This window comes from Vigna unguiculata, chromosome 7 (assembly GCF_037176805.1).
Source record: "Vigna unguiculata cultivar grain cowpea cultivar isolate G323 ecotype 2 chromosome 7, ASM3717680v1, whole genome shotgun sequence".
NCBI classification, from domain to species: domain Eukaryota; kingdom Viridiplantae; phylum Streptophyta; class Magnoliopsida; order Fabales; family Fabaceae; genus Vigna; species Vigna unguiculata.
Genome location: NC_140798.1, coordinates 12,069,774 through 12,213,952, shown reverse-complemented (window position 1 = coordinate 12,213,952; position 144,179 = coordinate 12,069,774). Strand labels below are relative to the sequence as shown.

Here is a 144,179-nt window from a genome sequence, read left to right as displayed (position 1 = left end):
CAGGGATGTTACACAAATGGTATATGAAAATTGTGAGCAATGTCAAGGAGTAACCCGATTTATTTCAAGAAGAGAAGAGATGCCTCAACAACCCATGTTATATTGTGAGATATTTGATATTTTGGGTTTTATTTTGTGGGTCCTTTTCCTTCTTTTTCATGGTTTACTTATATTTTATATATTGTAGACTATGTCGCCAAGTAGGTTGAAGCCACAACTATAAATACTAGTGATGATTGAGTTGTCATGAGTTTTTTCAAGTTTAACATTGTTTGTAGGTTTGAGATACATGAGCCATCATTAGTGACCAAGGAATCCACTTTTATAATAAGCTGCTTGAGAACATGTTGAACTAATATGGGGTGAAACATTGCATTGCTACATCATATCACCTTCAAACTAATGGGCATGCTAAGATCTCTATCAATGAGATCAAGATCTTGTAGAAGTTGGTAAGGCCTACCAAAAATGATTGGGCCACAAGATTGGATGATGCACTTTGGGCACATAGGACGACTTACAAAGAACCTATAGGCATGTCACCTTTTAGGGTTATTTTTGGAAATGCTTGTAATCTACCTTTGGAGATTGAACATCGGGCCTATTAGGCTATGAAAGCTTGCAACTTGGACTTGGAAGAAGCTGGGAAAGAGCAAAAACTCCTGTTGCAAGAACTAGAGAAAATTAGGCTCACAACCTTTTAAATCTCAAAATTCTACAAGGAGAAAAGAAGAAATTCCATGACCAAAAGGTTGTTGCAAGAAAGGAATTCCAGGTAAGGCAAAAGGTGTTATTGTACAAATCGAAGTTAGGTAACATGAGTGGTAAGTTGCATTCCACATGGGAAGGGTCATTCATTATTACACAAGTATTTCCTTATGGAGTAGTGAATATCAAGAAATCTTTAGAAAGAATCTTCATCAAAGTTAGTGGACACCGTTTTCGAATATTCAATGAAAATCAACATGTTGAATAAGACGATGGATGTGATGAACTTGACTTCTCTATTATACCTTCCACCTTGAAGAGGTAAGTACCCTTCATACTTTTTCTTTGCATTCTATATTGCATACATTAAGGACAATGCATGGATAAAGTGTGGGGGTGTGGGGAAATGATTTATTTTGTTCCCTATTTTGATTTTGTTTTTGCTTTATGCTAGTTTGTTTTTGTTTAATTACAAATTTTCAATAAAACATATTTGCATTGGATTTTAGGACTTGATTCAATAATTGGGACGATCATAATTTTGGAAAATAGGAGTCATGTTTATATGAGTGGATTGTTTCTATGATTTGTTAATTGATTTGATTTGAAAATTACTTGATGAAATCTTTTTGTGAAAGAATTTTGACCTTGTGAGTTTTAGCCTTAATGAAAAGGATGGACCTTCATATGCCATTCCTATTTTTCTTGAGTGACTTGCTCCTATATTTTTTTTTATGCAATATTTAGCTTGGTTATTTGTTTTACAACTTAGTTAGATATGCATGGTATGATATCTTTGAGGCATTTCTTGTTTCTAGCTACTTGGCCAAATAAACCTACTTTAATACTAAATCGTTGATAGCCCCTTTTGAGCCATTAAGATCTTTTTTCTTTTTATAAAGTCCATTGCAAAACCAAAAGCTAACATATTGTATTAGAAATGGCTAAGGAATAAAGTGTATGGGTGTGATCCTCACCCCAAAAATAATAGAAATGGCAAAAGAAAAAAATGATGATGAAAAAGTTTCGAAAAAAAAAATTAGAAAAAATGAAAAATAATTGCTTTCTCAAAGAAAAATACTTGCTTTCTCAAAGGTTAAAAGAAAAATAGTTGTTTTTCAAATTATGCTTCAAAAAAAATCAAAAATACTAAAAAATTTCCTTACCTTTGCCCTGACCTCATTATAACTTGTAAAAAATTCTCATGATCTTTTATTGCATGTTTTTTCTGAAAGTTTGTGAATATTAGAATCCTTTTAAATATCAAGAATGTTTACTTATATGGGTATTTTAAGTGAAAACACAACCTAAAACACTTGAGCAAATTTTGGAAAGAAAATATACATTTTAAACTTGAGTGATATATTTCATATTTGATTTTCTTGTAAATTCAAAAGATTAACTCTTGTGTGAAAAATAGAACTTTTCCATTTGTATGTGCACGGTAAATTGATTTCTAGAAGATTAATATTTTTTCAAGAGTGTAAATGGATAAGTGTGGGGGATTGATGAATGCATATTTTTGACCTTATTTAAGCTTTAATTTTAAACTTTTAATTGAATTTTTGTGCTTCGAAGATTAATTTAAATAGGATTTTTATAATTAGACATATTAAGTTGGTGAAATAAAAATGTCTTAAAAAGTATATTTTAGTTGCATAAATTATTTTTGGATATTCTAATATTTGTTGATGTAGCTGAAGTTAAGTTTAGGTCATTCAATGTGTAAAAGTAAATTGATTAAAGTTACAAACACCTCTAGAATAAGGCCAAAATCAACAAATTCTAGAAAATTGTGTCCTATACCCCTTCATTTACTTATACACTCCCCTTTTTCAACAATAAGCCATGCAATCAAGTTTCACTATTACACCTCCATATCTTTCTATCTTCAACCCTCCTACCACTCACATAATTAGCTATAATCCAATGCTTCCAAGTGTCATGATCCACCACTATCAAATCTTTCCAATCACATGTTGCCATATGGCAGCATCCTAACACAAAAAATCAAACCAATCAGATGTTATCACATCATCGTCTTCAATCTAGCATACTCTTTAATAGAACCATAACACCAAACATTTTTAGCTTCTCCACCCACGTCCATGTCGTTCAATCACCAAGCTCCATCGTCAGTGTTCACCACCGTCAACCATGTGCAACTAGAGAACAAGCATCAACAACTATAGTTTTGGTGCAGCTGCCATCCATCACATTTCTCACCTTCTTTTCACGCATTTTTACTTTTTCTTTCATTCATTATGTATTCCACCCAATCCATGGAAGGCTAAGCTTATAGGGTTGATTCAACTCTAATGTCATTATGGATTCTAAGGTGTTCATTTAACTACGCCTTTTATTTTTGAATTAAATAAAAACTACTGATTTTAAATTCTAGCTAATTAGCAAAGTGTCTAAATCTATATGCATACTAATCAAATGAGTTGAAGGGTTTTTAAATTCAATTGAGACTTTGCTTTGATTTAATTTAGAAGCTTTCATGTGATTAAATAAATTTTTACCAATAATTGAGATCTGGCTTTGATTGATTAAGCTTTTTATTCGGTGAGGAGAGTAAGGAATAAACATGATTAGACATAGTAAAATTTGATTGAGATTGTACTTTGATTAAATTTGTTGTGGATAATCTATAGTTTGGTTAAAAGTAAAAATGCCAACAAATTAATTGGAACTTTACATTGATTAATTTGCAAATTTACAACAATGATTAATTTAACAATAATCTTTAGATAATCAATAATGAATCTATTTTGAAAAAGTAATGGAATTGACCTATTTTAATATTATTATTTTTACAATCTTTCAGATACTTGTTATCTATTTTTGCATATCAAAACCCCATCTTTTCTTTATAATACTATTAGACACAAATTTTGTTTTGAAAATTTTTTCGTAGGAAATACCTACAAATTTTGTTGTGAAAAAAAAATGCAAGAAATTGCTACCAATTTTCTTGCAAAATATTTTGTATAAAACACTTTTCGCAACAAATTTTGTAAGAAATACTTGCAAATTTTATAATTTTGTAGGAAATGATTACCCAAGAAGGAATTACCTGCCAATTAAAATTCTTAGAAAAAATGGCAGAAAAAAGTCTTTTCTTGCAAAATTTTTTAACAAATTTATAAGAAAAATCCCATGTAATATGGGAATTTCTAATAGTGTGAATCTCTAAGATTATGAAATGTTTCTAAGAACTTGAGTGGAATTTTACAATGAACATGTATGGAATATTCTTAATGTTAAACACAGCAAAAATCTATGATTAAAACTATTAATAAACATATAAATCACACAATTCAAACTAAAATGCAGAGAAAAGAAGAAAATGAAATGAATGTGTTCGCTTATGTAAGGATGAACGATGCATTTTATACGTATAGTCAATTACATAAAATTGATGATAAAAATCACTAAATAACAATAACTAAGAATAAAAAAATGAGAATTTAACAATTAAACATGTAATAATGATTTCTAATCTAAGAACCCTAATTAACAAAATTAACTACAAATCTAGAAATCATTATTCTTAATTCTATATCTACAAAAAGAGTTTTGGTGACTTATGGGGTTATGCAGAACCTAAATATAACACAATTTCACAATTGGAATGAATGAAAATGATGAATTGATGAAGAACAAATGAAACAAAGAAAATAACAAAAAGAGCAATCAACTCAAATATTAACCTCAGCTGGTCTAGGTTCTGCTTTTGATGTTTAAGAGTCACTATGTACGTCTTGAATTTAGAATTGGTCTCTGTGTGCTCACTAAATCAATGTAATTACTTTGCACATACTTTAATTCAACATTTTATAAAAGCAAACCTAATTCAAACTTAAGTAAAAAAGGAAAACTGAATTGAGATGGAAAATGCAGAAGAACATGTTCGAACAAAGATTTTAGATGAAACAATCAGTAAAATTAAAGAGAAAACATGTAATGGGAGGATTAAATCACAAAAGTTACAAAAGAATACTGAATCCACAATCTATTAACTATATTTCTAGTTCTTAGACAATGAATCAACAAAAACTAAACTAAAATACAACTGATTTGAAGCGCAATGTCTTCTAGCTAGCTATGCAGTCTAGAATTCCTTGCAAATTTCAAAGAAAATCTACATCACTGCTGAAAAATGAAAATCTACGAAATGTGTGTCTCTAGCTCTTATGTTCCATCTTCTTTTTAAGTATCTAGCTATATTTGTCTTTCTAGTTTGATATAACTATAGAAAGGTGTTGCATATCTTCCAAAGTGTCCAATGGGATTCTTCACAACCGTTACCAGGTGTAGCTTTCTGGTTCAGTCTTTTCCAGATCATTTGGTAGCAAGCTTTACACAACATATACTTTTTAAGCAAGTGCATGTGAAGTCCCAATTTCCCTTTCTTTAGTTGCGAGCTTCACCTCCAAACACAAGTTACTTCTTAGCTTAATTCCCACATCCTATAGCTTCTAAGATAGGTTTTGGATTTAAGGTGAATTTAGTATGAAGAACAATTGTGATAATGTCGATGCTTCCTTTGAACCTTATGTTCCTCCAAAATTCTCTAACAATCTCATGAAAGATTTTCTAGGGCCACAAAAGAAATTTCTGCTTATACTTTTCTCAAAGTTTTCAAGGTTGATGAAATGTTCAATCAACAACTTGATTTCATTTTTTCTTCCATTGGAGGAAGCGAGTATCTCAGAGATATCAATGGGGTTGATGTATCTTGGAAATCATGCCCCTGTAAGGAGATAGAGACTTTTGCAAACGAGTAGCTCGTTATAACAAAACAGCAAACACAACGAAAACGTGGCAGAAAAGAAAAAGACTCAAAAGGAAAAGAGAAAATAGTTGTTATTGATGAAATTGGTCTTTGTGACTTGACTTTACATGAAGAGGCATAAAGCCTTATTTATAGGAATAAAAGTCATAAAAAGAAAGAGCCAACGGTTAAAAGCCAAAAACAGAAAAGCCCAAAAGGAAGTCCAGTTTGGTGAGGTGGTAGGCAACGTGTAGCAATGACAACATGCATGGGTTCTAAGACCCCCCCCCCCCCCCTCAAGCTTGTAGTATATATTATGGCTACCAAGCTTGGAATTTAGCTGAGAAAAAAATACTAGGAGGAAGCGCTTTGGTCAATATGTGAACAAGTTGATGGTTGGTTCTGATGGGGAGAAGCTTTACGAGACCTTGTTGGACCTTTTCTCTGATAGTGTGGCAGTCCACTTCTATGTGTTTCGTACATTCATCAAACACATGGTTGTTAGCAATTTTAATGGCAGAGGTATATAGTACCTGGCTAGAGCATGGGAATGCTAATGTCGTGTAGAAGATGAGTTATCCACTATACTTCACAAACAGTTTGTGCCAAGGCTCGATATTCTGCCTCACATGAGCTTCTGCAGATAATAGTTTTTTTCTTTGATTTCCATGCAATCAGAGTGTTACCGAGATAGATGAGATACCCTGTGATAGATTTTCTAAAGTCAATACAGCCTACCCAGTCTGAATCACTATATGCTTTAAGATGGAAATCATTTTTGGCATCAATGAAGAGTCCTTGACCAACAGATCCTTTCAAGTATCGTAAAATTCTGAAGGCAACTTGGTGGTGGTCTTTTATTGGTGATGAAACATATTGACTAAGATGGTTCACAACATATGTGATGTCTGGTCTGGTGTTGGCCAAGTATATTAGTTTGCCAATGAGTCTACGATAGACAGTTAGGTCAGGCAGAAGCTCTCCATCTGCATGAAACTTGGTAGAAAAATTCATAGGTGTACTGACAAGAGAAGAATTTAGCATGCCAGTTTCATTAAGTAAATCAATGGTATACTTTCTTTGTGAAAGATTTATTCCTTTACTACTACGAGTTATTTCAAATATGAGAAAATAAGTCAAATCTCCAAGTTTTTTCAGTTTGAAAGCTTGATTAAGTAACATAGTTATATTTTGAATTCTTTCAGGGCTATTCCCAGTCACTATGATATCATCAACATACACAAGGATGATGGTAATTTTATCATGATCATATTGAATGAATAATGAATGATCTGCAAAAGATTGTTTGAAGTCATGTTTAAAGAGAAAAGAAGAAAGTTGTGCATACCATTGATGACTTGCTTGGCGTAGCCCGTATAGGGATTTGTGCAGAAGGCATACCTGATTTGTTTCAGTGCTAGTCATTATGGGAGGAAGATCCATATATATTGTTTCATTAAGTTCCCCATGCAAAAATGCATTATTGGCGTCTAATTAGATTAACTTCCAATCTTTTGCAACTTAAATAGGTAGCACAAAATGGACTGGTGTAAGCTTTGCCATAGGTGCATATGTGTCATGAAAATCCAACCCTTCAAGTTGTGTGAATCCCTTTGCTACTAGGCGTGCTTTATGCCTTTCAATGGTCCTATCAGCCTTGTGCTTTAGCTTAAAAACCAATTACAGCCTATAGTGGTACAATTTGAGGGAAGGTCAAAAATGGTCCAAGTCTTATTCTGGTCAAATGCAGATAGTTCTGCATCCATGACTATTTTCCATTCTAGAATTTGGATAGCCTCTTTGAAAGATCTCGGCTCATTGTTGCTATCAATATTCAAAATAACATTCTGAAATTTAGTGGATAATCTGGACAAAGAGACATAAGATTGAAGAGGATATTTTGTAGTTTTTACAAGAGCTAAATCAATTTGATATTCTTGTAAGTATGTGGGTATATTCCTAGGTCTATTGGACCTTCTTAGGTTAGAAGTATTTCTAGATTGGTCAATATTGATTTCAGAAAAATCAGAAACTTTATTGATAATTTCTTTATCATGTTTATCATTTAAAACAGTATCATAAGATTGACTAACAGGTAGACAAACATCATTGTGATCAACATCATTATTATCAATATTGTAACAGCTGGGAAAAATACTTTCATTAAACAAAACATTTCTAGAATCTTTAATAGCATGATTTTTTAAATCAAAGACTAGATAACCTTTTGTATGTAGAGGAAACCTAAGAAATATTCCAAATCTAGCATGAGGCTGAAATTTTGAACGTTTAGCAAATATGGTTTGTATGTAACATAAGCAACCGAAAACTCTAAGATCTATGAAATTATAAGACTTTCCATAAAGCTTTTCATGAAGAGTGCAATTTTGAAGAAAGGCACTAGGAGTGATGTTAATTAAGAATGCAACATGCATGAGGGCATATGACCAAAAACAGGTAGATAGTTTGGATTGAAAGATGAGAGCTCTAGTCACATTTAATAAATGCTGGTGTTTTCTCTTAGCAATCCCATTTTGCTCGGGAGTCTCAATGCATGTAGTTTGGTGTATAATGCCCTTAGAGTTCAAAAAAATCTTCCATCTTAAATTCATGCCCATTATCACTCCTAATCACTTTTACCTTGCTTTCAAATTGGTTTTCAGCAAAATTAACAAAATTGGTAGGGTGCATCCTAGTTTTAGATTTATTATGCATGAGATAAATCCAACAAAATCTGCTACAATCGTCTATGATAGTTAGAAAGTATCGATGACCATGCAATGAAGGATTGGGAGTGGGTCCCCAAATATCAACATGAATGAGATCAAGGCATTTATCAGTACGTGATTTGCTATTAGAAAAATTAAGCTTTCTTTGTTTTGACATGTGGCATATATCACAATGTTCATTCCCAGATTCAATGTAATCATGCTTATTTCTAAGAAATTGTAATCTTTTATCAAACAAATGACCAAGTCTTTTGTGCCAAATGCCACTATTTACAAAATTCACAGTTTACAGATTTCTTAAAATCATACAAAATAGTCAGGACATACAATCCTTCACAAAATTTAACTGAACCAATCATCCTTATGCTCGTTTGATCCTAGATAAAACATTCAGAATTAGTAAAAACAATGTGAACATGAGAATCAGTTATAAGTCTAGAGATTGATATCAAATTAAAATGGAAATCAGGTATGAAAAGAACATTATGCATGATAATATCATCATGTATCTTCACATCCCCTTTATGAGTGGCAACAACACAATTATCATTGGGAAGATTCACTTTAATATTCTTTACTTCTTGATATGTAGTAAAATTTTGAATATTCATCGTAACATGCTCAGTGGCTCCTGAATCCAGAATCCATTTATCTTCTTTATTTAAAGGTTTGATGCAAAAAAGGATATTACCTGATTCAACTATACTAAACAAGATGCTACAAATGTGACTGGAGTTATTGGTTGTTTATGAATCATTTCCATGCTTGATCAAGGCCATCAAAGCCTGATATTTTACTGGGTGATGAAGGATTATCTTGTTTTCTTTTAGAGTTATGAATATGGTGAAGTTGTTTAAGAAAACTTTTTGAAAATTCCCAATGGACATTAAGATAGAAGGCTATCTAGATGTTAAGGTTCATTTCTCCAGCTCATAAAAGGAAGAAGAGAGTTGGAGTCAAGTTAACACACACACGGATTCAACAACACTTGAAGAACAAAATGAAAGAAGAAACAATAAAAATGGAAAGCATAGAAGATGAGCAATGGATGAAGCACGCCACTCATAGGGGGGATCTAAGCCAACCAAACCCTAGATATGAGTGATGGTGTCGCAACTTGCAAGCAAGATAAGACAAAGGTGAGTTCACTTCTAGGAAGGAGAGCTCACGGCAAAATGATGGTTGAAACACAAAGTTTATAGCAACAAATGATCAATCCTTTAACAAGACAAGGAACACCCTTTAAATAGGAGTTCATAGGGGTCCTTTAGCAAATACAAAAACATGAAAAGGACTAACTAACAAACCTTAAAAACCTAAGCTAGGATAATTCTCGGCCAAGTGAAGGAATGTGGTTGGTGGATGCATTTCCATGAGGATTCTAGGCCAAAAGAAGAAGGAGACCAAGTATCCTTCTAAGGAATAAACCAAAAAGGCAAAAGGAGACAAGGTACATATCTACTTTTGCTTTCCTCTCTCTTCCACATCATCCATGTGCTCCAATCACCATGTGCCACCTAGCATGCTCTACTTTCTCTTAATTACCTACAAAACAAGACAAACAAAGATTACCATGTTGGTTTAAGTTAATCTAATATTGGTCAAAGGTCAACTTTGGATCAAAGTCAACAAGTCAACCAAAATAAGTCAACTAAAGACCAACTTAGGGAATTCAAACTAAAGTGATGCTAAACAAAGATAAAGGTGATGGAATAGAAGACTCCCCTCTAGACATGCTTCTAGTGATTCTTCTTGAGGGAGCTTCTATGGAGGTGTCATGGTTGGTCACGCCTTCATCATCCTCCCCTTCTTGGAGAGAATTCGACTACAAATTCTTAAAGCCTACATCAAAAGGAGAAAGATCACAAACATTGAATGAGTTACTTATATTGTAGCTTGGGGGTAAGTCTAACTCATAAGCATTGTTGTTAATCCTCCTAATGACTTGAAAGGGGCCATCCCCTCTAGGGAGAAGTTTAGACTTCCTTTGAGTAGGGAATCTGTCCTTTCTCAAGTGAAGTCATACCAATCTCCCTCTTGGAAGATGACTTCCTTTCTTCCCTTATTACCATCCTCTTGTTGTTTCTTAACTCTCCTTTCAATGTTTTCCTTGAGTTGCAAATGCAAGTCTTGGATGTACTTGGCTTTGGCCTCACCATCTTGGCAAGTTCATGCCTCATGAGTGGGTAAGGGAAGGAGGTCTAAAGGAGTTAGGGGATTGAACCCATACACAACCTCAAAAGGGGAATGAGAAGTAGTGGAATGCACAACCCTATTATAGGAAAACTCTATGTGGGGAAGAAGTTCCTCCCACTCTTTAATATTTTGCACTATCATACACCTCAACATTTGCCCTAAGGTTCTATTAACCACCTCGGTTTGGCCATCACTTTGTGGGTGGCAAGTGGTGGAGAAAAGAAGCTTGGTGTCAAGTTTACCCCACAAAGTTCTCCAAAAATGGCTTAGGAACTTGGAGTCCCTATCACTCATAATGGACCTAGGTAGGTCATGTAGTCTCACCACTTCCCTGAAGAAAAGATTTGCAATATAAGTTGCATCATCAATCTTATGGTAAGGAATGAAATGGGCCATCTTAGAGAACCTATCCACAACCACAAAAATGGAATCCCTACCTTTTTAGGTCCTTGGGAGGCCTAAGACAAAATCCATAGAAATGTCAACCCAAGGCTTGGAAGGGATGGGCAAGGGGGTATAAAGAGCATGGGGTTGGACTCTAAACTTGGCTTTCATGCATGCTATGCAACTTTTACAATGCTTATCTGCATGCTTCCTCTTGTGAGGCCAATAGAAATTCTCCTTTAAGACTTCCAAAGTCTTATTTGGCCCAAAATGCCACATTAAACCTCCCTCATGTGCCTCTCTAATGAGTGATGCTCTTAAAGAACCTTGGGGAATGCAAAGTCTCTTACCCTTGAAAAGATATTGATTGAGAAGGTAAAAGTCTTTGTAAGCCCCTTGGTGGCATTCACTAAGAATGGGGAGAAATCAACATCCTTTGGATACAATTCCTTAATATGATCAAAACTAAGAAATTTAGTTTCAAGAATGGAAAGGAGGGGATGCCTTCTTGAAAGTGCATCCGTCACAATATTAGCCTTTCCTTGCTTATGTTTGATGACATATGGGAATTGCTCTAAGAACTCTACCCACCTAGCATGTCTCTTGTTTAACTTGTCTTGGCTTTTCAAAAATTTGAGTGACTCATGGTCACTATGTATCACAAACTCCTTTGAAAGAAGATAGTGTTGCCAAGTTTGCAAAGTCCTCACAAGAGCATAAAGCTCTTTTTGATAGGAGGAGTAGTTAATGTGACTCCCTTTGAGTTTCTCACTAAAATAGGCTATGCGGTGTCCTTCTTGGAGAAGCACGACCCCAATACCTACATTGGATGCATCACACTCAATTTCAAAAGTTTTGGAAAAGTTAGGGAGGGCTAAGAGTGGTGCATGGATCAATTTTTGTTTTAAAGTTTCAAAAGCATTTTCTTGATCTTTGCCCCACTTATAGACCACACCTTTCTTGACTAATTCATTGAGAGGGGCAACTATGGTGCTAAAGTTTGGCACAAATCTCTTATAAAAACTAGCCAACCCATGGAAGGACCAAAGCTCACTCACATTCTTTGGGGGAAGCCAATCCTTGATGGCCATCACCTTTTCTTGGTCCACATGGACCCCATGTTGATTTATTTTGAAACCTAGGAAGATCACATGATCCATCCCAAACACACATTTTTCCATCTTAGCATATAAGGATGGCTTCCTTAAGGTCTCTAACACACTCCTCAAATGATGCAAGTGGTAATCTTGAGACATACTATAAATGAGAATGTCATCAAAGTACACCACAACAAACTTCCCTAAGAACTCTCTAAGAACATGGTGCATGAGTCTCATGAATGTACTAGGTGCATTGGTCAAGCCAAAAGGCATGACTAACCACTCATATAATCCAAACTTAGTCTTGAAAGAGGTTTTCCATTCATCACCTTCTTTAATTTTAATTTGATTGTACCCACTCTTCAAGTCTATTTTGGAAAATATGGTTGCACCATGTAACTCATCAATTAAATCATCTAACCTAGGAATGGGATGTCTATACTTGATGGTTACATTGTTGATAGCCCTACAATCTATGCACATTCTCCATGTTCCATCCTTTTTGGGGACAAGAATAACAGGCATTGCACAAGGACTCATGCTATGTTGCACCCACCCCTTTTCTAACAACTCATTCACTAGTCCTATAGGCTAGCCTATTAGGCAAAGATGAGCCTTGTATAAAATAAATTTGGTGTTCTATACCTCTTAGGGGTGGCAGACCCTTTGGAGATTCTTGAAAAACATCTTTGAACTTATCTAAGACTAATGACAAGTCTTGGGGACATCTAGAGTGAGGGTTTTGGAAAGAGGGGGAAGATTCACTAGGATAAGCTAAGAAAATAGGTTTTTGGGCAAGCATTACCTTTTTCACCCTTTGAGGGAGATCATGCTCTTACTTGACTCATTGTTATGCCCTTGCGCCTTCTTTTGCGCCTTCTCTTCTTTTCTTTTCTTTAACATTTGAATTTGGTCCTCATTGACTTCTCTTGGTGAAAGAGGTAGTAATGTAATCTTTTTGCCTTGGAAGCTAAAGGAAAACTTGTTGGCATGGCCATCATGAAAAGCTTTTCTATCAAATTGCCATGGCCACTACAAGAAAAATCAATATTACCGAGGACCAAAATCCGTCGGTAATGGTCAAAATCCGTCGCTAAATCAACATTATCGACAGATTATCGACGGTCAAAAATATGTCAACAAAATGCTTGTCGGTAAAATTTTACCGACGGAAAAATTCGTCGGTAAATATGTCGATAATTATCGACGAAAAAATCCGTCGGTAAATCTGCCAGTAATTACCGACAGAAAAATCCGTCGGTAATTACCAAAAAATCCATCAGTAAATTTGTTGCACTGTTCAATTTCTTCCTCCTCCCTCTTTCAATTTTTTTTTCATTTTTTTTTCGTGGTCGCCGTCGCCGTCACCGTCGACGCCGCTGCCCCCATCGTCGCCGCCGCTGCCGCCGTCGTCGTCTTCTTCTTCTTCTTCTTGTTCTTCTTCTTCTCCTTCATCTTCATCTTCTCCTTCTTCCTCTTCTTCTTCTTCTCTTTCTCCTTATTCTTCTTCTCCTTTTTCTTCTTCTCCTTCTCCTTCTTCTTCTCTTTCTCCTTCTTTTTCTTCTTCTTCTCTTCTTCTTTTCCTTCTTTTCTTCTTCTTCTCGTCTTCTTATAAGGAGATTTGGGCGAAAATTCCCGCTTCTTTTACCGACAGATAAATCCGTCGGTAAATTTGTCGATAAAAAAAATTAAATTATCGACGAATTTCACCGACGAATTTTAAGTTATATAAGTATCGACAGATTTACCGATGGACAAATCCGTCGGTAATTCAAATTTTGGACAGGAAATTTTCTGCTTCTTTTACCGACAGATTTTTTCATCGGTAAATTCGTCAGTAATTCAAATTTGGGTGTGAAATTTTCGCTTCTTTTACCGACAAAAAAATCCGTCGGTAATTAAAATTTAAGAATCCGTCGGTAAAATCCATCGATAATTCAAATTTACCGACAAAAGTATATCCGTCGACAAAATTCCGTCGGTAATTTTAGTTTTTTTTGTAGTGGGCCTTCCTAGTAAAATATGAGTTGCTTCCATAGGTACTAAGTCACATAACACCTCATCCTTGTAATTTCCAATGGAGAAGTTAATAAGGACTTGTTTGTCAACTTTGATAACTTTGATCTCACCTTCCTCACTAAGCCAAGATAGCTTATAGAGCTTGGCATGAGGGATGGTTTTCAAGCCAAGCTTGTCCACAACCCTTGTGCTAGTCACATTGACATAACTTCCACTATCAATTATGAGGGAGCAAGTTTTGTTGTTGATTTGACACCTTGAGTGAAAAATATTTTCTCTTTGGTTTTCAAATTCTTTAGGCACTTGGCCTAGCATGCGCCTAACCACCAACAAACCTCTTTCATTGGGTTTGATTTCATCCTCACTTGAAGATTGGAAAGAAGTGTGGGAGGAAGAACTTTTTGGGGAGAGGGGAGAAGAATGTTCACTTTCAACCTCTCCTTTAGGGTTCAAGATCATGTTCCTTTTTGTTGGGCAATTTGAAGCAATGTGACCATATCCCAAACACTTAAAACATTTTATGGAACTAGTTCTTGAACCTTAGGAAGAGTTTGCACTTTCATGGGAGTTTCTAGACGCATTGGTCTTAGGTGGGTGGTCTTTGGAAGAAGGTTTCTCATATTTTCTTTCTTTTCCTTTCCAAGTCCTAGAGTAGTAGTCATTGTAAGGAGTACTCTTCTTGGCCTCTTGTTTCTTTTTCAATTGACTTTCAACTTTTAAGGCCAAGTGTAAAATTTTGTCAAGAGTAGGGTACTCATACAACTCAACTACATCTTGAACTTCTCTTTTAAGACCACTCACAAATCTAGCTACCTTTTCTTCTTCATTTTCAAATTGGAGTCCTACTTTGAAAAGCATGGAGTCCATCATTTTAAAATACTCATTCACACACATGGAACCTTGTTGAAGCCTTTGAAGCTTCAAAAAAGTCTCCCTCCTATAGTAGGAAGGAACAAATATAACGCGCATAAAAGTTTTAATGTCCATCCAAGAGGCCGCAGGTGGCTCTTGGTTAATATTGTCCATACATAATTGATGCCACCACGTCATGGCATAATCCTCAAATTCTAAAACTACTAAGTCTACTTGCTCTTGATAACTAACTAAATGAATAGTAAAGATTTGGTCCACTTTTTGCTCCCATTCAATGTAGAGGTTTGGATCATTCTTGTAAGACCCGTAGAATTTAATTAATTAATTAAATAATTAATTAATAAATACGGGAGAGGAAATAATTATGACATTAAATTATGGTTGGTATGACGTGGAAAAGTACTAGCTCAAGTGGTTGAGAGTACTTTGATTGTGTGAGAGGACTTGGGTTCGAGTCCTATGTATGCTAACTTTTGTGTTATTGTTTTATTATTTAAATCTATGTAAACATGTTCTTGTATGTTATGATATTTGAATTGCGATGGTTAGCATGAAACATGATTGGTTGAAATGGTTATGCATTTGAGTGGTAACAATGGGGTCATGGGTTCAAACCTTGGAAAGGCTAAATGGAAATTATGCTTGTTTTTATTTTGCTAATGGTGACTTTAGAGGGAAATGGGAAAGGTTAACAGAGGCAATGGGAACGGCCAAAGGGGGGGGGGGGGCTGCATTCTCATTCATGATGAGAGATGGAGGGTTATTAAAAGGTAAATGAAATTAAATTCGTTTTAATATTTTTAAGTAACCTAAAGTACTAGTTTAAAAGGAAAAAAGTTAGAGTTTAGGCAAGTTTTTGGCAAGGCTGAACCTAGACTTAGAAAAACAGAGGCAAGGGTGAGTGAGAGGGGCTGACGTGAGGGAGTTGGAGACAGAATTGAGGGGAAACAGGGGTGGCCATTGGTGATCAAGGGAGAGCTTCATCAATTGTTCTAATTTAAGCTAAGGAACCAGGTTAGGGGAGCTTTACGCGTTAACTTTATTTTAAATTTGAATGGCATGCTAAATAGGGTAATTTCTGGCGTTGATTAATTTAATTCTGATTGGTATGCTGAATTTGGTATGATTATGTACGATTTGTATATTCCATTTTTTTTAAGTTTGTGATTCTGGGAAATTTCCAGAATTAGTCTAGTTGGTAGGGAACTGCTGCCAGACTGTCTTTTCCTTGCTAGGCCAATTAGGGTTCCTACATAGGAACCACCTGCCAAAAATAGTGACACATAGTCTGTTTGACCAACTGTGACCAAGTCTTGTCCAAAGTTGACTGGTTGACCAGTTTTGACTTTTTGACAGCCATTGAGAGATTGCCACGTGTCAGGGAAGTCTCTCTCCCCATTAGGGTTTGGTGGTCGTGAGTGGTTCAGGCGAGATTATGGTGGAGGAAGAAGGAGGCGCGAGTGCGATGTGGTGGCTGCCATGGAAGCGATGCCGTCCACGACGGCGCGAGAGTGAACGGGGTCGACGCAGTTTTGACGTGAGCGCGACGAGGGCGCAGGTGCAGGCGCGAACTCGTGGTGGCTTCCATGGAGAACCCGTGGTGGTTTCCATGGCTTCGATGGAGGCGCGAGAACGACGGAACGGAGCTCGCGTTGGCTACTGCAGGACTCGCTAGTGTCGCAACAATGGTGGTTGCCGGCGACGTGAATGAAAGAGCACGTTGTTCTGACGCAAGGAAGCATGGAGGAGCTCGAGTATGGTGCAGCGATGGAGGCGCGATGGTGGCGCGATGTAGGCCCGAGAGTTGCAGAAGATGGAGGTGTGATGGAGGCACGAGGAAGAAGACGCAGCGGCTGGAGTCACGGCGGCGCGGGAGTGGCAGGTTTGAGATGTTGGAGCGCAACGGTGGCGGCGTTCCGGCGCGAGCGCGACGTGGTGGCTGTAGTCTGGCAGGAGCTGCATTCTGGCGTGAGCTACGGTGGTCGGACGTGGTCGGGGCGGCCATGGAAGATGACGGCTGCGGGATGGTGTTGGTGAGGAAGAGAGAGAAAAGGAAAAATTAGGGTTAGGGTTTTGGTTGTGGGAAGGAGAGAGAGTGATGAGGTGTCACGTTTTGATTGGTTATTTTATTGAGTGGGAGATTGAGGACGTGGCAAAATTTTATTGGTTGATTTAGTAAGTGGAGGATTGCCACGTGGCGAAATCTGGTGGACTAGAGTTTAAGTGACATTAGGGGTGCAGCTTAGTAAAAAGGAGGGGTGCAAAGCAGAAATTTAAAGTTAAATTACAAAAGGGGGTGTAAACCTGAAATCAGGGGGTGCAGCTAGCCCTAGAAATATTTTATTTTAATAATAGATATTCCATTTTGAAAAAGGGGTGTAAACATGAGAATTGGGGGTGCATTTAGTACCTGAACTATTTCTCTCCAAAATTCCTATTTTGGGACTTAATTTATGAATTAAAAGATTCATTATTTACACCCTTAAGGACCTAAATTAAATTACACTTGCATTATTAAACTCAAGAATATCTAATAATAAATTTGATGCAACTAATATCAAATTTGTAAGCGCAAAAATAATATTAAATTCCCCAAAAGTTAATTATTGAATGTGAGCCAAGGTTCGACTCATCATAGCTTCCAAGCGGTCTGGAAGCTGTGGCGCCTAGCGGTACGTGTCCCCCGCCAGGCGGTTTAGCTGCTGTAAGTCCCAGTTGTTGGACTTCATAAGGTGTTCTACAAGGCTTCTGGTAGTGCTTTAGAGGTGAGGTTGCTGGAGTTCCTTGAGTTGTGGCTCGGAACGTATCCCTTGAGTTGTGGCTCGGGATAGGGGTTAAGCACGTGGTATTCCTTGAGTTGTGGCTCGGAATAGCATCTCTTGAGTTGTGGCTCGGGATGGCGGACGAACACGAGGAACCCTTGAGTTGTGGCTCGGGTTGGCGAGTGTGGCCGGTATGAGTGTGCTGGTTGTGGCCAGTACGGATGGGTCCAGATAGATTGCCCTCCTCAGTTGTTGGCTGACGAGTTTGGTAGTCTTGGGACGATACGAACTTTGTTCGTATGTGGGAACTCTACCTGGCGTTGCGGTGTATGATCCGTAGCTTGTATTCCCGCACGTGCTCTGTCGGTTGTGGCCGATAGGTATGGCAGCAAGTCACCTTGAAGTAATTAGCAGACGAAGTAGAACACGAATAAACGTATTGGAGATTGAATTGAGAGAATAAAAAAATATATATATATATATAGGGCAATGTGGGAAGTTAATTTAAAGTGATGATATGTTTATGATTACTGATTTATATATATGTGTAATAGCTTTGTATTTATATATAAGTGCTTTATCTGCTAAGCTCACCCTATCTGCGTGTGTGTGGCGATGATCGTGTACGCGGTACACGGGAGCAGATGCTGATGATGCAGGTGGCTCAGGTGCAGCTTAGGCGCGGAGAGGGGATTGATCTGGGGAAACTTTTTACTTGTATTACGTTGTTTTGAAATAATTGTAAACCCGGATGGGTAACTTAATAACATTGGGTTTTAATTTATGTGATGAACGTTCTAAGTTTTTATCAGCAATTAAATAAAGCTTTAAATTTTCCTGCGTTTTGGGAAAATGAGGTATTATTAATTATGTTGTCTTATTTATTCCAATTATTTATTTATAAATTAGTAATATCCTGACGGGATGTTACATTTGGTATCAGAGCAATGGTTTTCAAATGATTTTTGGGCCTTGGGGAGTGAGCTTGTCGTGTTTCGGTTGCGAAATCGTGTAGGAATGAATTTGCAGTTTATCGATCATACTATTGATTGCGGACTACGTAAAGTTGTGAAACTGGAAGCATTAAGAACAGAAAATTTCTTGGTAAAGTGATGAGGGTGCACACTCATGACTATATCAGAGATAGTTTCCTTTCTTAATTCTAAAGGTTTTGGTAAAAGAGAGGGAAGTTATAGGTTGAGTTTCTCTCCTATACCTTTTCCTTTTATGTTTGCACTCATGTGGTATGTGTTTGTTATTTATGGTGGCAAAGGAATGCAGATTCAAGGTTAAACTTGACCTGTTTGCCTTGCAAGGGTTAGTGTAGGGCCTTTAAGGTAGCCTCTTGACCGAAGATACGAATATGCAGAAGGTTGTGTATCAGTGTACGAGTGAAGTTAAATTGTGGATTTGTAGGCGAAAATCACTAAAGGAGTTTAGAAACATCGCGTTAAACTGAGGGCAAGAATAGGTTCTTGGAACGAATACCAAAAGTTTTGGGAGAGGAATCAAATTCAAAGGTTAGAATATGGAGAGGTGTTCAGTGCATGCTTGTGCAGCAAAGTTGAGAAGTCAAATTGGTACTACATCCTAACATGAGTCAAAGGTACGAGTGGAAAGTAGTGAAACGTATGAGGCTAAGGCTAAACTAAAAGGGTCGAGACAAGGAAGTGAGAATCTCCAGCGGAAGGTAAAGTTGAGGTAGAGCTTGAAAGGTTAGGTCGACCAGGAAATGTTCTAAGAAAGGGGGAGAACCAATCACGTGGTAAGAATACCGTATGTTCAAGGTTTTATGCCGGTCAACCTCAATGAGAGGCAGTTAAATATTCTCGGCAATAACCATAATTTAAGTCAGGAGTATAATGGATGTCCTAAGTAAGGTGGCTCACGAGAGAGAAAGGTCTGACTTGGGGCATGAGATGAACAGTTTCAAGTATCGAAAGAAGAAGTACTTCGTTAAGTTGTTCTTATGGGAATGAGGCAGTTGGTAAGGTCATGGCACAAGGGAGGATGAAAGGAAAAGGGAAAACTCTTGTGTAGCTGAAGGAGTGTCTCTACTAATTGGTGTTGGATCGGTTAAAGTAAATAATTAAAAAGATACAAGGCATAAAAGTGGTGTTTGGGGTATGCGTTTTGGTTTTAATCGAGATTAGATACCCCTTGGTATCGCCATTATGAGAATTAGGTTCTAGTTTTCGGCAAGAGGGAATTGGTAGTGAGATGTTGGTTTACTCTACAGTTGCGGCTAAGTGCGGAATACTTGGGTTTGGTGGTGTCTCGAGATGATCGAAGAATTTATACTCAAGGTTAATTGGAATTGACTCTTTTGTGAGAATGGGACACCAACACGAGAATGGATAGGTTATTTTCCAATCTCATGCTGGAACAGTGTGGTACTCAATAAGGTAGTGTTCGATGAACCAAAGAGACAAATCGACGATGGTGTATCGATGGTAAATGGAGCAGAAAGGTGAGGACAGAATGTCGTGTGAACTAGAGTTACTTAGCAAAGACCAAAGAAGAATAGCTGTAGAGCATCTAGATGGGGGAAGAGTCATAGACTCGTTTTCAAGTAGATGCTAGAATTTCACTTTGGAGTGGTGAAGTCTTTATCGCATTAGTACCTGAGGAAGAGATGGTGTCAATACTCTCTAATCGGATGGTGTCGCGGGGAATGAGAAGAAAGAGGAGCAGAGGAATAGATACTAAAAAAAAAAAAAAAAAAAAAAAAACTTGATGATGAGGACTTAGTGTAAACACTATAATGATTGCAAGTTTTAGTAGATCCCTAAGAAGAAACCAGTAAGTTAAACCACTTAAGTGAAGTATTAATCAAGATAAGAATCGGACTATCTGAGGCGGTGGGTGGTAAAAGAGGCAAAATTTAGATGTGTGAATACTTGGATTGGGAGTTGGCGATTATTAGGCTGAGTTGTTGTAGCAGACCACAGAGAAATCTTGTTATTTCCAAGACTAGATGAACGCGTCACAGAGCAGACAAAAGCTGTATGCAAATATGGGGAGAAGGTCGTGGAAGTTTAAGGATGGAGAGAATGCGATTCTCAAGATTACTCCAATTACTGGCAACGAAAGAACGATCAAACTCAAAAAAAAAAAAAAAAAAAAAAAAAAAAAAAATTCTTTTGGACCTTAGCAGATAACACAAAAGATAGGTCTAGCAGCCTATGAGATCGCTTTACCACCGCACTTGGCAAACTTGTATATAGGATTTACAGTTAAGGAAGTACATTGCAAGTTTTACACTTGTGTAAGAGGAGGACGACGTTCAGGTACGTGAGGATCTAATAGTGGGAGTTGGACCAGTGAGAATCTTCGATTCTCAAACAAAACCGCTCAGAGGGAAGGAAATCAGAACCGTAAAAGTCCTGTGGGATGAGGCAACTCAAGAAATGACATGGGAGATGGACGATGTCATGAGGCGGTCCTATCCTCATCTCTTCACTGGTTAGTTCTCTTTTTCGAGGACGAAAAATTTAAAAAGGGGGGAGTATTGTAAGACCCGTAGAATTTAATTAATTAATTAAATAATTAATTAATAAATACGGGAGGGGAAATAATTATGACATTAAATTATGGTTGGTATGACGTGGAAAAGTACTAGCTCAAGTGGTTGAGAGTACTTTGATTGTGTGAGAGGACTTGGGTTCGAGTCCTATGTATGCTAACTTTTGTGTTATTGTTTTATTATTTAAATCTATGTAAACATGTTCTTGTATGTTATGATATTTGAATTGCGATGGTTAGCATGAAACATGATTGGTTGAAATGGTTATGCATTTGAGTGGTAACAATGGGGTCATGGGTTCAAACCTTGGAAAGGCTAAATGGAAATTATGCTTGTTTTTATTTTGCTAATGGTGACTTTAGAGGGAAATGGGAAAGGTTAACAGAGGCAATGGGAACGGCCAAAGGGGGGGGGGGCTGCATTCTCATTCATGATGAGAGATGGAGGGTTATTAAAAGGTAAATGAAATTAAATTCGTTTTAATATTTTTAAGTAACCTAAAGTACTAGTTTAAAAGGAAAAAAGTTAGAGTTTAGGCAAGTTTTTGGCAAGGCTGAACCTAGACTTAGAAAAACAGAGGCAAGGGTGAGTGAGAGGGGCTGACGTGAGGGAGTTGGAGACAGAATTGAGGGGAAACAGGGGTGGCCATTGGTGATCAAGGGAGAGCTTCATCAATTGTTCTAATTTAAGCTAAGGAACCAGGTTAGGGGAGCTTTACGCGTTAACTTTATTTTAAATTTGAATGGCATGCTAAATAGGGTAATTTCTGGCGTTGATTAATTTAATTCTGATTGGTATGCTGAATTTGGTATGATTATGTACGATTTGTATATTCCATTTTTTTTAAGTTTGTGATTCTGGGAAATTTCCAGAATTAGTCTAGTTGGTAGGGAACTGCTGCCAGACTGTCTTTTCCTTGCTAGGCCAATTAGGGTTCCTACATAGGAACCACCTGCCAAAAATAGTGACACATAGTCTGTTTGACCAACTGTGACCAAGTCTTGTCCAAAGTTGACTAGTTGACCAGTTTTGACTTTTTGACAGCCATTGAGAGATTGCCACGTGTCAGGGAAGTCTCTCTCCCCATTAGGGTTTGGTGGTCGTGAGTGGTTCAGGCGAGATTATGGTGGTGGAAGAAGGAGGCGCGAGTGCGATGTGGTGGCTGCCATGGAAGCGATGCCGTCCACGACGGCGCGAGAGTGAACGGGGTCAACGCAGTTTTGACGTGAGCGCGACGAGGGCGCAGGTGCAGGCGCGAACTCGTGGTGGCTTCCATGGAGAACCCGTGGTGGTTTCCATGGCTTCGATGGAGGCGCGAGAACGACGGAACGGAGCTCGCGTTGGCTACTGCAGGACTCGCTAGTGTCGCAACAATGATGGTTGCCGGCGACGTGAATGAAAGAGCACGTTGTTCTGACGCAAGGAAGCATGGAGGAGCTCGAGTATGGTGCAGCGATGGAGGCGCGATGGTGGCGCGATGTAGGCCCGAGAGTTGCAGAAGATGGAGGTGTGATGGAGGCACGAGGAAGAAGACGCAGCGGCTGGAGTCACGGCGGCGCGGGAGTGGCAGGTTTGAGATGTTGGAGCGCAACGGTGGCGGCGTTCCGGCGCGAGCGCGACGTGGTGGCTGTAGTCTGGCAGGAGCTGCATTCTGGCGTGAGCTACGGTGGTCGGACGTGGTCGGGGCGGCCATGGAAGATGACGGCTGCGGGATGGTGTTGGTGAGGAAGAGAGAGAAAAGGAAAAATTAGGGTTAGGGTTTTGGTTGTGGGAAGGAGAGAGAGTGATGAGGTGTCACGTTTTGATTGGTTATTTTATTGAGTGGGAGATTGAGGACGTGGCAAAATTTTATTGGTTGATTTAGTAAGTGGAGGATTGCCACGTGGCGAAATCTGGTGGACTAGAGTTTAAGTGACATTAGGGGTGCAGCTTAGTAAAAAGGAGGGGTGCAAAGCAGAAATTTAAAGTTAAATTACAAAAGGGGGTGTAAACCTGAAATCAGGGGGTGCAGCTAGCCCTAGAAATATTTTATTTTAATAATAGATATTCCATTTTGAAAAAGGGGTGTAAACATGAGAATTGGGGGTGCATTTAGTACCTGAACTATTTCTCTCCAAAATTCCTATTTTGGGACTTAATTTATGAATTAAAAGATTCATTATTTACACCCTTAAGGACCTAAATTAAATTACACTTGCATTATTAAACTCAAGAATATCTAATAATAAATTTGATGCAACTAATATCAAATTTGTAAGCGCAAAAATAATATTAAATTCCCCAAAAGTTAATTATTGAATGTGAGCCAAGGTTCGACTCATCATAGCTTCCAAGCGGTCTGGAAGCTGTGGCGCCTAGCGGTACGTGTCCCCCGCCAGGCGGTTTAGCTGCTGTAAGTCCCAGTTGTTGGACTTCATAAGGTGTTCTACAAGGCTTCTGGTAGTGCTTTAGAGGTGAGGTTGCTGGAGTTCCTTGAGTTGTGGCTCGGAACGTATCCCTTGAGTTGTGGCTCGGGATAGGGGTTAAGCACGTGGTATTCCTTGAGTTGTGGCTCGGAATAGCATCTCTTGAGTTGTGGCTCGGGATGGCGGACGAACACGAGGAACCCTTGAGTTGTGGCTCGGGTTGGCGAGTGTGGCCGGTATGAGTGTGCTGGTTGTGGCCAGTACGGATGGGTCCAGATAGATTGCCCTCCTCAGTTGTTGGCTGACGAGTTTGGTAGTCTTGGGACGATACGAACTTTGTTCGTATGTGGGAACTCTACCTGGCGTTGCGGTGTATGATCCGTAGCATGTATTCCCGCACGTGCTCTGTCGGTTGTGGCCGATAGGTATGGCAGCAAGTCACCTTGAAGTAATTAGCAGACGAAGTAGAACACGAATAAACGTATTGGAGATTGAATTGAGAGAATAAAAAAATATATATATATAGGGCAATGTGGGAAGTTAATTTAAAGTGATGATATGTTTATGATTACTGATTTATATATATGTGTAATAGCTTTGTATTTATATATAAGTGCTTTATCTGCTAAGCTCACCCTATCTGCGTGTGTGTGGCGATGATCGTGTACGCGGTACACGGGAGCAGATGCTGATGATGCAGGTGGCTCAGGTGCAGCTTAGGCGCGGAGAGGGGATTGATCTGGGGAAACTTTTTACTTGTATTACGTTGTTTTGAAATAATTGTAAACCCGGATGGGTAACTTAATAACATTGGGTTTTAATTTATGTGATGAACGTTCTAAGTTTTTATCAGCAATTAAATAAAGCTTTAAATTTTCCTGCGTTTTGGGAAAATGAGGTATTATTAATTATGTTGTCTTATTTATTCCAATTATTTATTTATAAATTAGTAATATCCTGACGGGATGTTACAATTCTCCCCCTTGAACTTTGGAATTTTGATTGGTGGAGGTTGTCTTTGTGGGAGTTGATTGCGCCTTCCCCCACCATCATGGTCGTGCCTTCTTCTTCTTCCACCATGGCTAGAGTCCTCGGAAGAAGATCTCCTTTTTCTCCTCTCATCTTCTCTAAGCTAAAGTGTTTGGATGTGCTCTTGAAGGAAGATCTCACTTTGTCTCCTATCCGTCCTCAATTGATCAAAAGTTTCCCTTCTACTAACTTCCATGTCACGTAGGATGTTGGCAAGGGTGATTTGTTCACTTTCTTGGGCCATAGGAGTCACCATGGGAGGGGAATAAGGTGAAGTCGATTCCTCCTCCTCTTCACCAAAAACCGAGACAAGAAAGATGTTAGACAATAAAACACGCCAAACCCGAGACTAAGTGTGGTATTCACAAGCACCCAAGTGTTTTTTATCACACTCCCAAAACACACAAGCAAGGCTAGCACTCAAAATCCTTCCAAACAAGTGAAAACACCTTGAAATTGATGAAAACCTTTCAAAAGCAAAACAAGTGGCTCGACCACAACACTATAGGAAAACAAGGAAATGAAAACAACTAAGACAAAACAAAGATTACCTAAAGACAAGCAAGCAAAACTCAAAAACAAGAAAGTTTAACTTCTAAGGAAATTTGCTTTAAAGACAAAACTTGAACAAGACTAAAGCAATGAAAAACACTTTTAAAGACTCCATGGAAAGCATTTGAACAAGCCAAGATTATACCTCCAATGATGCATACACAAAGAAAGATCATAACCAAGTTAAAGCATGGAACTAATTTGCCAATATCACCCAAAATCTAAGTATAAAATTTGGTAGCATAACACCTAGTAAAAATGGCCAAATGGATTCACCGAACAACACATTAGCTTTCGGCCAAACTAATTTTTGCCATGAAAATTACTTTTTCTTTTCAAAACTAGGTACTTAAGATGATGAGAAGGATATTTTAGGGTGTCTTGGACACTTAGTTCCTTAAAAATTAGGTCAAAATCAATTTTAAGGAGCATACAATAATACAAAGCATAGATCTCATGCAATAGCTCGAATACTTAGAAACAAGGACAAGAAAACTCAAATAAGCATATCACAAGAGACTCAAATGTAGCTGGGAACATTTTAAGAAGACTTTCAACATGTGAAGAAAAAATTTGGCATGGTAACAACTTAGCAAGCTCTCGGCCAAAGGAAAAATAAGCACCAAAATTTCATGTTTTCACTTCACCAAGCAACATATATCAAGAAATAGATTTTTTGGATACTTTAACCTCAAGTGAAGTGGAAAAAATTATGTGCACACCATATTGAACACCACAAGGCCGAGAGGTCTCCAAGCCAAACAAGCCACCAAAACAAAGGTTAGCACAAGAAAAACACCATATTCAAGATAACCAGGCTCTAATACCAAATGATGAAGGATTATCTTGTTTTTTTTAGAGTTATGAATATGGTGAAGTTGTTTAAGAAAGATTTTTGAAAATTCCCACTAGACATTAAGATAACAAGTTATCTAGATGTGAAGGTTCATTTCTCAAGCTCATGAAAGGAAGAAGAGAGTTGGAGTCAAGTTAACACAAACAGATTCAAAACACTTAAAGAACAAAATGAAAGAAGAAACAATAAAAATGGAAAGCATAGAAGATGAGTAATGGATGAAGCACGACACTCATAGGGGGGATCTAAGCCAACCAAACCTTAGAGATAAATGATGGTGCCGCCACTTGCAAGCAAGATAAGGCAAAGGTGAGTTCGCTTCTGGAAAGGAGAGCTCACGACAAAATGATGGTTGAAACACAAAGTTTATAGCAACAAATGATCAACCCTTTTACAAGACAAGGAACACCCTTTAAATAGGAGTTCATAGGGGTCCTTTAGCAAATACAAAAACATGAAAAGGACTAACTAACAAACCCTAAAAACCTAAGCTAGGGTAATTCTCGGCCAAGTGAAGGAATGTGGTTGGTGGATGCATTTCCATGAGGATTCTAAGCCAAAAGAGGGAGGAGACCAAGTAGCCTTCTAAAGAATAAACCAAAAAGGGAAAAGGAGACAACGTACATGTCTACTTTTGCTTTTACTTTATGCTTTTTGCTTTCCTCTCTCTTCCACATCATCCATGTGCTCTAATCACCATGTGCCACCTAGCATGCTCTACTTTCTCTTAATTACCTACAAAACAAGACAAACAAAGATTACCATGTTGGTTTAAGTTAATCTAATATTGGTCAAATGTCAACTTTGGGTCAAAGTCAACAAGTCAACCAAATTTAGTCAACTAAAGACCAACTTAGGGAATTCAAACTAAAGTGATGCTAAACAAAGATAAAGGTGATCGAATAGAAGACTCCTCTCTAGACATGCTTCTAGTGATTCTTCTTGAGGGAGCTTCTATGGAGGTATCATGGTTGGTCACGCCTTCATCACTGGGTGAATTTGACTTCTTGTTCATCATCTACTTTGTCATTACTTGATTTGGTTTTGGTGTTAAGGACCTTGTGACCTGGTGGAAAGCCATGCTTTTTATAGCAAACATCTACGATATTGTCGTTTCTGCCACAATGACTATAGTGTTTTACTCCTCCCTTATTATTTGGGAACCCATTTTTCTTGTCCATGTGTCCACCTTTCCCGCAAAAAAAAAAAAACAGGTTGTAACATTTGTAGCAATAGCCACAACTTTGTTTTCCAGATTAGAAATCATGTTATTTCCCATCAATTGTCTTTCTTGCTGTAAAACATAGGAAAAGATCTTCGAAATGGACGGCAAAGGCTCCATTAACAAAACATGAGATTTGATGTTACCGTATTGCTCATTTAATCCTCTTAAAAATTGCATTGTTTTGTCTTCTGACTTTCTTTGTGCTATATATTTTGATACTTTGCAAGAACCTTTGCACCTACAAACTGGGTTTGGTCTAAAGTTCTCTAGTGCATCCCATATTATTCTAAGCTTGGTAAAATACTCGCTAATAGTATGAGCACCTTGTTTCAATTGAGCTGCATCCATGTGTAAATCAAATATCCGGAGAAGGTCTCCTTGAAAGAAACGTGCTTTCAGATCATTCCATATTTCTTCAGCACTCTCCATCCACAAAATACTCTATTGGATCTGAGGTGATACAAAATGTACTAACCAGGAACCTACCATATTATTGCATCTTATCCAAGAATCGTGTGCAGGGTCATTCTTTTCTAGTTCAGTCATGGAGCAATTGACAAACTGGAGCTTATTTTTTGCACTTAGAGCTGTTAGCATAAATTTGCTCCAAGAATGGTAGCTACCTGAATCTAGCAAAGGTGAAACAAGGGAAGTGGTTGGATTCTCTCCAGGATGTAAGTACAAATAACTCTCATTTGACAAAGAATTCTTTTCAGACTTTTCTTCCTTAGTCATGATGGTAAGATAACGGGTAAAGAGAAAAGAAAGAAATAGATAAAAGAAACAAGAAAAGAAGAGATCAGAGTAAACCAGCGGAGTCGATTCTTTTTAATTGAAAATCTCTGGTACCATCTTGGAAATCATGCCCTTGCAAGGAGATAAAGACTTTTGCAAATGAGTAGCTCGGTATAACAAAACAACAAACACAACGAAAGCGTGGCAGAGAAGAAAAAGACTCAAAAGGAAAAGAGAAAAGAGTTGTTACTGATGAAAGTGGTCGTTGTGACTTGACTTTACATGAAGAGGCATAAAGCCTTATTTATAGGAACAAAATTCATAAGCCAAGGGTTAAAAGCCAAAAACAAAAAAGCCCATCAGGAAGTCCAGTTTGGTGAGGTGGTAGGCAATGTGTAGCAACGACAACGCGCATGGGTTCTAAGAATGTAAGCCATTTCAAGGAAAAAGGCAAATGATGTCGGAGAGAGAGAAAGTTTATGTTTTCGTTTGATATAGAGTTATGGTGTAACTATAAGGAGAAAGAATGGAGATTGGTCTTTTGAAGAGGTTTCTTTCGAAAGCAATAGTCGTCGTATACCACCTTAGCAAAAAGAATTCAATTTCCACGAAAGTATTGGTACCAAGTTTGATATACACGTCATCGTATCGTCTAATCACTTAGATAGTGTTTGATTTGGCATATTTATTATTTGATAGCAAGAAATGGATGAATGCATATTTTTCGTCTTCATTTAATGTTTATTTATGAATTTTTAATTGAATTTTGTTCTTGAAAGATAATTTAATTGGAATTTTTTATAATCGGATTTATTGAACTTGTGCGATAAAAATGACTTAAAAGTGATTTTAGTTGCATAAAATATTCTTGGATATCCTAACGTTTGTTGATACAGCTAAAGTTAAATTTGGTTCATTAAAGGTGTGAGATTGAATTGTTCAAAGCTACAAAATCACGCCATGTTATCAATCCACCACTTTCAAATATGGCCAACCATATGTTGTCATGTGTCAGCCTCTCAATGGATAGACAATGGTCAAAACTGGGTCAACATATTGAAAACTTGTCAAAGTTGGTCAAATGGTCAAACTACAAAGGCTGAATTGGAAATTGAATAGAAATTAAGTTGCTGAATAATTAATTAAAGATTTTTAATTAATTATCTTTAGTATATCTCAAATTATCAATAGATAAAATCTTCCAAATATTTTAGAAATTGATAAAATTGGTTAATTATTTGAAAGATATTATAGCAAAAGATAAAAGATTTTAGTAACAGAAAGATAAGATTCAAGTTCAATCAAAGCCTATATAAAGAAACCAAGGGGAAGCAAAAAAAGGGAAACTCAGAACTTCGGAATTTAGGAACCCTTAAGAGGGCCTAATTTCTTTTTCTCCCCATTTTTTTATTTTTATTTTATTTTGCATTCCATGGAGTGTTAAGCTTCTTAGGTTGGTTCCATTGTAATTTCATTATGGATTTTGAGGTTAGAAAGAAATAATTTCTTTACTCTTTTTATTATTGTTGTGGTTTTCATTCATCTAAGTATTTTATCTTTGAATCACGTAAAAAGTAATGATTTTAAATTTATATACATGTTGATCATATGAGTCCAAGGGTTTTTTAATTTAATTGAGACTTTATTTTGATTTTGTTTAGAAAATTTCATGTGATTAAATGAGTTTTTACCAATAATTGAGACTTTACTTTGGTTAATGGTAATTATTCTAATTAAAATTAGTCAAGACTTTTTTTTAATTAATTAAACTTTTAATTTGGTGAAGAGATAACAGAATAGACATGATTAGGAAAAGTAAAATTTGATTGAAACTGTTCTTTCACTAGTGTAGTAAGGGTTTTTGGCCCCAATTGTTTTTGATATTCTGCCTCAGTTTTAAAACCGAGGCCTCGAGTGCGAACCGAAGCCATAAAGGCACTTTTTTGCCTCGATTATAGAGTGATCGAAGCCATAGGCCACCTTTTTTCCTTGGTTATGGTAAGAACCAAGGCCTAATATACTATTTTTTTTAAATACATTTTCTGTTTTATAGTTATTCCCACATTTAAACCTGCATATTTTTTTCAGAAACCAGCACAAACCAAAACAAAATATTTTATGAAACATCCACAATCCAAATACATTTAAAAGACAATTGGAAATCAATCCAAATACATATTCTAATCAATACTATTGTACATCTGAATTATAAATTTTGCGCATGCTATCTTACCATACTTTATGGGCTTCGTGGGAATTGGTGCAAGACTCTTTAATGTCTGCTATATAAGACGTTAACTTAAGTTAGTATATAGAAAGACAATGCTGTAAAGTATTCGTTTTGATTTCAATATATATTACCGTTTCCCAATTAGTTGTAATACGAGCACGCATAATGGCTGTCATCCATTGCATTATACAGTAACCCCACTCATATGAGCTGGTTTGTCAATTACACTACATTGTATCAACAACATTACAATTAATTAAGGAAGAAAATTAAATCAAACAATTATAAGTATATGGATAGAAATATCAAACCTGGAGGGAACACCATGCAAGACATTTTGCCTTAGTCGTTGATCTCCCTAACAATATGTTATGTCCAACAATTAAACTATGATAAAGGGAATAAGTTAGGATACTTTTATATAACATGTCATATTCATAAGATTGACATTGGGTTTTTATCAATTTATCACTTATTTAAGATGGTTAGGGGAAGGGCGATGCAAAGAGCAAAACCACATAATAAGGTTATCCCTTAGGGAAACCACAAGTAACTGCCAATGACGCCTAAGAAGAAAATAAATTCATTGTTATGCATTAAAATGACAGATTATATTCAGAAGTTAACAAAAATGACTTACCCAACAATATAAGGGAAAAAATAAATTTCTTTTCCGCATTGAAAGCATTTGGTCACATATGCTTGGGTGTCATCAAACTTGTTGAATTCAAGAATGAGTTGGGGGTCTACAAAGCCATATAAATCATTTAGCCCTATAGTTTTAGTGACACCAGATAGATACATAAACATAAAATTGATTTGATATAAGTAAATAGATAAATATATCAAATAACTATATATAATGACTAAAAGACTTACATCATCCATAATTGAAAATGGTAATATTTATTTCCTCTTGTCCCCGTGGAAGCTCCAAGACATCTTGGGAATGCAAATAAAGTGGGATCTCAAGGTCTCTCCTAAAAATGATAGAATCCCAAGGAACATGCATCGGCTTATCATCTATGATTTGAGCAAGTTGGAGTAATGCACCAAGAGGATCGTTCGAAGAGAGAGGAATCTTCTTTGATTAAGGATTTTCTTATATCAATAAAATTTAAGTTAAAATGGAATATAATTTAAGTTTGAATATAATAAACATGTTAACATAAAAATTTAGTATATGGTGGGTTTGAGAGTTTGTACAAAGGGGTCAGAATCAACCAAATCTCTAGGCCAGGCGAGGAAACATTAGAATGCCTATGCCACAATATATACCTCATATGTTAGCACAATAACTAAAGTAAACGGCACGAGAACCTCCTCTACCGTGACCTTAACCTCATCCTCTGATAACTCCATGCCATGAAGAACTATGGTTGCCTCAAATACTTTTCCACAAGCCACTAGTGTCTTCTCTGTACCATCCCAAATATATAGCTAACATGAATAAGTGTCGTCCATGTCATCCCCGGGTGGAGCTAAACAACTCCTCTTTCTGCTTCTACCTATTAGAGTCAATAATTTATTAATGTTATTCAATTATTTTATTAAATATCATTTATTCAATTCATAACTTATAGAAAAAAGATTTACCCGTGGGAGGCACATATGGCTTTAGTTCTGGTGGAGGATCCATTGGCGAACGGATGTCATAATTCACAAATTGGCGCATAAGTTCTTCTCTCACCTTCATAGTGATTCTTTCCATCAATTTTTCTTCATAATCAGCATTATGACTGCATGAAGATTGACGAGAGGATGAACCAAAAAATTGGCGTATGTTGACTCCTGATCCAACACCATGCACACGTTTAGGCTGCTCACATCCAATTGTAGCAGCAAGTATGTCATGACGCCCTTCTGGAGTGAATCCTCATTGGGAGCTCTACTCAACCAACGAATCCTGTAATGTAACAAAAAAAGTTATAAAAAATCATACAATATAAAACACGAATGAGTTATTAGAGAAGAATTGTATCTTACAATTTTCTTAGAGATTTCACGTTCAGATTCAGAAATGTAGTTACTCGATGTGCGTAGACGGGCTAACTTCTACTTTTGATGACGTGATGGTGGTGAATAAGGCTCAATATCTTCACCCTCAGAAGGTGGAGGCCTAGATTTTTTCTTTTCTAACATTATCTTTTCGTCAAATTTTTTATACCGACCAGGAGACAATATGTACGGGTTTTTATTTTGAACACTTATAATTTGAGCTTTTTTTCTCTTTTCTTGTAACATATAAAACCTACTTTATGAATTAGTTCAAATTGTACAGAATTATCAGTTGAGCAATTGATGATTTCAAATAAACATATCTACCATCCCTCAGATGTCTAAAGCTCAAGAAACTAACCCCATGTGTCTTCATCAATCCATGTGTATATCAACAATGGATCACTACAGCAAATTTGCATATTTGCGAGGGAATAATCCCTAGCTAATCTCTCGCTGATCCCTCGCAAAACGTTTTAGCGAAGGATTAATGAGGAAATAGCGTGGACACCAAACCTTAGCTAAATTATAGGTAGCTAAATAGCGAGGGAACTAGTTTGTAGCTAATCCCTAGCTAATCCCTAGCAAACTGATTGTAGCAAATCCCTAGCAAAATGTTTGTAGCAAATCCCTAGCTAATCCCTAGCTAATTCCTAGCAAAATGTTTGTAGCAAATCCCTAGCTAATCCTTAGCAAACTAGTTGTAGCAAAACCCTAGCTAATCCTTAGCAAAATATTTGTAACAAATTCCTAGCTAATCCCTAGCAAATTAGTTGTAGCAAATTCCTAATTAATCCCTCGCAAAAAGATTGTAACAAATTCCTCGTTAATCCTTAGCAAATTGATCCCTAGCTAAACACTCACTAATCCCTAACAAAATGATTGTAGCAAATTTCTCACTAAACCATAGCAAACTGGTCCCTAGCTAAACCCTAGCTAATCCCTCGCCAATTGTAATACTTTATCTCTAACTAATATAGGAAAAATTGTAGCAAATTGCATTAAGCAAACATATTTCATGCTCTTATTATTTTTGTAACTTATAAAATGCATTTAATTAGCAATATTACATAAAAATATAATAAATATTGCCACCCAATTTATATGAATCATGTCAAATTTTATCATATTCAAAATATTCAAAGTCAAGAACATAATGAAAGCTTTTAATCATAACAATTAGAACAATTGTTGACATACATGATTAAAATTAATATATATATATATATATATATATATATATATATATATATATATATATATATATATATATATATATATATATCATCTTTTGTTGAAAGTGCATGATTTGTTGTTCCAGCTGCAAATGCAAATCCCATTGCTTTGGTTGTTGATCTACCAGGAAAAGACCGAAATAAGGTAGCATTTTCAAGTAATCCATGCTCTGCACAATGAATTTTAAATTAGAATATAAATATTATTCATTTGTAATTTTCAGAACTCTTATTATTGCTGACCTAGTTACATAACATCAATTAATAAACATGATATATCATATTATTATTTTGATCATAAAACATAATATTTTAGAATAATAAAAATAGTAACAAAAAGTTTTTTGAAAAATGTTATATCCTACTCTAAAACCTCTATTATAACTCTGGAACGCATATAACTTGGTATTTTTCATATCATATTATTTATTCTATATTTTAATTTATTACAAGTAAAATTATGTCATTTTAATGAATTAGTTCTCTCTTTCAATTTTTAATTTATTTTTACTTTAATATACACAGTTCTATATTTTTTAATTTTTGTTTATATTTTATTATCTAAATATCTCCCCATTTAATAAGTGAGAAATTAGCTTGGAAATACACTCACTACAAGAAAATGTCTTATTAGTAACCAATTTTAGTGACTAAAAATTGTTAGTCACTATAGTGACCAATTTAGATACCAATTTATAAAATTAAAATTTATTGGTTACTAAAATAGTCACTAATATAAATAAAAAATTATAATTGGTCCCTAAATTTGTCACTAATTAATTAGAGAGCAATTTAGTAACTAAGTTATTTTGGTAGCCAAAACTTAGGTAGCTAATTTTTAGTGACCAATTTTCTTTGGTAGCCAAAACTATGGTAGCTAATTTTAAAAACCAATTTAGTGACCAATTATAATTTTTTTTATTCATAATAGTAACTATTTTAGTAACCAATGATTTTTTTTACTTTGTAAACTTGTATCTAAATTAGTAATTATAGTAACTAACAACAACTTTTGGTCATTAAAATTGATTACTAATGAAGCATTTTCTTGTAGTGACTAAATACTAAAGTATAGATGTCTTTTAACAATGTTATTCTTATACACATGAATATTACAATCACACAAAATCACAAAGGGATTTGATTCCCTTCCATTTGTGACATTAATTATACATATTTCTCCTTAAATATATAATTAGAATTTTTTTTCCTGCAAGTGTTGTCAACTAATGTTTCAAATTTTCATTTGGCACTGATATAGTTTGTTCTATAGATAAGTGTCAAATATTGTTTCCACCAAGAATTAAATTAAAAGTGTCATCATGAGCAATTGCAGCACATAGAATTCATAGGGAAGGTGAGTAAATTTAATTGGATCATTAGACAAGAGATTTTAATGAAACAAAATTTGAAACAAAAGACACCTATAGAAGCCAATCTGCAATTAAGGACAGCATGTGAGTGAATAGCAGCAGTACTATATACTTAGTTCATGACAATAAATTTTGTGGTGTTAAGACAAATACGCAGTTAATAACATTTATATTGACTAATGCGTTGTTTCAAATCATATTGCATCCTACACAATAAATTTCATATTAAACCATTTAGAAGTGAAACGCAGTGACGTCTAAAGTCAAGAAAGACAACCAACATTAGTAAAGATTGATAGTAAAATATGTTACATACACCTATATTGATTAAAAACTAAAAGAAAAGAAATGGACTTACAATTATCTCTGCAATAACTCTAGGTTGCTTTAAAAGTTTTAGAAGATATGCCAGTTCCCTTGAGACCACAAGAACAAGGCTTATATACAAAATGGCAAAGGGAAGCGAAAAATCAAAAGAGTCGTGGCCATGAAACACACCATTTGATGTGGCTGTCACAAGTGTCGGGCACGCGTGTTCAGATGCAGCATTGAAAGCCATTTCAGCAATTCGAAATCCATAGCAAACGGCAAATCCACCAAAATTTGCAGAAACAAGGAACTAGAAATCGAGAAAGTGAATAAAACAAAGCAATTAAAATAACCTGAGAAGCAGAGTTAAATTTTCACTGTGAATGACAAATATGGATATGAAACTTGTGAGAAAGTATTTCAACAAATGAAATAGTACATTTATTCTCACTGCACCTATGGAACAAAGAAGAAAAGAAGCATTCCCAAATCGTAATGTCTTACTTCAACGAATTTAAGATGATTATAAAACTAAGAAACTTTGTTGCAAACTATTACAAAACTAAGAACTCAAGGAAAAGAAACAAATGATTACCTATTGCCGGCGAAGGTAACGAAATCAACATTTGCCCTAATCCCCCAATCTGGTGTTGTTCACATAGTAATGGCAATAGCACAACCTCCTCCTTCACTTCGACGAAACGCAACAACACTGACTCCTCCGTTCAAATACAGGATTTCGACAGCTCCGAAATCGTCTCATTTCCGATCTACCAAACAACAAGAAGAAGAACCAATCGATGAAAAGCAAGAAGGTGAACGAGAAATAACAGAGGCAGAGAGAGATAATTAACCTGATTAGGAACCAAACTCGGTGTAGACAACGTAGTCAATCTGCAACCTCTCCAATCTTTCTTCCATCTCGTCACTCTCTTCCACGGTCTCTGCATCGTTGCCTTCAATTTTTCCATCACTTCAATTTTTCACAGCTTCAATTTTTCACAGAAAACCTGAGCTTTCATGATTTAGAATACTTCATTATTTGTACAATGATTTAAAAATTTGGGGTTGTATCTTCGACATGCTCAAGATACAAGATTAAAAGTTACGGTAGTTTATATTTTCAATTTATTGATTTTTATTTCATATTTAATATTATTTTTTTATGTAATTATTTTTTTATATAGGTTTTTATATAAATATTAAAAAGTTAAAAACTAATATTAATGATTATTTATAAAAAAATTACCTATTTACTAAAGTTAAGTAAATATTATATTAAATTAAGTTAAATATTCATATTTTATAAATGAAATATTTAAATATAATTTACTTTTACAATGTAATATTTAAATATTCATATTTTACAATGTATCACAAATAATTTATTTAATATTTAAAAACCTAAAAATAAATAAACATATAAAAGAAATAAAATAGTAAAATATAATAAATTTATACTAACGTAAATTAATTAATAATCCTTTTAATTTAAATCATAATTTATAAAGATATAAACAAATATTTGTAAATACTTTTTGCAAAACAATTCTAAAAAAATTACATTACATTTTTAAGAAACATATTCTATAATAAAATTTGTAAATAGTTCTTATAGACAATTTTTTAAAATGTTATATTTCCTAATAATATATAATATAATAAAAATTAATTAATATTATTAATATTATAAAATTTGTATGTATTAATATTGATTTTCTACTGATATATTTTTGAAAAAGAATTTGTAATTTTTTTAAAATTTACAAATAGTTTTTGTTAATAGAATGATTTACCTCTCTCCAAAATATAACTAATCAACTTCAAATTAATTACAGATTCTTTTTTATTGATCTCATGCTAAATAGTGAGGAATAATTTTTCATGCTAATTTCTCTCGAAAATTAGTTACAATTTTTTTTGTTGCTGATCCTTCTCTAAATAGTGAGGAATGAAGTTTCTCGCTAATTTTCCTCGCAAATTAGTTACAGATCATTTTTGTCGTCGATCCCTCGCTAAATAGTGAGGAATAAATTTCCTCGCTAATTTCCCTCGCAAATTAGATACGAAACTTTTTTGGTCTTTGATCCCGCTCTAAATAGTGAGAAATAAATTTTCTCGCTAATTTCCCTCGCAAATTAGCTATAAAACTTTTTTTGTTGCTGATCCCTCGCTAAATAGCGAGAAATTAGTGAGAAATAAATTCTCTCGCTAATTGCCTCGCAAATTAGCTACAAATTATTTTTGTCGCTAATCCCTCACTAAATAGCAAGAAATTAGTGAAAATCTTTTTTCTTGCTAATTTCCCTTGCAAATTAGCTTTTTTATTGTAGTGGATTTTCATTCTTTTGAGATCCAAACACATACCTAGACATCAACTTGGTCTTAAAACCACAAAATTTCTCAGCCATCGATGACAAACATTTGTGTTTTAGTGTCACCACATTTGGAATATCAAATGTTAGCTGCAATATAGAAAATGTCATCAATAATATTTAACATATTATCAACAAAATCAAACTATAAGGTTAATAACATTAATATTAGTTACACAAAATCCTACCATATCATGTCCCGATCAACTTCAATAACATGATCAAAAGATGGAGTAGGGATTGATATTCTCTCTCCTGCCAACATTCCTAAATAACTTTTGAAGACGTCTACATAATGACCTCTAGGAATTCTAATGTCGACGTCAATATCAATAGGTGTTTTTTGACAATTAGCTCTTCTAATTAAGAGTTGTCCCAACCTAGTGGCTCCTCTGATGGGTCTCTTAGTGGGTGCTTCATCCTTTGATGAACTATGATGTTCAACCATATATTTGTGAAATGAAAACATCCCATATCTCTTATTGTCAACCCATTTACATTTTAACAATGGAATAGTAAACATGGTATAATCAACCTCCCATATCTCTTGTATTACACCATAGTATGTCATTGACCCAAATACAGGATGTTAATCTTTAGATTTAGAAAATTGTAGCGACTTAGCTTCAAGACTGATTCCACTATTTTGTACTGTGCTTTTATTTGCCAGAGACTTCATAGAGTGTTGCAACCGAACTTGCAACGGGACGACAAAAATGATTTAAAAGGTACAATTGCCACCATAGTTTATTATGAAAAACTATAGAAAAATATTTAAAAAAGAACAATCTTTGAAACCAAATTTAGGTTTTGGAGTCGGTTACGTGTGAGGAAGGTATTAGCACCCCATAACGCTTGTCCTAGGACGGTTCCCTTTAATTAAGTATGCAAGATAAAAAATAGATGTTTTAAAATATTTGTTGTTTCCAAAAAATCAAAAAAAATAAATACAAGTACAAAATAATAAAGATAAAAACAAAATTATTTTTTTTATTTTTTTGGCCCGACAAGGATTGTACCTCGCTCATACGTATTTCCATTTGGAAAATCAGAGATAACGTAGTTCTTTGAAAAAAATGAACTATTTGAGATGATGAGTTAAATTTTGAAATTTTAATATTTTTTAATTATCAAGGGAATCCGAGATTCAACATGATAAAAAATTTAAGTTATCAAACAAATCCAAGACTTGACATGATATCCAAAAATCATATAAAAAAGTATAATTTATATGTTCCTGCAGAGAACAAGTAAGATGAGTTAGGCACAAGCGTCACCTTACCATGTAGTCCCCTATCTCCTCAGTTGGCCTCTTCCCGGTCGATACATGTCGGATTGGACCCATAAGGGGTTACCTGCAGAAGGGACTCCGAAGCTCAAGTGAGTCAAAACTCTCAAAAAGGTCAAATCTGTGATTAATGAATGCGTACCCTTAATTACTGGGGTCCACGCGTATTTATAGAGCATTAATTATGTCTGGTTATACTATGGGCCGGGCCTTGGCTTGGGCTTTGGCTGTAAGTGGGCTTGGGCCCTAGCCCAGGCCCTTAGGACCTATTGAAACACTAGGGGGCTTTAATCTTACTGAGTCTATTAGAGTAGTCGGCCTAGGCCGGCTACTTTCCTTGACGGCTTAGGTTGGTTATATGTTATCTTGTGCAGGTTATTCCTCTAGATGTTTAGGTTAGATCTGATAAGACTTAGGCTAACTCGGCCTAGGTTGAATACTTGACTGTTTTGGTATGTATGTATCATTTACTTATTTGGTCGAGTTTGGCTAGGTGTGGTACATTATAATTTTTATTTTTTTAAAAAAGGGGAATTAAAATCTTACGAATGAGTTTATAATGTTGTCATACGACAATATCAATTATGAATTCAGCCCCAAAATTACATAACATTAGACCCCAAACACGTTTAGCAATATATTAAGTCAATCAATACACTTGATATTGTAACAGAGTAAGGGGTTAGGATTCACAACCCATTAATTTTATTATGCTCACCAATACATGAATAACATTAGGAGAAAAAAATAACTTACTTTTTAAGGCAACGAATTGAGCAAATCCTGACTAAAAGGATAGCGAGGTGATCTCTCGTGCGTGTGTGCTCTCGTAAAAGAAGAGAAGTATCAAATTTTTTGAGTGTCTTGCATTGGAGAGGTTTTGTGTTTATATAGATACCTTGGATACCACTGAAATCTTAGTCTTTAATTATAATAAAATATATGAGGAAGGAATTGGTGCCTATGAAACATATTATAGAAATTAAATTGTCGTATAATGGTATTGATTATAATTATTAACAAAATATTGCTTGTAATTACTATAATCATTTATTTTCCGGTACATGAAGATCCTGATCAAATCATAACATATTATTCATATAATTGATTCTAATTATTACCAAGAATATTTTCTTTTAATTATTAAAATTGTACCATTCTCTAAAAGGCATTATTATCAGGAATATTTGCTTCTAATTATTAAAATAATATCTTATCTGACTGAAAAATCAATGAGACACATCACATATTATACCCTTCTCTAAAAAACAAATATTATAAAATGTCCTTTTCTGACATGTCATGTGTGGAGTGTATATAGCAAACAGTGGGGGTGAAAGTTTGTACAAAACATTTGGGCTCATGAAAAGGATGTGATAATTAAAAACAAATTAGATTCTCCCTTCTTTTTCTTTCTTTTTTCTCCTTTTTTTTTCATGGTAGAATTAAAGTTTAAAACTTACTTTCAGTCAAAAACATATTTTTTATTTTATTTTATTTTATTTAACAAAATAAATGCATTCACCTAGACGAAATTGGGTGTTGACATATTGAATGTGCAATTATTAATTCCATAACCTATACAACAAATGACATCAAATTTCAACCCATTCGCTAACCACATCAAAGTCTCAAAACATTGTGGATCTTTCAAAACCTCAGATTTAAACCAAGGCATGAATGTTCTATTATGCTCTATCAAATGACATTTCTCTGATTGTCTTGGATTGTTCTCTTAGATTGTTCTATTACCACATCTGTGTTGTTCAATATGTATGGTGTGCTTGCAACAACTCTTCGCGATCTTTGCTAACCACACTCACACTTGAGATGTTGTTACTTATAAAACACATGTTCAACCAGGATCTCTTAGGAACTTCTATCGGTTTTGCTTTTGCCATGTAATATGAACAAAAGTCGACACTTTCTACACTAATGTACCTTTCGATCATTGAAGCTTCTAGACAGTATTGATTTTTCACATACCCTTTCAAAATCTTCACGTAACGTTAAATAGGATACATCCATCTTAAGTATACCAGTTCACAAAACTTTATTTCTCTTACCAAATGAACAAGTAAATGTACCATGATGTCAAAAAATGATGGAGGGAAAAATATCTCTAGCTGACACAAGATGATAACAATCTCGGCTTGAAGTTCATCTAACTTTAAAGGATCAATGACTTTGCTACAAATTGAAGAGAAGAATGCACACAAATGCATTATAGTTTGTCTAACATTTTTGGTAAAATTCCACGAATAGCTACAGGTAATAATTTTTACATTAAGATGTGGCAATCGTAAGACTTTAGGCCAACAAGTTTCAAGTCTTGCATGGACACTAAACTCTGAATATTTGAAGAGTATCCTTGAGGTACCTTGACACTCTTTAAACATAAGCAAAAACTTATCTTCTCTTGTTTGGAGATAATGTAACATGCAGGGGAAAAATAAGTATGCCTACCAACCTCCCTTGGTGCCAAGTCTTCTTGGATCTTCATTTTAACCAAATCCAAAAGAGCATTTACTCCATTTTTTGTCTTTCCCTAAATGATAAATAGTGTACCAATCAAGTTATCACACACATTCTTCTTTACATGCATGACATCTATGCAATGCCTAACATGTAACTTTGACCAATATGGAAGATCAAAGAATATTGATTTTTTCTTCCAAGGGCTTGATACAGATGACTTCTTGGATGTTTTCCCAAATACATAATGTACTTTATTAACGTTTTCATGAATTTGAAGGTCAGTTAATGGAATTAGTGCTTCATCATTCTCTTGATGTCCATTGAATGCTTTCTTTAACCTTTTGTAAGGATGATTAACTTGTAAAAACTTTGATGGCGCAGATACACGATCTTTCTTTCATTTTTCAACTAATGAGATGCAATGTTTTCTTCACATATAGGACATATTTTATGACCCTTGACATTGTACCCCGAAATATTACCATAAGCAAAAAAGTAATTAATGGTGCAAAATAACATTTAATGTATCATGAAAGTTTCAGAAGCTTTTTCCTGTTATTTTTTCTAAGAATCTTAATTGGTAGATAATTCCTTTGTGGGTAATTATTTCCTACAAAATTATAAAATTCGTAAGTATTTCCTACAAAATTTGTTGTGAAATTTTTTTTATACAAAATATTTTGCAAACAATTTGGCAGCAATTTCTTGCAATTCTTTTCATAACAAAATTCGTAAGTAGTTCCCACAAAAATATTTCAAAACAAAATTGGCAGAAAATGAGTTTTTTTGGTAGTGAGCATCATCATATCCATCAGTAGATATATCAGTGTGAAAATCTCCAATTTCTTCATCAACAACATTGTTAGTAAAATTAATATGTCCATCAGTAGACATATTACTATGATCATCATTATATCCATCAATAAATATATAAATGTGATGTGATTTCGCTATTGGTTATTCTGGCTGATTCTGCAAGCTTTGTGTGGCAGCATTCATCATCTCTTTCTGATCTGTCTGATTCATCTTCATGTCATATTCATCATATCTACCAAAGTGACCTTTCTAATTGTATCATTCATTAGCCGACTTAAACCTTCAGACATTTGTTCAGCTCAAATGGCAACCTTTAGAAGCATATCTTAAATTTCATGACGATGTCCGTTAAATTCTTGAGTTTTAGGAAATCTCTGATGGGATTGGAGGGTGGTATTAATAGTTGCAAGTAATTCTATAAAGTTGTTATTACTTGCATCCCTCAACATATCAGACAACATTTTCTTATTTTCATACCACTCTTGCACAATATTTTTACATCTTTGATCAACTTGCAACCTTTCATCAATGGACTCTAATTTCTCTATAACTTCACCCATTAGTATCATCACTTCCCTATAGGATGGTCCATTGGTTGCTTTAACTTGCTGTAGTGGTACAAATTGTTGCAGAAAACTATGTGGAACATATGGTTGTTGTGGATAGCAATTGTAATCCATTTGAAAATTACATTGTTGATTATTTTCTGTATGAAAAATGATTTTGCATTTTATAAAGAATTTTTTTGAAAATAAATAAGTTGAAAGCTTGTGAAGTAGACTTCCAGGAAAGAGAGATGTGTCTCAATGTGTCGCAACCGAAATCGCGACAGGACGACAAACCAAAAAATAAAACGGGTTTAAAAGAAATTTGGAGTCGCCACCATAGTCATTTCTGAAAAATTATGGAAAACCATAAATATAAAGCAAGTCTGTGAAAAACTAGATTTTTGGGTCCTAGAGTTGGTTACACGTAGGGAAGGTGTAAGCACCCTACAACGCCCGCTCGAGGACGATATCTTTAATTAAACATGCAAGTTGATTGATTTTAAAAATATTAATTTTCCCCAAAAATAATAAGACTAATGTTACTAAAAAGAAAAAAAAATATTTTTTGGTTTTTTGGGCCCGACAAGGATTGACCTTGCAGTACAACAATTTTATACATTAGCTACGAAATATTTCGTAGTTGATCCGTAACTAATCCGTAGCTAAAACGTTTTGCGACAGATTACCTATAAAATTGCTAGAGATTTTTTCGTAGCTAAATACAGGTAGCTAATTAGAGAGGGATATAATCCGTAGCTAATTTGTAGCTAATTCATAGCTAATCCCTCTCTATTCCCTCTCTAATTAAAGTGAAAAACTTTTAAAATTTCTAGCTAATTCATAGCTAATCCCTCTCTATTCCATCTCTAATTGAAGTAAAAAAGTTTTAAAATTTTTAGCTAATGTGTAGCTAATCTATCTGTAATCTGTAGCTAATCTATCGCAAATTCTTTGTCGCTAATCCGTAGCTAATCTGTCGCAATTTTTTCTCGCTAATCTATAGCTAATCTGTCGCAATTTTTTCTCGCTAATCTGTCGCAATTATTTTCTCACTAATCCGTAGCTAATCTATCGCAATTCTCTTCTCGCTAATCCGTAGCTAATCTGTCACAATTATTTTCTCGCTAATCCGTAGCTACTTTGTCGCAATTCTTTTCTCGCTAATCCGTAGCTAATTTGTCGCACTTTTTTCTCGCTAATCTGTAACTAATTTGTCACAATTATTTTCTCACTAATCTGTAGCTAATCTGTCGCAATTCTTTTCTCACTAATCCGTAGCTAATTTGTCGCAATTCTTTTATCAATAATCTGTATCACAATTGATTAGTTAATTTATTACAATTCTATTAATCTCCTACAAATATTATTTTGTTAATTGCAATTACTTCACTGTTATTCATTCTCTTTTATGAGTCATGTCCATAAACCTATGCCCATAAGATAAAGAAATTGGATAAAAGAATGCAATATCAACAACTTTTCATCCTTAAAAGGTCAAATATAGAAAAATTATTAACTTGTTAATCTTACTATTGAAAAAAAAATGGAATTATATTTATAACTGGCTTTAAAATGCAAAGTTCTTTTTATCATTACAATATATCAAAAAGTTCTTTTACCAACAAAAAGACTGTCCAAAAAATTAGCCTTAACCTTATACAGCATTATTACTAGCCTAATTTAAAACATCCACACTTCAACAAACAATTAACTGAAACCTTAGATCATTTGAAAATAAAGTGTATTGAATTGTATGTTTGATGAAAAAGTAATAATAGTGGAACCAGATCAGATCCAAGTTTTACAATTAAAGTATACATAATACACTCATATATATGCATCAATTAGTTACGAGTATATCTGTTATGATGGACACTAATTAAAAATTATAATACTTGACTACAGCCTGTAGTAATAGAATCGGAGAACCCACACAGAACACCAAAGCATATAATTTTAGTATCATACTATACATTTGGCTGTCGCTTAAACAAAATCAGGGGAAAAATAGTTTACAGGAAATCATTAGCAAAAGTGTGCAGTACTGTTGACATGGAAATGGCTATTATCTACTTTCAATTCAATAACTTCAAAACGTAATATAAATTACTAATCCTACTATCCTATCACAGAATTTCAAAAATTCAGAGGCATTCATTTGCTAATAGTATATATAGCACATAATTCTGTGTTACAATTACAGAATTGTTAGTAAACTTGCTAATAATTTAAGTAATAGCTATAAGAATGACACCTTTGGCCGGACAGGCTTAACAAAGGAAGGCCGAACAGGTAGACCAAAAATCTTTATTTGGGATTGATGCAATCCTGCTTTCAACGCCCTTTGCGCAACATCTGTTGTAGGACAATAGCATCTAGTTACGAGCTTATGAAACCTAAAGAGAACAAGAAATAGGACGTCAAAATAAAATTCTAGATAGATATTACAATGTACAAAAGGTGGAACCAACCTGGTGAGTAAGATAGTTGTCCGGCCTGAAGAAGAAATAAATTCTATAAGCAAAATATGATTGATCAAATATCTCACATCTAAATACCAACATGTAACTAGTGTAACAGTTCAGTCCATCACTACAATTTCCCAAAACTTGTTAAAAGATCAAAATGATGATGGATTGTGTAACAGTTATTCTAAAAGCAGCATAACAGTCATAGCAGAATCATAGGAGACTTTCATTCCCCAATATATTCTTTCTATCTCTCTTATCTCTCAATAGCTTTGAGAAGGAAGGTACACACATGACACTACACATCAAAATATTCTCAGAGCCATATCATTTACTAAAAAAATTCAATGCTCACAATTGAAAAAAAAAACCAAAACTCTATTAAATAATGTAAGCTTAAAAAAATCCATTCAACAAAAACTAAAAATTATTGTTTTTCATGGGACATGTCTTGTTTTGTTAATGAAACCGACGTTAACATATATAAAAAAAGGACATCGGAATACATTAATAATGTTTTTGTTTTCCTGTGCAATAAGGTTTGAATTTGGACTCCATGAGAACTACTCAAATACCCCACTACTATAAAGATGAGAGTAAATTAAAATTTGAAGTAAAGCTAACGCACAAAACTATTAGTTTAAAAGAAGCAAACACCTGCACATAATAAACTAAATCATTGAACAGTGAATGGTTTAATTTAATCCATTTTTTAATGCATGCAAACACTCTGAGTATTACGTTAATCATTGTACATGTCAATCTTTTCCTACTCCGGGAATCTAGCTTTTCAAGAGTTTTATAAACAAATCTATCTAAATCCTTCCTTTTTCTTCCATTGCAATTCCTTGTATATTTTTATAATATAATATAACACAACCTAAAAAGCACTAAGAAGTTTGTGTTGTTAATTGTTATCTTTATCTTGGTCTCACATAATTCCTATTCTCCCGACACACATCTTTATTCCTCCCTCTATACCAAATCACATCACAACAATTCTGGTTTTGATGATTTGGATCTCTCCCTATTAAACACAGAGTTATCGATGATTCATGTTATCTTTGTCGTTGGTTTTTGTTTCATTTAGTGCCCTTTATTTTCTTTTACATAATGTTTCCATATGCACTTTCATGTAGCAGTTATTTTGCTTCTGCGGGATGAAACAATTCACAACAAAAGGAACTTCTTCTTTATCTTATTTGGACTCTGTTTTCTCTGTGTGATCTGCGTGACAGAGAAAATCAATATCTTGTACAATAAACATGTATGGCTTCATTCACTCAACAATACCTTTCCACCGGTACCTTCTTCATAAATGAGAAAATATGTTGTCCCTGTAGCATTGCCAATTACGAGTAACAATCACTTAGATTGTAGTGGTACTATTCAACTTACTACAACTAAGAGATTTAATTGCTAAAGATGTAACCAAACTGCTTAGGATTCCTTAAGATTTTAGGGGATGACAAGAATGGAGATGTAACCAAACTTCGTCTCAATATCAAAGCTGCCCAACCTCAAAAAAAGTGAGTGTGGTAGACAAAAACAGAACCAAAGTACGCAACAATAAACAAAGAAAAGTTCATTGTTAAAATGGAGAAAAATCAAATTTACCGTGAATTGATCAGGACGGCGTTTTTCTGACGCAAGAAATTGCAATCTCATTACGGCAACTTTTTCATACTCCTTGGATAAAATATAGCATGTCCAAAAGGTAAATGCATAAGCAACTACAATGCGTGCCCAAAACCTGAGGTAGAGCACAAAAATTTAGTAGAGCACACAGTCATAATAGCAACGACAATTTGGAAGTCCCAGCAGAGTAAGAAAGAAAGATGGATTCTCTGAAAATGTTCAAAGGTTACGATAAAATAGAACGCGATCACCAACACGAAATCGAAGATCAGCAACGAAGCTCTAAATCCCAAATCTCAAAACCCATAATCACCACAACAATTTCCGTCTTCGCAATCCTTTCCCTCACTCTAATATTCTCCTGCGCCATCGCATCCATTGCGCACCACCCAGCCATTGAGTCACTACAAAACTAAGGTGTGAGCAACAATGGCAATGGTTCCATTTGCATTTTCATTCTATACGGAACAAATAAACTCGGTTATTATGTAAGTCAGATTGTTAACCTGTTTGACAATTTCAGAAGTTGATTGGGCAAATGCTCGAATCTAGGGTTCCCAAAGTGGTGCCTCATGCTCGAAATTGTCCACCATGCGCACATTGTCCCTCGCGAAATCAGCTGATTCCCTAGGTGCGGTCCCTACTAACCTTGCACCACTTGTCACGACGATCTTGGTGTCGTCAGCGACGGTGAGGTGGTTGTCGTGGATTCAACCTACAACGAAAAAGGGGCATGGCAGTGGTTGTTGTCGACGTTGGGATTAAGAGAATGTGGAGAGAAATCGGCGAACTAAAGAATATGAGGAATGAAAAGTAATGAGCGGAGAAAACTATGATAAAGTTAATCTGAGAAAAAAATTGATAATTAAAATGAAGAAAGACGATGAAAGATCAGGAGTTAATTGATAAATTTAAAATAATACAAACAATTTGTAGCGGTCAAGAAAAAATTAACAGAAATAAAAATAATTTTAGCAGTCTATTTAACCGTTAGAAAATAATGGCTACTAAAATATGGTTTTTCCTAAGTGTATGTTTAATCATGATGTTATTACTGTACGAATTGCAAATTTTCACATAATAATCTGTTAGTATATTGATTGTTTTTTATTGTTTTTTGTAAATTTATTTTCCTCAGAATAATATTTTAAATATAATTTTTATTTGTTAGTTATAGATTAGTGACAAAATCATTTTCTTTCTTATTTTATTATATATTTTAATTAATTTATTAATATTTATATTTATCATTTACATTTTAATATATAATACTATATTTTAAAAAATGATTTTAAAATATTTAAACTAAAAGTAATTCTAAATATTTAAATTTAAAATAATTTTTAAATGTTCAAATTTAAAATAACTTTTAAATACTTAATTTAAAAATAATTTAAAATATTTAAACTAAAAATAATTTTTAATATTTAAATTAAAAAATATATTTTTATACTAAAATTAAAAAAAATTAATTGAGAAAGATTAACTACAAACATATTTTCTAGTAAATTTGTAGCTATTTTGCTATCAACTGACTACAATTTTATTTATTCGCTATTTCATCGCAAATTAGTGAGGAATTAGTTACAAATAGATGTTTAGGTGAATTCATAGCTATTTTGCTACAGACACGCTACAGTTTTATTTTTTCGTTATTTCCTCGCAAATTAGTGAGAAATTAGTTACAAATAAATATTTAGGTGAATTTGTAGCTATTTTGCTACAGACATGCTACAGTTTAATTTTTTTGTTATTTCCTCGCAAATTAGAGAGGAATTAGCTACTAACATTTCTTCTCACTAATTTTTGTAGCTAAATAGAATTTTTCTTGTTGTGTTGGTCATATGTATTCTCATTAAAAATGAGAAATTAGGGTTATGTAGTTCTTTAGAGAAACGATCTAGAAAACTATTTGGAAAATGATTTCATTTTTTGGAAGTGAACCTAACAAGGTTTGGCCTTACTCCTACGTATCTCACAATGGAGAATCAAGGATCATGTAGTTCTTAAAGAGATATTTTTGTTTTTAGAATGTATTTTCATTTTTTTTTTGTTTTTTGGTATTTTTAAATGATTTGAAAAATAGTGTCATACAATGCTAGTGGCCAGATAGACACCAAAAGAAGAAAGAAAACCATTTCATTTTTTAATTTTTTTTTTGTATTTTTATAATTTTCAAATATTTTCGTTTTTTTTCTTTTTAGCAAAATAAAAATAAAAAGGTGGAATTAAATTAAAAAAAGGATAAAAGTGAAAAAACTAAAAATAAGGGTGCATGAGCAATGTGAGGTTCATGAAGTAAATATGGTGTGCACAATAAGACATGGGTTGTAGTCAGTAAAATAACAAACAAGTCCAAGATAAAAAAATAAAACACTAATGGATTGTATGATCAGTAAAACATGGTGGTACGCAGAGAAGAAAGTATTCTAGCCCAAAATCAAACAAAAAAAACTTAGTAATGTGGGGTGTGTACGTGAGGAAGTGTATTCCATGTTAGAAGCACAATATTATCATCTATAGCAACCATGAGGCATAACATATTTGTCCCACGACCTTTCTCAAAGTAGGGGTGGATATTATCGAACCTTTCATGCTAGGTACAAACCAAGTCAAATTTCTCCTTGTGGGCATTGATTACTTCTTTATGTGGATTGAAGTAGAACCCCTAACAACTATCACAGCTTAGCAAGTACAACGGTTCATATGGAAGAACATCGTTAGCCGGTATGGCGTCCCACACACTATCATTACTGACAACAGAAGACATTCATTAATAAAGGCTTAGCCAACTTGTATAACAGCCTTGGGGTCAAGCATAAAACAAGTTCGGCCGAGCACCCTCATTCCAATAGGGAAGTAGAAGCCGCCAACAAGATCATCTTAGTTGAGTTAAAGAACAGGCTAGATACAACCCAGGGTAAATGGCCAAAAGAATTGTTAGAAGTCTTGTGGGCTTACAGATGTCATGATATCGGTGGAAATTAAAAAGTTGACCTTACGATGAGAGCCTTACAGTGAAGAGCTTAACGACAACTACCTCAATAATAATTTGGACCTACTAGTAGGAAGAGGAGAAAAAACCCATATACAGGAAGCGACAACTATGTAGAGAGCGTCAAGAAAATACAACCCCAAGTTGCATACGAGATCATTCCATAGAAAGGATCTAGTCTAGCGGATGGTAAGCAATGCAAGAAAGCATGATGACAAGTTCTTGGCAAACTGGGAATGACCTTTCCGGGTACTTGAAGATATCGAAAAAGGCGTCTACGAATTAGAAAGGCTATCTAGTGAACTCGTCCATAACACTTGGGACATGTCCCACTTAAAGTTTAATTTTAGTTAATTACTTCATTCAACAAAGTGCAACATTTGTAACCTTAGTGTACTCGTTCCTTACCCGATCTTTTTTTCACAGGGTTTAGGGTTTAATAAGACACTCATATCATTAATAAAGAAGTGGATACTGCAAAATTATATTATTCTTTATTCTCGCTTCATCAATATAGTTCTCAGAAACTAATATAAGTGGTATTGGTCAAACCCATTACTTAGTTCCCAAGCACTAATGTAAGTGGTATTGATCAAACCCATGACTTAGTTCCCGACCACTAATCTAAATAGTATTGGTCGAACCCATAACTTAGTTCCTAGCAACTAATCTAAGTAGTGCTAGTCGAACTCGCCACTTAGACCTTTGCCAATTAAAGTTGTACTAACCAAACTAGTCACTCAAGCAAGCAAAAGAAGAAAAGCAATAAAAGGAAAAACACTGGCCATAGTCAAAAGAAAATTTTGTTATGTTCATCAAGTACGCAAAAAAACGATCATAATATACTAAGCTGAAATACAAATAAAACTACAATACAAAACACCACATAAGCTAATACTACTCATCAGTTGCATCCTCCTCATTCTCCATCTCTTCCTCAACAGTATGGTCGGTAGTAGGAGAAGGACTCACCCTAACTGTCCCCTCATTGGCATGATAACCCTCAGCATCGTCGATTGCACACTTAGCAGCCTTAACAACCATTATCTCTTCAACATCAAGTATATGACTGTCATATATATCTAGATTGACACTAAAGCGAGCATCAGTAGTCGACACCTCCTTATATAAAAGTTTTTCCTACCTTAAAGCTTTATGGAAGCCATGACATAATGTTGAAGAGTATAGATCTCAACCTTGACTTCCTTCAAAGTCGCCCCATTTTGTTTGATATCCTCTTTAACTTATTTCTTCTCCTCTTAAGTCTCTTCTCAGAGGTCGGATTGGCCGCTATCCCAAAAGGATGCTAACCTAAAGTAATCGTTGAACATAGTATATACCACGAACACCATAGCAAGATACATAACGGTATTGCGAATAACAAGGCATCTAATCGCTAATTTAGTCATATACAAATAAACTACCCCACATAGTAGGAAAAGTTAGTCTACAACATGACCCCATTAGATGGCCATATCCGTGGAACAATGTACGGAAACAATAATGTCCAATGTGTTGATATGTTAGCAAGCCTATTATGACTTAGGTAAAAACCAGCTAAACACTCTCAAAGAATATTGGGCTTGTAGTCGGGCCCAAATTAAGTCCAATCAGGCCCGATAAGTTGGGCCAAAATGAACACAGTCGAAGTCCAACCCATGGATTAACTAAAGTAAATGAAATTAGTCTTTTATAAATAAGAGTGGACCCCAACAATTAAAGGTACACAATTCATGACCTTCTTATTATTCTTTTCATCAGCAGCTCCTTCTATATCAAACTAGCTACCTTCCAGCTCATAACCATCGATCGCGCTTCAAAATCCATTAAAGCCTTTAATGGTGACATTCCACTCCATCGCGTCAATAAGCTCCAACTCTTAATCAGTAAGATTAAGGTTTATGCTTTTCCTCAAGTAGAGGCTGGAATCGTCAAGATCGCCAGGTTTTGAAGCAACTGAACAAGAACCTGGCATGCAACCCTTGGTTAGAAACCTAATTTTCTTCTTATTGTTGCCATTTCCCCTTTGGCTGAAAGGAGCAGTCGTCTTCATGGAAATCTCAAGTTGGTGAGTCTCCACTACGACCTGGGTCAGATTTGAAACGTTGGCTTGTCCCTCCTTCTAAACAGCCTCGATCATTTGTCTCCTCAACTTGACCCACCGTAGCATAATGTTGAGCTATATAGTCTGCAAAAACAAAAATTGTTCAAATTAGGCAAATTACACAAGCTATGGAAAAAGGTAAACTCACCATATATATTTGCCTACATTATGCTTTTCTCAATTATATCTCACAAGATTATTTCTCTATAAATTTCATTTTATGCATTTAGAATTTGCACTTCTAAATTTCTTGATAATTTCTTTAATTTGATTATTCTGGTCTTTGAATTGCTTTTATTGATGCTTTCAACTTTTCTCCTTCCTTTCTTGAAGTAGTTAAAGCTTTATTTGGAATCTTTTGATGTTCCTTCTTCTCTCCCGCATTCACATTTTCTACTAGAGGAAACTTTGTGAAGCATATTCTGAAAAGTTGTTAGAATTGTAAATAATTATTGATTCAATAAGGATCAAATTAATCATCAATCACATAGAATGTTTTCATAGATGCATATAAAAGACCATTTGATTTAAAAACTTTTTTTTTTCAGAATCTGTTTATGAAGAGATAATGTTTAATAAGTAATATTTTGACTTTCAATAAATAGATTAGAATATTCTTTCAAATAATCTTAGAGCTAATTTAAACATTTTATACGTGTAAGAGCAATGAGAGAGAAACTAGTTAATCGATAGTCAATTTTGTCAATAGATTATTCCATGGGTAACTTATAATTATGATTTTTGATTGGATTTTTCGTGAGTAAATTTGTCATTGAGAGGTGAATTTTCTATCAAGTTTGATGGGATCTTTTATATATTAGGGGGAGATGGGTGAAAAGAAGAGAGGAAGAAGAGGTAGAAAAGAAGGAGGAGGTGGAGGAAGAGAAGATGAGGAGAAGGAGGTGCGATGATGATGGCAAGCTTAAATAGAGAAAAATGAGGAAGTGGAAAATGAAGAGAAAATAAAAACAGTAGTTAATATTCGAGTGTAGCTAATGTTTCGAAACTACATTTATTTAGTGTATGAGTTTAACTGAATTGGTCATAACCAAAACTATTACATGCGTATAGGTCTAGATTAAAAGTGAAGAATATGAATGTAAACTGGAATGAAGAGTCAGACTCCTTAGTAATTTGCATTTGAACTTTCAGCATAAGTATAGACGATAGAATATGAAGGCGAAGGAATTTTCTCTGCGAAAGAACTATGAAAACATTCACGCCGTGGATCACGGGAGATTTCGAAGATTAAGAAATTTAGACATTTGTAGACGCAACGTATACGGGTAATAAAACATTATGATGATCAACGATGACAGCAGCCTTCAACTTGACTAACTCATAGTAATGTCATTATGCCATAGAATTGTTCCACGTAACAAATGCAATTGTTGAAGATTCAAAGCCTCGTAGCCTATTTATAGCAAGGGTAACCCAACATGAAAAACTCACCACTGCACCTGAAAAACCACAAATATCCAACAATGACGACCACAAGTGTTGCTCTCTTCCTTTGCTTTGCATTCCTCTTCTGTGGTATATATATCTAATTTTTTCAATTTATTTACCTGTTTGCTTTATGATGATGTTTCATATTACTTGTTAGACTCGTTTATGTTTATGCATAAACTGGGTTCGGTATATATGCAGTGTCTGAAGGAGCAAAGGTTACTTTCACAAACAAGTGCACATACACAGTATGGCCAGGAACCCTAACCGGAGACCAAAAGGCACAGTTATCATCAACCGGTTTCGAATTGGGCTCAGGAGCATCAAGTTCTTTGGACCTTCCATCTCCATGGTCAGGGAGGTTCTGGGCCCGAACAGGATGCTCCAACAACAACGGAAGGTTCAGTTGCGCCACAGCAGATTGCGGCTCCGGTCAAGTGACGTGCAACGGCGCAGGAGGAAATCCACCGGCAACTTTGGTAGAAATAACGGTTGCAGAGAACGGAGGGCAAGATTTCTACGACGTGAGCAACGTGGACGGATTCAACATCCCGATGTCCGTAGCCCCACAAGGTGGCAGCGGCGAATGCAAAACCTCGACTTGCCGGAACAACATCAACGCTGCTTGCCCTGCAGACCTTCAAATGAAAGGGTCTGATGGCAGCGTGATCGGTTGCAAGAGTGCTTGTTTGGCTTTCGGAGATGATAAGTATTGTTGCAAAGGAGCATACGACAAGCCTGAGACATGTCCACCAACCAGCTACTCTGAGTTCTTCGAGAATCAGTGCCCTGAAGCTTATTCCTATGCTTACGATGACAAGAACAGCACTTTCACTTGCTCCAACAGACCTGACTACGTCATCACTTTTTGCCCTTGAACTCCTCACACTATAAATCCACACACACACACTTCCTTCGTTCGCAGTAAAAATAAGTGTACCCACAAATACATCTCATGATGAATAAGGAATCACGTCTTTTGGTGATTGTATCGATCAATTATATCATCCAATAAAGTTTAACTTTTATAATTCCTGCACTTTAGACTCTTAACTAATATAATCATTTTCTTTAGCTTTTTTTTTTTTTTAAATCACTAACTATTGTTTCATTCCGTTAATTTACTTTCATTTATTTCTCCATTCAATCGATCTTCTATCCTTTAAATATGTTAAAATTCAATCACAGCTTTTATCTTACCATACTTAAATAGACATTGATTTTAATTTAAAATTGAATAGTTCGGCCAAACCGATGCAACAATACATATAAAACATTATAATATAAATAAAATACGAAAAGTAATTGTGTGTGTGCTTAATTGACACCTTGAATTTTTTTTTTTTTTTTTACAAATACACAAACAACATATGATTTATGTTATGACAAAATACTCATAAAAGAATAAAGAGAAAAATAGAAAGATAAAAGAAAACCAAAGAATGAAAGAAGCAAGAAGCACCAGATATTACTTGCTACTTAGGTGATTTGTATAGTTAAACTAGGCTAGTCTAGGTAGTTTCTACATAAGTTTTACATGCTATTAGGAGATCCTATGACTAGTTCTAGGTAGTTTGTATATTGAAAAATATTATAATAATAAAAATAGTAAAGTCATAAGTCATGATTATATGAATTTTTTTTCAGTAATTGCATTTTCTTAGGTAGATTTAAGTTGTTAATTCTCGGTTCTTATCTTATATTTAGTTTAGAGAATGCATTATAGTAGAGTTTTATAAATTTAGCTTAATTAGGAAATTTTAGTGCTAGTCTTACAATTAGTTCTAGAATAGCCTAGGATTGTAGAATTTTATATTAGATTGGATTTCTTAGTTTGATTATAGTTTTAGAAGTTAGATTTAATAGACACTTTAACTTCTTTTTTTACAAATATACAAACAAACATATGGTTTATTTTATGGTTAAAATACCTTTTTGATCCCAATTTTCATCAAGTTTTGTCAAATCAGTCCTAATATTTTTTTTGTGCTCAAATAGGTCCCCTAATTATCGTCAATTTTGTTCAATTATATTAAATTTGATGGAGTGAACTTAAGGAAATCGGTCTCAGTGCAAAGTTGATGAGTTGAGTTGAGTTACACATTATTGGCATATTTCTCCATTCAATCAATCTTCTATCCTTTAAATATGTTATTGTGATTGATAAACCACTAACACACATCAAGTGTCCTTGGTTCATATAGCTTACTATACCAACTACATTGTGTGTTAAGTTTATCAATCTAAGACTAGTTCATATAGTTTGTTATACTAGCTTTGATGCATTACATCTTAGTTTAAACCCAGAATTTTCTTTCCTTCTTTCTATCTCTTATATTTTGCAATATGTGAAGGATTTTTAAATATTTATAAGTGTATTGCAAAAATAATAACATTGCAGTTGTTGCAACGTTAGAAAGCATCCCTCCTTTTCGGATGGTGCATGTCGTTCCAGCGAGATCTCCTCCACAAGTTGATCCAACATCCACATTTTATGGCATATTATTTTTCATACCAGGCTTTAGCTACGGAGCATGGATTTTTTAAATCATTCATCACCTATAAATAGGTGCTTAAATCTTCTTCCAAAACACAACCTTTTCTCATCTCTCATTTTCTTATCTTCTTTCTTTTATCTCTTCTCTTATATCCTGTTTATACCTACTCTATCTAAGAGGTATCTTGCAAGTTTCTAAGTTCCTCAGAAATTTTGAGAAGTTCATATTGTATCCTAGGGGCTTGCGCAATATACCGTGGATAAGTCCTTAAAGGCAGTGAATGTACACGCCTCGGGAAGTCTTTGTGTTCATGATTTTGTCAGCTAATATAACAATCTTAAAGACTTATGGTTGACAACAACAACAACAACTCATCCTCTATGGAGAATCCAAATACTATTTCCGGAGCTCAAACGGTCTTTGCGAAACCTTTCCGGATGTGTCAAAAATCGAAGTATTCTCTGGACAAAACTTTCGACGCTGGCAAGAACATGTGTCTACCCTTTTAAACATTTATGGAGTTGTTATTGCTCTCACATCTTCAAAACCCAACTCTAATATCCCTTCAAAACAAGTTGAAGACTGGAGTCATGCAAATAAGGTATGTCAACACACTTTACTTAGTTCATTGTCTAATGACCTATTCATACAAGGAAGAAAAAGAAATTTAGGATTCTTTGATCCTCAACTATACTGTTGAATACGTAGTCAGACAAAGATTTATCATAGGGAATTACTACCACTGTGAGATGACTAAAGATAAGAACATTAAGATCCAAATCAACGAATATCACAAGATGCTAAAAGATATCAAAGCAGCAAACATAATCCTTCCTGATCAGTTTGTTTTAGAACTCCTAGTCGAGAAACTACCATCATCTTGGACTGACTACAAACAACAGTTGAAACACAAGCACAAGAAGATGCCGCTTCAAAAGCTCATTACACACATTATAGTTGAAGATACCAATAGGCAGGAATGTGCTACTACAAGGGCCAAAGCATTATTTGCAAAAACGTATATTGTAGAAGAAAAACCTGCACCAAAAAGGTATGAGAATAAACCTTATCACAATAAGAAAAGTAATTTTTCAAATTCCCGTCCCAAAGGATCTAACCCCACCTTTAAGAAAAAGGGAAATTGCTTTGTATGTGGGAAGCATGGCCATCATGCACCTCAGTGCAGGCGTAGAGCAAGAAACGACAATCCTCCTAGGGCAAAATTACGCAAGCAGAAGATACTATAGTTGCGGTCGTTTCACAAGTAAATTTGATGACCAATGTGAGTAAGTGGGTGGTAGACTCTAGTGCTACCAGGCACATCTGTGGAAACATAAGTGCTTTTACCTCTTATACCAATGTAGGGGATGGAGAAGAACACGTCTATCTTGGTGACTCTAGGACAACTCTTGTCCTAGGGAAAGGAAAGTTTCTTCTAAAACTCACATCTGGGAAGACTATAGCCTTGAGTGATGTGCTACATGTGCCTTCTATTAGAGTTAATCTAATATCTATAGCACTATTAGGAAAAGTTGGGGTTAAAGTGTCATTCAAATCTGACAAGATTGTAATGATAAAAAATAATTTTTTCGTGGGGAAGGGATATTGTGATCAAGGTCTCTTTGTACTCAATATTTCATAAATTACTAATGAATCTTCTTCTGCTTATATCGTTGACTCGTATGATACGTGGCATGCTAGACTAGGACATGTGAATTCTCCGTATGTTATGAAATTGCAACAACTAGGATTAATTAATATGCATGATAAACAAAGTGGTAAATGTGATATATGTGTAGAATTTAAAATAACAAAGAAAACTTGTTATCATGTAGAACGTCAATCTGAATTGTTAGGGCTAATTCATTCTAATCTAGCCGACTTAAAATAGACTATGTTTAGAGCTGGTAAAAATTATTTTGTAACCTTTATAGATGAGTATTCTAGATACACCAAAGTGTACTTAATCAAGCATAAAGATGGAGCTTTTTATGTGTTTTTAAAGTATAAGGCAGAAATAGAAAATCAATTGAATAAGAAAATTAAGAGGATTAGATCAGATAGAGGTGGTGAATATGTTTTTTTAATGAATAATGTGTTAGAGAAGGAATCATCCATGAAGTAACCCCGCCATATTCACCTGAGTCTAATGGAGTAGTTGAGAGAAAGAATAAAACTCTTAAGGAAATGATGAATGTCATGCTTATTAGTTCTAGTGCACCTGATAACCTTTGGGGAGAAACCCTTCTTACTGCATGATTTTACAAAATAGGATACCTCATAAGAAAATTGGTAAAACTCCTTATGATTTGTGGAGAGGTTATCAACCTAATCTTAAATAGGCTTTAAATAGGTGTGGGTGTCTAACTAAGGTAATGTTACCTGATCCTAAGAAAAGGAAAATAGGCTTTAAAACCTTTGATTGTATGTTTCTAGGCTATGTTGAACATAGTGTTGCCTATAGGTTTCTTGTTCTTAAAAGTGGTGTGATTGAACATAATACTATTGTGAGACACCTGAACAGTCTATAGATAAAATTAGTGATTACATGTGTGAAGTTTTGAGAAGAAGTAAAAGACAAAGGTAGGAAACTTCTTTTGGAGATGACTTTTATACCTATCTAGTTGAAAATGATCCAACAAGCTTTCTAGAGGCTACTAGTGTTCCTAATTCAAAACAATGGGATAAGGCCATTAAGATTAAAATTGAATTAGTTCAGAAAAATAATACTTGGACCTTAGTATATTTTCCTAAAGGAGCAAAACTCATTGGTTGTAAGTGACTTTAAGAAAAAGTATCACCCAGATGGATCCATAGATAAGTATAAAGCAAGGTTAGTAGCAAAAGGTATCACTCAAAAACCCAACATAGATTACTTTGACACCTTTGCCCCTATGACTAGGATTTCCTCAATTTGAGTTTTGTTAGCCTTAGCAGCTACCCATAAGCTAGTGATACATTAAATGGATGTTAAGACTATTTTTCTAAATGGTGATTTAGAGGATAAAATCTATATGACTCAACCTAAAGGGTGTGTTGTCCCTGGTCAAGAAAATAAGGTATGCAAGCTTTTAAAATCTTTGTATGGGTTAAAATGAGTACCAAAACAATGGCATGAAAAACTAAATAGTGGCTTACTATGTGATAGTTTCATACCTAATGATGCTGATAATTGTGTGTATTCTAAATCTGAAAATGTGAATGTATCATTATATGTTTGTATGTGGATGACATGTTAACATTTAGTACATGTATGGATATAGTTTCTAGAACTAAATTGTTTCTAGGATCTAATTTTGAAATGAAAGACATAGGTGTAGCCAATGTGATTTTAGATGTTAGAATCATAAGTGTATTCTAAATCTAAAAATGGTGAATGTGTCATTATAGGTTTGTATGTGGATGACATGATAATATTTGGTACATGCATGGATATAGTTTCTAGAACTAAATTGTTTGTAGGATCTAATTTTGAAATGAAAGACATAGGTGTAGCCAATGTGATTTTAGATGTTAGAATCATAAGGAAGGGAGATAGTATATTACTATCCCAAGAACAATACATTGAGAAACTTCTTAGGAAGTTTGGATATTATGATTTCAAACCAGTGAGTATCCCTTATGATGCTAACTCTAAATTAATGAAAAATAGAGGATTATATGTTTCTCAACCTCAATATGCCCAAATAATTGGGAGCTTACTGCACTTAATGAGCTTTTCAAGACCTGATATTTCTTATGAAGTAGGTAGATTGAGTAAGTATACTCAATGTCCTAATTAGGAACATTGGGATGCACTTGGAAGACTTATGAGATATTTACGGGGTTCAATGGATTATGCCATTGAATATAGTGGATTTCATGTTATACTTGAAGGGTATAGTGATGCTAATTGGATCTCTGATTCAGATGAGACAAAATCCACTAATGGTTATGTATTCACACTTAGGGATGGTACGATTGCATGGAGATCAACCAGGCAAACAATTATTGCTAGATCAACAATGAAATCTGAGTTTGTTGCTCTTGAAATGGCTGGTAGTGAGGCTGAGTGGTTGAAAAACTTCTTAGCAAACATTCCTCTCGGAATGAAACCAACCCCATCTGTGTCAATACATTATGATTGTTAATCGGCATAAGCTATAGCTAAAACAAAGAATTAAAATGGAAAGAACAAACATATACAATTGAGACATAATTTGGTTAAGCAGCTGCTAAAGAGTGGAATTATTTCCATTGATTATGTGAGGTTAAAACAAAATCTAGCAGATCCTCTGATTAAACCCTTGGGAAGAAACATGATATTAGAAACATCGAGGGGAATGCGACTTAAGCCACTTGAAAACAAACAAGTGATGGCAACCCAACCTTTGTGATTGGAGATCCCATGAATAAGGTTCATATGGGTAAAAACAAGTCACTTGTTAGTTCTGATAGCACAAATTGATTTTAAATCAATTATGTCAATTTCTATGGTGTGTGTGAAAGTGCTAGAGACTACAATATTGAGAGGTTAAACTTTGTAATTAAAATTCTATGTGGTGTAAGAATTTTAATTTAAGCCAAATTTTAATGATTTTCATATCCCTTACGGGTGGTGTATGATTTGCAGCATACACTTGATGAAATCACCTATATGAGTGTCAAGTGGGTCTGCTTGTATGAGATCTTAACATGACCTCTAGAGCACTCATGAATACCGGGAACTCGCATGGCCTAGTAAACGCAACACAATGATAATAGCAAGAATTTTGGGGATGTATTATGATTGATAAACCACTAACACACATCAAGTGTCCTTGGTTAATATAGCTTGCTATACCAACTACATTGTGTGTTAAGTTTCTCAATCTAAAACAGGTTCATATAGCTTGCTATACCAACTCTGATGCATTACATCTTAGTTTAGACCCAAAATTTTCTTTCTTTCTATCTCTTATCTTTTGCAATATGTGGGGGATTGTTATATATTTATAAGTGTATTGAAAAAATAATAACGTTGCAGTTGTTGCAATGTTAGAAAGCCTTCCTCCTCTTTCGGATGGTGCAGGCCATTGCAACGAGATCTCCATAAGTTTATCCCACATCCACGTTTTATGGGATATTATTTTCCACACCAGGCTTCAGCTACAGAGCATGGATTTTTTAAGTCCATTCATCACCTATAAATAGGTGCTTAAATCCTCTTGAAAACACAATCTTTTCTCATTTCTCCTTTTCTTATCTTCTTTCTTTTCTCTCTTCTCTTATGTCATGGTTATACCTACTATATCTAAGAGTTATCTTGCTAGTTTCTGAGATCCTCAGAATTTTGAGAAGTTCCTATTGTATCTTGGGGGGCTTGCGCAATACACCGCGAATAAGTTCTTAAGGGTAGTGAATCTACACGCCTCAGGAAATCTTTGTGTTCGTGACTTTGTCAGCTAATACAACAAAAAGTGAATCGTAGCTTTTATCTTATGATACTTAAATAGATTGATTTTAATTTAAATTGAATAGTTCACCCAAGCCGATGCAACAATACGTATAAAACATTGTAATATAAATAAAATAGGAAAAGTAATTGTGTGTGTGCTTAACCGACACCTTATTTTTCTTTTCTTTCTTTTACAAATATACAAACAACATATATATGATTTATTTTATGAGAAAATACTCATAAAAGAAGAAAGAGAAAAAAAGACTGACAATTAAATCTAAAGATTATGCTTGAGATTTTATCTATGATATAACATTGAAGATTGATTTAAGATGATTCACAAAAATGGAAAGATAAAAGAAAACCAAAGAATGGAAGAAGCAATAAGCACTAGATATTGTATCACAACTTTTCTGAGTCAGAATAATAAAATAAAGGGTTAAATATGTTTTTGGTCCCTTAACTTTTAGTGAAAATTGAAATTAGTCCCTCTTTGAAACTTTAGACCAATTTAGTCCCTTATCATTAATAAATGGTTGAATTTAGTCCTCTAAACCAAATTTTGTTAAGTTTATTTAATGTTTTAAATGCGTTTCTAAGTAAATATTGAAGCAAAAATGAGTTAAACGATGTAAACAACTCAAATATTATCATGAAATGTGTTTAAAACGTCAAATAAACTTAAAATAATTTGGTTAAAAGGACTAAATACAAACATTTCCAAAGTTGAAGGACTAAATTAGTCTAACGTTTCGAGGAAGGACTATTTCCAATTTCCACCGAAAGTTAAGGACCAAAAACATATTTAACCCTAAAATAAAACCAATAAAATGGATATGAAAAGATATTGAGGAAATTTTAAAAGAAGGACTCAATGGTCACATCATTCACATCATTCGAATGCTTATAAATTGAAGTATAGTGAAGTATAACCTTCTAAGATTTTATTGTACTCTCTTACTTTGACAGTGTTGCTCATTATTATGGATAACGTTATCTTTGAAGTTATCAAATTAATACCAATTAGTTCAAAATTTAATTAAATAAATTATAATTAAATAAATAAAATAATGAAGTAAGATAATAAAAATTTTATTAAATAAAATATAGAAAAAATTTCAAAAAGAAGAAAGAGAAATAATTAATTATATCAAATTTGATGGAGTGAACTTAAGGAAATGTGGTCTCAGTGCAAAGTTGAAGAGTTGAGTTGAGTTACATATTATTGGCATGACATGTTGGCCCAAGTTAGAGCTTAAGAAATGGAATTGAACTTGTCATTGGAAACCTGCACCAACCTCTGAACAAAGAAGAAGTTGGAATAAACAAAAGAGTTGTGAACAAGCTAAACTTAGAGAAGTGTAACTTGTTAGACCAAAGGCAACAACTTGTTGTTATAGGTTGGAACTCTAATGGTCAAATTCTGCACACGTAGACTCTTTGTGCCAACCAGTGAAGGAAAAGAGAAGTTGAATTATATTACTTGCTACTTAGGTGATTTGAATAGTTAAACTAGGCTAGTCTAGGTAGTTTCTACATAAGTTTTACATGCTATTAGTAGTTCCTATGACTAGTTCTAGGTAGTTTGCATATTGAAAAATAGGCTTAAATATACATTTGGTCCCTATTTTTATTGTTTTTATTCTATTTGGTCCTCATTTTCGTTTTGTGTTAAATTAAGTCCTCATTTTCGTCAATTTTTTTCAATTTGGTCCTTTTGACTAATTGTGTTTAAATAGTTAAATAAAATTAAAAAATTAAAAAAAAATCAAAAAAATCAAAAAAATCAAGAGCTAACACGTGGCATGTACAGTTCAAAAACGTTAACTATTTAAACACCGTTAGTCAAAAGAATCAAATTGACCAAAATTTGACGAAAATGAGGACCTAATTGAACACAAAACGTAAATAAGGACCAAATTGAATAAAAACAACAAAAATAGGAACCAAATGTATATTTAAGCCTTGAAAAATATAATAATAATAATAATAATAATAATAATAATAATGTGATAAGCGATGATTATATGAAAATGTTTGGAAGTAATTGCATTTTTGGGTAGATTTAAGTTCTTAATTCTTAGTTCTTATCTTATATTTAGTTTAGAGAGCCTTATAGTAGAGTTTTGTAAATTTAGCTTAATTAGAAAGTTTTAGTGCTAGTCTTAGAATTAGTTCTAGAATAGCCAACGATTGTAGAATTTTATATTCGATATAAGTTTCTGAGTTTGATTATAGTTTTAGAAGTTAGAATTAAATAAAAAATTCAGTTTAATAGATAAGTAATCTAGTTTAGTAAATAGATTTTGTAGTATTCCTTACTTAGAATAGATTAATGTAGTGTAATATAGGTTATAGCATTTATTAATTTCATCATTTTAGTTTTAGAATCCTATTAAGTACATAGTTATCGTAGTTACTATTTTCTATTTTAATAGTTTTATAAGTCTGCATTATTAGGATTATTATAGTTTTTTTTTCATTTTAGCTTAGATTAGTGTAGCTTAGACTGATTTCTAATTAGCTTAGTCTAATTTTAGTAGTTTTAAGTAGATATCATTGCTAACTTGAATTTTGTAACTTTGGTATAGGTCAATGCTTTCAATCAATGGTCTTAGGTTTATTAAAGATGGATCAATCGCATTTGTAGCAAAAGGAGAAATCAGTTTGCATTGTAAAATTATTAAAAATTTGAAATTGGCCTTACGGTTCACTTTCATTTTGGAGGTTCAAAATCTTGCACAAGCTGCTAGGAAGCTTTAAAGACAATTAAATATACTTGTACAAGGCTGATTTAAAAAGTATCGAGGATATGTGGTTCAGGTTTGGTGTTTTCCACTTTAGTTTGTTGAATTCATGATCTAAGTACTACATATAGAGTGAATAGGTTCTGCGTTAGTGTTATTTTTTAATTTCAGTGATATAATTCATCCATTACTTGTTTTGTTTCTTAATTCCATCGATTATTCATCTCAAATCATTATTTGAATGCGAAAATTTCATATCTTTCATCTTAAATTAGTTTTTCCACATCAAGTTAGCTTCTTATCTTTATTCAAAGTTGAATTGAATCTTACTTTTATATAATATTGAATTAGAGTACATGTATAGTCATTGCACTAACTCGATGAGCACGTAATGGTCATTTCTTCATTCAAGAAGAACATAGTGACTCTTGAATATCAAAAGCAAAATTCAATATAAGTTTGTCAATCACACTTTTATATTCGTTTATCATTGATTTGTCATTTTTGTTCATTCTCTCTAAGAAATGGTATTGTTTCTTTCGTTCACATGTTTCCATGAAACTCCATAACTCAATTCGCACAAGATTAGAATTAGAAATTTATGAATTTCAGTTTAGCTGTTTTTGTTATTTAGGATTCATAATTCAGAATTTTTGATTTACGTGTTCTTTTGATAAACTTTTAGTTTCATTCCATAAATTTGAGTATTATATTGTTAGCACAAATGGCTTTGGTGTATAGAAATTTAATGAAGATATTGTATAGTGACTTGATGAGGATATGAAGAGTTAATGAAGATTGATGAAGACTTGATAAATTAATGAAGACTTGAAGAAATGATGTGTTGATCAAGCTTGATGTGTGCTTAATTTGACAATCACATGATCTTGAAGCTTGAAGATTGGAGCTTAACATGAAGACTATTTGACATAGATTAGGTGTCTTGTGTATGGTTGTAGTCTTTCAGTTTATTAAATGGGTTTTCAATATGGTGGTTGCTATAGTTCTATTATTAACATATTCAATCAACTTAATTAACTTTTAATCAGCTGAAGTTAAATGAAATAAAAAAAATGAACAAATAAATCAACATGTTGAATATGCTAATATAAAGTTTACTTTTTCAAAGAGATCAGGAACAATTGTGATTTTGAGCATGAAATTAGTGTGAATACTTTGGAAAATGCTTTCTCTCTGAACAATACACATCTGTAGTTGTTCGTAAGGTGTTCTTTGCAATCTTAGAGCGTTTTGCTTGGTGTAAGAGACTTGGAGAAAAATGTTTGGTTGGTTAGGGAGAGTCATTACCAAGGTTTAGGTATTTCTCAAGTTTTTTGGTGTGATTACAAATCTACAATTGAGAGTCTTATTGTGCTTTATTGAGATTCTTATGGGATTCAAGGGTCTTGGTGTAGTTTCATGTTTTCAAAAGTGTAATCTTGGAGGATTTTGTAAAACTTTTAATATAGTGATGTGTGAGGCTAAGGTTGCCTGGACTCAGTTTTGAGTGAACTAGTATAAAAATTCTCCTTATGTGTTATTTGATAAAAAATTTCAAGAAATCTGGCTTGATCAATGTTTTTATGGTATTCTAGAATTGGTGTAAGCTGCATTTGCAAATTTCTTTGTTCTATTGATTGGTATCACTCTTGATTGGTTGTGCAAGTTGTTTGAGTTTATCATCAATTACTTTTTTTACATAATTTTTCCAGTATTTCAATCTGTAGATGTTTTAATCTGTTGAATTGTACTAGTCCATTTGTATGATTGTCTGTTAAGTGAAATCAATTTGTTAACTTTGTTTTCAATTGAATGGAAATGTGTGTTCGAGTAGTGATTGCATGTTGATTTATTGGTCAATTTGATTTAAATTAAAGGCTTTTTATAAATTGAATTGAACCTATTTTTAAGTTACACCCAATTTAACTCCTCTTCTTAGTTAAGAAAGTCCTTTAAATCTTACATATAGTGTTTCCATCATTCATACTACATATTTGAGCATTCAGCCATGAGAATTTACATTTGCACCTTTATTTGCGTAGATTGTTATTTTTATTCAATTCAATCCCAACTTTTTTAAAATATGATTAACTTTGTTTCTTTCCAAATTGAGACCAAATTTAATTGTATGTAAATGTTATACTAATATTTTTATTAAAATTCACACTTTTATTAAATATTTTTAATTTAGAGTAGAGTTGGTTAAAAATTAAAATGAAAATTGTAAAAGTGGGGACTAACACCATTCGTTTTAAATTTTGAGAGATTAAAAATCAAATAAAGTAATATAATTGTTCTAATTTAATATTGGATGACCTTTTTATGTGATTTTGAACACTTTATTTGATTTTTAACCTCTTAAAGTTTTAAATCAATCGTGTTATTTTTCACTTTTAAAATTTTCGTTCTAATTTAAAACCAAATGTAACCCTAAACCAAACAGTAATTATTTAAACAATGTTAGTAAAAAAGGACAAAATTGACAAAAATTAGGACTTAATTGAACAAAAAAATAATATAAGGACTAAAATGGCAAAACTAAACAAACTAAACGTAAATATGAACCAAATGTATATTTTTAACCACTTTAAAAAAAACTTGGACTGAATTGAACAAAAATATAACGAATATCAGGATAAAATTGAATATAAAAAACTAACCCTGACATGTGACATGATAAGCTTGACACGTAGAATTTTTTTAAAATTAAAAAATTAAAAAATTTAATAAAAATTAAAAAAATTAATAAAAATTAAAAAACAACAAAATAACACGTGACAATCACGATTCACCGTCCGTTAATTATTTTAATAATATTAAACGAATATTATAACCAAATTAAATAAAAAATATATATTAGGATCAAATTACAAAAACCAAACAAAAATTAGGACCAAATAAATATGTAAGTCTTTAGATTAATAGAAACAAATGAAATAAAAAAAGAAAAAATAAGGAAAAATCGATGTTTTTCATTTATCAGTTGTTTTGACATGAACCAAGAGCTTGTTAGAAAACGTATTTGAATTAATGAAAACAAAGTATTCATGCACATCTCCTTTCTCATAATGAAATGTGCACTTTAGGTTCCGACAAGTTGCAGGCAAGTGGGGTACGAAGAAGTGTATTTTTGTGACTATTGAGTTTGGTTTAGGGTTCTTATTATTAGCAAAGACATGCAATGCAACCCCAAAGATAGTGGGAGAGGTGTGAAAATGTTAGAAAATTTCAGTCCAAAACATCGAAATCCCCGCAGACATGTTTGTCCCTGTTCCTGCTTCTACTCACCAATGCTAATCTTATCTAAATATTACTTTGAAAACGATATTATTGTATAAAAGAAGACTTTTCAAATCTGATATTTTCAGACACCTATGTTCAGATCACATGGATAACCTAAAACTCAATTATAGCATATCACAAACTACTAAAACTGCAATAACTCATTATAAATCTCACTACGAGTATATAGATAATTAACAACTCCTAAAAGTGTATTACCCTTAAACACAAATTTAGAACCCAAAAAAAAAAAAAATCCGCTTTGAAAATTATTTTCTCTTTAAAATTTATATAAACACATTTTTACAACTTAAAGCCATATCAAGATTTTGCACCAACAGACTTTTATTAGAGATAGAAGCTGACATTAATTGATTTGGCTTCTGAGACAGGAAGAAAAAAATTTAGTTGAATAATTAATTATCGATACTTAAAAATAAATATTTAAAATGTTTAAAAGAAAAATATCTACAAAACTAAATTTGACTAAAGACGTCAATTATGTATTCTTAAGAGAAAAATGTTATATAAAGTTGTATACGTTCTACGTTCATCATTTAAATGAACAAAATATGCAAATTGGGGTTTAGTGTCCTAATGTAATGCACTTAAGGCAATTTAAAAACTGCAATTTTGTGTTATAGTTGTCGTCTACTAATTTGATTGTATTTTTTTTTCTCTAACTATATTTTGTATTCAATCTGATTGGGGAATAAAATTAATTGATTTGTACCAAAATAAGTAGCTAAATAATAATAATAAATAAATATAATAAAATACGGTGAAAAAAAAATAAGGGTGTTCGTTCACCACTTTATATCAAGACAGGGAACATGTCTTGAAAAGTTATGCAGAAAAGGGAAGAAAAAACACAATACGAATTATCCAAATAAAACTGCGTTGATGCATGACATATTACCAAGCTGCCATATGTATATTTCTCATATCCCCTTCTATGGTTGGCATTTAGAAAAATCACACATAAGGCAACCAATAAATAACTACTATAATAAATACTTTTTATATACCTTATTTTAAATATTTTAAGAAATGATATGTTGCTAATATAGAAAATAGAAATGGTAATATATCTCACTTAAAATATATTCCTTAAAAAAACTCGTTATTGATATCATTTTTAATGATTACCCGTGCATAATGACATGGTTTAATTAGTTTTTAATATTTTTTAATATATTTGAATAGAAGTCATACACTTTTAATATAGATTTAACATTGACAATAATTTATTATCACTTTAAACATGTATATTTAGGGATGATAAATAAATATTTATCCATAGGTATTTTATGGATTCGTTCCATTTTAATAAAAAATATCTGTATTGATTGGGTACGGGTATCGATAGGAATAATATCCAAATTATTTTAACTAATTATGTATATGTGCACTCCATTTCCATTTTGATGCTCATCCCAGTATCCCTCCCCATTCTCATCTCATTCATGTTTAAGTTACTAAAATATTCATTCTTTAGTAGGAACCTAAAACACTTTTATATATTTATATAAGTATATATATATATATATATATATATATATATATATTTTCTCTCAATATTTAGTTTTGTAATCTTTTTATTTTTGCTACACATTTTTTCTCCACTATTCTAATTGTTTGGTTTGTTCTATATCTACAAAATTCACTCACATTTCTATGGTACTTTCTCTCTTATCACAATCTTGTTTACACATTTTTACTTTAGTTGTGTTCAAATGATGTATAATTAATTTCATTGAATCAAATAGTTTTAAGGTTGTGTTCAAATGATGTATAATTAATTTCATTGAATCAAATAGTTTTAAGGTCTCACATTTGATTGTTTCTACTCTTTTTTAGTATTTTTATTTATTATTTTTTGTCATATCCATGTTCAAATGGGATTTTTTTTCATATTCCTTTACTAGGTAATTTAAAATAACTTGTCTTTATTCTCTTTGATCCTTATTTTTTGTTTCATTTGTAGAATTTTTTATTTCGCTCAAACAATTTTCATTATCTCTCAACACTTCAACTAGTTCAATATCTAGAAAGTTTTCTCATATCTTCAAGGTACTTTTCTATCTTATCATATATTTAATCATAGATTTTTTCCATTGTGTAATTTTGTTCGATGGTGTATCAAATCAATTTTAAGGCACATATCTGGTCTTTTAACTTCTTTTTAATATCTTTCTTTGCTATGTTTTTATCATGTACAATATTGTTTTAATTTTTAATATAATTAATTTTATTTTATAACTCATTCTCATAATATAATTTTGCCATCACAATTGTATAAATACCCTTCATTTAATATAATATAATAATTTAATGTCATTGTTGTAAAGTTCAGAAGATGAAAAATCTATGTCTTTTTGTATTGTTATTCTTTTAATCTTTTTTCAATGTGTGGTTTCATATAAGTAGTGTATTGATTACCAATGAAAATATTTTTCTAAGTTGGTAATATGTGATTCTGATTACCGACGAAAATATCCATTGGTAAATCCGTTAGTAAAATGAGCAGTGAATTTCCTAACAAGGCTAATGATATTTATTTGTATATTAATAAGAGATGGGTTAGAAGAAGAGAAAAGAATGATGAGGAGGAGGAGGAAGAGAATGAGGTGTGGAAGTGGTCGTGGCACGACGACAGTGGTATAGTGGTGGCTCGTCGACGATGGTAGCCAGAGGAGGAGAAGGAGGAGGAAAAGGAAGAGGAAGAGATAGAGGAGGAGAAAGAGGAAGAGATAAAGGAGGAGAAAGAGGAAGAGGAAAAGATGAAGGAGGAGAAAAAGGAAGAAGAGAAGAAAGACTAAGGGAGAAAGGCAATGAGGAAAAAGAGGAAGACGCGACAACTGATAATTGCTCTTCAAGAAGCCTCATGTAGGATGCTCATGCCCTTTGGCCAACCTCAATCCTCTTCTCCTCTTTAAATGTTAGTCGCTCCCATCCAAAGTGCCACTAATAAAGCCTACAAAGCAAGCACACAAAAGTCAACACAAACTAATACTAAATAAGGTTAAGATGCTCCTAGTAATCCTCCTAAGAAGGTCCTATGAGCTCTGGTAAGGAGTCATCTACTCATCATGTCTCTTATTCCTCTTCCTGCTCCTCTACCTTCTTTTCTTCCTCCTCCTTCAACATTGTCGTTGTCACCTCTACCTCTTTACCGCAATTGTCACCTCCATTCTTGTTGTAATCATCATTGTGTCTCTTCTTCCTCCTCCTCATTCTCCTCTTTCTTCTTCTCTTCTTATTATATTCCTCTTATCATCCATATTCAATTTATTATAACAAATTTTTCGTCAGATCTAGAAGGAACATTGGTGTCTATTTTACAAATGCATTTTAAAAAATTCAATTACCAAAGAATTTACCAACGAACTTTTAAACAAACTAAATTACCAATGAATTTATTGATGAATTTCCTGTTGGGAATCCAAGTGTGAGTAAAAATGAGAAAGGTGAGCATCATATAAGGATCAAGGCCTATAAACCTATCACCTTAAGGTTTTGGGTTGAGAGTGGTGTCAATGTCTTATGTGGTTGGGCTCAAGTCTCATTGGTGTGTGTTCTCCCCAGTGAAACCCCCTCTATAAACCTAACAAGTGGTATTAGAGCCAGGTTCGTGTGGTGACCAGCTCAGACGAGGCCTTGTATCGAAAGTCTTCCCGATAGTGGGTCAGGTAAGCGAAAGTACCAATGTGAAGGGACTCACACCTGAGGGAGAGATTGTTAGGAATCCAAGTGAGTCTAAGTCCCACATTGAGTAAAAATAAAAAAGTTTAGCATCATATAAGGATCAAGGCCCATAAACACATCGTCTTAAGGTTTTGAGTTGAGAGTGGTTTCAATGCCTTGTGTAGTTGGGCTCAAGTCTCATTGGTGTTTGTTCTTCCCATTAAAACCCCCTCTATAAACCTAACAAGATTTCCCAATTTAGTTAGTAATAGATTTATTGACTGATTTTAAAAATTATCCATTACAGACATTAAAGATAGTTGAATTACTAATGAATTCATTGATGGATTTTTCTACAACATGGTCAATGTTTGAAATGAATACTTTGATGCTCATATTACCGATGAATATTATTGACAAATATTTCTATCGATAATAACAATTATAATTTACCAACAAATATTATTGACAAATCCATTACCAACAAATATTTTCATCAATAATTAAAGTTCTAAAATTTATCGGTAAAATTTATTTTATCACTAGATTTTTTGTTGTTGTTAATAATCAAACAGTTTCTTGTAGTAAAAAAGTCTATTTTAACCGTTTATGCATTTAGATAAAAATATATTAGCATTCCATTTGTAAGGCCCATTAAAATTGGCTTTATTACTTTCTGCCCTAAAGTGAAGCGCTGCCCCTTGTGTTTGGGCCTAGAGTTGGCCCAATTGATAAAACCTACTCTAGTGACCCTAATGCTTCCACTTCCTTGCATTCACAGACTTGTAGCCATTTCCCTCACTTGTGCACTAGAGCTCTGCTAGGGTTAGCTTTTTCGTCTCGAACCAGTCCGCTCAAGGCTCAAGTACTACTTTCTGCTCCATGTAAGTGATCCTAAACCTACTGCCATTACTTCCCTAAGGTCCTTTTTCGTATTCCACCGTTTAGGGTTAGTTAATAACCTTATATTTCCTACTGTTCTGCTGTTCCGCCAGTTTCCAGGTCCGTCTATCGAGTTGCTGTGCTCCGTGGTCCAGTGTCGAGGTCTCGTACAAGCCATTTCCAGGTAGGGAAGTTATGGCTTAATCATATACCCTGTTTTTCTATGATTGCTTGGGTGTATTTCGAATCTGTGTGGTTGGTGTGATGTTGAGTTACATGTGGACGCATGAATGAGTTGGTTTGGTTCGGTGTGGGTGACTGTTGCAGGAAAATAGTGGCGAGACCTGCTAATCTCGCCCAAGCGAGCTAGTCTCGCCTAGGCGAGATAGACAGGGACTCGCCCAAACCCCTTTTACGTAAGAGGCCGCCCAGGCGACCCGCTCAATATTTTTGAGCGAGCGAACATCTCGCCCAGGTGAAAGAGGTCTCGCCTAAGCGAGATCCCGCGCTGGTTTCTGGTTCCTATTTCGAGCCCTCGCCTAGGCCTAGGGACTCGCTTGAGCGAGACCCTTCAGCCTGAGCAAGGGGCTGAGCGGGACAGTGCTCTGTTTAGGTACTTGGTTGTTCTTAGATGCTTGGTAATTATTTGGGTATGATTGTTATGATGATATACATGTATATATATATATATATATATATATATATATATATATATATATTGGTTGCTATGTATGCGTGACAGAATTCATAAATGGAGAATGAGGGGTATCGTGAGAACTTGGCATGTGAAATTAATGAGTGAGTTGGAATTGATTGAACATGGCATTGATATGAGATGAGGCTCTTCACTCATGGGGTGGTAATGACCAGTGGTAAGGATTCAACATGTGATATGAATGAGGAATTATTTTCAGAGGATGGTATGAAATTGTAAGCATGATTAGTGTTCTCGTATTATTGATTTATGCTTGGTTCGTGTTAGTGCATAAATCCTTGAGACCTCTAGGCAAGGTCTTAGGGTCGTGCTTCAGTGGTCGGGACGTAATTCCATGATCCCTGTTAGTGGGTGTCTATGGTGGTGCCCCATCTGTATAACTAGGTAAGGATTCAAGGTAAGGTTGCATTCTGACACTCTAAGGAGTTAGTTAGTCTCACCTAGAGCGAACTGACTCTTGTGGTGAGAGTAATAGGAGGTCTGAAATCTTCTAAGGGCTAACCTTGTGGTGAGGGAAATTGATTTATTGTAACACTATAACACATAGCTCGAGGGTGAGCAGAGGTATCCACCACAAGTGCAAGCATCCGCTAAATCTGACCAAGTTATATGTATCCGGATGAGTCGAGTCGAGTCGTAGTGTATTGCCTGACAAGTCATAACATGCTTGGTTGAATCGAGTGCATGATATTGTGAACTTATATCTGTTTGGATGAATGAAATCTTTTGTGCTTTAGCTTACCCTACTTTTGTTGTTGTGTGTTCTGCTGTGTGGTACTCTCTTTTGTGATGATCATCAACTCGTTGGTGTGAGCAGATGCGAGGAACACCCGTGAACAACAGGGTGGTGATAGGTCTACTGTATAGTCCGCGTTGACTGGATCTTATTTCTTGATGGGTTTTTCTTTAGGGTTTGGGCCCATGTATTATTTATGCTTAGTACACTACTTCATCTATTGATCTTTCAACTGTTTCCTGTTGATATCGTGGTGTGCCTAGTTTTTGTAGGGGTGACGTTAAGATCCCGGGACTGCGTTATTTTACTATCTACGTGTAGCATTTCCTTTAGTTGCTTATATAAATTAAATGGGACATTATACCATTAGTTGTTTTTAAACTTTTGTATATATGGAGTTTCACATAATACATAATACATATAATACAATTCGACATAGTTTCCATTGTTTTTGAAATTAATTGGTTTTAGGTTTTCGAGAAGCTGGTTATTATTATTTTCTCTCACTTTTTAAAAGAAAATTTAAGGAGAAATTCGTTCAAATATACAGTGCGTTTTGTTTTATCGTTGTTCATATTAGTTTGGTACATAAGGTTTTTAAAATCAAATCAATTCAAAAAGATAATCTAAAATCAATCTAAAAATCGATAATTAATTAAAATAGCATGTTTTTATTATATATAAACTTAGATATTTATTTTATAACTGAGAGTTCAATTGTATTCTTCATATTAAAACAAACAATGGTTTAAATTTTATTATATTACCTATTTTATTTATCATATTTATCATAATATAACATTTAATTACTATAAAAAAAACACACACACACACACTTTAATTACTATATATTCACAATATAATTCTAATTCAAGTGGGTAAACAACATAATTAAAAGGATCCTAAGAAATACGTGTTATTCCATGTTTATCATTAAAGTGTTTGAAGGCTCTCTTGACTTGAGTTCTCAATTAATTATTATAACATGATATTTTTAAAGCGTTAATCTCTGTATTATTAGTATTTGTATCATACTAATATTTTTCTAAGTATGTATAAGATAAATTATTATGCATCTTTAAAAAACAAATTAATAATTAATAACTCCAAATTTATTTAAACGAAATCATAAAAAGTTAATTTATTTGGTTATACAAATATTATGTTTGGTTAAAATATTTTTTTATTTTTAAATTAAATTAAATTGAATTAAAGATAAATCTTAAATTTGATTCAAATACATTAAAAAAATTAAACGAAATTGTACCGCACATACCTCTCATTATCACAATTTTAAAATGGGTTAAATATGTTTTTGGTCCCTCAAGTTTCAGTAAATTTTGGAATTAGTCCCTCATCAAAACTTTATACCAATTTAGTCCTTCATCTTTCAAAATGCATGAATTTAGTCCTTTTAACCAAATTTTGTTAAGTTTATTTGACATTTCAAACAGTGTCAAGCAGTGTCAAGCAGTGTCAAACACATTTTATGATAGTATTTAAGTTAACATGGAAGCAAAGATGTGTCAAACAGTGTAAATAATTTAAATACTATAATGAAATGCGTTTGAAACGTCAGATAAACTTAACAAAATTTGGTTAAAATGACTAAATTTATGCATTTTGAAAGATGAAGGATTAAATTGGTCAAAAGTTTTGATGAGGGATTAATTCCAAATTTCACTAAAACTTAAGAGACCAAAAACATATTTAACCCTTTTAAAATTAATGTCATGCGTCAGAATAAGTGCAATCAGATACAATTCTAAACATGGAGTATAGAGTTCATAGTTTTCTTATTCTTTTTAGATGAATCTCTACGATCATGTATTATTCTCAAAATGTTGGGTAATTAAGAAGATAAACTAGTTTAAGTGAGTGTAACAAAAGGATGCAACAGTTTGTGGGAGGATAACAAAGAATAATGGAAGTAAGATATTGAAGATGTTGTTTTTGTTTTGTTTGATATACATACTTATAATGTATTTATCAATTTGGACACACACGTGAAATAACGTGGTAAATGATAGGGTGCTACATCATCAGGGATACTCATACCTTTTAATGAAATTCACTGTTCGCTTCATAAAAAATTAATGTCATATCATGTCAGATTTACTTTTTATTATTTGTTTCTTTGTGGGAGTTGTTGGAGATGCGTTGGATATGACACTTTTATTGTTTTGTTGGTTATGTTGCAAATCTTACAATAGATTCTATATACTTCTATCGTTTTGTTCTTTTCTTGGACGAAAATATTGACACTCCACTTTTACACACATAAAATAAAATAAAAACAGCACACACTAATAAATATATATATATATGGTTGTAAATTAAATTTAATGGTGATATTTAATATTTATATTAAATTATGGGAGTGCATTCTCTATTTAGTCACATAATAGTGTGGGTTCTTTTAATGCATCATATTTATTTTACATGTGAACAAATAATATTGATATGTTAACGGGACGGGTAAGGTACAAGTAGTAGTTCTTTCATATTTTATCTGTTAGATAAATATTCGTTCCATACTTGTACACATATCTATATGAGTATCCGTTATGTGGGTACCCGCGTATTTTTTAATATTCACGGATATCTGCGAATATTTACAAAAGAAATTTTTAATATTTAATAAAAAAATTTAACCATAAATTCAAATAAAAATATAATGCATAACTTTTATAAATTTCAAACAAAGTGAAAATAACTCGTATAAATAGTGTTGAATGACAATTTACAAATAAATGAAGATTGTTTAAAACCAATTGATAAAAAATAACCCATTCAAAATCAATGTGCTAATGTTTGAATAATTTTTTAAAATTTAAATTAGAGTATAGCGAGTACGAGCCATAAGTACGGATACTATGATACCCGTACCTATCCCGTCAACATGTGGGTATAAAAAATATCCGTACCCATTACCCCGGGTATACATTTTCAATATCTATTTTTCTACCCTATGCAGGTTTTATCCGCGAATACTTGTGGGTACGATTTTTTTTTACATCCTTAATTGCGTACTCTTTAATAATGAAATACTTTATTTTGTAAGAAAAACTTTTGGAAACAATGAATTTGATGACAAGGTCAAGAGTCAAGGTTACCCAAGCACAACCGATAAATATTTCATTTTTTCAAACCTAGTAATAAATTTACTTTCATTAATCCCAAATTGATTAGGCAAAAGATAAATTATCACAATAATTCAAATTTGACAAATAGTTAAAATTACTAAAATACTCGATATTATATGATTATTGAGACGATTTTGAAAATTTAACTTATTTGTAATAATGATTCCTAGTTTTATTTGTTATAATTTTTAGTTTCTATTATTTTTTTAATGGATATTATTTATATGTTGTTGAAGTTAAATGTTGTATATTAAAAGACCATTCGCAATTAATCAAACACAATTTCGATATGAATCAAAGTAGAAGATTGATTTTTTCTATTAGTAGTGACAAATATATTAAATAAGGACAATTGAATTGTTAGTGCAGAGTGGTGTTAGAAGGGGAAAGTTGAATAAAGCATGTACATATTTGAAGATTTCGTCTCGCAAACATATTACAATAAATATAACTAAAGTAAGAAGTAGGGAAAAGAAGAATACACACAAGAATTTATATTGGTTCACCTCCACATGAGGCTACATCTATTCTATTAAGCCACATGCTTAAAAAATTTACTTGTCAAAACATTTGACTAGTAATGAGAAACTCTCCAAGTTAAAACGAGTCACTCCTCTCTAGGTAAGAGTTTATGCTCTTCAAGAATACGAGTACAAACATCTCTAAGTTACAACGAGTTTAACTTCTCCATGTATTTTGTATCAATCTCTTGATGATATCAAGAACTCACAATTAAAATCAATTGATCTCTCACGTAAGAGAGTTACAATAACACTCGCAGGGTTCATTTCACACAGTGAAGGATTTTCAATGATTTCGCTCAACCGAATATCACTTCACAATGTTGTATTGACAATATTTCAATACGTTTTCTCTCCTTTTTGGAGCTTCCATTTCTTAAGCAACAGAAGTTAGTAACTTTGGTAATCCCCTTTGTTCAAATGCAATTTTTTAATGCCCAAGTGAAAGGGATTAATAACTCACATCACCTTTGGAGCCATATTGCTCATGCAATACTTAAGTTGCTCAAGTGATATTGCATATTGCTTATGTAGTGGGATCACAACCAGAGCAAAGAATAACCAATAACTTTACCATTGTTTTGGTGAGTTAGATTTCTTCACCAAAATTGTCTCACTAAAGCAATAAAGAGATGATGATCGGTGCTTTCTTTAATTTAAGAAGTTGATAAGTTTGTCATTGATTGATGTTTCTTTTAACAATGGAATGATTGTATGAAATTGTATAATATGTTGTGATTTGATGAGAAAAGCTAAATATTTGGGATGATATTCCAACCTAGTTGTGAGTCGAGTATCAAGTAAATGAACCCATTGAGAAAAATAGTTATCCTAATCTCTAATAATTTAAATAATATAGATTAAGTTATGAGGAAGTGAGATGTTGAAAAGGGGTTTTACATCTGACTTTGAATAGTAGGTGTAAGGAACTACCTTGACCTAAACACTTAGTAGTATTATTTCTTATGGGTCAGATGTTAGTCTCTGATGTGACTTATTTAATATAAATATTATAAAAGATATTAAATTACTTTTTTGTCATATGAAAAATAATTGACGATTTCAATAATTATTTATGCATAAAATATAATTTAATCATAAGTTTTTTTGGATGATATGATAGTGTGATATGTTGTTATCTTTAACTATAGAAGGATATAAATATTTATTGTTAGTTAAGTCTTGTATTTGGTTGTGTTGTGTGTTTATCAATGACGGAACATAGTAATGACTAAAGGGGGCCATGGTCTCCCCAATTTTTTTTTCCAGATTTATATAATTTTAAATATATTTTTTAAAAATTAAATATTTTGAATATATTTTACATATTTAATATTCTAAAAAAATTTAAATATTTATATCTATATATAAAGAATTTTTTTATATTTAATTTAAATTTTACCTTTTAAATGTTTTTGAAATAAAAATAATTATTTTATTAACATTATCTTTTAGTGATTTTTTTAATTTCACAATTTTTTTATTTGATTATATTTTAAAAAAATTAATTATTATAAATGAAAATTAATTATTATAAACTGTACAAAGTTACTTATATTTAATTTTATAATTATAATAATAACAATAATTATAGTTTTCTTTTTTTTATTATCATAAAAAAATTAAATACAATGTTTTACTATTTATATAAAAAAATTAAAATTACTTTTTCATTCAAAAATATCATGTTGTTCTTTCAGTGTTTTTTAGTCTTAATTTAATTCTGATTGTTGAAAAAAGGATGCAATTTTGTCAATTTTTGTTAAATTTCTTGAATCAAATCAATGTTTTTCATCAAAATTGAAGTTGTGAATGAGGATGATTTGCTTTGTTAGTGTAACTGATATAATCCTAGTGTCAATTTTGATGAAAAATACTTGCTTCACTTCAAAAAATTTAACAAAAATGATCAAATTGCATCAATTTTTAAAAATCGGGACCAAATTGAGACTAAAAAAAACCTAGAAAAAATCAACTTGACATTTTTAGACTAAAAAATGGACTAAAAAAGTAATTCAACCAAAATTTTGGCAACCCCAAGATATTAGTTGAAGATACGTCACTAGTTTTTATTATGATAATTCTTAATATATGCATGAATATTTTTGAAAGTATGACTACTAATCCAAATAAAAACATTTTATATTATTGCATTCTATTTTTTTATACAAAATGTATAAATAGTTAAAGAGTATCATACTCATAACTCTTCACTAGAGTCCACATGCACAACACATTATTCATATAACCATACCTCACATACATAGTCATATATACATTGATAAAAATGAACATAGTAACATACAAAACCACCGAAAACCCAACGTCATCATATCCACACTTATACAAACAAAAAAACAAGAAACAAAGTCAACAAACAAAATGGCAAGAAAGAAAACAAGAATATTAGCTTCCTCTACCTTTTACTTTTCACTTCCAAAGTCAACAAGCAAAATGACAAGAAAGAAAACAAGAATGTTAACTTCCTCTTCCTATTACTTTTAACTTCTTTCTTTTTCCCCTACGAAACCCACCATTTAAAACATTCCACCTTTTTCCTTGACTTTGTCAGCTTTCTATCACTAATGGAAAAGATGAATCTATGACGAATTATTATGACGGATATAGTCTCATCTATCATAATAATAATTATTATGACAGATAAAAGGAAATCTAACATAATAAGTAAAAAACATAAATTTATTATGACAGATACAATGAACCTATCATAATAAATGAAACGTGGTGGTATAAATGTAATTATAAAAAAAATTATTATGACAGGTAAAACACTACCTAACATAATAAGTAAAGAGGGTAGATTTATTATGACAAGGTGACCTACACCAGTCATAGTAAATGAAATATAGTGACACAAAATTAATTATAATGAAAAATTATTATATTAATTGTTCAAATATTTGTCATAGTAAGTTTTAATCCCTCTTTTTCGCATTCTGGCAAGCAGTCCACCCTCAATTTTATCCTCTGGTGTTCTCATCTTCCATCATCTGCCCACGTCTTCCATTCTTACGTCTTCTTCTTCACTCGCAACAACAGCAATCCCTCGGGTGCCCTCGTCGTTCGCGTAGCCTCATTGTTGGCTTTCCATTATCGCAACAACAATCCCTAATCTATTTTGTGCGTGCTACAATAATCCATTCTCGTGTAGTAATCCCAAATCTCCAATCCATCTCCGTCACACTTGCAATCAGCACCGACGACAGAACCTCACGTGAGACTAATGGCGCTAGGGTTTTCAATCTCTCTTTTCTCATGCAAACCATACATCCACAAAGACATCCGTGTTGCAACTCCCAACCACCAACGATGACGTCGACAACTACTTGAAGCCACGCCAACGCTGACAACGCCTTCCTCTTTTTATTTATCTCTCCCGCGTGAGGGTTTCTTGCCTCCGTAACTATTGTTGCATGTTCGCTTGCCAGCCACCACGACTTCTTTCGTCGCCACCGTGCTCCACTCATAAACACCGCAAGACCTATTGGTCACAACCGGAGCTTCTTCATTCGCCAACGTTGATGCACCAATCCCGACCAATGACGTTGTACCATCCACCACGTTGTCGCTTGAAACTGTGGATGGGTTTGAGCATTGTTGATGATAGTCGCGTGGCTTCCACTTTCCCAGCAAGACTTGGTTTTTTCTCCTCCAATTTTGAATTTAATGTTCGCTTTTTCGTTTTGCTTTTTTTGCATAGGTTTTGGAATTTGTGTGTGGGCATATCTAGTGTAGAATGGAGTTATGTTGTGGTGAAACAATATGTGCAAGGAGGAAAGCAATATGATATCTGGAATATGAAAAAGAAATGCATAATTTGCAAATTACGAGAATGAAACAAGTTAAAGAATTGGATTTGATTGAGTATGTTTCTATGGATAACAAGTCTTGTGTATATTGTTAAGCAGCTATGCCGCTGGTTTTGCATCTGTAGATTCCATATTATGGAACTTAGTGAACGAAAATAAGGTAATTTGACAACTTTTTCTCTTAACTCTGCTTAGTTAATATTTACATTTACTTGTTTGTTGTTTTATACCATTAGCACTTGTTATAGATTTAATGATATCAAATGATATTCTTTGTTACAAAGATATTATAAAAATATGATCCTAATATATGTAATTATAAAGATATGATCCTTATTTATGTAAATGTAACAATTACCATCTTAGAATGTTGGTTTGGGTTTAAATTAATATTTCAAAATGAACATTTAAGGTGTTTAAATCTCACTTATATATATATATATATATATATATATATATATATATATATATATATGATATATATTTATATATATATATATATATTCTACTTTAGCCATATCAGTAGTCATCACCCTAAATGTTGCAATAAGACAACTTCAAAATGAGGTTGCTACTAACGCAGTAAGGGGTAATCGCAACCAAATAAACTTTTCAATGGTATAGGATAATTGTGAAATTAAATTTTAGCTTAAATAGTCATTTGGTCCTAGTTTTGATCAAGTTTTTTCACTTTGGTCTTCCTTTTGAAATTCTTTTCAATTTGGTCCTACCTTTCGTTAATTTCTTTCAATTAAATCTTTTTTCTTAACTCCGTCTAAATAGTTAACGGAACAGTGGCCAGTGTGGTTCATTTATGTGACGTGGAACACTGTTCAGTGACGTGTCTGTTATTTTACTGTGCTAGAATTTTAATTTTAATTACAGAGTTTAGGATTTATAATTGGCAGAATTGGGATTAGGGATTTGTTCGTGGAATTGGGGATTTGTTCATCGAATTGGGGATTTCTTTCCAATTGGGATTTGAGATCAATTGCTGCCATCTGAATTGAATGTTTTCTTTCTATACCTAGAGAGTCCTAACCATCTACATTCAAGAATCCAAATGATCGTCACTCATGCTTTACATATAGTATGCCAAATATATTGATGTAATCTACATTAAAATAACTTATTTCAAGGTAAATCTCCAGTATCCTGTTCGCATTCTCTCTCACGTTGATTCGTTTATTTATTTTCATACTCTTTTACAATCGAAAAGGGTTCTCATTCTCTGACTAGCTTTGATCTCTATTTGGATCCGTTGAATATCATATCTGAACGAGCAATCAATCTAAACATAAGCGAACAACTTGCATTCAAATGCCAAATCAATAATAAAATAGGCGAAGTTACAGTTGCACAAGGCTTTCCTAATTACCGTCTTGATTTTGAACAATGGTAGGTTTGTGAAGATGAACCACACCCCCCCACAACTAGTAATGATTAACCATAATCTACGAACAAATCTTCAAAGATCAGTGTCAATAGTTGATGGCAACAATTGATCTCAAATCCACAATTGAAAACAAATCCCCAATTCCACGAATAAATCCCTAAACCCAATTCTGCCAATTATAAACCCCAAACTCTGTAATTAAAATTAAAATGCCAACACAGTAAAATAATAGACACGTCATTGAGCAGTGTTCCACATCACATAAACGAACCACACTGGCCACTATTTCGTTAACTATTTAGACGGAGTTAAGAAAAATGATTTAATTGAAAGAAATTAACAAAAGGTAGGACCAAAATGAAAACAATTTAAAAAATAGGACCAAAGTGAAAAAACTTGACCAAAACTACGACCAAATGACTATTTAAGCCTTAAATTTTTTTATAATCAATCATAATAAGTGTTAGAATATGTGGTTTTCATTCAATTTCTAATATCATACGTTACTTAAGCACTAATTATTAATCATTACTTTGCTTAAGTTTTGAAGACTCTTCATATGACATATTTACTAGTTAAGTTTTGAAGACTTTTCATATGGCCTATTTATGAGTGCAATTTCTAAAGACTTTTCATACAACTTATTAATTGGTTCAATTTTGAAGCCTATAAATAACATCTCCATGACTTGAAAAAGAATATATAGAAAAGCATTTAGAGAGACACACTTTGTAATATACACTTGAGTGTATTTTGGTGAGGATTCTTGTTCCCATTCACGAGCTTTGTACTCTTCTTTTCATAGTGGAACTTTGTTCGTTATCATCCTGTGGTTTTTCCTCTTACATTTAAAAGAGGTTTTCCACGTAAATTCTTGTGTGTTATTTCTCTTGCTCTCTTACTTACTTCTCTTTAATTTCCAATTGTCACGATCTTGTGCTTCCTTCCGCATGCTACGATACCATAACAATAAGAATTCATAATAAGTTTTCTCTGGACTACATTTGTTCATAAATAGTTTTAAGAAAATTAAATCTGTTTGGAACAAAGATATCAACTTTTATGTAAAAGGAGCATGTATGAAGTTGAAAGGAAAAAAAGTGATGAGGAATAAAATCACACTCATAAAAAACAGCTTAATTCTTAAGAAAAAACCTTAACAAATTTCAGCTATTATAGCTGAAATTTAATCTTAGAAACAATTGAAATCCTTAAAGTTAATATTTTTAAAACACATTACTACATTTTTAGGTTTTTCCTACCATCACTTTATTAGGTAATAATCCTATTTTGCCTTACATAATTAATTTCTTTTATTACAATTGTATCTGAAACATCTAACTAGTATGGTCAACTATTACCGGATGAATTGATACATATGCATAGACATTGGATTCATAATAGAGATACATTCTTTGTGTTTTATATGAAGATGTGCTAGTTGTAGATAATTCAAATACTTATACTATTTAACTTTATTATTTTTGTTGTAGTTGTTCAATGATTCATTCCAATTAGAAGATAGAGAGATGGAAGAAATTATAACCAAGTGGTCTTCCTTTCTTCCTTTTGAGTGTTGCTGATAACTTTTAGAAATCTTAGGCTTATAGTATTGTGCAATCTTTTGGAGAATATTTGTAAGAGTATTGTAGGTTTATGTATACAATTTCATGTTTTAAAGTTTGTTGGATAACTTAACTATATAGAATTGATTTACTTGAGAATTGTTTGTTCTGGTGATATGCAGATGAATTGAATAGAGATGAAAATGATAAAACCAAACAAAATATAAAAAGAAAATCTAACTTATGAATTGTCATAGTTACTTTAAACTTACTATGATTGGTCCAAGTATACCTCTCATAATAAATTGGACTTACTATGATAGGTTTTCACGATGTCATAGAAAGAACGCATTTTCTATAACTCCTAAAACTATGACGCCAGAATACCTATCATAATAGGTCCTTTTTACTTGTCATAAAATATGTTTTCTGCACTAGTGTATTAAAGTTCCTCCCCTAATCATTGTCGTCCTATATCTATAAACCTAACATCTCTAAGGGAAATGCATCATTTTATTCCCATTTATTAATATCTAACAATGATATATAAAAATATATAAGAATATCTCATAATGTCTAACAATATTTAAGGATGTCTCGTAATTTCTAACTATATATAATAATATATAACAATATCCAATAATATCTCATTAGAACTAACAATATGTAAGGATATCTCATAATATATAACTATATAATAATATATAATAATTTCCAAGAATATCTCATAATATCTAACAATATATAATTATATATAACAATATCCAATATCTTTTCAATTGAATAATTATTCACCAAATCTTATTTCTAATAAAACAAATCTTTAAATTAAATAATAAATCACTTTACCTATTATAAAAAACTTTTAAATAAAATAACTCATTTGAATTAAACAATTAATAAACCATCATGAATTTTGTATATCTCCTAATTATTATAATTTTTTGATATTGCATGGAAAAGTTGGTGTACACGTCTTAAATGTGTGCTAGTACATGAGCCATGCTTGGGCGCTTAAGCACCTTATAATAGTAGTCTCTCCTAGAACTTGTAAGATATTTTTGAAGCATTATCGCTTCAGCGTTATGGCCAACACTTTGAAGTAGCTAAGTGTTGGAGTAAAGATATTCTTGGAAGGATGTTGCTCTAGGATTACATTTCACTCAATCAACCATGGTGTCATTCACAAGAAATGGATGATACCTTGTGTATATATCGATGAGGTTGCTAAAGTGATAAAAGCTTGCTCATGTGGCAATAGATCATGATAATGTTATATCATTGTTGGTTCTTCAATGATGATTTATTCTATGATACATGTTTCATTTATGATATGGTGTATAAAATGTGATACATTGTGAATAGGTAATATGGTTCATGTTGAGATACATCAGGATGCTTGCATGTCGACACATGTCCTTTTTGGGTGATCCTTCGTGCGTGAGGAATCTTCGATGAATCGCTTATATACATGTATATGATTTATACATATATGAGGTTTGCCCTTGGATAAGTGACTGTAGGAAGTCCCACATCGACTAGAGATAAGGTCAATTCACAATATATAAGTAAGTGTAATCCTTATCTTACAAGCTGGTTTGGTGTTGTTGAGTTAGGCTTAAAACTCACTTCTAACATGGTATCAAAGCCATTTTTTTTTTAAAAGAAAAGCCTATCCTAGCGAGATTTTTTGAACATTTTGTTTCACCCACTATCGGACCGCTAACGGATCACCCTATCCTAGTGAACTTTCTTGAACAGTACGTAGAGTTTAGGGTCTGTATATGTTATTGCTATAATCATTTTTTGTACGCCAACAAATCACTTTACTATAATATTTAGTATACATATTATTCTAGATGCCATTAAAAGTGAAAAGGTTTCTAAAAGATTATAATGAGTTTTTATGTTGTAACATATTTTGTACGTTTTTTAATGAGAACTTTTATAATTTGGATATATATATATATATATATATATATATATATATATATTATAAATGTTAGTGATAAATTTGGTGAGACGTAATTAACAATTGTCTTTAACCTTTTTCATACATTTTAAAATAAAACCTATCAATTACATTAATAGATATGTGTTTATATTCTTTCATCTATATATCGAATTCAAATTATAAAAAAAAAATCATAATTCAAAAGAAGAACTCTAGTAAACCCAATGAATGTTTATCATATAATAATATAATAAAAAGTTAATATATATTATATTGTCACATTCTAAGGTTTTCTTAAATTACAAATATATTTCTTTTTTAACTATTATAATGATTTCTTATTAGAAAGTATAAATGTAATAATTTTAAAATTTAAGAGATGGGGTTTAAATGAAATAAGAAAATGTAATATATTTTTTTTTTAATTTCTAGAATACGAATGTAGTTTACTCTAAAAAGGAAAGCTAGTCATACTCGCACTCCTCTCAAAGTTAAGCGTGAAAACATATATTTAAGTTTTTGTTTTCTTTTTTTTTAAACAAACGACTAGACTTACCCTTGAATAGAATAAGGGTGATGATAGATGGAGACTCTCCTCTACGCATACACAATACTAGTAAAACTATTTTTTTTTTAAATATAAAATAATTTAAAAGCAGCTAATTACAAAAGTTAAAGTTTTAGCTTTTATTAGGTGTTAGGTAAGAGCGGAAAACTTTAATGGTGTTTATATAGAAATTTCCCATGGAATAATAGACTAACACGTCTAAGATTTCAATATAATTTCAAAACTTTACACACAAAAATGATATTATTTAAAAAAATTATTAAATACAAACATATTTTATGAACAAAAAATAACTAATTATTAAAAAATTTAGACATGTTATTAATATTTAAAATAGTCTCTATTATTAATAAAAATATTAAATTTATTTATGAATTAAATTCTAAATTGATCTTTACCATTAGTTAATCATGTTTTAATTACTTATTGTTATTAAATTTAGACACTAATTCAAAAGAACAAATCTCAGTAGTCAATATTAAAAATTAATTTAGAATTTATTTCACAAATTAATTATAATATTTTATTTATAATAGAGATAATATTAGATACTAATAATTTTTTATTTGTAAAATAATAAATAACTTAGTCAATAATATATATATTAATTTAGTCTGTAAAATTAGTTTTAATGACTTTTTATCATATTACTATTAATTATTTTTATTTAAAATAGTTTGGTAAAACAACTTAGAATTAGCCATTTTAATTTTGATTTCCTTTTCCTTTTAAATATATGGATTTGATGCCTGATTTTATTTTAACTAAAGACAATTGTTAAAATTTAATTGTTTAAAAATCATTTTCATTTTGATAGAGTGGGAGATTTAAAAGTGATTTGTTTAGCTTGAGAAAATTTGTAGAGTGCCCCAAAAATAGATTAAGATTAGTTAGAAGGAGTAAGAAGAGGTGTAGAATAGTCCAAGAAGAGGCTGCAAATCAACATGCTCCTACCACAGGCCCCTACAACATTAACATCCATCACCTCTATTCCTAAGGGTCCAGTCTTATTCATAGGCTACTCTACATATCAATGTGTCTTTGCATGTGCCCCAAACACTCCGTCTTCATTCGCTGGATTGGATTCTCATAAATAACGCACAATGCCTTTCCAAAATCAAAAACCATAGGAATCAGGTTTGGTTAATTAGATGAGGTAAACCCTGAGAAGTTAGAGATATGGACAGAAGAGAGAAAAAGTAAAATGGTGGTGGGGAAAAGAAGTGGTTGTTCTTTGTGTTTGTTCTATGTGTTTGTATAATTGGTGCGCTACAGCATCCACGTATACTTGCAACTTCAAAATTTGGGGCATGTGATTCCACCCTCTGGCCTATGTACGCGTATTTTAATGTTTAGTCAAAATCAAGTGAAAGGAAGAAGTGCACGCCTAGTAAGGATTAATGTCTGTCTGTAAAGCTGTACACTAGGTTTTGTTTTTTATATCACTTATAGAATACACATTTTCATCTACCCTAAATTAACCATATATGCATACGATCATGAGGTTTCAGAATACATATATGCACAACGCTGCCTACCTTAGTTTGGGACCATTACATTACAGTGTGTTGAGAATTTAAGTGTAAGTTTAAGTCTCATATCAAGTGAAAATGAAAAAAAAATTAAGACCCATAAACTTACTATTTTAAAATTTTCGATTTCAATATCTTATTTGAGTTGACAAACAAGTCTCTCTCCAGATAAATACTCTCTATATTCAGATTTGTTGTATTTTGCAATGAAGCACTACATGATTCTTTTATAGGCCTCTGAACATGACTCTTCAACTACATTTATTAAATATAACCACTACCTAACTCATAATTAATGAACTATATTGCATGCTTAATCAATACTAGATTCACTCTCAACCTTTTGCAATCTCCTAGACAATTAATATACAACTTCCAATTACACACATTTAAGTTTACCTAACAAAACTTACTGTTTTAAAATTTTCGATTTCAATATCTTATTTTAGCTGAACTTAGATCTCGTTAGTTTTATATCTCTCGGTACAATTATTTACTTGATGAGAATGAAAGTAGTGAGAACAATTGTTATTATATATGTATTATGTGATCATAATCATTTTCTGTTACTACTGTACTTTGGTAATTGCAACAAGGAAACATAATTGCACTAGCTAGTTGTGCTTTGATCTTCAGTCAACCATGCTGCTTTGCTGGGAATTCACTAATACTAATCATGACAGTTCTCAATAAAGTATATAGTGGCCAAACAACAACTTTCAGGTACCATATGTAACATGATTTTCACATTTTAAAAATAAAAGCCATTCCGTTTGTGTTTAAGCTTATCTCCCATCAAATGGCTGTTTGTGATTGTAATCTTTGCTTTTTTTGTTAGTTACAAGGTCAGTTTTCACTGACATTTCATTTTTATATTATTTCACCGAACTTTCTGTGCTTTTTCTTCTTTATAGAGAAAATTAAGGTACCATGATTTCCACATTTTTTTGGTTAGTAACCAGGTCAGTTTTCATTGACATCGCAACCTTTTACTTTTTCAACTTCATAGAAAGAAAGAGTGGGAGAATAAAAAATGTCATTCATCACTTTTAATTATACAGTACTACTACAGTCTATCTGTTTGTTATCTGTTGAACACTGAAAGAATAATGGCACATAATCTTAAGCAGTCATTGGGAATCTATTTTGGGAAAAAGGGTCAGTTTCAGAACAGAGGACTTACTTTTTACATTATAAAACAAAAAAAAAAAATGGTCAATTAACAGCACATAATTGGGTTTTATGACTGAAGGTTTTCTTTTTGTATGTTAAGTCCCAAATACTCCAAATTGACCATAGAGCCCAGGTTCTCGAAAAGTTTGGACCAACTTCAAAAATAGGATAATAAAAATATATATAATTCCACCTCCATCATACCTTATTTTTTTCAAATCCCTTACTTTCTCTTTTATCATATTGCTTATTACAATTTTTATGTATTTATATATATCCTTTTTCCTTCTACTCTATCTTTCTACCATCCAAATCCATCTCACAACAAAGATGAGGATGGGGTATATAATTCATGGATACCAAATACGTGTTACAGGTATGAAAGTATACAGGTTCGTGATTCGTGTAGGTGTATAATTTATCACTTTTAACATTATTATAACAAAACTTTATCCTAAAGAAAACCTGAATTGTTTAAAATAAACTTAAATGAATTAAGTGTCGTAAGTACTTAATGAATTAGCCATTAGTCGTGGATAATTAATGTATTAGTTGTTTATGTTCTGAGTACAACGAAGAGAAAAATAATCTATAAATTATATCGTGAATTATATAAATCAACCACAATAACAAAAAGTGAATCAAGTTTTTTCACTAGAAAGTTGTTTTCTATATAAATGCGATAGAGTAAATCCTGTTCCATCAGTGTTCCCTTTTGTAAAAATGAGAAGACTCTTGTAAATGCCTAATGTAGAAACTTTTTCATGGTGAATTCTTGCTCGTTAGTCATAAGCATAGTTCTTTCGAAAAATCGAAAGTAACTTTTGGCCAAACGAATTACTCATCTGCTAAGGTGTTCAGTTCTACAACATCTGGGTAAGTATATGCAATAAGTACAAGAATAAGAGAGAGAAGTATAGAATCTTATTTTATTTTTGAACAACTTAATGCTGGAAAACCCACTCTATTCATTCAAACAGTAAACTCCACCAAAATGCAACAGCATTTCAAATGAGAATGCCTATTTCTTCTCTTACAAGGTTTTCTCAACACTCACTTGCGCTAACACATTCTTGTGGTGGAAAGTATAGCTATTCTTTAACTCCCAGCAAGTGCAATTTTGTAGCGAATTGAGAACAAATCCTGCTATCATCTGAGCCATTCTTTGAACTACACTGCTGCTGAGACTGTTTGCAATGAGCAATTGCTCCCTCGACTGAACTTTCCAACTCATAATTTGCACTGATGCTCCTCTTGAAAAGTTGCAAATCATAGTACCCAGCTGAGCTGAGAGAAAAAGATGAAGATGAAGAAGAAGACCCAGATGAAGATGTGGACAAAGATGAAGCCTTGGTGGCACAATGTCGATGAGCAACCCCAGAGAAAGACCTCCTGTGGTCACAGAAATCATCTTCAACTTCAAGCATCTCTCTTTTAAGGGTCTTCATCACAGCACAAGTTACCTGGTGCTGCTTGTTATCATACAAACTCTCAAATGGGCTTCTCCTACCAACCTTCATGTACTTGTTCTGACACTCTTTGCACTTGAATGGTGTTTTCTCTGCTCCCATGTTGCTTGCAGCACTGGCACAGAACTTGTCTGAGCAACCAGATTTGCTGAACAAAGTTTTCAGATAAGCTCTTGAGGCCTTGAGTCTCTGACCGAGCAAGAACTGCTTCATCTGTTTCAGTTTCTTGGGCCAAGACTTCTTGGGAAGATCACCGATTAGGTTGTTCATGTCAGAAAACAACCCAAGTGGATATTCAGCTGGGATCACATCACTGCTAACTCGGCGTGATTCTGAAGGTGAGATGTTGGATTCAGTGGTGATGGGAAAAGTTCTGCGTTCCAACGCCGAATCTGTTTTCACATACTCAAAGTTGGCATTGGAGTTTTCTATGAGCTTTTGAACCATTTGCAAACGAGGGGGAAGGTGAAGAGGAAGGAGTTTTCCCTTGTAGAAGAGATCATCTGCTGGAGAAGTTGATGACTCTTTCTCACTCATCTGGAATTCAAACTCTCTATTGGATGGTGGAGAACTGAGGGAGTATGAGAAGAAGTTGGGGGAGGAACACAGTTCCATGTCAATGTAGTCATCGTCGACATGAACCAAAGTAACTTGTTTTGTGGCCATTTCATGTGACTCTGTTGTGATGATGGTTTTCTCTATTGGTGTCTGTCAGAGTATGGAGATAGATGCCTATGGGAAATTGAGCTTCCGCAAGGAAAGAGGGCAGGGTATTCTATAAAAAGTGGTGATGTTGCCAAAATACAAAACATATTTTATTCATTTCTTTATTATATTTATAACATTTTAATCTTATCACCTTTGTCTTCACTTTACTCTTCTACAGTTTCAAATAAATACATCTACGTTAATAAAAAAACTGTGTGCTTTTAACTTATGTATATGCATGCTACTTTTCAAGCATGAAATGAAGCTATTATTTTATCTTTCCTTACTAATTTACAATTCCCCCCGTTTTTTTGAATCCAAGTGTATAAAAAAATATTGGCTCCCAGAACATGCATAACAGTGAATGATCCAGAATATTCGAAAAAGTCCTAAGGGGATTCAAAATTTGTGGTCCTATGTTATGCAGAGATATTGTTGGTCAGTGGGTGTAGTCATGGGATGAAGGATTTCATTTTTATATTTTTTTTTTCTCCAAGTTTAATAATTGTGTTTTTCCAGTTTAAAATTGTTTACAGAATCATATACCAAATCATCTAAACATGGCTTTTGAGTAAATTCTATGAAACCAATTAATTTTCTATGCTTAACCATTTTTTATTAGATGTCTTTGATCAATGCATAAAATGTTTTCTCATTATATTTTTTATCTCTTTTTTCTTCCATTATGTATATACCCCAAGGCACTACGAATGCACCGTAGAAAGAGATGCTGCAATCTGCATCAATATCTGTCAAAGTAGTAATAAAAGAGAGCAATGATGATCCTTGAAAGTACCCTGGTTGCTTTCATTATTCTTTTTCTTTTCCCTTTTCTGCCATTTCTCCTTTGTGCACAAGTTCAATCTTCTTACCTTTCCCATGATAGATTTGGTTTGGTTTATTGAGTTCTAACAATAACTTTTAGAGTAGATAGCTAAGGAAAGTTCCACTTAAGCTTCACATGAGCATTCAAATTCAGTCTCTATGAATCATCCGTAATTAGTGGTTAACATAATTGGTCCATGCCATGTGTTAGATGAACACATTCATTCTTCTATTGTCCTGTTCCATTTGAGTTTGATACATCAAAGTACAAGAAGAGAATCTGCAACTCAAAGGAAGATGTTGACACTGACCTTGTTTTTATTGAAAGTTTCAATGTAACACACTAAACCTTCCAATTGGTTCCATGACAAAGAAAGTATGAATGGCATGATTTATATACTAGATTGAATCTGATGAGGAAGCAGGTACATAGGGAGGTCTCAATGAAATGAATCTAGTAATCTACATCCCTGTCTTGCATACATATCCTTATCTTCTTAGACATGATTAAGGGTACTTGGCCGGCACAATACGTGTATGAGAGAGGCCTTAATGCATAATTGTTAAGTAAGACACTACAGTGTGATACTATAGTATAAAAATGAATGAACTTTGTAATGGTTAAGTTAAATGTTTGACTTGAAAGGTAAGTGGAACATGGTTTGTCAATTTCTTCGTTCATTAGCCAATGGACTCCCCAAGGCATCATTTTTTTTTTTTTTCTCTTTTCTAGAAGTTAAGAGTTCTGCAATTTGCACATTCGATAAGGATAAAAAAAATCGTGAAGGGAATTTGTTTTTCTCGTTTACCTTTTTATGCCTAATCTATAACTGACCAATTCTACATTATTCATCCCTGTGGGAGGCCCCATTCAAGTTTCTTTCTCAAATGGCTTATGGGCAATAATTCACCTTCATGGTAAGTGATGTGCTCATTTGACCAGGTCAAGATGTAAGATATTTTTAATCTTTTCACCTTTGGCTCTTCGCATGTGTTATATTACGGATTTGGGGATTCAAACTTTGAGGTTTGACCTCAAAGAAATACAAATATGAAAACATTGGGAAGTGACAAGTAGGATCCTATAACCTATAGCATTGGACTAAGAAATGGTGAAGCATAAGTTCATAATCATAACCCTCTCTCCAAAGCCAAAAGGACTAGCGTTGGTTTCGAGATTGAGAGGGGAAAAAGCCACTACCAATGCTCGAGGGCAGTTGTTTCTGTCTCCCTTTGTCTGTCTCAAACAGATTCCCCAACCCAAGTTGAGTTTAAGTAAAACTCTCACAAAGAAAGAATGTTGCTTTCATTCTGTTTTCAACACCTTTTTTTTACTAGTCTGATATGATGAGTTGTTCTACAAAACAAGGCCCACAAAAACAATAAAAAGTTAAAAACTCATGACATCATATGATTGTTAGTTTGTTAGGGATGTAGTAATGGAAAGTTTCTTCCACCCCCATGTAAGAATTTATCAATTAATAAAGAGAGTTAAAGCATAACACAGTTTATATATACCAGGAAGGTAAATAGCAAGTGCAGTTTATAGCAAATTTAAGGGAAGGAAAAAGAAAAGCCTGCTGGTTTCAGACTCTTTTCTTTAGTCATCACTAAAGGACTAGAAAAATGTCAGTGCCACATCACGTGCTTCTTATGAAACTACGTTCACATGATCACTTTTCCAGAACCACCCTTTTATTTTAAAGCTCATTGGGTAATTGTGAGAGAAATAATGGGCCACATAGCAAGAATGGCAGTAGCCGGATTGAGTGGAGAGTGTCATTGCAGAGATAAAGGCTCCTTCCTCCTTTCTTCCACCCTTTCAGGTGAGCCCAAATGGTCTCAACCTTATCTTTTTCCTTTTACTTTTAATCCATGAAAAGGTTATTTTACTTTTCATAATTGGCTTTCATGATGACCCAGAAATGCATGCAAGTTATTCGTTTGCAGGGTAAGTGAACAATAGTACTACTACCACTGGTGTCCGCCGGAAGGAGAAAAAGGAAAGGAAAGAAATTTTAGTACCATTCTACCACAACAAATGTCCCCTGCACTTTGAATCAACAATCATTTAACTGAAAACAGAATCATATCAATAAAAGAAATAGAATCAACGAAACCCATCAAATCAATTTAAACTAACTTGTAAAGTGATAATTATACTCTATTTATATATTATAAACTCGATTTATCTTCGATTGATGTGAATATCTAAGAGTGTTAAATTTGAATCCTATTTAACGAGCTATATCCACCAAAAAATAGTTCTTTCTGTCAGGTTTTATTACAATTAGACATTTCACTTGAAAGATCCGGTGGACCAAATAAATGAAGGTAATTGTAGCCGTATTTGTATTGTACAAGACCCAAAATCCTCAAAACCATCCAGGACTAGGTACAAAACAGCTTGTCACTCTTGTGAGTTATGTTATAAAAACGAATTTTCTCACTGACAAAAATGTTACACAAACAAGGGTTATCTAAGAAAGTTACATGGTTGAATATATCTATCTACATTTCATCAACGATGAATATGATACAAATACAACTATTGGTGTACCAAAGCTGTTTCATTTACATCTGTTGAGTGAACTACTGAGTTATCTGAGTAGCGGAGTAAGCCAAAATCACAGCACAATGTTGCCAAGACACAGCACAATGTTGCCTTTTCATTTACATTCTCTTTACAACATCAGTGGTTGATATTTTTACATTCAACTCCTGGAGTGACGATCTTTGTCAAGATCATCAAACTCCCATTCACTTATCTCTTCTGATGAGTCATCTTCACTTAATTTGTCAAGTTCTATTTCTATCTGTGATCTTCCAGGCAGTGAGAAAGAGTGTCTCGTTCCATTTTGCTTTGGTTTTTTAGCCGAGGGAGGAGAAGGGGTTCTGGAGATTATTTGACTTGATGGTGTTTCTGACCTTTCAGTTGGAATCTCAAGTTCCAGTTTTGGCCTCTCAATAGATTCAAATTCCTCTTTTATTTTCTCAATATCATCAAACAGTTGTGTCACCTTGTCGCTGTCTTTTCTATATCAAAATTGTAAATGTAAAGGGAAGAAACACTTGTATGTGTATATTAATATAAAAAAAAAAAAAAAGAGGCCAGGGAAGAAAGAGAGAAAGACACAAAATACCTGAAAATGCCTTCCTTTTGAATGTGAAACTGCTTGTTCATGGTGTCCACTACATTCAGAATGGCCAAAAACTAACAAGTAGAATAAGAAATAAGCAATTTGTATAAGGCTACAAAATCTGGCACAACACTTTGACTGAATTTATCTTCTAAGTGAGGCCTGATTGATTTTCACTTCACATCATGATATAAATCATCACTGAAAGAAAAATACCTTGGTTTCAATATCCAAGTATTCTTCTTCAAGCCTTTTCCTTGGATTTGCTAATTTCAAACCTTCATTGGTTGTCATTGATGACATTGCTAACCTGATATAAAAATCAATAGTTGGATGCATGGTTTTTAAACAATAGACAATTCAGAGAGGCAGGACCCCATACCCTGGTTTGAATCTTAAACTATCCACAAGTATTCTTATTTGAGTAACATACGAACCCAATTTTCCCTGACATATAGCAAGCCAGTGTCAGAAGATTAGGAAAATGCAATATGATGAAGATATTGATCAATCTAGGATGATTTGTTACCTTGTAATAACGCAGAAGATGAACCACCAAATTCGCAAAATGATAACCATATCTCTCCAGTTCAGCACTTTGATATGCAATAAAAAAAAAGAAAAAAAAAAAGACAATACGAATATCAGTAAATGAAAAATGCACTTCAAAACACATTAGAGAAACTACCATGCCTAAAGCGATTTGCATAATAACTTGAAATTTGTAATATGTCAACATTTATCTGATATGGCCTATGGGATTAAACTACAGGACATACTTGACCTGCTCATCCTTTCTCTTTGTGACTGAAGTTTGGAAGACCCATGTGCTCTCTAGAAACTTGATCCATGTATCAACAACATTAGCTTCCACTGTATATGAAGTAATGGCTCGCAGCATCTCCTCTTCCTAATATCGGAAAACTTCATGACAATAATACAAATAACAAAATGCATAACATCATACTATTAATTTTAGGCTCTTTTCTTGTCTTTTTTCTTAATCATTCATTTTTTTTTTATATTCAATTTGGTCTCTTGTTTTTTAATAACACAATTCGAGATGTAACAGAAAATGAGACATAAAAGAAACTGTTTTCAATTGTGAGAAACTTCTTACTCTACAACAAGTACAAGTTGTTTCTCACATAGAAGCCTATTGACATAAATAAGAGAGTGTTGTCCTCATAACTTAATAAATCTCCTGTACACTAATGTGCCCCTTAAACTCAATGGGCTGAAAATTAGCGACAGATTCAACAACATTGAGTTTGCAGAAAAATAAGCCGAGTAGAAGAAGAAAGGGGTTTAGCAAGAGCATTAATTCATTGATCTACAATAGAAATATAATAAACTTGAAGCTTCTTAGCTAAAACTTACTCTCTTACAAAGAATATATCAATTTTCATATGTTTAGCTTTGAAGAACTAGATTATGAGTAACTACCGAAACACTTTGATTATCAAAGTACAATGCTCACTACTAGAAATTCTCATATTACATGGGATTTTTCTTGCAAATTTGTTAAAAGAGTTTGCAAGAAAAGACTTTTTTCTGCTATTTTTTCTAAGATTTTTAATTGGCAGTAATTTCTTCATAGGTAATCATTTCCTACAAAATTATAAAATTTGCAAGTATTTCCTACAAAATTTGTTGTGAAAAGTGTTTTATACAAAATATTTTGCAAGAAAATTGGTAGCAATTTCTTGCAAATTTATTTTCACAACAAAATTTGTAAGTATTTCCTACGAAAAAATTTTAAAAACAAAATTGGCAGGAAATATGAATTTTTTTAGTAGTGGCTGGAATGAGACAAGAAACTATTAATTTAGTTAAGTGTTTGAATCCAGGTAATTCAATAGTAGTGTGATTAAGACAACGATATGGACCTTTCATGGATGCTTTAGAAACAATGAGTTGTTTCTAGAACCACCAAGAGACTAGGCTTGCACCGAAATCATTTACCTGAGCTGAAGCAGTGATCATTAGGATCATAGGCCTAATCAAGATCACAAAGAGTTTTTCGGGAAAATGGTTGTGAAGAAGGAGCAACTTGAAAACCTAAACATGATGAATAGACTCCTTTAAGTATCTCAAAATATGCTTACTAGACATCCAATGACAATCCATAGGATTTGTGACAAAATGAAAACATTATTTATAGAATAACTCTACTTTGGTCATCGATAACATATTTGGAGCACCGACAATTCTATAAAGAGTATGATTATTAAAAAAGAAAACAAAATCTGAGCCACCGTAAGTGAGTTCAAAATGAGCTATCATAGGGGAAACAAAATTGAGCTACAACCATCATAGAATGTGATTTTTCATCTACTTTTTCCTCTTAGATATCAAAATTTTTCAAGAGATATGTGTTATAAAATAAAAAATGGTAAAGGTTGTAAAACTAGAGAAAAAATAGAGAAAGTTTTTCTTGTGAAGATACACAATGGAAGAAGGGATTGGACGACCAAGTGTATTTACACATAAAATCTTTCTCTCTTTTTAAAATGTCCAAACCCTCTGACACCCAGCTAGGGTGTTACACTCCTTCCATTTTACAAGTATAGTAGGAACGATGACTCTAAATGCACCACTTGTTGGTTTTTTGAGTTTTTGAAAATATAAGAGATATATTAAGTGGATGAAGCTTTCCTTTATTTTATATATATATATATATTGATATATACATATATATATATATATATATATATATATATATTGATGGGTTTATATATATTTTCACATATATGGGTTATGGTTATGATCATTGAGAGATTGTAGTTCCATATGGTTATATGATATTAGTCTTACACATATAAGACATTTGGCACCACTTTAACCCCAAAACCTTAAGGTAATGGTGTTATGGGTTTTTATTCTTATATAGTGTTTAATTTTGTCTATTTTATCCAATGTGGGACTTTGACTCACACTTGGACTATTCCCAACATATATATATATATATATATATATATATATATATATATATATATATATATATATATATATGTGTGTGTGTGTGTGTGTGTGTGTGTGTATATACATATATATATACATATATATACATATATGTATATACATATATATACATATATGTATATTAGATGTATTTTTCTATTCATCTAAACAATATTTAAAAATTGAAAATTTTCATAAAAATTATTGTAAATAAAAGATATTAAACAAATATTCTCATTTGAAACAAATGTCATTTCATAATCTTTTTAAAAGCAACCCACTGGTATTTTCTCTTTTAGTGAAACTAAGTTTGTTGCAACTAAAACTTGTTGAAACTAAAAGATATGGTTGAGAAAAATTCTTGAAAACTACAGTACAATGAAATAAAGGATACTACAATGTTTTTTAACAATAACTCAATATAGTTCAAGCACATAAAAGATACTACAAATTGTTTTAGCAATAACTCAACAATAAAATTGACAAAAGATCCAATTCTACATGGAAGAAAAAGCCATGTTGACGTGAAATTTTATTTCTCCAGAAATTTTTGCAAAGAAGAAACTATTGATCTAGTTTATTAAGAGAATGAAAACTGTTGAGAATAAAGAAGATAGGGATTGAGATTAATCTCCCTTGTGTATAAACCACACATAGGGTAATCTATTTATAATAGAGAGAGGTACAAGTAAAAAGAGTAACTGAAAATAAAAAGATTAAATAGAAGATATTGTTTGATATTGTGGTTATCAATATCTAACAATATCTTAATAATATCAAACTATATCTAACAAAAACCAAGTCGCAAGGCTCAAAAGATAAGCCGGAGAATGAATATTTCGAGTGTGAAATTAGATATTTGTGGATAGTCTAATAAGAGCCCAATAACAAGTAGCACAACAACCCTCATGACTCTAATACCATCTTAGTGGATTTATGCCTAACTCAACTTCATAAAAATTGGGTTGTAATGTGAACTTTTGACCTTATATCTTATGATTTGGTTATATCCTCAGTCAACGTAAGATCTCCAAGACAAAGAATTGTTAAAATAAAACTTAATTGTTTTGGTTTAATTCAATAAATTTAGTTAAAATATGTGACACATGGTAACTCTTGCTTGGGCAGACTGTGAGTGCTAGGATGAGCTTTTCTAGCGGTAATTTTATACACATGCATAGGCTAATATTGATACAAGGTGTGTAAGGATTATGCATGGGCATTGGTTAACATTGATGCAGAGTGTATGGTGTTTATGCACGGACATTGGCTAATATTGATGTTGTGTGGTGATTGTACACAAGCATTGGTTAGCATTGATGCAGGGTGCATGGAAATTCTTGGGATGGTTTAATTCCAAATGGAAATTCTTGGGATGGTTCAATTCCAACTAAAAATTTTTGGATGGTTTAATTCCAAGTAAAAATTCTTGGGATGGTTTAATTCCAAATGAGTATACTCTTTATGGTGGAGTATGATTGCTAGTATAGGCAATGAAGGTGTGTTTAAGGTGGAGAATGTTGGGTGATGAAAATAATACATCTTTTGAGAAGTCTCACATCGCCTAGGATAAGCTAGGGAGTGAATGTTAGTGACTATATAATGGGCTCTAGGTCCATGATGTTCCTTGCCCTAAATCAACGACACTTTGAGCTGGTGTTTGACATTTCTTGTAATCTTGTAGGAGGGTGTTGTGAGGTATAATTAATAGTTAAATTCTTGCTCTAAATAGTGTAGCTGTGATCGTGATTTTTTCTCCGTATTTGGAGTTTCCACATTATATTCTTGTGTTCCTTTTTTTTATCTTATTTTTCTATTAATAGGGTAATTATAAAAGGATAATGTTCTTAATTGATGATGTACTTTTCCCAACAAAATAAAATGTTTTTTTTTTCTAAATAAGTAACAAGGTGGTCTATATCGTCTCTATACTTAACAACTTGTGGGTTTAGAAAGTGCCTCACCATACCAAAGGGAAGAGGTGACACTAGACAAAGTAGAGGATGGACTTTCATGTAGCGGTGGTTCAAAACCATGGCAAAATTAATTAAACACAATTATAGAAACATATTGCTTTTATTGGTGGTTCTTAATTGCTATTAAATTGATCATAAACAAATGGATTAAATACACAATTCAATCTTAATAATACTTTAGTTTATTTTATGAAGATGTGAGCCTAGGCATGAAATAAACTTGTACCTTTGTTTTTAGAAGTGCAAGAATTTCATTGCTTGCTTCATCAAATTGCTCTCTTTCTTCTCTTGCATTATGGAAGCGGATACGTGCACATGTCAACAAGTTGTTGACCTGCACTAATATTTCAAGCTTATGTAAGGCAAGCAAAGGATGACACCTACAAATCCATGAAGATCATACCAAAGACTGAGGAAATCGATTGCGTATTTATAACAATCATGTATGCATAAAAATAAAATAAAAACGAAGTAATCTTGAGTGCAATTAAATGTTCTTGAGCCCCATAAGTAAAGTACTCAAAAGGAGTACAGAAAAAATAGACCTTTCTCAGTTTTTCTTCAAGCTCGTCTCTCTGCCTCTCAAGTTCTTCAATCTCCAAGGATAATTCCTGAAAAATGGCCATTGTATATCTATTTCAAAAATAAGTATGACTCATGAGAGAATAATTAATACATTTGAATATGACTTTCTTAATTTGTACTTTGAACATTCTGAATTATATTTATTTCAAAAATAATAAATTTGTCGTGGGCAAGTCTAATGCAAACAACAACTATGTAATTTATTAATAGAGATATTAAGGAATCGGTTTAGTGCGGTTTAGTGCGGTTTTTCGTTAAATAGTCACTCAAACCAATCATAAAAATCTAATGTGATATGAATTTATTTGATTTTAATTTAATATAACATTTGAATCAAACCAATGGGTCTATTTTTGAGAGTATTTATTAGGGAGAGATTACATAAATGTGATCTAAGTCCAACCCACATAAAGAATTGTTACCACTTTTAATCCAAAACTTTAAGGCAATGGGTTTGGGAGTCTTCTTTCTTATATGGTACAATTTTTCCTCAAGGGTGAGTCCCTTCCATATGGGTATATTTTCCCTTAAATGTAGTGTGACCTCCAGAGGTGCTCTAATACCACTAATAGGTCTATTTTTGAGAGAATTCATTAGGGAGAGATTACGTAAATGTGATTTGAACCCAACCCACATGACAAGTTACACCACTTCTAATCCAAAACCTTAACGTAATGGGTTTATGAGTTATCCTCTTATATTGCTTAACTTTTTCAGTTTTCTAAATGTGAAACTTATACCCACACTTAGATTTCTAGCATGAGCAAATTAGATCCAACTTTTTATCATTGGGTATGTTTACATTCTACCAAGTGTCATTCTTCTTACGTGCATTCAACCATTCTAAGGCTACTAACTTACAATTGGGATCATCTAATGCTTCTTCGTGTTTTATGCACAAACCAGGCTTGGTGACGTTTAGAAAGGTTTTGGTATGAAACCTATTTTGAAATGGGATGATTTGGCGAGGTTTAGGTGACTTTTTTGTAGGCTCTGGTTTCTCTCCTAAGGGCTATGGAAAGATCAGTAACAAAAATAGGAATGATAATGTTACCTAGATGATCTTGTGATATTTTTGCTAGGCCACCTTCAAGGGTTTCTGGTTGGCATGATATGGAGATGATGGATTGGATTATGGTCTTTGCAGTATACTTTCAAGCATAAACATGAAGCTCCTTTCATGTGTGGTATTTCTTCTTTCCTTATTTGGACTCCTCTTAAGTATGGGACAAGGTTTCCATTATTAATATCAAGACCTATTTCCACATGTTCTTCTTTACTAAATTCAATAATTTGGTCAATTAAAGTTGTATCCTTAGTGTGCAAAATAAGAGGGGGTAATGGTTCAAGCAAAAAATTGATTTTATTAACAGGAATATTTCAGAGGATCAAATAGAGATTCAACCTTTTCTAACATAGTGTCAAAAGATTTGTTTAAGTAAACTTCACCTAAGCTAAAATAGTTTATCCATAAGCCAATTGTTGAAGTTCTCTCATTAAGGGTTGATTTTAAGGAATGCATAAACTAATGTTAGTTTATGGAGAGTTAATTTCATTTTCTAGTTTATTTTCCTCATCTAAAAGTTCTTTTTTTTAATCGGCAATAAAGATTGAATAAATAAAGAAGTACTGAGGGTACTTCAACCCTTTTACAAAAAACCTTTTACAAAAAACATATGTACAAGTCATAATAGCATAAAACAGTAAACATAACTCTAAACCTCAAAAAAGCCCAATAACTCTTTCATAAAATATCATGTTTGATACACCTATTATGAAAAAGCTTATGAAGTAACAAAACTATCGCTTGCTATTGACGAGAATGTACCTTCTCAACTAGGCTAACCTCGTCAGATTTAGCTGCCCGAAAATGAAGTGCTTCTTCTTTTTGAGTTCTGGTTGAGAACAAAGTATGAAACATAATATAAGAGAAAAGAAATCCGTTAAGGCTAACATTTTTTATCTGTTTGGTATTAACTATCAACTACCCAAACAGCTGAAAGCATGCATGAGTATCAACGTGTTATACAGTTAGAAAAGGCATATCTATGAAAAAGAGATGAAAGCATGCCAGTACCGTTATGATACTCGACAAAGATGCAAGTGTATGGGCAAGTACAAAACATGACAAGAAAGAAACTTTTATAATAACTGTTTCTGGGACCTGTTTTCTGTGATGCGAGTCTCAGCTTTTGTGGCAGAATTTGCAAGAGACTCTGATAAAACTTTCAATTTGTCAACCTGCAAGTGATTCAATCATACATCATCAACAGAAAAAAAGTGTCACACCGAATGCAGGAAACTAAGCATCACTAAAACTCCATTACAAGTGGAGGAAAGTGAGGTACAATGCCAATGCACCCAATTAGAACTGAGAAAAAATCACATCATTCTGGAAAAGGAGTAGGGTGTGACTCATGTGAGTTTGTTCAGTCTTTGACAAGGTACCTCGCAGGCTTAGGTGTTAGATTAATGCCAAGTGGTTACATTGAACCGTGATTACAAGATTGAGATCCCTAACATTGTAGGTGAAGGTTGCCTACGGTCAAATTTCAATATTATCACAACTAACCACAATTGGATTTCACAGGCCCTTGTATCATGAATAGAATGAAAATTATTGCATAATACAATATAAAATTTATATGTTTTATACATATTTTTAATGAAGATTGGAGAAACAAAAACTACAGAAAATCACTGTGCAAGACCTTTTCAGCATGAAGTTGTGGAGAATCACCAGAGCTAAAGTATTTCTTTTTCAGTAAGAGTTCCTCCAACTTAGAACACATTTGAATAACTTGTACCATATCTTCATCAACCAACTGAAATTAAACATAATGCTTAATTGTCACTAATGTATAAATATACAAATATACAAATAAATGCACAATCTAGAGTCTTTTAAAAGTTGCCTAAAATATCCTCATAAACCATATATATGAAGCTCATGCATTTTTCAAAAAATGGAAGCTCACCTCTATTTCTTCGGCAGTTGTCTCTTTAGGTGAATTTACATTTCCATCTTGGTTCCTTGCCTTCATATTCTCAATGTTTTCCTTCAACTTACACGCTTCAACTTCTATTCTGAGAAAAGATAATTTATCACATACAATAGGAGAAAAGACTAATAATACTCGAGCCATAAAACTGGTGTCAAACATTATAGATGAGGAAGATTACGCAGCATCAATGGAGCTGAGTAAAATCTCTTAAAAATATGCATCATTGTTGATTGAAAGTTTCAGAATCCAATAATTTATTCTAGATTTTGAATTCCTTTAAATGCTTGATTAGATATTAGATACCGAAATATATTCAAGAAGCATTGGTTAACTTAAAGCACATAAAGGCAAACAAATAAGTATTTTATTATTAATTTCCGGCCTTATAAGACTACAAAGGACATGTGGGATTATTTGAAAAAGATTTATCCTCAAGACTACACAGCTCGAAGGTTTCAATTGGAGTATGAAATGGCTAATTTCAAACGAGGGAGTCTATCAATTGAGGAATATTTTTCTAGTTTTCAGAATCTTTGAGCTGAATATTCCAATATTATTTATGATGGTATTTCTGGTGTAGTCCTCTCTATTTTCCAAACTGTGCACGAGATCAGCAAGAGAGATCCTTTTTTGATGAAGTTGCAATCTAACTTTGAAGCCACTCGCTCTAATTTGATGAATCGCAACCCAGTGCCAACTTTGGATGCTTGCTTGAGTAAAGTTCTTCGCGAGGAACAACGCATAGCAACTCACGTAGCCATGGAACATAAGCACAAGGGAAGAATAAAACCAGAGATACATGTTTTGTCCAATGCTATAGTTGCAAAGGATTTGGTCATATTACAAAGGCTTGCACACAACATTTTTGTAACTACTGCAAGCAACGAGGGCATAATATCACAGCTTGTCCAATTCATCCTGAAAAGAAGCAACTAATCGCTTCTCATACCTCTATTGGTGCTTCAAGTTCTGCTACATTACTTGCTTCCACTTCTGTTCGTACAGTTCCTACAAACACAGATGATTATGTCTTCTTTTTATGCTTTTGGTCTCTCATGTAATTCCTACTTTTCCTCACAACCTTGGTACCTTGATTTTGGGGTGTCCAACCATATGACAAATTCTTCAATGTCTCTATCCAATGTGAAAAATTATTATGGTTATCAGAAAATTCACAAGCAAATGACACTTCTTTACCTATTAGTACTATTGGTGATATTTCTCCTTCTTTGCCTAGTATTTTTGTGTCTCTCAGTCTTTCCACAAATCTTATTTTTGTTAGCCAATTAGTTAATCATGATTATGTCCAATTTTCTCGTTCTGGTTGTGTTGTGCAGGATCAAGTGTTTGGGAAGATCATCCTGAAGAGACCTAAGGTGGGACGACTCTTTCCGCTATACTTATCTTCTTCCCTAAATTATCCTAATTTTCCTCTACTTTCCCTAGTCTGAATCGATGATAGACAGGTCAATAAAATGTGGCATAATCATTTAAGTCATCAACATTTTCATGTACTGAGTACCTTGTTCAAATCTGGTTCTTTGGGCAATAAAGCTTCTTCAATTTCTTTTTATTGTACTCCATGCAAACTTGGAAAAAATAAAATTTTACCTTTTCCTCATAATGCATCTCGTGCCCATCATTGTTTTGACATTATTCATAGTAATGTTTGGGGCATTTCACATGTTTCGCATGTGGGTTATAAGTATTTTTTTTACATTCATAGATGACTACATTAGATTTACTTGGGTTTATTTTCTTAGATCTAAAGTCGAAGTTTTCTCTGTTTTTCAATGTTTTATCTAATTTCTTCATACTCAATTCTCTGCTCACGTAAAATCTTAAGATCAAATTCTTAACGTGAAAATATGTCTAATGAATTTCACAGTTTTCTTTGAAATGAGGGGATTATAGCTCAGTGTTCTTGTCCTTCCACACCACAAAACAATGGTACCGTCGATAGAGAATTGTCACCTTCTTGATGTTATTCGCACTCTTCTTCTTGAATGTTTTGTTCCTCCTCGTTTTGGTGTGAAGTGTTTTCTATGGTTGTTCATTTGATAAATTGGTTACCTTCTCCTACTTTACATAATGTTTCTCCTTTCATTTTTGTAACTTTCCCAAATCTCAATTCTTTAAGAAACTATTTAAGCTAAACAAGCTTACAAGATGCAAAAGTCATCGCACTATACTCTTCTCCTGCACTAGATTTGGCCAACACATTTGCTACTTGTTTTTCCAGGAGATCAAGTTATTGCCAATAAAGACACAATATCTATAAGTAGATCTTGTGTAAGTAGGTGACTCTACCCAATCTAGTATGATTATTACATCTAAATCGAAAACCTTTTTTAGGGGTCCCTTTGATGTATTTTAGAATATAATGACTGCATTTCAATATCTTGCACGTGGAGAATTAAAAAACTGACTCAATAATTTTTCAACCAAACTAATATCCTATGTCTTTACAATCCAATGGCCCTATCTCTCTAAAATATACAATGCACACTTCCTCTGAGAAATAATAATTCCATTGTTAGATTGTGCTACCTAAATCCCAAAGAAGTACCTAAGTTTATCGAAGATCTTTTTTTCCGAAAATGATGACAAAGGTGTTGCTTAATCTATGAGATGCCACGGTAATCACTACCAAGAAGAACAATGTCATCAACACGCACTATTAGGTAGATACCCAACAATTGAATGAGAATAAAACACAGGTCAACTTCTCTTCAAGTCATATCAAATTGTTAGAGTACTACACTAAATCTAGTAAATGAGACACTTTCCTTGAGCAACAAACCCAAGTTTTTGCTCCACAAATATTTCCTCCTGCAAATCACCACGTAGGAAGGCATTTCTAACATCCAGTGAGTAGATGCACAACCGTTGAAGAGTAGCCATGGTTTAGAATAATCTAACAGAGGCCATCTTGGCATCCATAGTATTGTTTCACCATTGTCTAACCCCAATATTTGAGTAGAACCTTTTTCTACTAAATTAGGTTTGAGTCAATCATAGTGCCACCATGGCAAACTTTGACTACAAAGAACCATCGACAACCAACAACTGGCTTCCCTGGACTCAAAGGAATAAGATCCCAAGTACCACAGTTCTAAAAAGCACACAGTTTAACAAACATGACCTTTCTCCAACCAGAGTAAGCCAAAGTATCACGTACAACTTTAGGAATATACGCAGAGGAAATGGAAGAGAGACTAATAATGTATGGGAGGGAGACAATCAATGATAACTCAAAGTGATATAATGAGGGGAATGATTTTGAGTAAAGTGTGTACCTTTACAAAGAGAAAAAGGAAGATCATGCTCAAAAGGCAAAACCACAAGGGGCAGAGGAGGTGGTGTCGAAGTAGAGTCAATAGTTGTCCCAATAGCAAAGTGTGAATGTTGCCTACAATGATAAACTTGGAGAGGAGGCCGAGGTGGTGATTCTAGTAGCACACCATATGTGTCTATGGGTTCAAAGGCAAGAGGATTGTAATGGGGCTTGGGAAGTCTTAAAAAGGAAGGAAATTGAATAAAAAATAGGAAGTAGACTCAAAAGAGGTAACAACAACTAAAATCGAACAACTACAAAGGGAGTGTGAGAAACATTTATATCCTTTTTTAGACTAAGGGTAGCCTAAGAAGAAACAGTTACGAGACCTAACTGATAGTTTATCAAGACTAGAACTAGGATTATAAGAAAAATAGGTTGACCTAAAGACATGAAACAAATCATCCCTTTAATCATACATACATCCACTTATACTTGAAACAAAGCCTCAAATTCACAAAAGCAACACTAAAGATATATATATATGCTTAGCAACAACCTCATAAGATCAGCATTCACTTTCAACCCTGAAATTGCATTTTGTACATATTGAAGCAACTCTTCTCGCTTGGCCTGTTAAAATAGTAAAGCAGATGGTGAAAGGTATATGTTACCAAAGAAAGGCATATAAATCCAATATAATTCTTCTAAAATGTGTCGAAGTTCAATACTTTAAGAAAGTCAAAGGTTGCGGTTAAAGCACAGATTTCACGCAATAAATCAAGATAAGTCAAAAGAAAACTTCAGGAAACAAAATTAATGAGACCTCTGCCATTATTCTTATATGAGGAAGAGACATCCTTAGGTCTCATCATATGTTTATTAGAAAATAAAGATATGAATCTAACAAAGGAAAGAAAGTGCAATATTCCAAGAATCTACTGTTTGAGAATAGTTGGCATGTGACAACGAATTACAAATATGAAGTGGCAAGGAATAAATCAAAGCATATTGCTAGAATATATGAAAATGCCATATTTTAGACAATCCTCCCATGTTGCTTTCCCTATTTCTTCATTATATCTTAAGATTAGTTACCATATTTCCTTATCTTATCATGGTGGTTAATTTCACTAATTAGCTAGGAATTAATTAGCATAAATAAGGGGTAGTCTTTAGGCTTTATGAACAGAGCAACACATCAATAAATTGCAATATATCTCCACTAATATCAATTAGTGTTTCATTCCTTTTCTCACTCTACCTCCATATACCTAAAACTCCATAATTTCAATACATCTCAATAATTTTGAGCCTTACACCAATTAATAGACATAATGATCAAGACAAAACCAATAAAAGCTTTTCAAGTCACATTTGATATGAAGTATCAATAATAATGTGATCATCCATAAACACAATATTAAATTTGAAGGTATATCTTATACAATAGACTTTTTAAGTCTAATTTAACCACGCAAGCCAACTAGTTAATGTGAGGTTTTCATATATTTATATACTATAATTTGCTTATTTCTCTAATCAATAGGAGAACTCCTACACATATCCTCAAATCAAGGATTGAATGTCTCGAACGTGGGACTACATATTTATGAATGGTCCGATGGAGACCCCATAACAGATGGTTTTATAAGTCAAACAAATAGGCTCTTATACTATATTAGAAAGTGGATTTTAAACCCAATTAAATCTCACAAAACTGGCTTACAAGGTGAAATTTACACCCACTTATATATGATTTTTAGTTGATATGGATCTTCAATCGTCTATATCCACAATAAAAAAATAAATTTTTAAGACAACCAATTATAAAATCATTACCAGAACTTCATCTTCATATCTAGAAAATGCTTTAGCCAAATCTTGTATGCTGGATAACAAGGCAGTATGTTCTTCCTTTCCTCCTTTCATACAAAGACTGTACAAGTATAACCATTCCAAAACAAAAGTAGCTTTTTAAGCAAGTTATTTCTATATTATGCCAACAAACAACTATGTTCAACCAATATTTAATTTCAGATATATCACTTTTAGAAAAGGAATTGTAGAGAAAGTAAGTCAAAATTACCCATATATCTCCGACATTAGGGAAACTTCTTCCTCATTCGGTGCATTAATAATCTGAGTCACACAAAAGAGGTAACCTGCGGTTAAGTTCCATAAATCAGCAAATATAAAGCTCAACATGTAATATAATATCACTAAAAATAGATCATTTATACAAAAATGTATCACATATCACAACACAATGAATTTTACTTTTCACAATAAAAACAAATTGTAGTTGAAGACTAGGATATGTTAGGAATCTCCCATTCAATAGCATAAAATTAAAATTAAGTAATATACATTTTTATTTTCATCTGGGAAGTAGAATGCAATATAGGAAGAAGCAACATGGGTATTTAGGAAGCAAAACATGTTGAGGAGGCTACGATTAATCAATTAGTACACATAGCAAACGGTCCTAATTATGTGGGAATCAGAAAGAGCACGAAAGACAAGAAAAATGAATTCACGTTTCAAGGAATTTGTGTGTGACAACAACTAATTATATAAGGTTTGTCTTTTATGGGGAGGGGTGGGTACAATGATTTTGTTTCTCTTTTTTTTATGGTGATAAATTTTGTTATGCTTCAAATTTTTTTTATTATCTAAATACACATTGACATTTCTTATTCATATAAATCCTATATTCAGAGTTTATTGCAATTTTGTTTACAACATTTGGTGCCTTCATTGATGTACTTGTTGGTATGGTCGTGAACATGAGATGAAGGAGCTTTCCACTTACGTGAAGCACGTTTTGAAGATGAAGGAAATGCGACATAAGTATACATCACAAATTGAGACATTGGAGAAAGGCATTTCTTCCATGATTGAATGCTCTCTTGCTTCAAGCCTTGCTCATCACAAGGCGTCAAAGCCATTCCAAATTTGTACTATTAAGCTTGACTTTACACCATGGTAGTTGAATCGTGAATCGTATCGTGTATCGGAGAGCTGATTTATCGTATCGTGAATCGTTTCGTATCGTGAATCGTACGATTCATAAACATTTTGAAAGTTATCTTTTTTTAATTTTTTAGATGTAGTGATAGTTTCTAGAGTAACTTTTTTAAGGATGAAGTAGTTTTAGTTACTTTTTTTTTTTCTGGGATGCTGTAACTTTAGTTGAAGTTACCATTTACTAATTGGATTTTAAGATATTTTAAAGAAATGGGCTAAAATTTAGGTTAAAACAGGCCCAATTCCAACCCACTAAAAATCCTAGGGTTTTCTGTCTTTCATATGCACTAAGACTATCTTTGAGGGTATGCCACCGTTAGATACAATGATGCCATGCGAGTTGCTGCCGTCGAGGTCTGTTGACTTCTCTCTCATCCTTTGCGGGGTAGTGAGAGACACCACGGCAAGAGAAGCCACCGCGAGAGAGGCCGCCGCAAGAGGCACCACCGCGAGAAAGGCCGCCGGCGCCACTGCAAGAGGTGTTGCAGCAAGAATCGCAGTCGTGAGAGGTGTCATTGTGAGGAACATCTGTCTCTGTGAATGCTACAATTCGGATCGATTCGGAACGATTCATGCGATTCGAAGTCCGAATCGTACGATACGAACACGATACAGGAACAAAAACGATTCATCAAACGATTCGTATCGTGGAGTTGTTGAATCGTTTCGTATCGTACGATTCGTATCGTGAATCGTACGATACTTACTACCATGCTTTACACTATTAAGATTGATGATTGCAAGAGTCCATTTGGATCTAGATGTTATTCCATCGTTCCAAATGTTAACAAATGGATTTTGGACCATCTTCGTAAGAGTCCCCCTATTCCACTTCTTTCAAGCTTGGTCAAACAGACTTAGTACATCAATATTACATGACATTTACAACGCTAGCAAATTGTGTAAATGGTGTAGTGCTAGAAGCACTATTAGATTGCTTATTAGCAGTCTCAAACAAGATATACATTGAGACATAATTGCTCAAGCTCTAACCTCTAGTTCATACAGTTTCTATCTGATGCAATCAATCGTTGCATAGAAATGTATCTATGTTGCTTTACCTACGAGAATAAGGACTGGACAAAGTTCTTACCATGGACAGAATTTTAGTATAACAAGGCCTATCACGTGAGCAACAGGATGGTACCATTTAGACTCACATATGGAAGAGATCCTCCCCGTGGTGCTTAAATATGATTCAAAATCCAACTCTTCACTTGACATTCACGATTTATTGCAACAATGTGACGTCATTCTGGCACAATTAAAACAATTTGATTAAGGCACAATAGTGTGAAAAGGTTTTTGATCATAAGAGGCAAGAAATGGAATTTGAGATTGGAGATATGGTTTCAGTCAAGTTGCAACCATATACAAAAGATTCTTTAGTTTTGCAAAAGATCAAAAGTTAAGGTTAAAATACTTTGGGTTGTTTCCAATCATTCAACATGTTGGCCAAGTAGTTTACAAGCTATTAATGACATGTTATCCCAAGATTCACCGAGTTTTCCATTGCTCACAATTGAAGCTCTGTCATGGTGGTGATAATCGACTTTATGTTCCCCTCTCCATGGTAACTAATGAGATTGGTCCTGTTATGCAATCATTATCAATACTACTGCATTCACGCATCATTCTCAAAGAGGGACAACGTGTGACAAGTTCTCCTGCAATGGGAAGGCTTTGACGAGTCTCAAGTCATGTGGAAAGATTACGTGATCAAGGAAAACAACCCAAATTTTAACCTTGAGGACAAGGTTGATTTTAATGGAGAAGGAAATGTAACTGAAGAAGAAGCGACGGGGGCAATTAAGGAAGCAAAACATGCTGAGTAGGCTACAGTTAGTGGGTTGGAACACATGGAAAGTGATCTTAACGGTGCAGGAATCAGAAGGAGCATGAGCACAAGAATAATGAATTCTGATTTGAAGAAATTTGTGTGTGACAACAACTAATTATATAAGTTTTGGCTTTTTTGGGGGAGGGGTGGATGTGATGATTCTGCTTCTCTCTCTTCAGTGTCGTTCTGCTGCTTGGTGTTTTCTGATCATGGAAATACACAACCACGTTTCTTATTCATACAAATCCTATACTCAGTTTATTGCAATTTCTTTTATGACATAAAATAAAGTTCTTAATTTGAGTGCAAATTCATACAAGTATACACTCTCAAACCAAACCCAGGAACATGGAAATCCGTAGAGAAAATTGAAAAATGCCGTAATCATCTAATAGACTAATACTAATCCAAAAACTTGACTGTAATAGTTATAGATTGCATTTCTTAAACTCACCATTGACAATGTTATGCCCTCAAGAGCAAGACTTGAAAGGAAGACATCCCGGAAATTTTTCAGATCATCCATAGCATCAGGGTCTACATAGTAAATCTGTCCATAGTTATATACGAGCATGAATTACCAAAAGGTAAATAATAAATAACGACAAAAGTAACAAAAACTGTGTTTTTGTTAAAAGTTGATGCAAATGCAAAGAAGTGACCTAGCTTAACATAATGAAACCAAAATAGTAAAAGCAGAAATTATATAAAGTAAACAGAAAGAATTGAAACAGTAAGGGTTTCACAAACCATTGTAGGTGAATCCTTGAATTCATCATGAAGAAGTTGATTGTCTGTATCTTTTTCATCGGTGTCAATGAAGTTAGCAGTAAGTCTCTCAACTTCTTTTAGGGCAACCAGCCACCTTCGTAGCAACTGAACTCTCTCTATCCCTCTACATGAAATAGAAACTTCTTCTAACCGTTTTACTGTGTGTCTGAAGCTTTGCATGTTCCGAGTCACCTTTTCATTAAAACCATTCATATTTTAGACACACATTTAAGAAAAAGGAGAAAGCTTAAATACACTACTTATGATTTTTACTATTCTTCTATTATAATTGATGTTTTATTTATATAAATTGCATAATCCAATAAGGTAGACTTTTATTGTACTCTAATTTCGAGAGAAAAACACCAAACAAATAATACTTCAGGGGATTTATCTAAATTTTGTCCCGGGAAAGAGCTTAACAGGCAAGCACTATGAGCGAAAACTTTCAATCAACAAAAATCATCCTTAATTTCGTTTTATGATAATATTATTGTACAAGTTAATACCATTTGTCATTGAGATGGTTGTGCATGGAATATTTATTCAGGAGATAAAGACCCCAAAAACAACTAAAATTAAAACTGTAGAACACGACCCTTTTAAGGCCCAACCCTGAGATTTCTTACACGGTAAGGTACCATAGCAAGGTGAAAACTTTCTCTCTAACCCAGAATAAAAAACCAAAAGGGCAAAGGAAGATTGAAAGTTTCAGGGAAAGGGGTACTTACAATGCGGTCCTGAATAATTTTGGCGCCGCCAGCGACGGCGTTGCTTGCATGGAGCACGACGGAGTCGGTGTAGGTGCGAACGGCACGTCGGATATTGGTTTGGCCACCTTCCACCGCCTTGTTTACCGCCGATCTTACCCATGACATTCTTCTTCAGACTTCGCCAACTTTTTCTTCTTTACTTTTCTTATATATTTGAATATGTATATACTTGTAATGTTTCCCTGTGTATTGGTGTGTAGGTACCTGTGAAATGAAAAAGGGAAAAGAAAGTGTTTTCTGTTTGTTCCTGTTTTTTTATGAAGAAAAAGAAAATGGAAGTTGAGGGTGATGGTTACCGTGGCACGTGTGAAAAATGTTGCGATGACGAGGAGAGAAGAGGGAAGAGAGAGAAGTAACGAAAGAAAGAAGAAGTCAGCTTTTGGTGGCATGAATTTCGGAAGAAGAAGTACTGTTTTTCCTAAATCCATTTTTGTTCTTCGTTTATGTGCCTTCGAGTTTATTTATTTTACAACAGTTATTTAAAAAAAAATAAAGTAATAGTAATTATGATAATACATGTAAAGGAAGTGATTTTTTTCTATAGACGTGCTCGAACAGAAATATAAAAAATATTCACACTAATATGGTTTAGTAATGACACGAGTAAGAAATGATAAAATGTATTTTTACCAAAAACCGAAATTAAGTAGTATTTTAACCATTTGAATTTATATTCTACATATTAATTAATTAGTTATAAAGCAAAGTGTCATATCCTAATGTATTCTATTGATTTCAATTTCTTCTCGATGTTTTTTAATTTTCAATTAAAGCTTCTTCTTTTTTAATGTGATATATTCCATCAAATTATTCATAACCATGTTAATTGTATAAGTGAGATGGGTAACACGATAGTGGTATAATTGTTATTGTTAAGATGAATATTCATGATTTATTTAAATTTTAAATTTTAAAAATGTTTTTTGTTTGAAAATGACTTCATTTTAATTTTGGAATGGTCGGAAAATGAGAATCATTGTCTTTAGGATTGTGCGAGCACCGGAGGGGACAATTTGGTGGTCTATGGTTGATATAGATTCGTAGCGAAGTCAATGGAATTTTGGTTGAGGCTTTTCTTCTTCCTGCGCGTTATTTTCTTTTCTTTTCTTCTTTTTCTTTTCTTTCTGCATTCCATAAAATTGGTAATCCTCAACACTGTTCTGCATTAAACTTATAATAAAAATTTTACATTTTTTATTAATATTTTCTGGACTAAATATATTGGAAAATATTTTTAGATCAGAAAATATCTTCTAAAATACTTAATTTAATATATTAAAAAATATATTTTTAAGTGAATATTCCGATAAATATTTATAAATTAAAAATATAGTCTGAAGCAACTATTTTATTTATTTTTCAGAATGAATATGTAAAAAATATTTCCATATTCAAAAATACTAAAAAAAAAGGAAAGTAGTAAGACATGGTTTGTATCTGCATATCAGAGTAAGACATGAAGTTAAAATTAACTACATCGTTGAAGTTAATCGAATCTCAATGTGAAGGGATAAAGTCTCAATGTGAAGGGATAAGGAAAATGTCATTTAAATGGCTTTAGAAAAACCTATTTTTGTTGACAAACAAGTTTCTTTGGATAAACACTCTTTGTATTCAGATTTGTTGTATTTTGAAATGAAGCACTACATGCTCCTTTTATAAACTTCTGAACATGATCCTTCAACTACATTCATTAAATATAACCACTACCTAACTCACAATTAATGAACTCTATTGCATGCTTAAGCTAGACCCACTCTCAACTTTTTTGCACTCTCCTAGACAATTATAACAACTTCCAACTACCAACATTTAAGTTTACCCAACAAAATCCCCCCGTAAACTTAAATGCTCTTCTTGTCCTTCATTCCAAGTATCATCTTGTTCTCGAACAGAGAGGATGGCAGTGGCTTTGTAAACAAATCTGCAGCTTGTGCTCGACTTTCGACATGCTCCAACTCTACATTTCCTTCTTTCACTTGTTCTCGGATGAAGTGAAATCGAACATCAATGTGCTTGCTTCTCTCATGATTGACCGGGTTCTTTGCCAATTCAATGATCGACTTGTTATCAACTCGGATCATAGTCCCCTTTTCTTGCTTCAATTCCAGTTTGCGTAGAAGGTTTCTAAGCCAAACTGCATGGCAGACACTCCAGGATGCTGCAACGTACTCTGTTTCACATGTTGACAGTGTTACAATGGGTTGTTTCTTTGAAAGTCAGGTGAACGTCGTGCTCCCTATGAAGAATACATATCCAAACGTGCTTTTTCGGTCATCAACATCTCCACACCAATCACTGTTTGAGTAGCCGACTAGTCGGTAATCATCCGTTCTAGTATACATCAGGCCTAGTGACATTGTTCCTCTCACGTACCTTAGAATTCTCTTTAGGGCCTTCCAATGAGTATACCTTGGTTCCTCCATATACCGACTTGTTATTCCTACACTCAGCATTAAATCTGGTCTGTATTTGTAAGATACCTGAGACTTCCAATCAGACTTCGGTATTTGCTCGCATCAACTCGGTCTCCATCTGCATACTTAGAAAGTTTTGTGCCCATTTCTATAGGAATGGAAACTGGGTTGCAACTTGTCATCTTAAACTTCTTCAAGACCTCCTCAGCATACCTTTCCTGCGACATAAAGATATCGTCCTTCCCATGAATGACTTCCAAACCAAGGAAATACTTCATAAGACCTAAGTCGGCCATCTCGAACTCCTTCTTCATCACTTCTTTAAATGTTTCAATTAGCTCAGCATTATTCCCTGAGAAGATAAGGTCATCAACATAGAGGGCAATGAACATCACATCTTCTCCTTTCTTCTTTATGTAAAGAGCATGTTCATAAGGGCACTGCTCATATCCATTCTTCTTGAAGTATGTGTCAATTCTTTCATTCGTGGAGCTTGCTTCAAGCCATAAAGTGCCTTCTTCAATCTCAACACTTTCTTATTTTCGCCTTTTCGCATGTTTTCGAGTGGTTGTTCAACATATACTTCCTCCTCCAAGACTCCATTCAGAAATGTTGACTTCACATCCATCTGCAAGATTGTCCATTTTTGTTGAGCTGCTAAGGAAATCAACAACCTGATTGTTTCCATCCTCATCATTGGAGCGAATACTTCGTCATAGTCTATTCCTTCCTTCTGCTTTATATCGCTCGACTTCACCATCAACATTTGTTTTCTTCTTGTACACCCATTTTACGCCAATAGGCCGAGCTCCTTTGGACAGATCAGTTAGCTCCCACATGTTGTTGCGTTCGATTGTTCCAATCTCCTCATTCATCGCCTTTTGCCACTTCTCCTCATGTACAACCTCTTCAAAGCTCAAGTCTTCTGAATCTGCCAAAAAACATATAACATGTACTTCATCAGTCGAGTTGTATATGTCTTGCAAGTTTCGCGCTCTAGGCTGTAGAGGTTCATCTTCTTCATCAGAAGTCTCATGATCTCTCACAACTAGTGGTATATCTATTTCCAAGCTTCTAGACTCCTTCTCCAAGTAGTTCCACTTCCACTCGCTCTCTTCATCAACTTGAACATCTCGACTCATAATCATTTTCTTTGTTATTAGGTTGAACAACTTATACGCCTTGGTTTTTTCATCGTACCTAATAAACACGTACTTCTTGCTCTGATCTTCAAGTTTGGTCCTTTGTTGAGTTGGAACATGACCATAAGCAATGCTGTCAAACACTTTGAGGTGAGACACACTCGGCTTTCTTCCACTCCAGACTTCTTGCGGTGTTTTCTCGTTCAGCTTGGCATGTGGACATCTATTTTGCACATAGATGGCACATTGCACTACTTCTACCTAGAACTCCTTAGGCACGTTCTTGTTTTTCAACATTGTTCGAACCATGTCAAGAATGGTTCGATTTATCGTCTCAACTACTCCATTCTGTTGGGTGAGTATGGTGCTGTCAGAAATCTCCTTATTCCTTGCTCCTCACAATACTTCATGAGCTCGGATGAGATGAACTCGCTTCCTCGGTCAGACCTAACATATTTGATAGGCATGACAGTCTCTTTTTCAACCATTGCTTTAAACCTTTTAAACACTTGGAACACCTCGAATTTCTCCTTCAAAAATACACCCATGTTTTTCTTGAAAAATCATCTATGAAAGAAATGAAATACATTTTCCCACTGAAAGATTCAAGGGTAATGAGTCCACAAATGTTTGTGTGAATTAATCTGAGTTGTTCCTTTGCCCGGTACTCGACAGTCCTCGAAAATGAGGTCCTCGGATGCTTTTCGAGCACACACTCTTCACAAAATTTCTTTTCAAACTCCACAGTCGAGAGTCCTCGCACCATCATCTTTTTCACCAACTTTGCCAACCCACCAAAATGCAAGTGGCCAAACCGAAAGTGCCACATCATAACTTCATCCTTCACGTCAAGTTTCAAGCACCTCTCTTGGACTATTTTCAAGTTCAGCTTGTACATCCTGTTCTTCTTCATCTCTACTCGAGCAATCAATCGATCCAACTTGTCTTTCAAGTATGTACTCGGTCTTTCATCAGAACCGAGTAGTCTTTCTCTATAGGTTGGGTACATAGTACACGTCTTTGATTTCTCCAACTCGATTGTTCTTTTGCAGGTACTAGATTGTACATTGGCCTTTTATTGCCACCTTTGATGCATCTCCAAATGATATGTGTCCAGTCTCAACTTTGGTGAGCTCCTTAAAAATATTCTTGTCCCCGCACATGTGGTTGTTTGCTCATGTATCAAGGTACCAAACCAAGTTGTCAGAACAACTCGGACTTACCTCGGCACCTAATCTCCTGGACATCATTAATACTTCTTCTTCCTCGACATCCTCAAAAAGGAAGTTCGTTTCCTTCTTGCTTTCAAATCGGCAGTCTTTCACGAAATCTCCAACCTTCCCACAATTGTAACATTTAACTCCTGAGTAGCAGTCTTTGGCAAAATGGTCGTACTTCCCACATTTGAAGCACTCAACTCCTCAGTTGCTCGACTGACCTCCTCGACCTGTACCACCACGACCTCCACCTTGCCCTCGGCCACACCAGTTTTGTTGGACGACCTGTTCTTGACCTCTTTCATATCCTCCTCTGCCTCTACCACCTCGGCCTCGAGTGTTCTGAGTATAAGGAACCTTCTTCTCCCTAATGGTTGTCTTTGCTTGGAGTGCTTGATTAAAGGACTCCTCCTCCTTCTTCTTTCTCCGCTACTCATGTGCTTCAAGCGACCCGGCAAGCTCTTCCACCGAGAGTAGTGTCAAGTCCTTGGATTTCTCTATTGCGCAAACTATATTCTCGAAGTCGTCGGTTAACAACCTCAAGATTTTCTCCACCACTCGGCAAGCGGGCAATGTCTCTCCATTTCTACTAAGCTGATTCACTACAGTCTCAACTCGGGAGACGTACTTGACAACCCCTTCATCTTCCTTCATCCTCATCCTTTCAAGCTCTCCTTTGGGAGTTTGAAGTCGAACTTGCTTCACACGATTATCCCCTTTGTAGGCCTTCTCTAGAATATCTCACGCTTCTTTTGAAGACATAGCATTTGCTATCTTCTCAAAGCTGGACTCATCAACAGCTAGGTACAACACGTACAAAGCCATTTATTCCTTTGCTCGTGTTGCTTTTAACATAACAAGCTAGGCTATCGTCATTCCTCCAACGTCCTCTGGTTCTTGGTGCCCATTTTCGACCACCTCCTATACTTCTTGGGAACCAAGGAGAGCCTTCATCTGCAGGCTCCAGTTATCATAGCCGACACCTTTTGATAACTTCGGCAGGGGCATGTTGTTAGCTAAGCTGGCCATCTCGATCAAACTCTTTAACTCTCTGATACCAATTTGTTGACAAACAAGTCTCTCTGGATAAACATTCTTTGTATTCAGATTTGTTGTATTTTGAAATGAAGCACTACATGGTCCTTTTATAGGCCTCTGGACATGACCCTTCAACTATATTCATTAAATATAACCACTACCTAACCCACAATTAATTAACTTTATTACATGCTTAATTAATGCTAGACCCACTCTCAACCTTTTGCACCCTCCTAGACAATTATAACAACTTTCAACTACCCACATTTAAGTTTATCCAACAACTTTTGATTTCAAGTCCTTGGTTGGGATAGTTAGATGGTAGATGGGAGAGTTTTAGAATTAGGGAACATATTTTTTTTGTGGAATTTACATATTTTGATGTTTTTTCAGTTTGAGTATGGTTTATAGTGGTAAGCTAATGAATTTAGAGAACGATAAAGGGGGTTTAGTGAATGGGTTGTTTGTGGGAAAGGACATAATTGTGGCAAGCATGTTTAAAAAGTTGAGTAAAAATAAGTATCAAAGAAAGAAGCATGTGGATGACTTCTGTAGGTTCTACATTCAGCTTGTTTTTTCAGTGTTTTACTTTCCAAGAAACTCACAAAGCGTTACGAGTGTGTCTTTTAGTTTGTAAGATGTTTTAGATGAATAGGGCATGTATAATTGGGGATTGTTGTTCATAGGTTAATAGATATTTCTTTAAATAGGGGTTCATCAAACTTCCATTAGCAAACAAATGATTCTACGTTATACTTAGCTGAATGTGTGGTTGTTTTATAGGTACGTGGTTATTGATGAATGTTGTAGACATTATTAGGAGAAAGAGATTCTTGGATGAAAAAATTTATTCACTTTTTGTTGTTCTATTCATGTCATCAACAATACAATTTATAGACTTATAATTTTCGTCTGTTGTACTCTCAACAGCTATAAACAACTAGTATATTAACTATCCAACGGTTAGTGTATTAACTATTCAACGGTTACTACATTAATCACCCAACGACTATAAACGGCTAATATACCAACTACCAACGACGGCTATAACATAAATTTTATTCTATTTAAGTTTACCTGAAAAACATTTGTAAAGTACAAGTACTTTTTGTGATTATTATCAGGAATTATTGAAGTGTACGCACTGATGTTAATTACTATGAATTTTGTGTTTTAAGTTTGGGCTATTGAACATTTAACTATTCTCGATGTTTCACAGAAGAGCAAAAACAATTAGATGAAATACGCGAAGCTTTGTCAAGTGCTAAGTAACTTGGAGTTAGATCTAATGCTTGATTTGAAAAGAAGTGGGAACAACTTTTTGAAGAACAAAGGCTTTGTGAAATTCAAGTCGAGGCTAATGAAAAGCAGATAACTGAATTTCAATGTAGACTTCAAGTATTAGAAGAAAACGTTTTTGCTGATAAGCCATGTTTTGGGAAAGGTCGCGAGGATCCATAAACCACTATTGCGCCAAATAGACATGTTACTAGTTATATTGAGCATAAAAGTTGTTTTGCCAGGGTGAACTTGGGAATGTTGTACCGTAGATGCACCTCAGATGGTGAGGGCGACTAAAGTTGGTTAGTATATATGTAAATTGCCCTATGTATGTAAAATGTATACAAATTTTGTGAGTGAAAAGTTGGTGGTGGTCTTCCATTCGGGTAATAGTTGAGGTGCAAAACCAGATATTTTTGTAACACCACTTTCGAGATGTTACCTGTAATTTATATAATTATCAAAATATATCATTATAATAAGTAGGAAAATTCACAATTTTTTTTTTCAAAAGTCACTTTCTAAAATGTTCATCGAAATGAAAAATTATTATCCGATGTAAGCATTAATAAAATAAATCAAAATGATTTAAGGTGTCAAAACCAAAGCTTATTAAAAAATTCTTTCAAGTTCAAATCTCAAAATCAATCAACTATTGCTTAATTTTAATACTTAAAGCAGTATAATACTAATTATCACACATCATGAATATCTTTTATGATAAAAGTAGAACTCATATATTCTTTTTTTCACAACTTTAAACATCTAAACATACTCATCACATCTCACTATTCTTTTTCACATAAACAACCCGATGCATACATATATAATAATCAATAAAATTCTTCAATCTAAAACTATTTCTTTATTTATTTCACAAAATACTGACCGATGTACTCTCTAACGCGAACTTTATAAACATTATATATATATATATATATATATATATATATATAACCACCAACTTATTATTCCCGTTATATTAAAATAAAAAACAAAACAAAATAAACCTCCATTACGAATGGCGGATCTTCACAAAAATTTTTTAGGAGTCAAAAATAATATACTCAAAATTTATATATTTAATATTACTGTGATTAATTCAATAAAAATAAATACATAATCTAGTATATCTATAACTATGAAAGAAATTACACATATCTAAAAAAATGTCTATGGTTTTTTTTATATTTTTGAACTCATGGTAATTGAATCATAATTAAAATTTTCACTTAACTTTTTTCGATGTAAATAACCATATTATCTGTAAAATATTTATCTTCCATTTTATTAACGTGTATTTGAATCAAAAAGTCTTCACAAGCTTTCATTTCATTATTATGCTATGAGCAATCATATTATCATGTTTTCATCTTCTCTAGCAGTTTCTCTATCAATTTTAAAAAATAAATTTATTCTTTTATTTTTCATCAATATACCTTTTAAAAAATAATTTTAAGACTAAAAAATAATTTATCATAATCTAATAAAAAGTTGAGAGACATAATTACTAAAAATACTATGATAATCAAATTACAATAAAAATCGAGTATGAAAAATCACATAGTACCAGTGACGGAGGTTAGAAGGGGTAGGTGGGGGTCACGGCCCCCTCTCCCCAAATTCTTTTAATTTTTTTTACATTATTTTATATTTAATTTTTTTTTAAACTATATAATTTTTTAAATTGTATTTATCTTTTAAATTAAATAATATTATATTAAAAATTAATAGAAATTAAATTAAGTATTTTTTTTATTTTATAAAGTATAATAATAAATAGGCTAAAATACTTCATTGGTCCACGTTTTTGTTCAAAAATCTCAATTAGGTCTTAAGATTTTTTTAGTCTCAATTAGGTCCATATTTTTAAAAATGCGTAACAATTAGGTTTATTCCGTTAGTATGATGGTAACGGTGTTAAGGATGTGCCACATGTCAGCTCCTCATTTTTTTTTTGAATTTTTGAATTTTTTTAATATTTTTAAATATTTTTATTTTTTTTTAAATTTACTCATGCCACGTGTCACGTTAATATTGTGACACGTGTCAAGTCAGTAAAGTGACACGTGTCAAGTCATTGTCTGAATCTTAATTTGGTCCATATATTTGTTATTTTGATTACATTTCAGTCCATTTATTTTAAAATTTTAAATATATTTTTTATAATTTTTTACAAAATTATTTTAAAATTTTATATTTAAATTTATAATGTTGTTATTTTTAAACCAACTCTAACATTTGTATATAAATTATTTAAAACAATTTTGTAACAAGTTTAAATAAATATTTTAAAATTTTAAAACAAAATATAAGTAAAGTTTAATGTAAAATAAAAATTTACATAAAATTAATATTATTAAAATGTTTAATAAAAATATCACTATAAAATTTATATAAAAGTTAAATTTGATTTCAATTTGGAGAGGATGAAATTGAAAATTAAAAAAAAATGGACTGAAATATAATCAAAATAACAAATATATGGACCAAATTGATATTCAGACAAGGACCTGACACGTGTCACCTTACTGACTTGACACGTGGCACAATATTGACGTGACATGTGGTATGAATAATTTAAAAAAAAAGAAAATAAAAAAAATAAAAAAAAAGGAGTTGACACGTGACACATCCTTAACACCGTTACTATCATTCTAACGAAATGAACCTAATTGTTATGTATTTTCAAAAGTATGGACCTAATTGAGACTTAAACAAATCTTAAGATCTAATTGAGATTTTTGAATAAAAACATGAACCAATGAAGTATTTTAACCTAATAAATAATAAAAGATAAAATCAAATATATAAAGAAACAAAATTATTAAGATATTTTTTATTTTCTCTCTTATTGTCTTTTTAATTTCTCATGTTTTGTATTCTTCTCTCATGCATATTATTTATTTTTGTTACTAAAAAGAAATTAGACAGTTCATAATTTCTGTCCTCATTTTTTTCATATCTTTTCTTTCATTAATAAATAAATAAATAAAAGATATTTTCTCTTGTGTCATTTGATAATAAACTATTTTTTTAATATTTAGCACCACTTTTTTAACTCGTAATCTTTTTTGTGTATTATTTTTTATTAATATAGAAGAAAAAACAATAAATTTAGTTACTTTATAGTCTTACAAATGCAACGGTACTTTAAACTCAAGGAATTTTCATTACCTTAGCTTCTTGGTTGATTTTTCTGATGTTGTTCTTATAAATTTTTTATTCAACACTAATAACTTAAATTGTTCCTTGTATATCATTGGTGTTGTCCATTTGCTATGTTTCTAAAATATATTTTATCGTGGTATATTAAAAAGTGATTTAATGTAATTTATAAGATTGAAATCAATATATCTGTGTATTTTAAAAACAAATCATTGAAAGATATCAAAACTCCAACAGTGAATTCAAATTTAATTTTTTAAAAAGATTGGATTAAAAATCATTAATTAAAAAAAAAAGCCTAATGGTCTCTACTTATAAAATTAGAACAAAATTACGATTTAAAGAAAGCAAGAAAAACCTTTTTTTTAATCATATTACTATATTTATCAGTATTATTCTTTGGACAATATCACTTAGTTATTGAAATATTGTGCAAATGTACAAGGAAAAATAATTATTACGAAAAATGATACCGCGAAAGTAAAATTTCTTCATAAATAAGATTTTAAACATTTTTTAAAATGTTTATACGTGGCGGAATGCAATGTACTTGTAATCCAGAATTCAATTTTCGAAACAGACATTTTAATATCTATTTTACAATTTAGATTCTAAAACACAAGTAGCATCGTTTCGCAACATCCTTTTTATTGATTTTCTTCTTAAAAAGAGAAGACGGTTGGAACTATACATTTAAGAGATAAATTCTTAAATAACTAAGAAACTTAAATTTTATAAGAAAAAAGTAGGAAATGTAACTTTCGTAAATAGATTACATACTCTGATAAAATCTTTCTCTGGTCTTGAAGAAAATGATGTGACTTAATAAATAAAAACCAAGTTGAATTGTTTAAAAAATGAAAGAACACAGAAGAAGAGTCATCAGAATAAGATACAAGATTGAAGTTAAACAAATCATTAGTGAATTGAGTAGTCCATTCTGGGATTACAATATTGAGAACAGCCAAGTTTTTCATAATCTTCCAGCTAAGTCATAACTGTTACAGCACTTCACTCCAATGGAGTTCCGATTGATTTTCTAATGTTTGAATGCATGATAGAGGGGAATGGATTCGATGACTTTTTTAGAAGAAAAAATTAAGCAACTTTAATTCATTTTCATGTCTTGAATGACTCACTTCAATTTTCAAAAAAAGAAATAATAATAAAAAACAAATGAGAATGAACTAAAGTCACATACTTTTCCCTCAAAATTAGTCAGTGAATCCGTTCTCCATGATAGACTAACTCACGATAAACACCATACCAGGTTGACTTGAAGCTCCATATTATGGCATGAAATACAAACTCATCTTTTAACTAAAGATTAATATCAATACCAGTTTAAGACTTAAGACTTGAAGATCCGTATCATGGCATGAATACAAACTCAGTACTTAGCTAAAGATAAACATTAATATCAGGCTAAGAATTGAGACTTGAAGCTCCATATCATGGCATGAAAACTTATCCACCCAATCCACAATTTGAATTAGAGAAGCTTCTTCGGTAAGCATCTATGTCATTATTCCCTGATCACCCCCAATGAAACTTGAAAAGTAAACTAGGTGTAGTACAGCATAACAACTGAACCAAATGTTATACAATTCTGTTGATTTGAGGATTATAATGAAGCAGGATCTAATGCAGATCAAAATGAACAGCAAGGAGAGATGGTCATCACCATCAATGAAACAAGTATAGAAGGATACTCTCCGATCAATTATGGTCTTGCGTAGGAGGAATTTCTGGTTTTCACTTGACATCTAGGATGTTTCAACTTCCATTCCAATGGATCCTTATCAAAAGGAACTGAATATCTTAAGCAATGAACTAATCTAAATCTGGCAATGGGGTTTTCCAATAGTTCCATGAGTTGTAGTCCTCCTGTGGTTTTTCAGAAGTCAAAAGTCAATTTTATTAGTAGCAAAGTTTAGATTCTATTCAACTAACTGGAAGTAGGAGCTGATTTGTTACCTGCTCGACCAAAGAAGTTGGTGGAAACATGTCATTCACAAGGGTGTGTAATGATGTATATGACTTTGCACCAATTCGGTGACTAATAGCTACCTCACCCTGTTATTTTCATAGGCATTTTAGTTGGTTGACAAAAACTAAAGTAACTATGATTGTTACAAAACATGAGTCCAGCATACACACCTTAGGGTTAATAATAAATATTTTTCCCTTCGGGATGCCAATCTTTCTGTAACTGAGCTCATCTGTATCTCTATTTCCAAATCCAGCGTAGAATGGGTTATAGTCAGAAGGGAAAAGCTTTTTGATATCCTGCGAAACAACAGTTTTAGATCATATATATATTACATTGTTGATAAGAACATGCCTTCCAATAACATTTCATGTTATACATCATAGATACATGATTTTGTGTTCTGGCATTTACCTCTAAACAAGCAATCTTGAATTCATGTGGTGCCCTTCGTATCACTTTCATCAGTAAACAAGCAACATAACGTCAGACACAAAAATCCATCTCCAAGGAAAACAGGGACAACTCATAATAAGCATATAAAAAGAAATAATAATAATAATAATACTAAAGAGATTACAGTGGTGCAACACAGATCAGTAACATAAATTATTCAACTCCAAGGAATAACAAAAATGAATAGCAGGTTGTCAATTGTTCCCACAAATGCTAAAGCAAAGGAGATTGGGTATGTTTAAGAATTATGTCATTCATCAATAGATAAGTCCGAGCGCAAGGTATATGCAGTCACTTCAGTTTATCAGAGTTCATAAATCTTAAAACAACTCAGAAAAATGTTCAATTTTCAGAATTTCATGCTCCAGATCCTGTGTCCTGTTTTTGCAATTATAACAGACAATATAATCCCTTTTTTGGGTGACAAAAGAACTACGAGCTTGTTTGTGGCAAAATTGAGTAGACTTGATTTTGTAAAGTTGAATATAATTGGAATGCGTACAGATTATCTCAATACAGATTTTACATCAAAATGTATGTCAGCGGGATGAGTTAATTTTGGGTGTTTCTGATAGACAAGATACAAATAGGACTTTAAAAGTGTATTCTAGGAAGAGAAGTAAAAATAGGAATTAGGCCTCTGTTAGAAAGGAAAGGAGGATTTTTCTGAGTAGTAAAAAACTGGACAATTTCCAGTGTGAAAGGAGTAGACTCCTTTGCGTACAAGTTTTTCTTCTATCCAGTAAACTCAGGGACGAATAACGCTCTTTTATTTCTGTGATTACAGAAAACCGAACCGTTTCACAAAAAAACACTAAAATTACATGAAATTCACAGCAGCATACATGACTTCGTAAAGACAGAATTATCAAACAAAAAACACAAGATGTCGAAAATGAAATCTTTATTACATAGCTAACAACCAAACTGCATAAACAAAATTGTAGCATCCATCACAACTAATCTCTGGTTAGAAATGTACCCACCTTCTCGGTAAAGTGAGGGAAATAATCCATCAGGTGAGATAACAACAGGTCCATTTGGTAAGGTTTTTCCATCCTGCACACACGCAATTATTATTACAATGACCATGTCCTCGTCAAGAATTAACCAAAATTCTATTTCAGGACAAAAATGAACAAATATAATAATAAAAAGAGAGTATAATATGGAAATATTTACTCACTCTTTCGTCTCCCTAACATACAGAGACATGAAGAGGTGTAAGAAAATGATAACATAATTGCCAAAAAAGGGATCAGCCCTCTTGATATGAGACAGGTCAGAAATATATCTTTCTGGTTCAGACCAGATACATGATCCAACTTCCTAATCATAATGTTATTTAATGTTTTGTGTTTGACAGGGTGAAAAAGTGATAATCACAAGAAGTGTAAACATTCTGCTTTACCACAAATAAGAGTTTACTGCTATCTTCTTTTTCTAATGCAAATTCCTTCAAATATACATATTTTAGCACACCTCGGCAACATCATTTTTAAATCTCATGGTACCTTAATGCCACTTTTTTCTGTGGCAACCTTGTATCTTAATCGAGTAGCCAAATATGCAGCTAAGTAATGTCTAGTGGATATTAAATCAAGACTGATACTCCTCCACAATACTAATAAGGTAGTTGATGCAACATAATCTTAACGTTGAAAAAACAAATCATATGTTGATACAAATACTTAAAAAGCACAGGATAACTTTAAATACCTGTTTCAAGTTGAACAAGAAATTTCTAGTTAGATATGCCTGGACAATGGCACGGGCACTCAGAAAAAGTAGCTGGTATCCATTTTCCTGACATAAAATACAGATAAAGTATTTAGAAATTAATCTCCTAGATATATAAATCGGCAAGACAATAGGCTTCACCATAACACCATGCTTGCTAGACTGCATTTTACATTAGACAGATCGCAAAGTTATGTTGATAACCATTAAATTTGTTTACATTTTCATTCCAATGGAAAGAAAGGCAAGCAGAAATTTGGGGCAATTAGGATAAACATATAAAAAAGCACTTGTACGATAAAAAAATACAAAAGTAAAATGAAACAAGCTTTTCCCATAAATGAAAATTAACTTACACGCCTCTACCTTTAGAGGAGTTAGATGAAAGTGTTATTCAAAAGTTTGAGATGGATAAGTTGATTTTAAATTGTATAAATTTTATTCAATTTATCTTATTTTCTTCTCCTATAACATATGGGATCCTAGTCCTAAATTGCATAATCATAATAATAATAATAAAGGAAAGGGTTAATCCAAGAGTAAGTCCAGTACACTTACTCAATTTAATAATTTTCGTAGAAATAAAACTAAAACATCCAATCACTGAATCATGTGGTGTTATATTAATGATCCTTGATACAAATTTAGATAAACTAAACATTCGTAGCTATGTAATCTTCAATTATTAATAATAATATTTATGAAATGCAAAATGAAACAGTAAAATAAAGTCAACGATGTACGGTAAATTTGAAGTACACAGGAAAACAAAAACAATTTTGTTTATAACACTAACACCAATTACATTCTCAGCTTCTCTAAATGTAAAAATTAATCTATTTAAAATAAAGAAACAAAATATGCAGAAAAAATAGGAAGATTCTAAAGATATTTTATCTTATTCAATATGGAGAACCTAAAGATACTTTTATCCCAATAAACCGCTATTTACAACAGGTAATGAAAGTAGATAGTCACACTAGTCACCAGCCTTCTTATAGACTATGTTTACTGATTGAAAAAAGATATTTGACCAGGACTCAGCCTCATTTGCCGAGCAATATCAAGTCCTGGCTAAAAGGAGGAAGGTTTAGTTCCTTCTATAAACCCATAAATTTATGAGATATTTACATTTACATAAGATCTATAAAACAAATCTAACCAAAGAGAGTTTACTTTAAATCACTGCAGATGCAATAAGAATTTCTAGGCCACAGTTCAATTCATCCTTAAAATAGAATACCCAAGAGGTAAATAGAAGTCACCTAGGCCTAGCAACTGAATTTTGTTTTCTGTCTCTAATAAGAGTCTCTCATCAGTTGTACAAACTCAAGCCAAATTTAGGAATAATGTACACATCTATGTTAAGAGACACATAATGAACAACTAGAAACAAGAATTTGAAATTTAATTACACATTCCACTGTACAATAATCTTCTTACATAAATATCTATGAAGATCTGTATCCATTTACCTCTTTAAATTTTTGCCATAACAATCCTACCCGAATTGAAATGAACATATGTTAGATCTGTACAAGTAAAAAAAATATACATACCTTAATGGCACAGAAAAGCCTGGCTACTCCAGATTGCGTCCAATCTTTGCCAACTAAAGGCATGAACTGCCCCAAAACATCAGACCTAAAAGGAAAGAAAATACAAGCCTTTTTTATTGTGGTTCTGAAATAATAGTGTAACTGACATATATTTCCCTCTGTATTCAGACAGTTTGTCTAATTGTAAGAGTAAATGCAATCGTGTTTAACATCATTTTGTCATGAATGAACATTATAGCCCAGGGGTGTACATGGTTTTGTACATAAAACGAAAACCAAATTCAACTTAAAACAGAGTATGTAGATTGGATTTTAAATCAAACCACTCTATTTTTCAAAAATAGTTTGGCTTTTGACCAAACCAGATTCAAATTATTTAAACAGTTTATGAACAAAACTGAATTTGGTTCAAAACTGGCTTTTAATTCCAAACCAGTTCTTAAAACCAAAACTTATTTTCTAAAATGGTCCAAAGCTGATTTAGAATTAGTTTTATTTATAATCAGTTTTTAAAACTGGATAACAAAACCATTTGTAAAGAATTGAACTAGTTAGGCTTAAATACTATGTGTACTGTCTGCAATTTTCAAGAGTGGTTAGGTTTATTTTAACTTTTTTTTGCACAGCCCTAATCTATAATAACAAAGACAAGTTGGGTATGGATAAAAGTTTCTTAAAAATATATTGAATGTTGTGCAATCAGTAAGGCTCGTATTAAGAAGCAGTACCATAGGAGAAATAGAGTTAGGCCCAATTATTGTGCAGTCCCCCAGTTAATGAGGCTTTGTAAAAAGTGTAACTAACCAGCTACCCATTCAGATTTTATCTTCTCCTTAAAGTCATTGTCCCAGATAAGGATTCATCAGTAAGCATAATTTCTTTCTCTCTCTATCTACCCTTTTTGTATATGATGCAGTTTCTAACACTACCATCACAGGGTGACAATCTCAAAAGGTAAAAAAACGAAGACAATTCTCTACAAGGTTTAGTCAAAGGATCAGCTACAGAATTTTACATAGTATGTGCACAAGCTAATGACAGATGCTTCAGACTAAAAGTCATTTAATGCACCATAAGCTTATAGAAAGGCCGACTCCAAGACGAGGAACAACTAAAAATATGAAATTTCACACTTCAAAGCAGATCCTGCCCCCTGCTTCTCCATTGCCTTTCACTTTGTAACAGTCTAAATAGCATCAACAATTACCAAAGTTTGCATTATGGACACACATGGATTTCATCTACATCTAATTTAATCCAAACAGAATTACAGAGTTGTAGAGAAAAATAACAATATTGAAGTAGCGTCTATGTCAGGTCAAGTTAAAACAATACTTGTAGCCTAAAAAGCATTATTAGCAGCCTTACTTGGTAATAGTCCCATCAACGTCTGAAATAACAATTCTTGCATTCCACTTCCATAAATAGATATGAGCATCAACCTGTAATGCAATTAAAACTTCTCTCTTAAACAAAAAATGTCAATAAATGAATGTTCAGAAGTTAGTGAAAAAATGTCAACCTGTTGTGTACCGAGAACCCTTGTAGAGAAACTGAATGTTACCAAATTTTGACCATCTTTGAGGTTTAAGGATGCTATCTGCTCATTAGTGGGAACATTTGTTCTTAGAAATTGCTTTCCAGGAGACCCCTGGGAACTGGATGTTGGAGTAGTTTGGTCTGCAAAAGATCCAGACTCAGAATCAAGAAACACCTCCTCATTTGATGTATTGCTATTAGTATGGTCAAATGTTTTGACCTTTCGGAAAGGAATAGGCCACAGTCTCCATCTGCGCCCAGCTGAAGATGATCCTAGATCATTATCCCTAGACTTCAATGCTTGATCCTGTTCCACAGGAACCGTATCTTTGGGCTCAACAGGTAAATCTAAACCATAAACAGCCATTCCAAGAACAAGAGGAGAAGCCTTTTCCCACGTCATGTACCTCTCTTTAAACTTGATAACAAGATTTGGATTTTTAATTATTGAAGGAGCAGAACTTGTGAAGTCAACTGAAGATATGCGATGCGCTTCAAACACTTCAGCAGCAGCCACTGAACCCATGCCCAGCTTAAGTTCATGGCCACAAAGTGAAATCTCAAATCCTTCAAATTAATAGTTAAATGAGAATAAATAAACAGTGCATTAATATTAAATAAATAATTGAAGAATCCAAGTGCAAGCCATTTGCTGCACTGATCTTACCCAAACCCAAGTGGCTTTGGTCCCCTTTATTTGAAGTTTCTGTTTGAGGTTCCACTACCTCACATGTAGCCCTGACATCTTTGAGTGAAGGGGCTTGTTGACTCTCATCTACCGAATTATTTGACACTGACTTGACAACATGTTCATTATTCTGTTCTGTTTCAGTAATAATTGAACGATAGCCAGGATCAGTTTCAACTTCTCCAGATGCATTTTTCTCAACCTCTTGAATTTCCAATTCTGATTTTGGATATCCATAGCCATTAGAAGAAATGGAATAACCAGGAGGTGATAAATCATCGCCGCTTCTAGGTTGCACAATCCTCCCTTGTTCATCTTCATTAACTACAAAACAACTTCCATTAGATTGATCTGCTGAATTTTGAATCCCCAATGGAGAACCTGTATCTTGTAAATCAGCAGCATTTCCAGCCTGCTGACCGAAATGGTGCAGCTCCAAACAGCTTTTGAAAACACTCTCCCTATTGATACCAGATGCAGCCACTTCTGAATCAGTTTTCACCCGATCTTCCGGATTTTTAATCTCTAAGGATTCCTGTGTCTGACTAATATGTACCTCCTCTCTTTGACAAACTTCGTGTGAGAGCTTAAAAGTATTATCGTCACCATTAATGTTACAACATCTAGGATCGACATCAGTTGTTTGAGCGTCACGCTGACTAATATAATCAGTAGCCCAAGCATTTTCACCAATCTCTCCATTGCCTTCACATAAGTCAGTCTCTTCACCTGGTCCCAGATGAAATTGAGGAGTTTTTAATTGCACATTTTCCTGAGTCTCTGTTTCTGAGATAGGGGCCATTAATATATGACCATCAACACTCACCAAGACCATCTCTGGATGTGCACCCTGTGACTCTGCAAAATTGTCTCCCTCTAAGCTCCCGTAATTAGAGTCGTATTCTGACAACTCAACTGAATCTTCTAAAGAAGATCGATCATCTGGGAATTCATAAAATCTCCTATCAATATCAGATTCCGACCTTTGAATTTGAGACGCACGCACAACTGAGGAATCACACTCATCTTTCAACTTCAGAACCCCAGAATCCGAGATGCTATGATCAAGTCTATGAACATTACCCAAAAAGCCATTCTTTTTGTCAATGGAATCTTGAACAACCTCAATTGAATCTATCACTTTATCATCATCCACCTCCTTCAAGAAATAAGCCTCCCCTGAGTTGTCAAGACACATATGAAAATTGGCCTCAACACCATTAACATTTATCTTAACATACTTTTCCGCACCTTTGAGAACACCCTGAAATTTACCAAATCGAACATACCAAGGCGTACTCCGAAATGTCCCATCTTGTTGCTGAACAACAATCACATCAACAGCTCCACCAAAGGGGTGAAAAGGGGTTGCGACTGAGTACACACCTTGAGATATCAAGCTTCCAACTTTTCCAACCACATTCATTTTTTTGTTCTCTTTCTCAGAGAAAGAGAGTGGTCAAAAACCAAAACAGACCTCAAAATGTAACCCCAACGTCTTACATAAGTTATTCCTCCTACTCTTGTCTCTTCCCACTGATTAGCATTACGGTTCCTGATCAACAACACCACTACATGCAAACACAAATACAATTCATTTAAAAAAAATAACAATTTAAAAAAAAAAAACCACTATGACTAATTTAATGCAAAAAAAAAGGACTTTTCCCACCCATTAAGAGAATAATGAAGGGGTGACTGAAAATCCATAGTGAGAAACAGAATAATCAATATAAAAGCGGGTGGTACTTACAGATTCAGAAGAAAAAAAAAATCAGTGGACTCAAAAACTGATGGCGATTCCAGTTTTTCCCCCCTTCTGTTATATTTTTATCTAATGATGCTGTGAATCCTCCACCTCCTTGTCCTAGGTCGTTGTGAACGTTCTCATGGAGGGTTCAAAGTTTGAACTTGTGGAGGATTTGGAATCCAGAAAGAAATATCCCGGTTTCAGAAACAACCCTTCTCATTCCACGCCTTAAATAGTTACTCCCAACACGAAAATCCTCAATTACTCCATTTTCGCAGCCATATTACCAGAATTACCTTGTAGGATAATGCATAAAAAACGAATCCTGGGCGGGGGTTTTTCGTCATTTTCGTTGGTTTTGGTGCTTCAGCATGGACGAATCACAACACCCAACACCCTTCATGGTTTGTTTAACATATAGTCTTCACTCTTGATTTAAAAAAATTTGTTTTTGGGTACTTTTTATATTTTCATTTGATTATTTATTTGAAGTTAAATATGATTCCATCAACATTTAACCTAATGATATAAGATTTATTTAATGTTATGTAAATAAATGAATGAATTTAAAATATTAAAATATAAAATTAGAATTAAGAACTATTTATGAAATATATTTTAAAATAAATAACATTAAAAAAATATTTCCAAGTTGTAAATATATATTTATATTTATCAAATACAAATCATACATAAAGTACATGAATCGAATCAAAATACACTGTGAAGTTTTTTTTTCTTAATATATAAGCTTATTAAATTTCGTTTAAAATCAAGTTGTATTCGTATGTGTTTTGATAAATATTTCCATAAGGGAATCAGAAGCAGAATATACATTAACTTCTCTTTCATGAACAAAAGTAAATGCATCTTAATTTTTAAATAAGTTAATTGAAAAAGATTTTCTTTTAAAATTAAATATACATGGTAATTTTGTTACATAAAATATAATTTATTTTTTATGTCATTTTTCTATAAATATGTATGAAAAGGTTAATATACCTATTATCACAAAATTTAGTCTTAAACTCTCTTATTTTCAATCTTTTCTCTTATTTTTCATTGATTTTAAAGATTTTTACAAAACCAAATTAGATAGAGTTACTTTAATTACCGCACTCCTTATAATGCTACTAAGTAGTTAAACTCAAATTGGATTTAAATATTCATAAATATATGAAACTAATTTAAGTTAAATTCTTTTTTATCAGTTAAGTGTTAATTGTTAATATTTTATTAATAGAGGAATGTAAGGTCCATTAAATTCGTATTCTTTTTTTGCCCTAAATTAAAAGGGTTGTCATGATGTAATGGGTTTAAGGGATGACCCATTGGATGTTCAGACCCTAATCTGTCATAATTCCACCCTTTCACTCACTTTCCATAAACATGTCTCCTTACCTCCTTTTGAGCAGTCTCCACTCTCTGCTAGGGTTAGTCGTCAACCTTCCTCGAACTAGCTCAAGTCAAGTTTCTGCTCCACGTAAGTCACTCCTCAGCTCATGATTCCCCTTTTCTGGGCCTATGTCCATTGTTTACCGTTAGGGTTTGGTAATAACTCATCCATTTTCCTGTTTTACCGTTCGTTTCAGCTCTTTGGCCATCCTTAGAACAATTGTGCTCACTGTGTGCAGGTTAGAGTGTTCCGCTAGCTTGTTTTTTCAGGTATGGGAAGCTAGGGTTCGCCTTTTCTTTAAGTTATGCTGCTTGTGCTATTGTTTTACCGTTTTAATATGTTTGGTGTGTTGATGCGAACCTGTGTATGATAATTTTGAGCCATTGGCGACCTGTTGAGTGTTTGTGCACGAGAGAACAGTGGTGAGCACTGGTTTTCTCGCCCAAGCGAGCATGTCTCGCCTAGGCGAGATCAACAGAGGCTCGCCCAAGCTGCTTCACGCGAGCAGTCGCTCAAGCGAACCACGTTGCTCCTGAACGAGCGAGCATCTCGCCCAAGTGAGAGGGGTCTCGCCTAAGCGAGATCCCGCGTGAGGCTATTGTTCACTTTTCGAGCCCTCACCTAGGCGAAGGGGGCTCGCCTGAGCGAGAGCTTCTCGCCTGAGCAAGACCCTTCAGCCTGAGCGAGGAGCTGGGCGAGGTAGTGCGATGTGTGGTTGTTTCCCTGGATCTGGAATGATTAATGCTTGCTTGGATTTGATTATTGTGTTAAATGCATGAGACAAATAAATATTCATGAGTGATGTGATTCATGAATTGGAATGATGGGTTTGGCATGAACTTAGCATGTGATCTGAATGAGGAGGTTGGTATTAAAGTGACATGATAACGAGATGAGTTGGAATGGTATATTCACGAATGAAGTATGAAACATGAATTGGTATTGATTGAGCTGGAACGCGAAAAGGATTGGCTATAAAGATTGATATAGTGTAAATACATATATGCATGATAGGTCTTTCTTGATTGAATGAACATGTTTGGTCGATAGTCAGTGCATAAATCCTTGAGATCTCTAGGTGGGATCTCAAGGTCGTTCTTCAGTGGTCGGGACGTAATTCCATGGCCCCTATTAGTGGGTGTCCATGGTGGTGCCTCATCTATATAACTTGGTAAGGATTCAAGGTAAGGATTGCATCCTGACGCTCTAAGGAGTCAGTTTGCCTCACTTAGAGTGGACTGATTCCTGTGGTGAGAGTAGCAGGAGGCCTGAAACTCATTAAGGGCTAACATTGTGTGTGAGGGAATTGATTCATTGTAACACTTGTAACACATAGCTCGGGGGTGAGCACAAGTGCAAGCATCCGCTGAATTCGACCAGGTTATATGTATCCGGATGAGTCGAGTCAGGGTCTAGTGTATTGCTTGAGAAAGTCATAACATGTCGGGTGATTTACAAATACTGCTTGAATTGGGTGATAGTATGTGACTGTATGATAAATTGATTTCTACTCTAGCTTACCCTACTATTTGTTGTTGTATGTTCTATGGTATGGTCTTTTCTCTTGCAATGATCATCAACTTGTTGATGAGAGCAGAGGTGAGAACTCCCCGAAATAACCAGGGTGATGGAGGTTCCGCTGCATAGTCTACATGGGTTGGACTTTATTTCTTCTTGATGGGCTTTTCCTTAGGGCTATGACTCATGTACCTGTCCATCCTTGGATTTATATACATTATGTTAAACTCTTTAACTAGTTTTCTTTTGGGTATCATGGTGTGCCTTAGGTTGTAAGGAGTTAAGTTTTAAACTCCAGGACTGCGCTATTATATTATTTTTATGTGACGCTTCCTTTTGTTTCGCTTATTAAATTAAATGGGGTGTTACATATGAAAAGGTTAATATACCTATTATCACAAAATTTAGTCTTAAACTTTCTTATTTTCAATCTTTTCTCTTATTTCTCATTGATTTTAAAGATTTTTACAAAACCAAATTAGATAGTTACTTTAATTACCGCACTCTTTATAATGCTGCTAAGTAGTTAAACTCAAATTGGATTTAAATATTCATAAATATATGAAACTAATTTAAGTTAAATTCTTTTTTATCACTTAAGTGTTAATTGTTAATATTTTATTAATATAAGAGTTCAAGTCAGAACTTCTTTTAATACAAGTAGAAAGTTAAACTTATAATTTCTATCTTTTTCTTTTTCTACTTTACTACTAAAGTATTTTATTTTCATTCACGATAAAATATTATATGTGAACATAATATTAAGAATTGAAGTATGAATTATTACATTAAATAAAATATTAAAATGGATGATATATAAAATAAATAAGATTTATTTTAACACCAAAAATATTTTTATTAAAATATAGATTGCAATAAATTAAATTACATCTGAACTTATCTTCAATGAATCTATAATATCTTCATGTCTAGACATATTAATGCAATAAGAGGATTTATAAACATTCATGACTTAACCATCGTCACATTAACTTATACGTAGTCAAGGTTTATTCCCATTTTTTCTCTTTCGGAATATTGCTTATTTATTGCTTGCATAGCAATTTTATGAATTTTTTAATACGCACGCGTTGACCACGTGATGTGTTAGGTGATGCTTTAGGTAAAAAAAAAAAACAAGAAAAAGGTTGGAATTATAATTTAATTACCGTGTGCCCGTGTTCTATGTCTCTCAATAAACAAATGTCAATGTTCCCGTCCACAATAAATTTTGATGATAACTGGGGACCATAAATTCATTAAAAAATTAGTGGTGTATTTTAGTAATGTATTTGAATAAGATGATTTGAGAGAGTAATTCATTTATTTAAAAAATTAAATTTTTTTAAGAAAAATAAAATATTCGGATGAGAAAATTTAAAAAAAAAATGAAATTGAGAAATTTTAAAAAGATATTTCAAATAACTAAAATAGTAGAATTTCAAATTCACTCAAAAATGAAAAAAATTGAAATTCTCCAAGTTGTGGAATTGTTCATTGGTTAGAACATAAAAAGCTCACATATCTAAAAAGTCAAGTTAGTCGGGCGGAAGATCGAGACAAGTCGGTTCAAGTTGTTGGTCGACACGGGTCGGGTCGGGCAGGTTGACGGTAGAGTTGGGTCAGATCAGGCCAAAGCATAAGCAGGGGCTGTTTGGGCCGAAGGTCATGTCGGGTCAGCCTAAGACAAAGGTCGAGTCAGGGTGGTCTGAGATTAAAGTTGTGCCGAGTCAGCTTGGGACAAATGTCATGTCGAGCCGGCTCGAGACGAAGGTCGAGTCGAGCCAAAGACCAAGGTTGTGACAAGTCGACCCGACCCCAACTCAAGCCTAGTCGGTCATGGCCGAAGGTCGAGACGAGATGGCTCTAAGCCGAGTTGGCTCAGGCTGAAGGTCGAGCTAGGTCGGCTTGGGCAGCAAGTCGAGCCGAGTTGGTCAGTCGAAGGTTGAGTCTAGTCAGTCTATACCAAAGGTCGAGACTAGTCGATTCGGATTGAAAGTCAAGGTGAGTCAAATTGAGTCGAAGGTCGACCCGATTCAACCCAACCCAAAGGTCGAAGCAAGTTGGAGCAAGTCAAAGGTCAAGATGAGATGACTTCGAACCGAGTCGCTTTAGGCCAAAGGTTGAGCCTAGTCGGCCCGTGTCACAGGTTGAGACAAATCGGCCCAAGTTAAAAGTTGAGTCAAGTCGACCTGGACCGAAGTTCAAGTTGAGTCGGCTCAAATTAAAGGTTGATCTAAGTTAATTTAGACTTATAGGTAGAGTTGAGTTCGTCGTAAAATATAAATTAAATTGTTTTATCCAAAAAAATTGAAATATAATATATTTCAATTACTTCATCCAAAATAATTATAGAGGTAATTTTTTAAATAATAAAATAAAAAATCTTTTATAAAATTATACTATTTAAAAAAATGGCTGAATTGTATTTTCAAAACAGAATTTTACTTATTTATTTAAATAAATGTATTCATTAGAAAAACTAGTTTAAAAAAGTATTGTGTCTTAATTTAAGTCTTCTAAGTTAAAGTGATGAATTAAAATACGACTTCAATAATAACGTTACTTTAAAAAATTATAACTACAAAGTGGTGTTTTAAAATATGATTTAGAAATATAATTCATCCATTCGCATATTATTTTTTAATTTAAAGATGACTCTTCAAAAAAACTTAAACAGTCATTTATTTATTACTTATAGTATAACTTTCATAAATGATTTAAAAGTTGAGACTTGATATATTTAAGTAATCCAATAATCAATAATCAAAACAATTAAGTAAACTATAAACGTTAAAATATGAGGTTTTGTCTAATCTAGTTGTTTTGTGATATCATTTGATTAGTTAAGCCTGAATTGTTTGATTAGTATATGAGTGAGCTTTAGCTATACAAGAAAATGTTGTTATTCATTGTCAATTAATAACTTTTAAGATAACCATAGAGATAACATGGTAGATAAATGGGTTTATATAAATCGAGGATTTTATAAATTGAATACGATCTCTAAGCCTCGCCTTTGAATATTTGTATAGAATATGCATAAAATACCTAACACTAATACAGGAAAGACTCTTTACGTCTAGTATTTTTAGTTTTTTACGTCTATTTATGCTTGTCAAAATAATATATATAAATTTACATCTGGTGTTCACATAACAGATATGAATTTACATCTGACGTAAAGGGGTAAAAAACATAAGTTTTATATTCCCCTATTTTAGCCCCAATAATTTTTCATAACAACATATATATTTCTCATATAAAATTTATAGTACATTTAACAAAGTAAAAGTAAATATATAATGAATAAAAAATATTACTAAAAGGAAAAAATTACTCAAAACATAATCTTCTTCTAAATGTTTGAAGAGATAACTTGCCCACTCTCTTTTTATTTCCAATGTGTCATTCTATGATATTGGGTAGGCATCATCAAAGTCCTAAAATAATGATACAATGTTAGCATGTATAGAGTTCCAAAAAACCATACAATTCATGAACAAGTTATAAGTGTTTAAATACCTTTGTCCAGTTTTCAATGATGTTTACCCTAATGATAGTTTTCATCAAATGCATGACATAATACCCTCATTCGAAAGAACTATTTTGCCTATTACACTAAAATAACAAAAGGAAAAATTGATATCATTCTACACAAAATAATTAATTTAAGGGGTGATTCCTAACCTTAGGAGTTATAATTTGAACATTTCTTGATCTTTATGCAATAATTAGTTTGTTGCTGCCTCAACTCTAGTTAAATTGAAAACACATTAGTCATAATTGCTATATACTAATTGGATGTTATGAAATTTGTAACATTACCCTTATAAAAAGTTCTTTATATCGGAGTTGTGTTTCTTATTAATGGAACAAAACCAAACAATTAGGGACTTTTCAGGAATTACGACTATTAATTGCCAATGAGACCTACAATGAAGGAGAAATGGTTAGTTCAACAATTACCATAACTTGAAAAAAAAGCTCACTAAGTAATATTAACCCTTCAATATATAGAGCCAAGTAAATACGCCTTTGTTAGGTGGTAGTCCAATCCGTTATATATTTTGTGGCCCGAGCCTTGTGTTTCTAGATTTTTTAATGGTTTAGGGTTCATAAAATCCATACACCTATGACCGGACCAAGTCCACACTCATTGCGTCCATATACCTAAAATAATGAATTATATGTTAAATGCAGTAATTTTAATATAATAAATATATAAGACACATTAATACTTACATGCACTACAGATGGATGACAAAAATGTTTAACATCTTGTCTCCATCATACACCTTCAATGTACCAGAAAATGACAATATAAATGGGACATGACATTCGAGCTCAAATACTCAAAAGTCCCATTGTATGCCTATTGGTCTTCTCCTTATCTTAGGCAATATGTCTACAGGTTTTGTAAGTGGATCATCCCCTGCTTCTGCCATTTCCTTATCTTCATCAATAATAGGGTCACACAACTTCTTTTGATGACGATGGACCTGAAATAAATATATGCAAAATATTAGCTAATGTATTTATAAAATTATAAAAGAAAAGTATTTGAAAGACAATGTACTACCTGTTTTTATGCAACAAATGACATGGTTAGTCTTTTAGGCCAAACAACAAATATGCCTAAGGCCTCTCCAACAAATTGAATATTTGAAGTTGGCAAAGGCAATCTAGCATGGAAATCTCTAACCTCATCAACAATCATAGTGCCTAGTCTGGTTGTAGAGGAACACCATAAATGGTTGTGTCGCCTTCCATTATTCCTCTTAGGGCGACCAAACATAGAGAATCTTCGTCAGAATATAACTCATACTAAATTACATGTTCAACATGATCCACAATAGAACAAAAGCCTTTTTATGGTGACTATATACCTATTAGGATATGCCTCTACTTCCGCTTCATTCGATTGTTTATTCTTGGTTATGGACATGAGTTTTTCTTCAAACTCCTCTTTTAGAGATGCCTTCATTTGCTGTAACTTTTCTTTAAACTGCATCTTCACCTTCCTCATGGAATCCCGACTTAATGATTCACTAGTCCGTTGTGGTGGACTAAAGTAACCTCGAAGTCCTCACGACCTAGCTAGGGATGTAAACAAAATTCATACCTATGGGTATTCACGGATAAAACCCGCAACAGGTAAGAAATGAGTATTATAAATGGATATCCGTGGGTAATGGGTACGAGTATTTTGTTTTATACCCACATGTTAATAGGGTGGGTACGAGTACCATAACATCCGTACCCGTAGATACTCATACCCGTTGAACTCCAATTTAAATTAGAAAAGAAAACATGATTAAAATATTAACACATTGATTTTGAATGGGTTATTTTTATCAATTGATTTTAAAATAAATCTCCTTTTCTTTGTAAACTATCATTCAACACTATTTAAATGGGTTATTTGAACTTTGTTTAAAATTTATGATGGTGATTTATTGTATTTCATTTGAATTTATGGTTAAGATATGTTGTTAAATATTTTTAGAATTTGTTTTATAAATACCCGTGTATATCTGTGGATATTAAAAATATATGTGGGTACTCACATAATGGATACCTGCATGGATATGGGGACATGTACATGGCAAATATTTATCTAGTGGGTAGGGTACGAGGGTGGTACTACTCGTAACGAGGGTGGTACTACTCGTACCATACCCGCCCCGTTGACATCCTTAGACCTAGCAGTGTCGCGTACACGACTTGAGTTGCTTGCTTAACTAGGGAATCCTACAATCACATATTCAAGTTTAATTATAAACATATTTATAATAAAAATTGATTTTGGGTTTAGGATTTGTACTTACAATTCTTTCATCTATGACTTGAGTTAATTGTGAACTCATTTGCCCATCAGATCTAGTCTGAGCGATCTTTTAGAACTTGTACCAAGTAGGTGGATCTACTAGCTCATGAGATTCAAGTCCAAGTCTCATGTTTATTGACTTTGTACCTGGAAATATTACATTAATCTTCTTCCATTGTAGAGAATCAGTTGGGTGTCGAAGAATATTGTCACACTTTCTTCCATTTGCATGCCATGTCAGATTCTTTGCATCTTCTTTAATGGCAAACAATCGTTTAAACCTAGGTTATATGGGAAGGTACCATAACATGTTAACAGGGGGACCATTTGTTTCTTCATCAAAATTATTTCCACCAAATTTGTTTTTAAATTGTGATAACTCACACGTTAGACACGCCTTCAATGCAACAAACTCGTCTTTGTACAATACACCATCATTAAGGCATTTATGTATCTTCTTGTACTCCAAACCCATTGGACATAGAATTTTCTTCGCCTTGTAGTTACGATTAGGTAACGTATTATTTTTTGGAAGCATCTCCTTTAACAACTCCCACAATTCTATGAAACTTTTAACCCTCCATCCATTTCTTGCTTTAAAATTGAACAATTTCAAAGTTGTCGACAGTCGTGTCCTAATGGAGGACCATCTAGAAGGAGTCACATTGGGCCTTTGACTAGGGCCATGGCTAGGAGAATGGAAGAAGTGGAATGACTTCAAAGAACTCCTCTTTTGTGGAGAATTCTTTATTAGCTTTCTCCTTTTCTTCTCTTCGCACTGTAAAAATGCAAATTAGTATTTTCTTTAGGCTTCATATTTGGGCAAAGCATATATTTCTTTTGGGCTTGTATTATGGTCATTTTAGTGTAAAAACCTCTTATTTAGTCGATTATGTAAGTACTAGAATCGATTAAATCAGAGTGTGTTATGCAAGAGTGCAATTTTGGCTTTTTAACTTATTTCTTGAGTGACCAGGTGATGAACAATGAACTGAGGTATCATTTGCGCTAATTTGGTTCTTAAGTAACCTTAGCACATGCATCATTTAGCTTACACAAGAAGCTAAGAAATATGCATGCATTTGATAGCTAACTAGCCACTTGAAAGCTCTAGAGCCTTTTTCAGTTTTAGATTCTTTGTATCTTTCTTTCTTCTTTTGACACTTGGGTTAACTCCTAAAATCTATAAATAGGAATGCCAAAGCATTGTAAAGACAACTTGAAATAAATCTAGAGAAATTTTGCCAAATTTGTGACTCTCCCTTTTGAGTTCACTAGGATAGTTTGTCTTCTTGACTTCTCCTAGACCTTTTCCTTGAGGGTTGGGTTAACCTCCTTCAAGAAACACACCAATCTCACTCTTCAAACACATTCTCATTCATCATTCCAAGCTTTCGCATCCTAGCTTTCGCATCCTAGCACATCATCTCTATGGAGTATAATTCAACTTTCGTGAAGTGGGTTTCCATCATTTGGCATCAGGATCAAGGTTCCACCCTATAGTTATCATGAGCCATGGTTCTTGAGAGAAGACTCAAAGCTCTAGTGCCAAATGACGAAAACCCACTTAACAAAGTTGAAGGAGACTCTATAAAGATGATATGCTTGAATGCAAAAGCATGAAATGATGAACATAATGGTGTTTGGAGAGTGGTTTGGATGTGTTTCTTTAAGGAGGTTGGGCCAACCAATAAGGAAAAGGTCTAGGAGAAGTCAAGAAGATAACTAATCCTGGTGAACTTAGAACAAAGGAAGGCTGCTAATTTGGCTAAATTCTCTATATTATCTCTAAGTTGATTTACAAAACTCTAGTCACTCTAATTTATAGAATGGAAGAGTTAACCTAAGTGAAATAAAGTACAATGAATCATAAAAACTAAAAATGCTTCAAGGACCTTCTTCAAGAGTGAGGATGCATGTTGTAACATTCATACTTTTTAAATAATTACATTATTTAACTCATATAAAAACAAGAGTTAGAAAATCTTGTATTTTTACTCATGTGAATAAATTATATAAAAAAAATGGTTCATAATTTATCCAGATATATTTTGAACAGTGAAAAATAAATCAAACAATTTTAAGAAATACTATAACTAAGTAAAATGAAAATACCAATAAAAATAAATAATAAAAAACCAATATATATATATATATATAAAGTCTTTTCTTTTTAATGAATCTTCTAAAAGAAAAAAAGAAGATAAGCTAAAGCGATAAGCATTATCTCTTCAATAATGGAAGTAATCATGA

General features: G+C 33.3%; 4 protein-coding genes and 1 long non-coding RNA gene across 7 annotated transcripts; 1 reads left to right on the top strand and 4 right to left on the bottom strand.

Moving 5' to 3' along the window:
- Window positions 1–44,540: 44,540 nt before the first annotated feature.
- On the bottom strand, window positions 44,541–47,501 carry LOC114190056 (uncharacterized). The gene is made up of 4 exons (XR_003605762.2): window positions 47,142–47,501; window positions 46,615–47,039; window positions 45,001–45,025; window positions 44,541–44,925 (listed from the first exon to the last, which is right to left on the bottom strand). It is a non-coding gene; the product is annotated as an uncharacterized LOC114190056 (long non-coding RNA).
- Window positions 47,502–53,167: 5,666 nt separating this feature from the next.
- Window positions 53,168–54,214, top strand: LOC114192460 (thaumatin-like protein 1b). The gene is made up of 2 exons (XM_028082193.2): window positions 53,168–53,270; window positions 53,385–54,214. Exons 1-2 carry the CDS (start codon window positions 53,174–53,176, stop codon window positions 54,059–54,061), a joined length of 774 nt encoding a protein of 257 aa, XP_027937994.2. The 5' UTR covers window positions 53,168–53,173; the 3' UTR covers window positions 54,062–54,214.
- A 35,535-nt stretch (window positions 54,215–89,749) lies between these two features.
- Window positions 89,750–91,065, bottom strand: LOC114192385 (putative membrane-associated kinase regulator 4). The gene has a single exon (XM_028082091.2). It carries the CDS (start codon window positions 90,967–90,969, stop codon window positions 89,926–89,928), a length of 1,044 nt encoding a protein of 347 aa, XP_027937892.1. The 5' UTR covers window positions 90,970–91,065; the 3' UTR covers window positions 89,750–89,925.
- A 3,101-nt stretch (window positions 91,066–94,166) lies between these two features.
- LOC114191986 (uncharacterized) lies at window positions 94,167–113,625 on the bottom strand. 3 transcript variants are annotated; one of them, XM_085675660.1, is made up of 20 exons: window positions 113,494–113,625; window positions 113,156–113,401; window positions 112,404–112,616; window positions 112,108–112,203; window positions 108,873–108,925; window positions 108,626–108,722; window positions 107,343–107,416; window positions 103,480–103,588; window positions 103,213–103,326; window positions 102,666–102,742; window positions 102,330–102,396; window positions 100,462–100,527; window positions 100,143–100,250; window positions 96,942–97,037; window positions 95,756–95,886; window positions 95,506–95,572; window positions 95,359–95,423; window positions 95,193–95,286; window positions 94,980–95,050; window positions 94,167–94,872 (listed from the first exon to the last, which is right to left on the bottom strand). In XM_085675660.1, the coding sequence occupies exons 2-20, from the start codon at window positions 113,300–113,302 to the stop codon at window positions 94,551–94,553; spliced, it is 2,067 nt and encodes a 688-aa protein (XP_085531786.1). In that variant the 5' UTR covers window positions 113,303–113,401; window positions 113,494–113,625; the 3' UTR covers window positions 94,167–94,550. The 3 variants fall into 3 exon arrangements, with proteins under 3 accessions (XP_085531786.1, XP_027937280.1, XP_085531787.1); XM_085675661.1 differs by having other exon boundaries at window positions 94,566–94,867; XM_028081479.2 differs by lacking the exon at window positions 96,942–97,037.
- Window positions 113,626–124,915: 11,290 nt separating this feature from the next.
- LOC114190845 (phosphatidate phosphatase PAH1-like) lies at window positions 124,916–133,408 on the bottom strand. The gene is made up of 11 exons (XM_028079891.2): window positions 133,186–133,408; window positions 131,412–133,003; window positions 130,728–131,311; window positions 130,574–130,647; window positions 129,206–129,290; window positions 127,626–127,712; window positions 126,893–126,965; window positions 125,865–125,908; window positions 125,621–125,749; window positions 125,438–125,536; window positions 124,916–125,347 (listed from the first exon to the last, which is right to left on the bottom strand). The coding sequence occupies exons 2-11, from the start codon at window positions 132,856–132,858 to the stop codon at window positions 125,294–125,296; spliced, it is 2,676 nt and encodes an 891-aa protein (XP_027935692.2). The 5' UTR covers window positions 132,859–133,003; window positions 133,186–133,408; the 3' UTR covers window positions 124,916–125,293.
- Window positions 133,409–144,179: the final 10,771 nt, after the last annotated feature.

Coding starts and splice junctions, on each gene's coding strand:
- LOC114192460 (XM_028082193.2), top strand. CDS start 53,174: ATGAAAAACTCACCACTGCACCTGAAAAACCACAAATATCCAACAATG. Junction 53,271..53,384: donor CTTTGCATTCCTCTTCTGTG/GTATATATATCT, acceptor GTATATATGCAG/TGTCTGAAGGAGCAAAGGTT.
- LOC114192385 (XM_028082091.2), bottom strand. CDS start 90,969: ATGGCCACAAAACAAGTTACTTTGGTTCATGTCGACGATGACTACATT.
- LOC114191986 (XM_085675660.1), bottom strand. CDS start 113,302: ATGTCATGGGTAAGATCGGCGGTAAACAAGGCGGTGGAAGGTGGCCAA. Junction 107,417..108,625: donor GATATGAAGATGAAGTTCTG/GTAATGATTTTA, acceptor CTATTTTAACAG/GCCAAGCGAGAAGAGTTGCT. Junction 97,038..100,142: donor TTGCACTTCTAAAAACAAAG/GTACAAGTTTAT, acceptor CATCATGTTTAG/GTTTTCAAGTTGCTCCTTCT.
- LOC114190845 (XM_028079891.2), bottom strand. CDS start 132,858: ATGAATGTGGTTGGAAAAGTTGGAAGCTTGATATCTCAAGGTGTGTAC. Junction 126,966..127,625: donor TCTTGTTCAACTTGAAACAG/GTATTTAAAGTT, acceptor GCGTGTGTGCAG/GATGGAAAAACCTTACCAAA. Junction 125,348..125,437: donor CAACTTCTTTGGTCGAGCAG/GTAACAAATCAG, acceptor GAAAAACCACAG/GAGGACTACAACTCATGGAA.